Genomic DNA, 130941 nt, shown 5'->3' with positions numbered 1-130941 from the left:
ACCTAGTCATTTATTGGCTCTTAGGTTGAGAGAATGCGAGTCTAAGGCATATATTAGCGCAATAAAATCATCAGATGATCAGGTCACCACAAACCCTGTGGCAATTAATGAAATATTTAAAGGTTTCTACACAAATCTATATAAAGCCGAAACAGATTTTGATGAATCAATCTGTAAGCAGTATTTAGATAAATTGGAACTGCCTCGGATCTCACAGATGGATAAAGAATCTTTGGAGGCCCCATTAAGTTTGGAGGAACTCCATATCTCTTTAAAAAGCCTTCAGAAGGGCAAATCGCTGGGCCTAGATGGTCTCCCCCCGGAATTATACTTAGAAATTTGGGATTTGGTAGGGACACTTATGCTTAATTCATTTAATTTTGCAATTGAACATGGGGTATTTCACAGAGATCAAAAAACATCACTGATTTCATTACTTCATAAAAAAGGGAAAGATCCATTAGATTGTTCCAACTACAGACCAATTTTGCTTATCTCATGTGATCTAAAAATTTATGCTAAAGTTTTTGCTTCTCGTATGGAGAAAGTAATTCATAGTCTGATCAAGGAGGACCAAACTGGTTTCATCAAGGGGCGTAATGCATCTGATAATATGCGTCGACTCCTTCATATTCTTGACTTTGCAGACTCCCACCCAACCCCTTGTGCAGTCTTTTCACTTGATGCAGAAAAAGCCTTTGACAGGCTAGAGTGGAATTATATGTGGGCAGTTTTGCAATGTTTCGGCTTCGGTGAACACTTCATTTCTATGATTAAGACATTATACCACTCACCTGCAGCATCAGTCATAACTGGTAATGTTATTTCCCCCCCGTTCCCTTTACAGCGGGGAACGAGGCAGGGTTGTCTTATTGTTTTGTCTATCTCTTGAACCCTTAGCACAAGCCATCAGGAAGTCTGAAGTATCGATTAAGATTCATGATCATAATCATAGTATTTCGTTATACGCTGATGATATTATTCTATATTTAGACCACTTTGATGTTTCAGTCCCTAATATAATTAAGGAATTTGATCATTTTAGTAGCTTATCAGGATATAAAATAAATTGGAGCAAATCTGCTTTAATGCCAATTAACAATATTAAAGTTAATTCTTCTATTCCCTCATTCATCCCTATTAAGGACTCTTTCACCTATCTGGGCGTTACCATATATAAAAACATTCATAAGATTGCCAGGGACAATTTTAATAATATTTTAGTTAAGGTCAAGAATGACATTCAAAGATGGAAGAATCTTAACGTTTCCCTCCAAGGAAGAATCTCCACTGTTAAGATGAATTTGCTACCTCGATTTAATTTTTTTTTCTCTATGCTACCGCTTTCTCCCCCTCCAGGTTACTTTAAGGAGATTAACTCCATAATTACGAAAATTATCTGGAATGATAAATGCCCCAGAATTAAACTTACCACATTACAACATCCTAATAGCGCAGGAGGACTGGCTGTACCAAATTTTTAACTGTATTATTGGTCGTTCCAGCTTAAGGCTCTTCATACTTGGGTTGATCCTCAATCTACAGTTTCTTGGAGAGTGATTGAAGCTGACAAGGTTAAACCAAATAGACTCCAAGATATTTTATTTACTGGCACAGGGAAAAAAGGGGATAATTATAAATTTGGTCCGGTTGTGGCCAATTCTATTAAAATCTGGAAAACGGTTGAACGTCGGATAGGAGGACCCTTCAAATTTTGTAATAGTACACCTTTATGGCACAATTTTAATTTTGTATGCGGAAACGTCCATTTGTCCAACCCTCTTGGTCTTCTTTAGGTGTAAACACGTGCGGTGATATATATGATAACCAGGGCCTATGTTCATTTCAGACGTTAAGAACTAAATTTTGTCTACCAGCATCTGCGTATTTTGTCTTTCTTCAATTACGTTCCGCTCTCAAAGCGTATGGCGTTCCTTGGTCTTCTCCCGTTTCCTCTCATCCTATGCGGGACTGGATTGCACCATCTGCTGGTCGGCCATCTGCTTCCTTAATATATAACAAGATTCTTGATTACATTATAAAACCTCTTTCTATTAAAACTATTTGGAATAGGGAATTATCTGACCTTAATTTATCTGTCGACTGGGACTGGCGCATCATCTTATTCACTTCAAAGTCATTCATAGAGCATACATAACTCCTTACAAAAGATTCAATATGAAACTACAATCAAATTTCAACTGCCATATATGTAATACTACATCATCAGGTACTTTTCTGCATATGTTTTGGGAATGTCCTATCACTAGCAGTCTATGGACACATGTAAACCTGGTTTTATCATCCTTACTGAAAATTGATTGGTCAGTTAACCCAAGTTTGTGTCTTCTTAATGATGATTCTGGTCTTTGTATAAGTTCGATGCAAAAGAGAATGTTGTTTGCTGGTTTTACAGCTGCGAAGAAGACCATAATACAGAACTGGTTTACACCGCATATGTGTGGGAAAACATATTGGATCCGTAGCCTCCTGCAAATAGTGTCTTGTGAATGTACAACAGCACGAATCAATGGAGCCAAGCCTTCTACCATTGATGCTTGGCAGTGCTTGCTCTTTGAAATACGTGACTGTATGGAGGAGTGACTTCTGTGGGTTTCTTTTTTCTGTCCTTCCTTTTCTCCCTCCTTTTGACTGGACATTGAGATGTTGAGTATGTGTCTGTTGTTTTATTTTATTATTTTATTTTATTTTCTTAATATATATATATTGGGTTTTTTTTCATACATAACACATGTTGTGTTATGTATGAAAAAAAAAAAAAAGTTGATAACAAAAAAAAAATAGATTTTATACAATGTAAAAACAGCCAGGTGTTAAAAGCCACTCCATCAGTTCTTCTCACCTGTGAAGTTTGTTTTTCTTGTGTGTCATCCTAACAAACCTAGGCTGACTGTTTCTTGGTCATTCTTGACAACACATAACAACATAAAATTAGTGCAATAATGACAGAGCACCCCTAAATGAAGAGCGGTCTTATATAAGATCATCAGTGCTTGCATAACTGATTGAAATACATCATGTAGAATTGAACATTAGAGTTAAACATGTCACAATGCTGCAAATGCTGTAAAATCTCACTTCAACATTATCTTTATTCTTATTTGAAGGGTTCTGATAACATACATACGTGTTAAAATAAAAGACGTTACAAAAACGTTACGGAAAAATACACTGAAAATAAATAAGTGCATGTTTGTCCAGGCAGCTTTTTTATTTCTCCATATAATGAACATCAAAACTTGCTAATTATTCAACAAGAGCAATAGGCAGTCACTCAACATTGTGCAACACTATTCGGATCCCACATGACAACTTACGCTGCTTGACTTCTTCGTAAAAGAGGAGTGAAGAGTTTCTTGCGGCTTTGAACTCATCTCGACCTCTAATGAAAGATGGATACAGCTCGGGACCGCAGGTGCGAGCCTGGGCATGTCGTGACGTCACAAACTGAGTGACTGATTGCCATGGAAACGTAAACGTCATGTATATCTTGTCTCTTTGAATTTTAAATCATTCTGCATTTATATACATTGCTCCATTAAAACCTCAACATGTCGAGAACACAACTGTCCAATGAAAAAGTGCGGGGGACGAATTTAGTTTTTATACAAAGTGGGGGGACACTAGTGTTACATTTGTTTAAAAAAGGTATTGCTCTTATATTAACTATCTTGCACTTGTAAGTCATTTCTAGTGTGTTTGGAAAATGTGGTGTATATACAATAGTGGACATTGAAGCTAAATTTAAACATTTAAACTAGTAACCCTTGATATTCTGAAATGTTCAATGCTATTTACATGATAGTTTAAGTATTTAAAATATTAGTAAAAGTTTAATGTTTCTCCTAAAATAAAACTGAAGACATTTTAAGACAAAGCTGTTATCTCAATGAGACATATAGGACAATCACTCCTTAGTATTCTGAGTGTGGAGTAACCTCTGTCAGAGCCATAGCCTTGTGGGCAGCACTTTGACATGAAAGCACAACTGCACCTCAGACAGCATGAGTTTGAATCTAAGCTAAAGGTACTTTCCTGCTCCTGTTCAATTCTCACCTGTCCATTTGTTTCCTATCTCTACTCCTACTGTCCTGAACATTAGAGGTGAAAAACCCCATTGCAAAAAAACAAAAACAACCTCTGAGCAATAAAGCATTTTTATAATGGAGTCTTGCAAGAGACTACAGCAAGACAATAAAGAGATCTCCCATGTTTCTCACACATTTCTCTCCCGTTGTCATTTCGGATTCCTTTCTTTCAGAAATTCCCAAAAAAGGATTTTTAGGAGAACATCTGATACACTGCTGAGACTAAAATGAGAGATACACAAGAATCACAACTGAGTCTCATAAAAGATTTCAATATTAGAATCTTGATAAAGATTTCTGCATGACAATAAAGATAAATTCTATGTTTCTTCCACCACATTCTCAGTTTTGACTTTTTTGTTTTTCAAACAATATTTCTCATGGCCTTGACATAATCATTTTTATCTGAAAATCTGTAGCCTTCACTCGTGCTATTAGACAAGAGTGTAGGCGTGCTGAGCGCAGTTGGAAGAAAAATAAACCAGATATGATACGAAATTTTCAGAGATTGTCTTAAACGGTATCAGAGTGCTGCTAAGGAAGCTCAGAGGAAATGCATGTCAGATATAATTTCACAAAATGCAGATAGGCCGAAGATACTCTTTAATACAATTAATGCCTTTTTAAATGCTGTTCCTTGTGCTTCATTAGAATTCTCTACTGATTTGTGCGAACAGTTTTATCCAAAACATTTTATCCATAAAGTCGAGTGTATCAGGTCTAACATACTATTTCAAAATTATTTTGCTCTAGAAATGGCTTCTCATCAGAGCTCTCTATCTCTTTTTCAACCCGTGTCACCTTCACAGCTCTATGATATTGTTCTTAGTATTACGCCTTCATTTTGTCACTCCGATACCTTCTCAGATTTTCAAAGAGGTTTTTCCAGCCTTAAGTCCAGTTGTTACTGCTATTATCAACAACTCCTTAACAAATGGAATTGTACCAGCCTCTTTTAAACATGCTATAGTCCAACCACTGTTAAAAAAGCATCATCTTGATCAGCATAATCTGAATAACTATAGACCCATATCTAAATTATCTTTCATCTCAAAAGTTTTGGAAAAAGTTGTTTATTCCCAGATTTCATCTTACTTGAGTACTTTTAATATTTTTGATAGATTTCAGTCTGGGTTTAAAGAATTTCATAGTACTGAATCTGCCCTGTGGCCTAAAATGGCGCCGTCCAGGCCGCTCCGCTTAGATTTTGCTTTAATTTACTTTTTTACTTACTTTTACTTTCTCTTTTTACACATTTCACGTCGGCACTGATCACCTATAACATAGAAACACTTTTGGACATTGGAAACCGCTACACTAACCTGTTCCAGGAATCCAGCGTGGCCCCTGGAGATTCTTGGGAACGCGGAGATAAACAATAACCCCCGAGGCAACGGATCAAGAAACGCGCTGGGATTCGAGATAGACTCAGGAAAAGGGCTCACAGTCCTCCTCTTCTGAGCGTTCTGCTCGCAAATGTCTAATCCTTGGAGAATAAGATGGACGATCTTAGAGCAAGGATTAGTTTCCAATGGGACATAATGGACTGTAACATCCTGTGTTTGTCAGAAATGTGGCTTTCGTCCTTGGTCACGGACACTGCTGTTATGCCAAGTGATAACTTCTCTGTTTTTCGGATGGACAGAACAGCAGAGGCTGGTAAATCCAGGAGGAGTGTGTTTCATGATTAACAAGAAATGGTGTGATCCCAGGAATATCTCCATTCTGTCGCGTTCCTGCTCGCCTCATTGGAACATCTGTCCTTTACTTGCTGCCCATTTTATCTCCCCCGGGAGTTTTCATCGATCATTGTTACTGCTGTGTACATTCCACCACAGGCAGACACCGACTTGGATTTGTCTAAACTTCACGATGTGCTCAGCGGCTACATTAACAAACATCCTGACGCTGCCTTTATCATCGCGGGAGACTTTAACAAAGCCAACATCAGGCAGGTCATGCCGAACTTTCATCAACATGTATCCTGTCCAACTAGAGGACCAAATACACTGGATCATTGCTACACTCAGTTTAAGAATGCCTACAAAGCCCGCTCACTACCAGCTTTTGGCAAATCGGACCATGCCGCCATTTTCCTCACACTGGAATATAAACAAAGGCTCGTTCAGGATCCACCGGTGCAGAGAGTAGTGACGCGCTGGTCCTCCCACTCAGAAGCTATGTTACAGTCGGCTCTTGATGACGGGAATATGAGCGAGTACAAAGCATCGGGCTATGCTCTCCGACGCGCAGTAAGAGCCGCCAAACACCGATACAGAGAAAGAATTGAGTCTCATTTCTTGCTCAATGACTCTCGACGGATGTGGCAGGGACTGAGGACCATCTGTGCCTTCGGAAACAAATCCTCCGCAGAGGTGAGAGCAGATCCGTTGCTGGCCAACGAGTTAAACATCTTCTACGGCCGCTTCGCAACGGCGGCGGCGCGACTCTGCCGTCCAGCGCGTCAGGAAGCAGCAGGCAGAGCAGCGATAATCCTGTAATCACCGTGTCGGAGGATGAGGTTCGGAGGGCTCTAAAGAAAGTTAACGTCAGGAAAGCAGCCGGACCTGATGGGATAACTGGCCGTGTTCTGAGGTCATGCGCTGATCAGCTCGCTGGTTTGTTCACTTCTATCTTTAGTGAGTCCCCTGCTACCTCCAAGGTTCCCACCTCATTCAAAAAATCCATCAAATAAACCCTCTTGCCTGAATGACTATTGCCCAGTTGCCCTCACATCTATAGTCATTAAGGTTTTTGAAAGACTTGTAAAGAGCCACATTTGCTCCTCCATACCCGTTACTTTGGACCCTCTTCAGTTTGCCTATCGCCCAAACAGATCTACGGACGATGCCATCTCTCACGTCCTCCACTCTTCCCTCACACACAAGGACAGCAACAATGGGAATTATGTAAGGCTGCTATTCATTGACTATAGCTCAGCTTTCAATACTATAGTCCCCATCAAGCTAGCATCTAAACTCATGGACCTCGGCCTAAACTCCTCACTCTGTGACTGGATTCAAGACTTCCTCACCGGCAGACCTCAAGTGGTGAAATTTGTCTAGTTCACCTCAAACTCCATCACCCTGAACGTAGGAGCCCCACAGGGCTGTGTCCTGAGTCCCCTGCTCTACTCTCTCTACATGCATGACTGCGTGTCCTCTCACAGCTCCACATCTATTATCAAATTCGCTGATGATACTGTGGTTCTGGGCCTCATCTCCAACAATGATGAGACCGCATACTTGGATGAGGTAGAGAGACTCACATCATTGTGCCAGGACAACTGTCTCTCTCTGAATGTGAGCAAAACTAAAGAGCTGATCATGGACTTTAGGAAGAGACAGCAGCTGCCCTACACTCCTCTTATGATCAGCTGTGGAGCGGGTGAGTAGCTTCAAGTACATCGGTGTAAACATCTCCGAGAACCTGACTTGGGCTACACACATCCAAACACAGGTTAAGAAAGCCAGGCAAAGACTGTACCACCTGCGACAGCTGAGGAAATTCAGGGTCTCACCAGCAATCCTGAAAAGTTTCTATTCAGGGACCATAGAAAGTGAATTGACAATGCATCTCAGTGTGGTATGGAAACAGCTCCAATCAGGACTGCAAAGCACTACAGAGGGTTGTGCGCTTAGCTGAGCGCATCTCAGGGTTTGCTCTCCCCTATATGCAGGACATCTACCTCAAACGCTGCAAAAATAGAGCTGTCAAAATCATCAAGGACTCCAATCACCCTGGTAACCGACTATTCACTTTGCTTCCATCTGGTAAGCGCTTCCGTAGCCTGATGGCAAAAACTGAGAGACTTAGGACAAAAATCAGTTTGGAGAAAATCAACAGCAGTTCAGAGCATGAAAAGACAATGCAGAAAAGCTGAGCGGATGTGGCGGAAGACAAAACTCGAAATTCACTATAGCATCTATAAAGACAGCCTTCATGCTTTCAATGTGGAACTAGCCACAGCTAGACAGACTTTCTTTTCAAACCTTATAAACAGTAACTTAAAAAACATTCACACTCTTTTTGCGACTGTTGAGAGACTGACAAACCCCCCAAGTCAGATTCCCAGTGAAATGCTCTCCTACAGCAAATGCAAGGAGTTTGCTTCCTTCTTTTCTGAGAAGATCAATAATATCAGAAAGGAGATTGGCACATCCTCAAGTTATGCAGAGGTCACACAGATTCGACCGCAATTTCAAAAAGAAGTGACTGTGTGTTTTTTAAAAAAAATATAACAAAGTTTTGGAAGAAATAGTACAGCACCTTAAATCTTCAACCTGCTATCTTGACACACTTCCCACATCCTTTTTCAAAAATGTGCTTAACTGTTTAGAAGCTGATCTCTTAGAAGTAGTGAACTTCTTTCTGGGACTTTTCCAAACTCCCTTAAAACTTCAGTTGTTAAGCCATTTCTGATAAAGTGCAATCTTGATAACACCATGTTGAGCAACTATAGACCCATATCAAATCTTCCTTTCATAGGTAAGATTATTGAAAAGGTAGTTTTTAATCAGCTGAACAACTACTTAAACTCAAATGGATACCTGGACAATTTTCAATCTGGTCTCCGAGCACATCACAGCACAGTGACAGCACTCATTAAGATAATAAATGATATTCGCTTCAATTCTGATTCTGGCAAAATATCAGTGCTGGTACTACTAGATCTTAGTGCTGCGTTTGACACTGTCGATCATAACATACTTCTAGAGAGACTGGAAAACTGGGTCGGGCTTTCTGGGATGGCACTCAAATGGTTCAGGTCATACTTAGAAGGGAGAGGTTATTATGTGAGTATAGGAGAGCATAAGTCTAAGTAGACGGCCATGACATGTGGAGTCCCACAAGGCTCAATTCTTGCACCGCTCTTGTTTAGCCTGTATATGCTCCCACTAAGTCAGATAATGAGGAAGAACCAAATTGCCTATCACAGCTATGCTGTGCCCAGATTTACCTAGCCTTATCTCCAAATGACTACAGCCCCATTGACTCCCTCTGCCAATGCATTGATGAAATTAACAGTTGGATGTGACAGAATTTTCTTCAGTTAAACAAGGAGAAAACTGAAGTCATTGCATTTGGAAACAAAGATGAAGTCCTCAAGGTGAATGCATACCTTGACTCTAGGGGTCAAACAACTAAAAATCAAGTCAGAAATCTTGGGGTGATTCTGGAGACAGACCTTAGTTTCAGTAGTCATGTCAAAGCAGTAACTAAATCAGCATACTATCATCTCAAAAACATTGCAAGAATTAGATGTTTTGTGTCCAGTCAAGACTTGGAGAAACTTGTTCATGCCTTTATCACCAGCAGGGTGGATTACTGTAATGGTCTCCTCACCGGCCTTCCCAAGAAGACCATTAGACAACTGCAGCTCATCCAGAATGCTGCTGCCAGGATTTTGACTAGAACCAGAAAATCTGAGCATATCACACCAGTCCTCAGGTCCTTACACTGGCTTCCAGTTACATTTAGGATTGATTTTAAAGTACTTTTACTCAATGGCCCAGGACCTAAATATATTGCTGATATGCTCACTGAATATAAACCGAACAGACCACTCAGATCATTAGGATCGAGTCAGTTAGAAATACCAAGGGTTCACACAAAACAAGGGGAGTCTGCTTTTAGCTATTATGCGGCCCACAGTTGGAACCAGCTTCCAGAAGAGATCAGATGTGCTAAAACATTAGCCACATTTAAATCAAGACTCAAAACTAATCTGTTTAACTGTGCATTTGTTGAATGAGCACTGTGCTATATGTCCGAACTGACTGCAATGAATTTTAAGTATAATCATTTTCTTTAAATTGATTTTAAATCAACTTCTATATCATTTTAAAATTCCTTGTTTTATTATTTTTATTTCCATGTTTTTATTGATTTTTAATGTCTATTTCACTTTCTTTTATGTAAAGCACTTTGAATTACCACTGTGTATGAAATGTGCTATATAAATAAACTTGCCTTGCCTAGGAGGAGCTTCTTCCCCCAGGCCATCAGGCTCCTAAACTCTAACTCTGTGTCATAACATCACATGACTCCATGTAAATATCACTATATTGTTACGGTGCACACACGAGGAGGACACAGGAACACGCAGATGAGGATATAACTTCAAATAATAGTCTTTACTGATGACATCAAGGCAGGGCAAGGCAAGACAGGGCAGGGCAAGACACAGACAGGAACACCGGGGAGTAATGAGTAGACCAGATGAAATCAGGCTGAACAGACAGGACTATAAATACACAGGTAAATCATAGATAATGAGACGAACACAGCTGGACAAGAATTAACTAATGATTACATTAACAAGGACAGGAAACAAACCAAATATGGAAACATGAGGCGGGAACACACGACACATGACAGAGGACTGACATATATCAATAAGCTATTCATAATTTTTCTCTACCTCATATTGCTGCTATTTAAATACCCTGTACAACTTTTTACACATTCCTCTTTATTACTATTTAAGTCAACAACATACTGACCTGCACATTTATATTTATATTTTCTATCTTATCTTATCTTATCTTTTAATTTATTCTTTTATTTTTTCTACTTTTCTTTGTCTTAATATTTGTATTCTATGTAATTGCATTGTCCTTGGAGTGGACCTGACTTACATTTCACTGCTGGTTATACTCTGTATAATTGTGTATGTGACAAATAAAAATCTTTGAATCTTGAATCTGTTGAAGGTTACTAATGATATTTTATTTTATGATTTTCTTGCTGTATCTTAATCATGCTTGATTTAAGTGCAGCATTTGATACAATAGATCATGACATCCTTCTTCAAAGACTTGATCAAGTAGCTGGTCTTCAGGGGACCTGTGTTGAACTGGTTTGTTTCCTACCTTAAAGACAGATCTTTTTCTGTGAATTTGGGGAACTGTTTCTCATCTCGGGCTGAAATTTTCTACGGTGTTCCACAGGGCTCTATTCTGGGTCCTCTCCTTTTCTCCTTATATATGCTTCCACTCGGTTATATTTTTCAGAAACATAAATTATCATATCATCTTTATGCCGATGACACTTGTTAAAAACAATAACTGTTCCAAGTCTACTCTGTTTGCATGTCTTCAGGACATTAAATGCTCGATGGACTTGATTTTTTTACAGTTAAATAGTGATAAAACTGAAATAATAGTTTTCGGGCCAACAGCTGTGTCCTCTGGCATTGTCAAGCAGCTTGGCCCTCTGTCATCAAATGTACGTGATCGTGTTAGAAACCTTGGCGTTGTCTTTGATCCTGTGTTGTGTTTTGATAAGCAAATTAGTACTGTTGTGAAAAGCAGTTTCTTTCAATTAAGATCAATTGCTAGAATCAAGAATATGCTTTCCATGAAGGACCTTCAAACTGTAATTCATGCGTTTATAACTTCAAGTTTGGATTACTGTAACTCACTTTATTTGGGTCTGCCTAAATCATCCCTGAACCGATTGCAATTGGTGCAGAATGCGGCAGCCAGATTATTGACTGGCACCAGAAAACATGAGCACATTACCCCTCTCGCCTCTCTACACTGGCTACCGGTTCAGTTTCGTATTGATTTTAAGATATTGCTTTTTGTTTTTAAAGCTGTATATGGTTATGCGGTGGCAGCACTAAGGCTCTGGAACAGTCTTCCCCTCCGCATAAGATCTTCTCCTTCTATTTATTTGTTTAAATCTGCTTTGAAAACCCATTTATATTCTGTAAATTTTAATTCTGTTTGAGGTTGTACAATTTTATTTGTCCCTTTGTTTGTCTTGATTGGGTATGTTTTACTTTGTTTTATATTTGTTGTACAGCACTTTGGTTGCAACTCCTGTTGTTTTTAAATGTGCTTTATAAATAAATAAACTAAACTTCACCTGCAACATCTGGTGGTTCTGGAGTGGGTTCTGGCACTGAAATATCAGATCTCTGCTCATCCCCCTGTTACACCATAATCTCCATCACTGTACTTCTTTTTTCTTTAATGCGTGCAATATTATTGTTTTTCAGTGGCCTTACTGGTGAATCTCTTGGTTTTGGCTCAATTCTGGCTCCTGTGTATTTATTGGTTGTCACAGGCATAATCACATACAAAGCTCCGCCCACTCCTGCCAGCAGACCAGGTGCATTGTTGTTTCTTGTTACTATGGTTGCCATGGTTGTGCTTTATTTACCATATGTGCTGGTCTACTTTGTTCATATCTTCCCTTTTCACATACCAATATCTTGATACATAATATCTCGCTGTTTGTTGTGTTTGACAGTGATTTCAGAGCCTCTCCTGTGTGTGCTGGTCTGCAGAGAGAATCTGAGCACTCACACTCAAAACAGACACACATAGAGCTCAACTCTGAACAGACAGCAGTCTGAACTGATCTGTCATCATTTGCTTTGACTTGTATTTGCTTATTAATATGTTGTTCTTCAGTCATTCTTGAGACATGGGACAAAACATGTCCAGCAATTGTAACTGCTATCAGGTTTAAAAAATTAAAATATTTTCAATTGTAAATGTTATGGGGATTAATAATAGAATGTATTTAACACAATTACCCCCTTCAATTTTATTTAATTTTAATATTTAATTTTATGTGAAATCTGACACTTATTGTCTTCTCACTACATCTAAAACAGTGTGTCCACAGAGAAGGGTTCAATCCTATATGCTATAACAGACAAAAATGTTTTTGTTTTTTTTGTTTTTTTAAGGATGAAAAATGTTAAGGATGACCTTGTTTTATCAAAAATAACACTTAATAATATCTCATATCAAAGCAAGGTTGTTTTTCAGTGAAACATGCGTGTTTCATAAGCTTTCAAAGTTGTGTCCCCACTTTTTGTCAACACCGTCAGACGCATTAAAATGTAATAAAATCAGGGAATATCAGGGGCAGCTGTCACTCTAAAGGACCCCTTCCCACAATCCTCCTCTGCAGAGTACATCACTGTCAGACAGGCTCTGGTCAGTTTTATAGTTTCAGAAAATATTTTAAATCCTAAAGTTAATATTTCCTGTGTCACAACCATGACATGTCAACACCATCTTCCAATTTCTGAGGACATTATTTGAAATATTTAGATCATTTTATTCTCCTCAAGCAGGTCCATTAGCATCTAGCATCAACATGAAAAACAAAATGGTTACTACATGAACTCCATTTGTTTTTGTGAAAGAACAGCCAAATTTGACAACGCTGTCAGATATCTCCACCGTCAGATTTTGTGTTCCAATAATATATCAAAATACTTAAATGTGACTCTTGAATAAAAGGTTTACAGACAATAGCATACTGTTTGTGATTGTTTTAATACAGTAATTGATTGAGAATGTATTTGATATAGTTAAAAAGACTACAAATTCAGGTTTTCGTCACTACCGTCAGATGTGTTAACTCCGTCAGTTCTGTCACCTCCGTCAGTTCTGTCAACTCCGTCAGTTCTGTCAACTCCGTCAGTTCTGTCAACTCCGTCAGTTGTCATCTCCGTCAGTTCTGTCACCTCCGTCAGATGTGTCAACTCCATCAGATGTCACCTGTCAGTTCTGTCAACTCTGTCAGATGTGTCAACTCCGTCAGATGTGTCAACTCCGTCAGTTCTGTCACCTCCGTCAGATGTGTCAACTCCGTCAGATGTGTCAACTCCGTCAGATGTCACCTGTCAGTTCTGTCAACTCCGTCAGATGTGTCAACTCCGTCAGTTCTGTCACCTCCGTCACTTCTGTCAACTCCGTCAGTTCTGTCACCTCCGTCAGATGTCAACTCCGTCAGATGTGTCACCTCCGTCAGATGTCAACTCCGTCAGTTCTGTCACCTCCTTCAGTTCTGTCAACTCCGTCAGATGTGTAAACTCCGTCAGATGTGTCACCTCCTTCAGATGTCAACTCTTGTCAGTTCTGTCACCTCCGTCAGTTCTGTCACCATCGTCAGTTCTGTTACCTCCGTCAGATGTCAACTCCGTCAGTTCTGTCACCTCCGTCAGATGTCAACTCCGTCAGATGTGTCACCTCCGTCAGATGTCAACTCCGTCAGTTCTGTCACCTCCTTCAGTTCTGTCAACTCCGTCAGATGTGTAAACTCCGTCAGATGTGTCACCTCCTTCAGATGTCAACTCTTGTCAGTTCTGTCACCTCCGTCAGTTCTGTCACCATCGTCAGTTCTGTCACCTCCGTCAGATGCGTCACCTCCGTCAGATGTGTCACCTCCTTCAGATGTCAACTCTTGTCAGTTCTGTCACCTCCGTCAGTTCTGTTACCTCCGTCAGATGTCAACTCCGTCAGTTCTGTCACCTCCGTCAGATGTCAACTCCGTCAGTTCTGTCACCTCCGTCAGATGCGTCACCTCCGTCAGATGTGTCACCTCCTTCAGATGTCAACTCTTGTCAGTTCTGTCACCTCCGTCAGTTCTGTTACCTCCGTCAGATGTCAACTCCGTCAGTTCTGTCACCTCCGTCAGATGTCAACTCCGTCAGTTCTGTCACCTCCGTCAGATGTGTCAACTCTGTCAGTTCTGTCACCTCCGTCAGATGTGTCAACTCTGTCAGTTCTGTCACCTCCGTCAGATGTCAACTCTGTCAGTTCTGTCACCTCCGTCAGATGTGTCACCTCCGTCAGATGTCAACTCTTGTCAGTTTTGTTACCTCCGTCAGATGTCAACTCCGTCAGTTCTGTCACCTCCGTCAGATGTGTCAACTCTGTCAGTTCTGTCACCTCCGTCAGATGTCAACTCCGTCAGTTCTGTCACCTCCGTCAGATGTCAACTCCGTCAGTTCTGTCACCTCCGTCAAATGTGTCAACTCTGTCAGTTCTGTCACCTCCGTCAAAAGGAATGTTTTGATATTTTATATTTGTAGAGGAATTGTTGGTCACATGTGAAAGTGTAATCTGTCTGCTAACATGAGAATGTTTTGAAATGTTAAAAACATCTTGAATGCTGTTCAAGATAAAGTTGAAATTATATTACACAGTCCGAAGTAAAAGGCACATTTTGTAAAAAAAAAAAGAAAAGTTGGGAGGTTGTATCAAAGCATAGCTCAGTAGCTTAGTACATATAAGATACATAAATGTAGTTTCATTTGTCGGAGTACAAGGTTTTATTTTTTTTTTCAATTTTGCACCCTGTTTTGTCCCACTTTTCAAGATTAACTGACTTATTAAATAAATTAGTCCTACATCTAAAACACCTACACCCTACATAAGAGGGTACATAATCTGCATAATGACTCAATGATCAGTTAAACGCTTGAATGATAGTTAAAAATATAGCCTATATATTAAAACTTTTGTTGAATCGGTGAGATCATTTGAATTTGCCATTTCTTTTTAGAGACATTTTTAGCTATATTAATACCAACCCTTCTTCAAGAGTGGCGCTTGATGCAGCATTTTCTGAAAGACACACACATACAATACACTCATAACCAAAAGTGTTTAAATAATCCATGAACACAGACACTAAAAACATTGCACATTAATACCCAGACATTATATTATCACTATTTAATATTTAGTGTATTATCAATGAGCATAAAATGTTAAACAACCACACTCAAGTTATAAGAATCCATCATTCATTCACATTTTTATGCCACTTTCCCACTGCAGCTTTGTGCACACAGCACATTAATTATGCACAGATAGAATTCCTTCATTCGCAATTTCATTAGAATTAATTATAAACTCAAGTCTGCTACAAAATACAGTGTCGAGAAACATTATAAAATACTCTTTTACTCCTATTTAAAAAGACAACACAAATAAATATTTCATAAAAAGAAAATAGGTCACATTTGTTAAATTAATTCCAAACACAAACATTCATTGGTGTCATTTTCCTGTATGTGAAACAAAATCCCCCAGAAAAGGTAGCGCAAGAATCATGTGCTACAGTAGGGAAAGGGAAGTGGCATGTGGCCAAGTATGGTGACCCATACTCAGAATTTGTGCTCTGCATTTAACCCATCCAAGTGTACACACAGTAGTGAACATACACCCGGAGCAGTGGGCAGCCAATGCTGCGGCGCTCGGGGAGCAGTTGGGGGTTCGGTGCCTTGCTCAAGGGTCTCACCTCAGTCGTGGTATTAAGGGTGGAGAGAGTGTTGGTTATTCACTCCCCACCTACAATCCCTGCCGGACCTGAGACTCAAACCCACAGCCTTCGGGTTACAAGTCCAACTCTCTATCCATTAGACCACGACTGCCCTATTTAAGTTTAAGGCCTATTGAAAGGTGCTTTAACCTATTAAAAAAGAGAAAGGTGTCCAATATTGCGGTTTATTTTTTGCTTTCAGCCTCAGATTCTCTTTAGCCTTCCACTTTATTTTTCAGTGTTTTCTTCTAGTGCCTGACTACAACCAGAAACAACCCCAGGCTTTTTGTACCACAAACATACTGTTCCTTTTCCTCATTTAGCTGTGAGGCTCTCCAGTCATGGAGTTCTGTGCGAGTCCATCATAGTGCAGTACAGTCCTGATACTGGGCTCAGCTGAGTTCTGACCCGGTCACATCTCTCCTCATATGATTGTCTCAGAGCAGTTCTGACTCATCGTCCTCATCCTCAGAGCCGGACGGACCCTGCCGCACCTCCTCATACCACTTATTAGTGAGAGTCTTCATCTGAATCCGCCCATGCAGCAGATCCTTAGAGGATGGAAGAACGACAGATTACAAACCCTGTTAGCTGGACTAATCTGTATGAAGGTTTGAGCAATCTCACCTCTTGTGTGAGTCTACGGGTGAAGAAAGGGTTCAGATACTTGGCATCAAGCCACAGGAAACCCTTCAGATCCTGCCTCTGAAAAATCTGAGCTTCGTACTCTTCCTCTGTCAGCTCTGACAAATGCTCAGATTCAATGGTATTACCCTGAAAGAAAGAAAAAGAGAGAGAGAGAGAGAGAGATGTGCACATTTGCTCCGTTCCAAAACTTACTTGCCATGCATCTTAATAAAAAAAGAGCTAGTGAATAACAAGCCCCTAATCTGAAAGTCACATCTATTACCCCTCTGATTCATGATGTCCACTACAATGGGCAGATTAATTAGCATTAGTATTTATTAAATTACTTCATTATATTATACATTTTAATTATTAAAAATAAATCTAAATAAACAAATTGCATATACTCTGTTTATTCATTCAAAACATGAATCATTAAATCCAGAAAGAAATGGGAAATGCTTAATGTTTTAGAGTGTTAACCATAGTAGTGACCACAATCGCTTTTATTCTGGATCTGCATGAGACTTATTCATGAAACATGAGCAGATTTCTGTGTGTAAATCATTTAAAAGAAAATCATGAAAGTGTTTATATTTTCAAAACATTAGTACACAAAATAAAATTACAGCTGCTCTGAAACACCCAAACCATTTGTAGTTTTTCAGGCAAAGTGATGATACTGAATTTTGACACTATTTACCATAATCTTGAGTTTGTTTGCCCATATAAACAATGGCAATGTTGTGCTAACGCTCACAGATCTGTTTTATGAGTGAAAACTCTTTTCTTGTAATCTTAGTGTTATATTGTGATATGTTTATCAAAATAAAACTGCTAAAAAATACAGACCCCACTTCACTGGTATTTAATCATTTTAGGCTTATGATGAACTTTATTCTAAACTCACGGACCTCGGCCTAAACTCCTCACTCTGTGACTGGATTCAAGACTTCCTCACCGGCAGACCTCAAGTGGTGAAAGTTGGCCAGTTCACCTCAAACTCCATCACTCTGAACATAGGAGTCCCACAGGGCTGTGTCCTGAGTCCCCTGCTCTACTCTCTCTACACGCATGACTGCGTGTCCTCTCACAGCTCCACATCTATTGTCAAATTCCCTGATGACACTGTGGTTCTGGGCCTCATCTCCAACAACGATGAGACCGCATACTTGGATGAGGTAGAGAGACTCACATCATGGTGCCAGGACAATTGTCTCTCTCTGAATGTGAGCAAAACTAAAGAGCTGATCATGGACTTTAGGAAGAGACAGCAGCAGCCCTACACTCCTCTTATGATCAGTGGGACCCCTGTGGAGAGGGTGAGTAGCTTCAAGTACCTCGGTGTAAACATCTCCGAGAACCTGACTTGGACTACACACATCCAAACACAGGTTAAGAAAGCCAGGCAAAGACTGTACCATCTGCGACAGCTGAGGAAATTCAGGGTCTCACCAGCAATCCTGAAAACTTTCTATTCAGGGACCATAGAAAGTGTATTGACTCAGTGCATCTCAGTGTGGTATGGAAACAGCTCCAATCAGGACTGCAAAGCACTACAGAGAGTTGTGCGCTTAGCTGAGCACATCTCAGGGTCTGCTCTCCCCTCTCTGCAGGACATCTACCTCAAACGCTGCAAAAATAGAGCTGTCAAAATCATCAAGGACTCTAATCACCCTGGTAACCGTCTATTCACTCAGCTTCCATCTGGTAAGCGCTTCCGTAGCCTGATGGCAAAAACTGAGAGACTTAGGAGGAGCTTCTTCCCCCAGGCCATCAGGCTCCTAAACTCTAACTCTGTGTCATAACATCACATGACTCCATGTAAATATCACTATATCAACATACTGACCTGCACATTTATATTCATATCTATATTTTTTATCTTTTATTTTATTATTTCTTTTTCTTAATATTTGTATTCTATATAATTGCACTGTCCTTGGAGCGGACCTGACCTACATTTCACTGCTGGTTATACTCTGTATAATTGCGTGTGAGACAAATAAAAATCTTGAATCTTGAATCCTATTCTTATGCATACAGGTGCTGTAATTAAGCAGTACATGATGTAATGAATGAAAAGTGTTTCTGTTGCTACATGAAAATGTATGAAACATCTGTGAGATTGACAAACACCGCATCAAATCTTCTTTACTTGCAATAACATGCGCAAGCATTGCATGAGCGCCACTATGGTAAACAGAAAGTTTCCAACTTCACTTCTCCATTTTCAACTCCTTCCAGTAAGTGGCTCATCTCGCCATTTGGTTACATTCAGCCACAAAGTCAAACACACTTTTCATCCCGTCAAAGCCTGTTAGTAGTTTTGCTAGTCTAGCCTGTTCCTGCCGGTTCACACCTGACAAACTGTGAATGAGCGTACATTCACACCCAAAATACGAATATTTGTTTTACATGCACAAAAAAAAACAAAATGAAGAGAAAATGGTTAAAGACCATTTGAGTGTTTAATCTTATTTTTATACATTACTGACACTCTATCCTCCAATTTGATACTGTTAAGTGCTTTGACACAATCTGTATTGTTAAAAGCGCTATATAAAGGTGACTTGACTTAAAGACAACCATTCTCTCACCATTTTCTCAGTTTTGCTCAAGTTGATGTCTTTTTTGTTCTTGCGCCGTGATTGGCTCTCCTCGATGTCCATGATGCGGATGAGGGGCATGGTCCCGCCCCCCATCAGCAGGATGGTGAAGAGCACAATGACTATGGTGGTGGTGCCAATCAGCTGCCGCTTCTCTATGGGTTCCAGACCCAGATGAAGACTGAGGGCGTATGGGATCGCACCCCGCAGACCTGAGCATCAGCACAGAGGACATGTGCTTAGATTCAACTACACATGCAATTTCATGAAATTTTATGACTATATGGAATGTGTGTATTTCTAAATATGCGAATTATCGTAAAACAACTGACAAACCACCAAAACTAAAATGTAATTTAAAATGGTGAAGGAATAGTAACTAGTTGCTGTATCTGAAATATACCATAAAAATTTTGACTTAAAGGAGTCATGAACTGAGAAATGATCTTTTGACATTTAAGAGTTCATTGTGCCATTAAAACATCCTCTAAGTTTCAGAACTCATAACTTTCTCGTTAGCCTAAAAACAGCTTATATTAAAAGTAGTCTGCTAAAACAACAGCTTGTGAAATATTCTACTCTATGATATAATAGTGTGGATAAGCACCGCCTCCACAGAAGATAATCAACGCCTACTTCTACATCACTGCCTGTTTAACCTCGCCCACCGATTCTACATCACTGTCTGTTTAGCCCGCCCACTGATTCATGATTACATCCTGTAAGTTTCAGAACTCAAAACTTTCTCGTTAGCCTAAAAACAGCTTATACTGAATTTAGTTTGCGTCAGCTGGTGGAATGTTCCACTCTATGATGTAATAGTGTGGATAAACCCCACCTCCTCAGAAGATGATCAATGCCTGCTTCTATATCACTGCAGTTTAGCCCCACCTCCCGATTCTAAATTGCTGCCTGTTTAGCCCCACCCACCGATTTGTGCATGTAGTGTTTACGAGAGTGGCGAACGCACAGGTCTACGCAGAAACCAAATCACTGCCTGTTTAGCCCTGCCCACCGATTCTACATCACTGCCTGTTTAGCCCCGCCCACCAATTCTACATCACAGCCTAGTTAACCTCGCCCACCGATTCTACATCACTGCCAGTTTAGCCCCGCCCACAAATTCTATATCACTGCCTATTTAACCTCGCCCACCGATTCTACATCACTGCCTGTTTAGCCCCGCCCACCGATTCTACATCACTGCCTGTTTAGCCCCGCACACCGATTCGTGCATGGAGTGTTTACGAGAGCTGCGAACGCACAGGTCTACGCAGAAACCAAACGATAAAGATGTTTTGAAGACAACAAGATGCTGTTCAGTGCCAAGCTGTGGAAAAACAGTGTTTGGCATCGCCTTCCTTCTGATCCCAACATTAGGAAAGAGTGAATTAACTATTTTTAATGAAGATCCAGATCGCGTCAGTAAGAACTCGGTCCTTTGTTCACTTCATTTTACTGCGGATTCATTTACAAACAAGGCACAATTCGATGTGGGATTTTCAAAAATATTGAAACTAATAGACTGTGCCGAATATATCGGATCCAACAGTAATGTCGCAACACACAAGTATGAATAACTGTTTTTATTACGTGGTCACTATTGCTTTGTTTGTTATTACAGATTGTTTGATAAGTACTGAGTATTTATGTGTTTTTAACTTAAATTACAGCAGCGTCCATCTATGAGGAATGTAGGCTTTGAAATATACACAACTATTAGCCAATCATAGCCTTGGGCATTTTCTTTTGAGTCTACAATCCTCCACGCCTATGTTCATACAGAGCTTCTGATGAGGGGGTTAAAACAGGACAGAAAATAGCCTATTACTTCTAAATTCTCATGTTTTTTGATGTAAAATTTTTGATAACATTATGAGTGGTCCTCAGAGAACAGTACAAAATAAAAAAGTCAATTCATGACACCTTTAAGATGTTGTTGAATAAAATGTTTCATAAAAAAGTCCATGTCCATGTAATTAACAACTAGCAAAGTAAAATGTGCATAACTGATATAAAGAGAATGTAGGATAAATAAATGTAAATGTTTGAAGCATAAAAAGAAAATATAAGAGTTGACTGCAGTTTAAAATATAAGATTAAAACAGAATAAGATAAACTCACTTCAAGCATTCAAACCACATGGAAATTAAAATGAATCATCTTTTGGGTTTTCTTACCACTGAACCACATGACGAACATCATTTTGGGGGTGATTTTATGATCTCTGAAGAAGTTGAGCAGAAAGGTGAGGGGGAAGATATTCACAGCCCGACCGACAAGAACCAGAACCTGTGACAGGAAAACCCAAACAACTAAGTTTTGAATTTTGATTTAACACTGTTACACATTATAATCATCAACTTGTCTTTTTTTGACATCAGATAAAATTCCAAAGAGCCAGTGACATCACACTTTCAGCAAGCATTCATGTTTCATCAGATATTGAAGAGCAGAGAGAGACATAATGCTCTGGAACGAGACAGACATGTGATAAGCACTTCGGCGACACGTACTATACACCAGATGACAAAAGACAGCTCGAACTTATGAGGGAAACTGAAGATAGACAACCCCAGGAACGCAAACACACACGTTTCTGTGGAATCCAAATACAAAAGAGAAGAGTAAGGTTCATCTTAACAGTAGATCTCCTCTGTGAAGCAGCAGGTTTGTGAGGAACTCACCGCACATGAAGGCCACGGTTCGAAGAGTCTGCTGCATGAGAATCTGAGTGACTGGCGATAAGTTATGATGAGTATAATGAGACATGACAATACCTGAGAACAGAATGGCCATGATACCTAAAGACAGAAAGAAATCAATTCTGAATGAGCTCCGATGCTGAAATCACAACAATACTTTTACAACTCAACTGGATCTGTTTTTAAGTTCACCGGAGAGTTTGATGCCCTCGGCAAGACCATACGGCAGGTATGCAAATATAATCATCATCCCAAACTCCAGAGACGGAGTCTTCCTCAGGTCGAAGTGTTTCAGAACCTGCATGCTCCCATTCAGAAATATAATCTCACAGGACCTCAGTAGAAATCTGAGTTCTTCAAATAAACACCCATGTATAAAAAAAATATATATATATATATATATATATATATATATATATATATGTAAAAATTGAAATGGTAACACTTTAGACTAGGGAACATATATTCACTATTACATAGATGTTTATTAGCATGCATGTTACTAGAATATTGGTTCTTTATTAGTGCTTACAAATCAAATATTAATCCCGTATTCTGCATTACAACATTCTAAATCCCATAATCCTACTCATATACAGTTTATTAATGACATCTGCACTCATAAAGCTAATTAATAAAAACCATTAATAAATAAATGTATTAATGTATCCAAATGAATAAACGGTAAAATAACCAATTAATTACCAACCAAAATACAGAAAAAGTCATTAGGATACAATAGCAGAGATGAGACCAGTGAGTGTGCCCAAAGCCGCCGACCCGAAGAACATCTTCAGGAAGTAGCCAAGCGCCTGCATGAAGGTTTCCCAGCCTGTAGAAACATCCGAGCCTGCAAAGCCCTCCGCTGTACTGAAATACCAACAACAACAACACATACATCAACCACTGCTCACATCTAACACAATAACAATGACAAGCGGGTCCGACCGGCGCCGAGAATGGCTGCAGGACCGGATGGCTGCTTGCCGGAACTGGATTACCCCCCTGTTGCAGTCGTGTGACTTTGTTGTTGATTGACTATGTGCTTTTTGTTGCTGGGGTGTTTTTTCTGTTCTCACACTGTACTCTCATAAGAATATAGTCTGTGAATAATTTTTTTTCTCCCCCCTCTCCTCATGTCAAGCTGTATCTCTTCTATAATACCTACATTTCACTGCTGGTTATACTCTATGATTATGTATGTGACAAATAAAAATTACTTCCATAAAGACTGAAAATTAAGCAGAATATGACTGAATTGTTCCACATTTTAAATCAGAGCCTGCAACATGCACATCCAGACAATATTTACAATTAGAATTTTGTAAGTATTTTAAATAAATAAAATGAAAAGCTGACTTATGTGAATCTTGTTTGTACCATCCTTTGATTATTTATTTCTCCAACAGGCCCACTTATCATCCCAATCTTTAACAAATAGCTTGTATTTGGTCAGCAGGGGGCATCATAGTCACAATTACATTCCTACTGTACATAGATATGCACTAAAATATGTCAAACACTGGAGAGTTCATTTAACAGTTTCCACCAGGAATAATACATAATACAAAAATTCAGAGTTTAAACCATAAAGAGATTCAATGAGCTGCTGATCCTTTTAAAACAAACTGTCATATGTTGAGCATCCAATATCAAATGGGCTTGCATTCACTTGTCCCTGTTCATTTAACCGATAGGAGAAAGCATTTTAAACATTGAACAGATTACATCACAAAATGATAATAAAACCACAATGGTGGGTAGCAGGTAAGATTTAGTTTGTTTGTTAAACTAAATAATTACTGCTTTCTAGGAAACACACAAACAGCTGATAACAGCAGCTCCACAGACTCATCAATTATGAATGAGATCATTTTACCAACCAACACTCATAGTACGCACTCACAATGACCACGAGAAACAGCCAGAGTAAACACTCACAATGAGCACAGACAACCCTCCAGCCGAGCCGAGTGGAGACTAGATGAGGAGAGATGAGACACGTGACGGGACAAACAGTATCAGAAAAGAACAAATGAGAGATGAGACGAAAGACAAGAGTAGATGAGAAGAGATGAGAGAGAAAATGAGCTGAGAAGAGACAAGAGAAAGAGACGAGGGACAAGATGAGACAAGAGAGGAGAAGAGAAGAGGCAAGTGAAGGCAAGCAACAAAAGACAAGAAAATAAGACATGGGGCAAAAGAGACTACATGAGAATAGATGAGAGAGACGACAGATGAGAAAAGAACAAGAAACGTTAGAAAGAGACTAAATGAGGAGAGGAGAAAGACAAGAAAATAAACTCTTAACAATAAAGGTGCTTCAAAAGGTTCTTCAAGCGATGCCATGGAATAACCATTTTTGGTTCCACAAAGAGCCATTCAGTCAAAGGCTCTTTAAAGATCCATCTCTTTCTTACCTTTTTATAATCTGAAGAACCTTCTTTCACCACAAAGAACCTTTTGTGATACAGAAAGGTTCTTCAGATGTTAAAGGTTCTTTATGGAACCATTTAGACAAAAAGGTTCTTCTATGGCATCGTGAAGCACCTTTATGTTTAAGAGTGTAAGAGACTTGGGAAAAGACAAGACACACAAGATGAGATGATAAAAGTAAAATGAGAAGAGATGAGAGATATGACGAGGCTCGCTAAAATGAAATGTTCAAAAGACTAGCTGAAAAGAGACAAGATGAGAAGCAAAGAGAACAAAAAATGTCAAGAAGAGACTACAAGACAAACAAGACGTGAGACAAGACCAGAATGGAAGAGACGAGAAATTAGATGATTTGAAAAGAGAAGAGAGACAAGATAAGAGACAAGATGAGACAAAAGAAAATAAGAGACTTGATTAGAAGAGACAAGAGACACATAAGACGAGATGAAAAAAATGAAACGAGAAGAGATGAGAAGCACAAGGCAAAAGAGACTAGATGAGGAGTGAGCAGAGAACAAGAGACAGAGACTTCAAGACAAAGTGGTTAGACAAGACTAGACTGAAAGAGACCAGAAGGGAGACAAGAAGAGAAGAGAAAACATGATTAGAAAAGTGACGAGAGACCAGCTGAGATGAGACCGAATGAAAAGAGATATGATACAAGACGTGAGAGAACAAAAGAGATTAAACAAAATAGATTAAACTATATAAAATGACAGGAGAGCAAATCAACAGTAAGAGACACAGAGACCGAAAAAGGTCGAAACACTTAATACAGCCACTGCAAAGCCACACTCAGTGACTAAAGATACAGGAGTGTCAGTATGTGCAACAGCAGATCACATGTCTTACACTTCCTGTTCAACTTGTTTGTAACATGACATCATCTGCATACATGAAGCGGTCCTGTTGTTTCTCATTCATACCGAGAACACCTGTGGGAGTCTATGAAAACGCAGGTAACATGAGGGTCAAACGTCCCATTTACAAATGCCCTGTACAACATTTAAGAACGCTATAAACACGTCACAGCACGTAAGGCCAAGAACTCCTTGCACATTACCATTCCCTGTGAGATCAGCGGTTAACGAAATTCCATTACAATCAGCAGTTTCTACACAAACGCACACAGACAGCTGGATACCATCCTGTTGCTAAAACAAAACCAGCATGGTGGCATGTATCGCCTGGTGGACTGACATATAAAAGTCCTTCAAACATTGTTTAATGGGAGATGTATAAAATGTACACATACATATGAGCTGGTTATAGAGATAGAAACGCTCGTGTTATATATGGATCTGATTTAGTTGTGCTCAGCAAATTCAGGATTGGCCCAGCCTCCCTGATCCAAATCCACAGTCGTAATCTTTCAAGAGCTTTCAAGGTGTTGACACATGTATCATATGTTCAGTTACTGCACATTATTATAAAAGGAACCATATTTTCTGGAACTCAATAATTAGCTTGACGTGTCCAAACACAAGAAAAGGGTTTTGACAACTGAAGGTGTTCAATTCCACCCATTAGTCACTTTGTGTAATTTCTTACAATGTGACATGTAAGTGGATCTAATGGCTAATTTAAGAACAGGGCTTGTAAATAATTCATGGGACAAGACCTCCACAATAGAGTGCTAAATGACCAAGCAAACAGGTCAGTTAAGACACTTGAAACATCATATATTTGGTTTTTATCTAAATTAAAAAATGTTAGTTTTTCCACCCTCTCTGATGCTTAGATGTGAACAGCCTGTTTTCCTACTTCAAATTTATAATTTCCATACGTAAATGACTCCTGTTATGATTGGCTGGCCTCAAGACTGTTAGATTTCACCTCAAAATAAACAGAAATACAAAAAAAAAAAGAAAAAAAAAAAAGTGTTGAATATACAGAATTTCAAAAAAATGCATCATGTTGTCACCTTTAATGAATATTTTTAGTATGTGAAGCGAGTTCTTGCTGGTGCTGCTGGAAATAATGAAGTGGAGTAAAGAAACACCCATACATTTATATCAACATGGCTAAGAGTGTGTGGACACCTCCTTCTAATGAATGGTTTGGCTTCTCCAGTGAAGACTTGTTTTTAAAATACACAACACAATGACGTTCTAGAGAACTGAGTGCTTCTCAAGAACTAAGTGAATGTGTTAAGCCTAATTATACAGGGTGCCTTGAAGACCAAACAGTTCCTCAGTAATCGTGAAAATCTGTCTATCCAGAACTGTGCAAAAGTCAAAGCCACAAAGATGTTTTACAAAAACATTTCTTTGCTTTAGTGTGCCAGTAAAAGATATACATTTCCAAACTGGCAAAAGGAGTTTTAGGCCTCCTCAGAGAATTTGCAATATACAGTGGGGCAAATAAGTATTTGATACACTGCCGATTTTTCAAGTATTCCCACGTACAAAGAATGGAGAGATCTGTAATTTTCAGTTACACCTCAGCTGTGAGAGACAGAATATAAAAAAAAATCCAGAAAATCACACTATGATTTTTGAATAATTAATTTCCATTTTATTGCATGAAATAAGTATTTGATACAATAGAAAAATAGAACTTAATATTTGGTACAGAAACCTTTGTTTACAATTACAGAGGTCAGACGTTTCCTGTAGTTCTTGACCAGGTTTGCACACACTGCAGCAGGGATTTTGGCCCACTCCTCCATACAGGTCTTCTCCAGATCTTTCAGGTTTTGGGGCTGTCGCTGGGCAACACAGAGTTTCAGCTCCCTCCGTAGATTTTCTATTGGGTTTAGGTCTGGAGACTGGCTAGGCCGCTCCAGGACCTTGAAATGCTTCTTACCTTGCCACTCCTTAATGACCCCAAACACACAGCAAGGGCAACTGTCATGCTGGAAGACCCAGCCACAACCCATCTTCAATGCTCTTACTGAGGAAAGGCCATCGTTGCCCAAAATCTTGCGATACATGGCCCCATCCATCCTCCCCTCAATACGGTGCAGTCGTCCTGTCCCCTTTGCAGAAAAGCACCCCCAAAGCATGATGTTTCATGGTGTTCTTGGGATTGTACTCATCCTTCTTCCTCCAAACACTGTGAGTGGAGTTTAGAACAAAAAGTTCTATTTTGGTCTCATCTGACCACATGACCTTCTCCCATGTCTCCTCTGGATCATCCAGATGGTCTTTGGCAAACTTCAGACGGGCCTGGACATGTGCTGGCTTGAGCAGGGGGACCTTGCGCGCGCTGCAGGATTTTAATCCATGACGGTGTAGTGTGTTACTAATGGTAACCGTTGAGAGACTGTGGTCCCAGCTCTCTTCAGGTCATTGACCAGGTCCTCCCGTGTAGTTCTACGCTGATCCCTCACCTTTCTCAGGATCACTGATACTCCACGAGGCGAGATCTTGCATGGAGCCCCAATCCGAGGGAGATTGACAGTCATCTTGAATTTCTTCCATTTTCTAATAATTGCGCCAATCTCCTCATGTTGCCTTCTGGGCAATCGTGGCCTAATGGATAGTGAATTGGACTTGTAACCTGAAGGTGGTGGGTTCGAGTCTCAGGTCCGGCAGGGATTGTAGGTGAGGGAGTGAATAACCAACACTCTCTCCACCCGCAATGCCACGACTGAGGTGAGACCCTTGAGCAAGGCAACATATGTTCACTACTGTGTGTACACTGGGATGGGTTAAATGCAGAGCACAAATTCCAAGTATGGGTCACCATACTTCGCCACACACCACTTCCCTTTCCCACAAAGCTGTTTTGCCTATTGTCCTGTAGCCCATCCCAGCCTTGTGCAGGTCTACAATTTTGTCCCTAGTGTCCTTAGACAGCTCTTTGGTCTTGCCCATAGTGGAGAGGTTGGAGTCTGATTGATTGAGTGTGTGAACAGGTGTCTTTTATACAGGTAACGAGTTCAAACAGGTGCAATTAATACAGGTAACGAGTGGAGGATAGGAGGGCTTCTTAAAGACAAACTAACAGGTCTGTGAGAGCCAGAATTCTTGCTGCTTGGTAGGTGATCAAATACTTATTTCATGCAATAAAATGGAAGTTAATTATTCAAAAATCAATGTGATTTTCTGGATTTTTTTTATATTCTGTCTCTCACAGCTGAGGTGTACCTACGATGAAAATTACAGATCTCTCCATTCTTTGTAAGTGGGGAAACTTATAAAATCAGCAGCGTATCAAATACTTATTTGCCCCACTGTATGTGTGTATTGCACAGTACCAGATATGTAGTTTTGCACATTTAATATGGGTATTTCCGTTTGTGAAAGTTGTCTCTCACATGCTGCCAGGATGGTTCATGTTCACCCAGGAGAACGATTTGGAGATTGGAGGGCCTGAATGCTAACGCATTTATCACACGGAAGTAAAGCACACTTTCATCTGGTCATAAATCATGGCACGTGGATGCAGAAAATGAGCAGAAGGCTGAAACCGACAGAATGAGGATGTCTGCAGGCCACAAAGCAATTTGGCCACAAAAAGGAAAAAGTGCCTGACACACTTACGTGGAAGCCTGCTGAGATACAATGTGTGACCAGTTTACGTGCGAGATATCAGAGAGATGATAAAATGTAAAAACTGTAACTTGAATGCAAATTGCTTTCGATAAAAGCATCTGCTAAATGCATAAATGAAATATAAAATTACTGTATGAAAATTACATCCGTTATGATTGGCTGGCCTCCACATCTCATTAAAGGGGTCATGAAACCAAAATTCCCTTTTGAAATATAGTATAGTATAGTCATTGTACTATAAAACATCCTGTAAGACTCAGAACTCTCTCGTTAGCCTGAAAACAGCTTATACTGAATTTAGTTTGTGTCAACTGGTGGAATGTTCCACTCTATGATGTAATAGTGTGGATAAACCCCACCTCCTCAGAAGATGATCAATGCCTGCTTCTATATCACTGCAGTTTAGCCCCAGCCACCGATTCTAAATTGCTGCCTGTTTAGCGCAGCCCACCAATACTACATCACGGCCTATTTAACCTCGCCCACTGATTCCACATCACTGCCTGTTTAACCCCGTCCACCGATTCCACATCACTGCCTATTTAGCCCCGCCCACTGATTCTACATCACTGCCTGTTTAACACCGCCCACCGATTTCACATCACTGCCTGTTTAACCCCGCCCACCGATTTCACATCACTGCCTGTTTAACCCCGCCCACCGATTTCACATCACTGCCTGTTTAACCCCGCCCACCAATTCGAGCATGTAGTGTTTACGAGAGCGGCGAACGCAGGTCTACGCAAAAACCAAACGATAAAGATGCTTTGAAGACAACAAGATGCTGTTTAGTTCCAAGCTGTGGAAAAACGGTGTTTGCGTTGCCTTCCTTCTGATCCCAACATTAGGAAAGAGGGAAGAAAAAAGGGGTCAAAAAAACAGGACAGAACATAGATTATTACTTGTAAATTGTTTTTTTTATGTAAAAATCTTGATAACATTATAAGAGGACCAGTTCATGACCCCTTTAAGGCCATCAGATTAGATTTCACTTCAATATCAGTGAATAACGTGATCGAGCCTATGTTTTGAAAAAATTACCCAGCAGAATAAGAACATGATTGATCAAATTGTTTATATAACAATCACAGTCTCTGACTACAGACTCAAAAGTTGATGATTTAAGTGCAACCAATGCTAACAGATATTTCCAACCAATAAAACTATTATCGGTATTATTTAATTTGGGTTTCCTACAAACATCTGTAAGCGTGAGACTTCACAAGCAATGGCTACAGGCTATTACTGGTATATCAGTAATCCAAAAAAACTCAATTCTTTCACCCTTTAAAATGTTATTGGTTTATTGGTTTCCATGAGTTTTTAGTACTTCAAAACGGTGTCTATGAACCTTCTCTGTGTCGCCAGACGGCATTTGAAATGAAAACATTTAATTTCAGGTGCTGTGCAGTTTTGAAGTAGTGTTCATTTCGTTAACGAAGACTATGACGAAAAGCTTTTTTTTTTTTTTAGCTTTTTTCTCATGACTAAGACGAGACTATAATAAGGTCAATAAACAATAACTATATCAACATGCAATTTCGTTGACGAAATAAGACAACACTAAAATGTATAAAAAAAAAACTTTTCCAAAAACGTCTTTTTATTTTAGTCAAAAAAAAAAGGAGACAAAATGTTACTGCAGACTGCTCTACACGCCTCTACTAAGCAAGCTTTTTTCATGTGTGCGGTTGCCAGATATCAAGAGTTCAAATCCCCGAATCAAGGCCTTTCTACACAAAGCAAAACCAATTTCGGACGCGATGGCACGCAGGAATAAAACAACAGCTTCCTATGGATGCTTCCACATTCGCGCACCAAAAATGCAAATGTTTTTTTTTCATCCAGTCCGACAAATCTTTTCAGTTTCGCAAAGTGAAAACACGGGCCGTCCAATATGATTTGATCTAAGATAACTTGACCGAAGCAGCTGCTGTTGCACAAAAGTGTGAGAATGGTGGCGCTGTTTCGAAAAACCAGTGTAAACAAACACAGAAGAAGAGTATCCCGGATAAGACAAGAGAGTGGATGCTACAGGCTACAGACAAACCAGCTGGAGTTTAGCATCTAAATGAAAGTGTCCCTCAGCCGGTCTGACTTCTGTCATGAGATCTCGACTGTATTGTTTGCAATTGTGATTGCTGAATAAATGCACTTACTCAACCGCTGTTGTTTTAATAGAGAAATAGGCTATTGCCGTTTGGAATTAGTGGAATTACTAAGGATTTTCACTGTTATAATATTTTTTGTTTGTTTTTACCAGTTTTCATAATGTAGACAGAGAGATTGCATAAGTCTTTGGTATTAATCTATATAATAAAAAGCCTATAATAAATCAGTATACTACATGAGGTAAAATACATGTATATGTCCACATTCTATTGATTTGTGCTTACTGGTGAAACTGCAATACCTAAAATGCAGAAGTAAATTTCTCAAATGACAACAATCATGATTAGAATTTTGATTTCATTGACTAAAACCTGACTAAAATGCTCATACTTTTCATTGACAAACTTGACTAAACAAAAACAGGACAAGGTTGTCTAACTATGATAACTAAAATGTACATTTGAGTAAGACTAAGACTAAATAAAAAATGGCTTCCAAAATGAATACTGCTGTACGGTTAATTAATAACAACAAGTTTTCATGGACTAAAACTAGACTAAAATGTTGAGACTTTTAGTTGACTAAAACTAAATGGGATTAGGTCGACTAAATATGATGAAAATTAACAAGGACATTTTACCACGGGACTATATATAATAGCGGATGAAATTAACACTATTTTGAGGTCATCTAGTTTTGGTTTGTTGAGAATATTATACCACTTATAGCCAATAATAGTACTTGATATGTCCTGGTTCAAGACCAGGCCCATGCAGAGCTGATTTTATTTCATTGTAAACATGTAGAACGGGGATGGGACTGCACACAGGTTTCAGCACCAGGGGTTGTAAAATCGTCAAAAAGATTTTATGGAAGAGAGTTTTGCGTACTTTGTTAATACGATGGACACTGCGTCATTTAGGATGCTCTCTCCAAACACCAGCATATTGAGCACAGGATCCACGTTCAGAGCGTTAAATATGGCGATGGTGGCGACTGGATCCACAGCAGAGATCAGAGACCCAAAGGCAAAACTGGAGAAAAAAAAGGGAAAAAAGACATGAACTTACGTCAAATCCTCTTAAAACACTTTGCTCAACAGTTTCCGAAATTGCCCAAGGCAAATCCTCACCTGTCAGTCATTGTCATCTTGTAAATAACATCAGCCTATTGAAAAGAAACATGGAAACATAACAGTCAGAACCGTTGAAAAATTATAATTAAGCTGTTAAGGTGTGCCAACTAGTTGAACTAGATAAACCACTTCATGAAAGACATGGAAAGATATGGGAAAACAGAAAGAGTTTACCTGTCCCAGGAAATAGATTCCTCCTCCCACGATGAAGGCTGAGATTGCCGTTCCAAATACTGCAAATAATGTGATCGAGCCTATGTTTTGGAAGAAATTACCCTGCGGATCAAACTGATTGATCAATCTGTTTATATAAGTATGACAGTTACATGTATATTAAAAGTTGATGACTTGAGGCCAACCAATACCAGCACAAAACTATTAATAATGTTTCATTTACAAACATTCACTGAAAGAACCGGTTCATAACAGTAATCTGTTGTGAACTGAAATACACTGGTCAAGCTGTATGTTTGTGCTGCCATTGAGAAAGCAATAGAAAGTACTGTTTACCTTATGTAATGAGTATCCAGACTCAAAAATGATTGGCGGTAGAAGTAACAGGAAAAACATATTGGGACGAAACATCTCTTCTTCCTGTGAAAGAAAGAAATGACAATATGTACTTGAACAAGCAGGCTCACATTTTGGATAATGTTCATATAGAGTTACAATATTGTTATTATTAATAGTAATAACACGTAATAAGACTGCATGTTATCATGTTTGTATAATATTTTCACTTCCTTTTTAGGTTTCCTTTCATTTTAACAGGTTTTTTAAATTAGATTATTTTATTAAAGTTTCATTATTTATTCATTTATTCTTTTCATGTTATCATTTAAATTAAAATAAATGATTTTGTATAAAAAGATTTTGGTAACACTTTAGTAGAGGGACCAATTCTCACTCTCTGGCCCTGTGACACCCACCCAAGATAAACACAAAATACCAAAATATACCTTCATCACACAATATTTTTATCTGGTAAACGGAACTACAAACAACTTTTACAATGTGCCAAAAGGGCATGGGAGCCCTTGGTAGCATTATTGATCTCTTTGCAGTAGAGGCTACATCTGGCATGGCCTGGTTTCTCTATTTTTTTTTTAACTGTGACAATTGAAACACATATTCCTTTCCGTTCACATCACACTTTGATTCTAACTTCAACCAGGACCAGCTCCATTTGCACCTGACTCCAGCCTCTAGTTGAGCCACAGTAAGGGCATCTTCCTCCTCAAACTCTCTCATTCCCTCACTCTGAAAAAAAAAAAAAGATTGAAGTGGGTGAGTGGTAAAGTTGGGATGCCTGAACCAGTTAAATGCCACATAGGTAAAGGAAAGTTAATTCACATAGCACATTTCACACACAATGGCAAGTCAAACTGCTTTATAGGGAGAAAATGTTACACACTGCAAAAAATAGATTTTTTGTCTTGTTTCCTGTCCAAATATCTAATCATTCTTAAATCAAATCCAATCAAAATTAGAGTATGCCATAATTCCAGCCAATCAGAGACAAGGCTGCTAAATTCTGATTGGCTGCCTTGACAACCAATCACAACATTCCTTGCATTACCGATGACAGCAAAATACAGTGCATGTATTAATAATTATGCACATCTAAATATAAGGCGTTTTTCACTTCCAGCCTTCATGAACAATTATATGTGGGTTATAAGTAATTAAATACAAGACTGATAGTAGTTAAGATTGACGTTGTTTGGAATTGGTAAAATGTGCTTGGAAAAAATATGATCAGAATATCAACTTGCATAATTATGCATGCACTGTATTTTGCTGTCATCAATAATGTAAAGAATGTTGTGATTGGTTGTCAAGGCAGCCAATCAGAATTTAGCAGCCTTGTCTCTGATTGGCTGGAATTATGGCATACTCTAAGGCTGGGCTGTGTTGAGCAAGCAAGCCATCGGCATTTAGAGAGCACTAAGGGCGGCCATCAAGGGAGCAAGCTAGTGAAACGTTGCACGCACAAAAGAGAAGGTCTGCACACATTCAAAAACATTTTAAATGCAAAATTGATTTTCGTGCGCTCAAAATACTTTCTTCTTTGCGAAAAAAAACATTTTCTCCACAAAACTCAGTTCACGCGCATGCAAAACATAGTTTTGCGCGTTCAAAATATGATCTTTCGCGCACAGAATTGTGGCAGAGATCTAATCCCATAATGGACCCGCCCTACTCTGCCTCTGATTGGCTTACCTTAATGTTCTTTCCCTCATCCAACCAATCTCACTCCTGAAGCCTATACGTATAAATAGTTAGTGCAGTAGTTAAGTTTAGGTATTGGGTAGGATTAGGGATGTAGAATATAGTCATGTAGAATGTGCTTTATTATAAGTACTAGTAAACGGATAATATGTTAATAATAGGTATGCTAATAAACAACTAGTTAGTGAGAATTGGCCCCTATTTTAAAGTGTTACCATGTATGTGCGTGCATGTAAATGCATACATTATACTTGAGCACAAAGCAGAACGGTGTTTCTGTGATAATACTGGCATGTGTGCAGAACTTCACAAAGACACACTTCATGCATTTAACCACCAGTGCACCACATTTAATCATCTGCATGCTCTCATTCTTCAAGTTCCTGTGCAGGGAGGCCTTGCTCTACCACATTCTCTTTCAGTTCCACAACGATCCATCACTTTTGGCGATCAATGAGGGAAAAAAGCTACATTTTTTGGTTCATGAAAGTTTTAAACAATTCTCAGGAACGGTTTTGAGAATAGCACAGATATATTAGGCAAATTTGGATGCGTGTAGGTGTTGACACATGAACCCAAGGCTCTGCATGAGAACTAAAGCTCGGTGGCTGCTAACCAAGCGTTCCAGCATGTTGCAACAATCAGTGATAATGCAACATTTCTTATGATTGCATCTCAAAATCTTTGTTGGGACTGCAAGAACATTTTAAAGCATGATAGGAAAGCTTCTGATGCCAAAACTGTTACAATCAGAAAGTAGCAAAATTATGTTGCCTTATAAAAGCTCAAATAAGAAGCATTAATCAGTGTCTATGCAAGTATGTGAATGCAAACACTTTTAGCTATGCAAGCTCGATTTGAAGACAAAAAAAAAAAAAAAAGTGTCAGAACACTTTTTGTAACACAAAGGAAACGTACATTGCATTCTCAGAGCTGTCGCAAGGCCTGCTACAGCAGACGTTACTGTAAATCAGAGGGTTTAAACCGTTCCTGGAGCACAGGACAATCCCAGGATGTGTTGAAACAGGCTCTGAGGACATTTTCATTTGTAAATACTGAACAATACTGACATCATTGATTTATTGGATGGAACCCAACATTTAAATGCCATTTTTTTGTACTTACTTGAGTTTCACGTTTTTAGTTGAACATCTTTTAAACGACTTTTAATAAAGTGTGAAACAAAACACTTGGGAAATGTTATTAACACCAAGAGCTAAACGGAAAGTTGTTGAAAGGTCTATTCATGCCTCGAGCAAAACAAAAACAGCTTTCAACATGTTTGTGTGCTTTAATGGACAAACCAATGAATAACGATTTCATGTTTTAAAGGGCCAGTTCACCCAGAAATGAAAATTCTGACATCAATTGTAATTTCTATACTAGAAGACCTTGTTCATCTTTAAAACAATACAATAAACATGATATTTCTAATGAAACCTGAGAGATTTCTGTACCTCTGTTGAAGGTCCATTCCACCAAAACCTTGATGCTTAATTAAGATTGGTTTAATCCAAGTCTTCTGAAGAGACACCATTATTTTACATGATAAACGCATTTAATTTTATGCCTTCGATGTTTTTAAAATGTTGTTATAATGGACTTTTAATGAGACCGAAATCACCGAAATCAGTTTTATTAAAATTATATTCATTTGTGTTTTGAAAATTAATAAAATTCTTTCACAAGCTGAAGGCAACGTCAAATGGTAAGTGCAAAACTCAAAGTTCAATGAAACTCAATAAACTGAGGAAATAAACAGTCCTTATCCTAGCATCAACGGATGGAAGACATCTACGGAGTCACGGGGATCCAGCAGGTGAGTGATGAGACAGACAAAGAGCTTGTAACCTTGAGACCAGACAATGAGCGTATGGATTGAGTGTTGTTTTATAGGGAGCTTGATTGGCAGCAACAGTTGAGGAGGATTCCCCGATAGAGGTCAGGTGTGAGTGATTTCTGGAGTGCAGGTGAGTGGCAAGAGGGATGGAATTTTCATTTCCAGAATTTTCGTTTTTCTGTGACTTTTACTTTACGGGAGGGAAAAAGATATACTAAAAATCTTTGCTCTTGTTCTGAGTCTTCTGTGGAATCCGTCATGTGAGCAGTATTAAAGTGGTGCATCTGAGAAAAAGATTAGGCTGCACATGGAAAGCACTTTAAATCAGCCACTTAACAGGTTTTATTTCAGTTAGCACAAAGCCTTAGGAGGTCGCGGCCTATGTAAACAGCAGACACCGTAGCAGCCGACTAGGGCTTGCTGAAGGCTGATTTCAGTCCATCCCTTCAGCACTAAACATGCACATCACATGTTCAAAATTGTGTCAAGACACATGGTTGCATGTGCATCTGGTGCGAAGCCGTGAGCATATGGACCGAGGGGTAAAGGTACACTGAGTTCATCTGCTGCAGTGACAAGACAACAGCATGTCATAGCCTCAGGAGGACAAGCTGCTGGCAAGAACCAGCATGTTATTCTGAGGTTAGCCTCAAATCAATCAATCAATCGATCCAATTTATTACAAACTCTTTTTTTAGCTTGGCTAAAACGGTCACTGATTCCTGCAAACGAGACAAAACATCTCCCGGAAAAAATCCCCATCTTCATTTTGTAAAACAAGAACAGTACTAACTTTGAAATGAGTCGGAGATGATCATTAGTATGATTTTAAAGGGGACCTATTATGCAAATTCACTTTTATAAGGTGTTTGAACAGTTGTGTGGCTGCAGTGTGTGAAAACATCCAGCCTTTAATAGTAAAAATCCACCCACTCATTTTTTTATAATCTAAAAAAAAAATCATAAACAGTATCTCAGAATAAGCGGTTTCAGATTCTCCCTCTGTTCACATCACTGAGGGGAAAAAGTCCTGCCCATTTGTGACGCTGACCTATAGAAACAGCCCAGAGTGAGAAGCTATGGTCCGCCTCCGCCATTACTGATTACTTGCTGTAGCTGCTGGAGATATACATGTCAGTGCCAAAGAGATTCAAGTGTTGTGTTTTGGGATGCACTAACGAACATAGGAGTCTCCATAGACTCCCTCCATCTGAGCCGCTGAGGACACTGTGGTTAAGTTTCATTGTCTAAGGAAATGTCCTGGAAAAAATCGGTAAAGTCCCCAATACGTGTAGGGATCAACACCAACACTTTGTGCGCGAACATCAGCTCCAGACAAATTGCCTTTCTGAAAGAGCTTCTTGACACTCTGTAAGGCTAATGATGCTAAAGCTACCATCGTCTCTTGTGTGTTTTCAATGGTGCTGCCTTCATGAATGATCGTGAATAGGAATGTGGTAGTTAAAAGTTGCATATGAAAGCAATGCGAGTCGATCACTTCAGTTTGTTGAGCTCATAATAATCACGAGTGGGTCTTATAAAGTTTGTGATAGCATGCCATGCACCATGAGACCAGATATGTTGTTATTTTTATCCTGTCGTGCTCCCTGTCTGTGTAATTCACTAACGCGGATTTATTATGTACAATACAGTCAGATGACTGACTTTTAAACAGAGTACGTTTTCTGTAAAGATAGCAGGCTTGTACTAACAGTGACATGTCTATTTGAAAAAGCTAGCACTGCTATTGCCGGAGCGTGAGCTCTTGAAGCTCCGCCCTCTTCTCCGGGAGCACCATCTCATTTGCATTAAAGCAACAAACTCAAAATCTGAGAGTTTTGGCTCACACCCTAAAAGTGGCCATTTTTACAAGCTATAAAAAATGATCTGTTGAGCTAAAACTTCACATACACACTCTGGGGATGTCAGAGACTTATTTTAGATCTTGTAAAAAGGAGCATAATAGGCCCCCTTTAAATCAAATGTACCAAAATAACATGATCACAGACTACATCTATAAAGACAGCTGTCCTTAACCCAGTGCTTCATAGTAGTCAATATTTTAGTCGAAAGTTATAAAATGTCAAAAGAGTTTGTTTAGGTCATTGAGCTCTGCATGCTTGCAACATAACCAACAATGGGTCAGTTTTACTAACAGCTTGCGACAGCGTTTACTGTCACGCAGTGACGAATTAGCGCTGAAAAGGCGTGGACACGGTTATTTTTGCACCTGACCTTATTTAATACACATTTCTAGAACTTTCCCTTTCAGACGCAAAATTTATTGGAGGGGAGTATTCAAATGAATCACGCAACGAAATTTACTAACGTTTGCACTCATCAAATTACTGGTATTTGCGCCATTATTTAATGCCAAAAAAAGGGAAGTGGTGTGTGGCCACGTATGGTGGACCCATACTCGGAATTTCACACAGTAGTGAACATACATCCGGAGCAGTGGGCAGCCCGGGGAGCAGTTGGAGGTTCGGTGCCTTGCTCAAGGGTCTCACCTCAGTCGTGGTATTGAGGGTGGAGAGAGTGTTGGTTATTCACTCCCTCACCTACAACCCCTGCCGGACCTGAGACTCAAACCCACGACCTTCAGGTTACAAGTCCAACTCCATTAGGCCACGACTGCCATGCATGTCTTAAACTATTTTGCGCTTGAAATGGCTGCAATTATTGTTGCTAGAGGAGGCACCGCAGAGAAAAGAGAGCGCAAGGTAGAAGGGAGAGGATTTTTTTCCACACGTATTAATTTATTTTGAATGCCAGAAGAACATATTATCCGAACATATCGTTTGCCAATGCATGTTATTTTTAATTTGCTTCAGGAAATAAAAGACGACTTGGAACCCTCAACTAGGAGTCACGTAATACCAGATCTATCAAAACTTCAAGCAAACCTTAATTTTTTGGCCTACGGTTCTTTTCAACGTACTGTGGCTTCTTTATTTCTTTATTCTTTATTTGTGACTATGCTAATTTGCGCTGCGCTTGGTATATTGTGATGGTCGACATGTAAATGAGATGTTGCGTCTGTGTTCTTTGATTTGCACGTTGTTAGTAAATTACCTGCAGAAATGTAGAACAAGAGAATAAGACATTCGTGTGTAGTCAGTTTCACTGATTATTGGGAGTATTATATCTGAGTGCACAGCTCAGTCAGTGAATTTAAAGAGAACAGAAGTAATTGACAGGTTGAGTAACTTTTAAACGCCAGAATTCATACAAATATATTCAATTAAAATTCACCAACACCACTGGACAAATATCTTGGCTTCATGAAATAAGTATGGGGTTGTTAACGTTTTTAAGTGTCTCATGCTCACCATGCTGCATTTATTTTTATCGAAAAATACAATCCTTTCAGAGAAGAGAGTTGCATCAAAGACGGAAACAGCTGCTGCATTACTTTTTTTTTCACCATGTCTTGCACCACACCATGAGCATTGCACTTTTAAGAAGGTGTGTATATAGAAAGTTAAAAATAATTCCACTTCTGAAAAATCATGTTGAGACCTCCGCATTCTCTTCACCCAGCTGTTACTGAACTCAAGAACACATCTAATGTGACGGTGCCCTAAGAAAAGTGCTCAGATGAACCGAAATTACACATGGTCTTGCAAAATTACTTATTGTCAAAATCTACTACTTGGCTGCCTGAATGACTAGTCCGTTTTGAAAGTCTGTAGTTTTCTATACTTCTTGCAGAATAGAAACACCTGCTCATGCCACATCTCAGAATCTGTGCTCTGCAAACGCAGGAAAGAGCTGAAGCACAGTTCAGAGGGGATGAAGCAGAGCCACGCTCCAGTTGAGCTGTTCATCGAGAGGTTCTCTGGTTACCCAAACACAGCGAGAACTGAGGGGCCCTCTTGACCTTTAGACTTCCTGAAACAAAAGGAAGCTCTGTCCTCACAGAGCCTGGCATCACCTCACATCCCAGAGAAAAAATTTTAAATTAAAGCCTGAAACACAGAGAGAGATGAAAACGTGAAGACAGGAAGAGAAAGGAAAGGCATGCATGAGAGGAAATGGGAACTAGAGAAAGAAACAAAGACATTGTGAAGCTGAGAGAATGAAAAAGGAGACAGAAAGAGAGTGAAAAGCTGAGAAGAGGAAGGGAAGGGGGAAGCACAGGAGAGAAAGGGGTATAGCACATGGAATCGATTCCTCTGCTTGCAAAAGAAACATTTCCAACATGCTTAGGAAAATCTGTGCAACCATCAAAGTGCAAAGTGCAGTAGAAAAAAGTGCAATCCTCATGAAAACATGGCCAGATGAAAAAAAAATAAAAATTTCATTACTATGTCAAAATTTGTATTTCATTTACTGCTGTCAATCGATTAAAAAACCTTAATTAAATCGCCCTTTTTTTTCTGAAATTAATAGCGATTAATCCCACCTAATAGTTTTTAAATATACTTTTATATAGCAATAATTTCACATTCAATCTTCAAATTAATGTACAAACAACATAGACAGTATATTTTTAATATCGGTTTCATGGCATCTTTTTTTTTATGACTGAAGTCCAGTATCACTGATACCAATACTATAAACCCACCCCCAATATTTACCTATTGATTATAGCCATTCAGCATTACAGTATAATTGAGAAATATCAATTTTAACATTTATTAGACTTTTAAAAAAATAACTTTAACTTAAAACAATCTTCACATAAACCCATTATAATAAATGTCATATTAACCTGTTCCCTTCAGTAGAAATATACAGAAATTGAAATGATCAAACACTAAATAATAATTTAAATATAGATGAATCCTTACAGCTATAAAAGTAATTTTTTCCTCTTTTTTTTCTTTTTTATTTGATTAATAAATCACAGGAGCTGGTTATTAGGTTAGTTTGGCTGTTATTTCTTTAAGAGTTGCCGCTGCTGTGACGCAGATCTGACACTGCAAATATGTATTTCTTAATTATATGTTAAATAATATTTTTATGTTACAGAGACCATTCCCATGTGTCGACCCGAGGTTTGATGTCTAGATCAAGGCAAGGCCACAACGGTAATCACTCACTGGCCACTCCTCGGTGTATCTGAACCTGCATCTCTTTTTTCTCCACTCCCATTAACAAATATAGCTAATCGCTGTTAAATATTTGAGTACTATTAGTAGGGAACGTTTGATGCTAGTCTTTTGTTCTTGTAATGTATGTGTTTGTATGATCACCGATCACTCAAATCACAGACGTGGACATATATGTTCACATGGCATCGCATTTGTAAAACATAAGTTTTACATGAGAGTCTTTACTGTAACTTTTAATCAATATAATGTGCTCTGAAGTATCAGTTTCTTAAAAGAAAAATGAAAAGTTTTGATCACCAGTGTAATGTTCAAGTGTAACCTTCAAAAAACAGGGTGGACAAAAAATACATAGCACCTCTTTTTTTTTCTTTTGTTTAGTAGCCTACATTTAGAAATTTAAAAATCTAGAAAAGATGATGCTGTATTGGCTGTGACTAAGTGCAGCGGGTTAAGATACATCTCTTTCTGTATTTTTTTTTTCTTTATTTTATTTTTGTGTAAAGAAAACACTGTACTTTATTATTATTATTATTATTATAGGCAAAGACAATTTTAAAAATAACGGTATTAACCGTTATTTTTTCTACTCAAACCGGTTTCAGAACGGTAATAATACAGAGGAACGCAGGAACGGAAATATTAAAATATCGATTCTGCTCGGAGAGAACTGACTGACTTTTTTTGAGCTAACACAAGCTAACAATGAAGCTATATTTTTGTATATACAAACGTTAACAAAGATTAATAAATATAACAAATGTACATTGTTAACGTTACTTAAGGCATTAACTACCGTTAACTAAAGAAAGTTTATTGTAAAGTGTTTCCTAGACAACTTAGGCTTAGACACGCAGATGATCAGAGAGCAATACTCTCTGTATGTTTGTATTTAAAGGACAGTAATCGAGTACCGTACACGGTTTTACCCAGTTTATTGTGGAGAACAGTATCTAGCACAACATTTATGTTTCTTTCTAAAAAAGGTATATCTGTTTATCTGCTAAAACACTGTGCCTGTGCTAATAAGATGTTTCAAACACATTTGTCTCAGAGGTTTTATAATCTATAAACCCATCACCCGCAGGCGATCTGGTGTCATTCATCGCTAAACTGGGATATCCAATTTACATTTAGTCCTTTTTTTACATTTACATTTAGTCATTTAGCAGACGCTTTTATCCAAAGCAACTTACAATGGAAGCAATGAAAATCAACAAAAGAGCAATGATATGCAAGTTCTGCAATGATTCATACAAGTCTCAGTTAGCTTAATGCAGTACTCGTAGCAATTTACACTTTTAAAGAATCGATTGATTGATGTTTGTTTCGCTATTTTCAAATTCAACTCTACAAACATGCCAATCTCATCCTTATGTCATAAAGATAACACTGTGGGACTAACAGAAACTGGAGAATCATCATTTGGACAAGCGTATTGTATGCACCTTTAGGGGAAACTAAGAAACTCCAAGCAGTTGACAATGAAAACTTACATTTAATCATTTTTAAACTATATGTGACCCCGGACCAAAAATGAATAAATAATCTTTCCATTGATGTATGGTTTGTTATGATCGGACAATATTTGGCTGAGTTGCATCTATTTGAAAATCTGGAATCTGAGGGAGCAAAAAAAAAAATCTAAATATTGAGAAAATCTCCTTTAAAGTTGTCCAAATTAAGTTCTTAGCAATGCATATTACTAATCAAAAATTAAGTTTTTATATATTTACGGTAGGAAATTAACAAAATATCTTCATGGAACATGATCTTTACTTAATATCCTAATGATTTTTGTCATAAAAGAAAAGTCAATTATTTTGACCCAAACAATGTATTTTTGGCTTATTGCTACAAATATAACCCAGCGACTTAAGACTGCTTTTGTGGTCCAGGGTCACAAATATATTAAGTTATAGTGTGACGACATTTATGATATTAGCGTTTAATAAATTACATCTATTTGGAAAATTAACAACTTTTCATTAGGTAGGCCACAATTAGAAGGAGGGCCGATGTCCATCTGGACCCAACAGTAACAGCACTGCTCCACAAATGAATGCTATTCCATCACAAGTCATCACAGGACACCAGGACTAAAGGCCAACTTGTGATTACATCTGATCAAATGCACATTTTCGTTCTTTTGTTTGGGTTGAACACATTTTTTGCTAAGATGGAACAGCAGCTACGCTCTTTTCTCTCTATTGCCTTCTCTGTTTCTGCCATGGGATTGGCATCCCGAGGTAACTAGGAATGACAGAAGCTTCAGTCTGGATCCAGCCCTTACAAAAACCTGAGACGACAGAACACCTGAGAAGAGATGATGCCAACCCCTCAGAGGACCTCAGATGATGCTAACCCTCTATAAGTTTAAATCACAACATATAATAATTGCTGTTGATAGAGATCACCGTCTGTTTGATTACATGACAATAACTAACTGCTTGATATTTCTGCCATATGGACATCAATGAGATAAGCTAAGCTGATAAGCTATTACTAAATATAATGTTGAAATGTAATATTTTCTGTAAAGCTTCTTTGCAGCGATTGGTAATGAAATAAACTTGAATTGAATACCTTCCAGTTGGCCAACTGCTGCGACTCGATGATCTTGATGATCGCTCCCATCAGAATCCCTGAAAAACAAAAGCCACATACCAACTACCCTCTGAAGAAGTAATTATTTGGATTATTAACAAAAGAATAGGTTGGATGAACTAAGAGGAACAATGTTTTATAGTTTGTGACAAACATATATACAAAGAGAAATTGTTCTTCTGTGATACATAAAAGAAATGTCTCAGTGTTTCTTGTTTGTTTGTTTTTAATAGACCATAGAGTAGCTCAATTTTTAATGTTTTGTCCGGAATGAAAACGAGGCTGTGAGGGACAGAAGTAAAGCGTGTTCAGTGGATTGCACTGTAGTTCAAAGTGCCCCTATTATGGACTTTTGAAAATGATCTTTCATGCAGTCTGTAACACATCTCTAAGTGAATGAAAACATCCTGCAAAGTTTTAAATCTGAAAGTGCACCGTGTATAAAGTTGTGAAGTGACATTCATTCAGCCAAGTATGGTGACCCATACTCGGAATTCGTGCTCTGCATTTAACCCATCCAACGTGCACACACACAGCAGTGAACACACACACACACACACACACACACACACACACACACACACACAGCAGTGAACACACACACACCGTGAACACACACCCGGAGCAGTGGGCAGCCATTTATGCTGCGGCGCCCGGGGAGCAGTTGGGGGTTCGGTGCCTTGCTCAAGGGCACCTCAGTCGTGGTATTGAGGGTGGAGAGAGCGCTAGACATTCACTCCCCCCACCTACAATTCCTGCCGGCCGGAGACTCGAACCCGCAACCTTCGGATTACAAGTCCGACTCTCTAACCATTAGGCCACGACTTCCCCCGTTATTGTAAGTTATTGTCTCTCAAAAGAAAGAGTCGACATTTGACCATTTTGGATTTCTCTCAGGGTTTAAAATTAATTGGAATGGGTCATGTTTGCTTCGCCTCAATTCTGGGATTGATTCCATGTCCCTTTCTATGTCTATTCCATTGGTTTGGAACTGTGGGTACTTGGGGATGGATGTTTTTCCTTCCCTGCAGAAAATCGTCTCAAGGAACTGTGGTGGTTTTCTGGCCGGAGTGTCCTCGGATTTGGAGTGTTGGTCTAGTCTTCCTGCTTCTTTTCGGGCCCGTATATCAGTGATTGGGATGAATGTTCTCCCACGTATCATTTTCTTTTCTTCCATGATTCCACTCGCTCCACCAGTTGGCTACTGGAGCAGGCTGGATGCATGTGTTTCGCGGTATGTGTGGGATGGAAGACGTCCTCATATTAAATTGACTACCTTGCAACGATGTGGAGTACATGGGGGTCTTTCTTTCCCAGGTTTTGGACTGTGTGCTCAAGCCTTTTCCCTCTGCCCTTTGGCAGGTTGGTTTGATCCTGATGCTTCTATGTCTTGGAGAGCAATTGAGGAATCTATTGTTTATCCGTGTGGATTGGTGCATCTTGTTTTTTCAGGGGTTCCGCTTGGGCAGTGTGGGTATCGGTTTGGTCCCGTTGTGGCCCGCCTCCTCTTCACATGGAGGGATGTTGAGGGACCTTCATGGCTGGCTGCAGGGTGGCGTGGGCATTCACTTATTTTCCACAATGGTGGCCTTTTGTCGGGCAGTGCTCTGTTTCACTGTCCGCAGTGTACTCATGGTGGGGTGAACACTCTGGAAGATATCTATGGTGATGGTGGTTTGGAATCCTACCAGAATCTTGGAGCTCGGTGTGGTCTGCCGGGCACCTCCTTTGCTATGTATTTGCATGTTGGATCGGCCCTGCAGGCGTGTGGGGTGCCTTGGAACTCTCAATTGCCTGCTCACCATTTGCGCGGGCTGGTCCTTCCTTCTGGGGGGGGTCTCCCTCCTCTGCTTCAGTCATCTGTCTCTTTCTTCTTGAGCATTCATACAAACCTTTGTCTGTTGCTGCTGTTTGGGCTAGGGATCTTGATGGGGATGTGCATGTTTTGTTTTCCGATCAGGTATGGGGTATGTTTGGGTTATCTTCTGGAAACCCTAGTCACTGCATGATTCGTTGGAGGTTGCTGCATAGGATTTTTTAGGGGGGTGCCCCTCTCTCTCGCCTTTTTGGACTCGGCTCTCACTGGACCTATCGTGTTTGTTGGGTGCTGAGATGTGTTTGCCTCCACGTCATTTTTTCGTGGGTGACTTTTGGGACTTCACCTCCTCACACAATGGACAGATGAACCTGGACGGTGTATTTGTTGGACATTATCTCGATGGAACTCTCTACTTCTCGTATACATGGATCTAACTTGAAAACTGTTAATTCATGGCATTCAGCTTTTAATGTTGTCTTCTTTTCTAAAATCTTTGTAAAAATTATTTTATTGTTATTTTTACATCTATTAATATTAATTAATATATTTGTATTTTTTATTTTATTTTTTTATTTTTTTAAGTCTACCAGGGGGTGAGATGGCTTGGGGTGGGTTCTAAATTTGTACAGCTGCTTTTTGTTTTGTACTACTGTTCCACAAAATAAAATTCAATAAACGGTTGTTAACAAAAAAAAGAAAAAAAGAAAAGAAAGAGTCGATACGGAATCATTGAAACGAGTCGTTTTTAAAACAAATCCCAAGCCGTTTCATGTTGATGTCAACATGAAACATTAGCATATTGCCGCCCACTTGTTGGTCTTTTCACCTTGGTCTGAATGAAAATACAAATTCATTCTTTGCCACTAGGTGCTGCTTTTGGAGCAGTAAAAATATCAGTTTCCCCGATAAAGCTGTACACAAAGCAGCACGTGCTCACAAACACTGCTTTATCAGGCATTACAGGCGAGATGAGATGAAAATGAGACCAATCGACCAATCACCACAGATTAGCATCACGCAAAGGAGGGGTTTGGGCGAATCGTTTGGGAGTCGTTGAGCAATTAAGGTAAAAAATAAATGCATATTATAAGACAATGAAAGTGTTTTTTGACCTTGCATGCATGTCAACCTGTTGTTGGGGACTCCCAAAACCAAAATATGAATAATAGGGGCACTTTAGAAAAAAAAAAAAAGGTCTGAAAGTTGTGATTTATGAAAATTACACAAACTTTATACAGTGTGTGCTCTTGTTACATTTGTAAGTCTTAGGGATGCGCGGTATACCGATACTGGAAAAATACCGGTATATATTATATTTCAAACGGTACGATATCATAATTTTGCTCAATTCGGTATTTCATACGCTGCAGTTGCGAAATGCACCTGTAGGTGGCAGTGCTTCCCAAATTGCTGCGCAACCGGTAAAATGTGACAACAGAACGCCGCGATGGATCAAACAGATTAAACTCTATCAACGCACCCGAAATGAATAAACAAAGAGAACAGTAGAAGTGAAATATGGCATTACTTTGGATACAAAACAGATGACAAAGGTGAAGGAACTGACCTTACTGCACCTGTATGCAAGCGTTGCTATAAATCATGTGCTTCCACAGAGAACACATCAAACCTTTCTAAGCACTTGTCGCTTGCTCATCCTGATCTTTTCAGGTGAGTGCATCATTCATAAATTCAGATTTAATTTGAACTTTTATTTACAACTGATCAACGCTCATACAGATGTGATACAGTAAGATCAAACGTGCATGTGAGACACGCTAGAACCAGTGAAGTTTTGGTCATATAATATATACACTTGCATTTCATACAATCGAATATTAATTGGATTTGAATTGAGCAATAATTTTGCTATATTAATTTTAGTATCAATGATATGAAGGGAATATTTCTGCCGTGCTGTCGACCGCTAATAAGAAGCAGCAGAGAGAGAGATTTATTTCATGCTTTTTCTTTGGCTGAGTCTGAAATCTGAAAACAATCTGAGAGAGAGAAATAATAATGTGATTTTGAATATTACTTTGACTGTTAGAATAACACTTTACAATAAAGCAATATTTATTGTCTTAATTGCGCAACTTCAGTTGTATTGTTTTTCTTCAAACTCAGTCAAAATGTAACCTATGTTCCCGGTAGGTCAGACATTTGTTTGCACTGAAAAGATAAGAAGAGTTGAATATATTTTCATCTTATTACTTCAGTAGCCTATTTTTTTTTTTTCTCCAACTTCAAAATGTAACCTATGTTCCCTGTAGGTTTTTTGTTAGTTTGATACAAAGTTATTAAGATATGAATCTGTTTTTATTATTATTATTCTTATTATATTTAATAAAACTGTTCTAAATTCACTTATCTTTTGAGGCTGGTTATTTGTCACATATGGTATCGATTTAGTATCGATACCGAGGTATTACATTCTGGTATCGTACCGAAGCCAAAATTATGGTATCGAGCCATCCCTAGTAAGTCTACCCTCATGGCCTCATTTTCACAAAATTCAGTTGATCATCTACGTCTACGAAAGTCAAAGGTAACCAAAACTGTTCTGCAAAATACTTTCTTCTGCAGAAAGAAGGAAGATAAGTCATACAGGTTTGGTTCGACTTGAAGGTGAGTAAATTAAATAATTTTTTATTTTTTTTAACTAACCTGTTTGCTCTGAACATCTTAAGTAACTTTAATTTAGGAACCCTTTCTCACTATTAACTAGTTGCTTATTATCATGCATATTAGTAGCATATTGGCTGTTTATTAGTACCTATAAAACACAGATTATTCTGTAGGATCATATCCCTTAACCCACCCCAAATTCACAACTACCTTACTAACTATTAATAAGCAGTAAATTAGGGGTTTATTGAGGAAAAAGTCACAGTTAATAGTTAGTTAACCATGAGAACTGATCTTCAAACTAAAATGTGATGTATCTTTTATAGGCTTGCATGCACATTAAGAGGAAACACACACAAAATCTTAGAGAAACTGCATTTGTGTTCATTCAGACTCGGGTTTCACAACACTGTGAAACAAGACAGGTTGGCGTAAACCGCTACAAACACACCTACTCTTCACCTATTGACAGCTTATTCTCAGTAATGATTGACTAACTTTACTGCTTCACATGAATAGAATACGTGTGTGCGCTTCTGATCAATCCCCTCCCTGTTTTGTCCTCTCTGTATTTTATGCAAGTCTATTCATTATTGATCAGTTAATTGATTGCTCTTAAAACAGAGTGATCTAATTTCAAAGACACAGTGCTTAGTTATATGCAACAAGAATGTGTTGTGACGAAGTTCTGTTTTTATCATTATGACAGACTCAAAGGCTTCGGCCAGCACTGAATGGAACAGTTTCAAGAGCAACTGTGATGTAAAAGTTTAAGAGAATGAGATTATAAAGTCACTTACCAAGCGAAACCACAGCCACACTCTCTGGCAAAAAGTGAAGCTTGAATTTGATCAGCAGGTGCACCAATATAATACAAATACCTGAGAAAATAAAACAAATACAAATATATATATACATACATATATATATACACATATATATATACACATATATATATATATATATATATATATATATATATATATATATATATATTGACAACAACCTTAGGCATAGTTTCCTTTAAAAATGGTTACCTCAATTATAGTTACTGTAATAACACTGTAATATCTGGGTAAAGGCACCAAAGTCAGAAAATAAATTAATAAATAAATAGTTTTTGTTTTTCTGTTTTTCAAGTCACGTCAAAAGGTGACAGCTAAAAAAAAAAAATGTATAATAGTAAAGGTTTCTATAATACGAAAGATTTCCATTTCATAACAGTGCTCTACTTTTGAATTTTCTATTCATCAACAAAAAAAATCATCATAATTTTAACAAAATTATTTAACAACACAGGTGTTTTCCCTGATAATAATGAGCATCAAATCAGTATAATAGAATGATTTCTGAAGGATCATGTGACACTGAAGACTGGAGTAATGATACTGGTAATACAGCTTTGACCACAGAAATAAATTACATTTTAAAATAGAGAAGATTTGAAATAGTAATAAAATGTAATGGTTTTTACTGTATTTTTGTATTTTACTCTATCAAACAAATGTAATCTTGGTGAGCATAAGGGACTTTTATATTAGTATTATGTTACTAATAATAATAATACTAATATAGCGGCGCCGCTGTGTTCGGACGCCATCCAGGCCGCTCCGATTAGATTTTGCTTTAATTTACTTTTTTACTTACTTTTACTTTCTCTTTTTACACATTTCACGTCGGCACTGATCACCTATAACATAGAAACACTTTTGGACATTGGAAACCGCTACACTAACCTGTTCCAGGACACTCTATCCACGAACCCAGCATGGCCCCTGGAGATTCTTCGGAACGCGGAGATAAACAATAACCCCCCCGAGGCAACGGATCAAGAAACACCGCGGGAAATGCGCTGGGATTCGAGACAGATTCAGGAAAAGGGCTCACAGTCCTCCTCTTCCGAGCATTATGCTCGCAAATGTCCAATCCTTGGAGAATAAGATGGACGATCTTAGAGCCAGGATTAGTTTCCAACGGGACATTAGGGACTGTAACATCCTTTGTTTGTCAGAAACGTGGCTTTCGTCCTCGGTCCCGGACACTGCTGTAATGCCAAGTGATAACTTCTCTGTTTTTCGGACGGACAGAACAGCAGAGGCCAGTAAATCCAGGGGCAGAGGAGTGCGTTTCATGATTAACAAGAAATGGTGTGATCCCAGGAATATCTCCATTCTGTCGCGTTCCTGCTCGCCTCATCTGGAACATCTTTCCATTACTTGCCGCCCATTTTATCTGCCCCGGGAGTTTTCATCGATCATTGTTACTGCTGTGTACATTCCACCACAGGCAGACACCGGCTTGGCTTTGTCTAAACTTCACGATGTGCTCAGCGGCTACATTAAGACACATCCTGACGCTGTCTTTATCATCGCGGGAGACTTTAACAAAGCTAGCCTCAGGCAGGTCATGCCGAACTTTCATCAACACGTATCCTGTCCAACTAGAGGACCAAATACACTGGATCATTGCTACACTCAGTTCAAGAACGCCTACAAAGCCCACTCACTTCCGGCTTTTGGCAAATCGGACCATGCCGCAATTTTCCTCACACCGGAATATAAACAAAGGCTCGTTCAGGATCCTCCGGTGCAGAGAGTAGTGACGTGCTGGTCCTCCCACTCAGAGGCTATGCTGCAGGTGGCTCTTGATGACGTCGACTGGGACATGTTCTGGGCGAGTTCTTCTGACGTCAGCGAGTTCACGGATGTAGCATTAAGCTTTGTAAACACGCTAACCGAGCAAGCTACAGAAACAATAACTGTAAGGACATTCTCCAACCAGAAACCGTGCGTGGACAGAACAATCTGTGCTGCGGTTAACACACGCACTGCCGCTTACAATGAGGCTCTTCTGTCTGGGAATACGAGCGAGTACAAAGCATTGTGCTATGCTCTCCGTCGTGCAGTAAGAGCCGACAAACACCGATACAGAGAGAGAATTGAGTCTCATTTCCAGCTCAATGACTCTCGACGGATGTGGCAGGGACTGAGGACCATCTGTGCCTTTGGAAACAAATCCTCCGCGGAGGTGAGACCACATCCGTTGCTGGCCGACGAGTTAAACATCTTCTTCGGCCGCTTCGATTGCAATTGGCGGCGGCGCGACTCTGCTGTCCAGCGCGTCAGGAAGCAGCAGGCAGAGCAGCGATGATCCTGTAATCACCGTGTCGGAGGATGAGGTTCGGAGGGCGCTAAAGAGAGTGAACGTCAGGAAAGCAGCCGGACCTGATGGGATAACCGGCCGTGTTCTGAGGTCCTGCGCTGATCAGCTCGCTGGTTTGTTCACTTCCATCTTTAAGGAGTCCCTTGCTACCTCCGTGGTTCCCACCTCATTCAAAAAATCTGTCATTATCCCTGAGCCAAAGAACAATAAACCCTCTTGCCTGAATGACTAACGCCCAGTTGCCCTCACATCTATAGTCATGAAGGTTTTTGAAAGACTTGTAAAGAGCCACATCTGCTCCTCCATCCCTTATACTTTGGACCCTCTTCAGTTTGCCTATCGCCCAAACAGATCTACGGACGATGCCATCTCTCACGTCCTCCACTCTTCCCTCACACACATGGACAGCAACAATGGGAATTATGTAAGGCTGCTATTCATTGACTATAGCTCAGCTTTCAACACTATAGTCCCCATCAAGCTGGCATCTAAACTCACAGACCTCGGCCTGAACTCCTCACTCTGTGACTGGATTCAAGACTTCCTCACCGGCAGACCTCAAGTGGTGAAAGTTGGCCAGTTCACCTCAAACTCCATCACCCTGAACGTAGGAGCCCCACAGGGCTGTGTCCTGAGTCCCCTGCTCTACTCTCTCTACACGCATGACTGCGTGTCCTCTCACAGCTCCACATCTATTATCAAATTCGCTGATGATACTGTGGTTCTGGGCCTCATCTCCAACAACGATGAGACCGCATACTTGGATGAGGTAGAGAGACTCACATCATGGTGCCAGGACAACTGTCTCTCTCTGAATGTGAGCAAAACTAAAGAGCTGATCACGGACTTTAGGAAGAGACAGCAGCAGCCCTACACTCCTCTTATGATCAGTGGGACCCCTGTGGAGAGGGTGAGTAGCTTCAAGTACCTCGGTGTAAACATCTCCGAGAACCTGACTTGGACTACACACATCCAAACACAGGTTAAGAAAGCCAGGCAAAGACTGTATCATCTGCGACAGCTGAGAAATAGAAAGTGTATTGACTCAGTGCATCACAGTGTGGTATGGAAACAGCTCCAATCAGGACTGCAAAGCACTACAGAGAGTTGTGCGCTTAGCTGAGCGCATCTCAGGGTCTGCTCTCCCCTCTCTGCAGGACATCTACCTCAAACGCTGCAAAAATAGAGCTGTCAAAATCATCAAGGACTCAAATCACCCTGCTAACCGTCTATTCACTTTGCTTCCATCTGGTAAGCGCTTCCGTAGCCTGATGGCAAAAACTAAGAGACTTAGGAGGAGCTTCTTCCCCCAGGCCATCAGGCTCCTAAACTCTAACTCTGTGTCATAACATCACATGACTCCATGTAAATATCACTATATCATAAGCTATTCATAATTTTTCTCTACATCATATTGCTGCTATTTAAATACCCTGGACAACTTTTTGCACATTCCTCTTTATTACCATTTAAGTCAACAACATACTGACCTGCACATTTATATTTATATTTTTTATCTTTTATTTTATTTTATTCTTTTTCTTAATATTTGTATTCTATACACTTGCACTGTCCTTGGAGCGGACCTGACTTACATTTCACTGCCGGTTATACTCTGTACAAATGTGTATGTGACAAATAAAAATCTTGAATCTTGAATACGGGTAATAAAGCTTACATTTTTATGTTATTTTAGTTTTTATGCTGTTATTTATTTGCATGTTTGTATATGTGCTTCTTCCTTCATCATCATCTCTTTTGTCTCTTTTTAATCGGACATTGTGTAAAATCATAAAAACAAATCTATAAATAATAGACACAACAAATGAATATTATTCAGTATGCAATATCATATGTCTATGTGCTCTAAAAGGTAAAAGGTCGAGTCAGGTATAAAGAGGTAAGTTACATAGGGTGAATTGTGATTGTGCTGTGTCCCAGTAAACCATAGTGATGTGTTTAGTGCAGGTTTATAATTACACTTCGACCTAGATTAAACATCTAGTATCCAAGACATTATGAACAAATTCATGAACACATTTTTACATTTACATTTTATTCATTTAGCTGACGCTTTTATCCAAAGCGACTTACAATTGCTATATATGTCAGAGGTCGCACGCCTCTGGAGCAACTAGGGGTTAAGTGTCTTGCTCAGGGACACATTGGTGTCTCACAGTGGATTCGAACCCGGGTCTCTCACACCAAAGGCATGTCTTATCCACTGCGCCATCACCACAACACATATGTAGAGCCTGTGTGTGTAAGACTACACTCAGAAGGTGTGGAGCTCAAATGCACCAAAGACAAACACACATGGCAACGGCGTGGACAGATGACATCACAGGCCGAGGGCCGATCCCAAAACATCAACACGTAACCTGAAACCTCACGAGAAACATATGACGAGTTTCACCGTGACGTCACTGGCTCAGTGGTTCATACACAAAACAAAGCCTTAGCCATGGAGGAGGAAATACAGCCTGAGTATTTAATCTTATTAAAATCAAGAAAATTACTCAAGATAAATAATGAGCTGGAGAGGAATTTCATCTGATTCTGTGCCTTTTTCTTATTTGCATATCGGCCAGGCCGATGATGCTTCAAGTGACAAACTTTTAGTTGTTGTCTTATTTTTCACTAATATGCAAGCATACCTGCAAACTCGCAAAAGGTCAAAAAGGTGACATAGTTCGTAATTGTAATCTTGTAGGGAGGTCTGAAAACTGAGAATTTAACATGTAAATGAAGCATTCTGGTGCACTCTGACAACAAAATAAAGGAAAAAGACAACATGCTTCAAGTAAAAAAAAAAAGCACATTTATCCCACAAACTTTTTGGACAGTGCAACTCTCTCCTCATCGGTGTTCTTCTCTTTGTGAGAAATGGAGTAATTTATTTTTGCAAATTTTAATGTTCACATTAGAGTGCGCATACTATCAACAAACTCCATCTTTTCACTGCACAGGAAACAGAAGCTGCATCTGAAGTGGCATTAGATGTATTTACACAGACTGTTTAATGAAGCTGAGGTGCCATAAATGCACCACAAAATTTCAAATGCATAAATTTTAAAAGATTAATGTTTTAAATATTTTTGAACATACAAGTTAAAAAAAAGTTAAAAAGTTTTATTTTTATTTAATTTTTTCATTTATATGTTTATTATTGAAATGTTGTTATATGCATGTGTCAATTTTATTTAATTTCTTTATTTTCTTAATATGTGGGTAGATAGTATTTATAGAGTTGTAACTTTTTAGTTTTAGTTACTTTTTCTTATTTGTAAGTCGCTTTGGACAAAAGCGTCTGCTAAATGACAAAAGTAAAGTAAGTAAAAGTAAAAATGTTGGGGAAAATGCAATGCATTATGAAACCAAACCACCAGTAGATGGCGGTAAATGCTGATTCATTTAAAAACGAGGCAAGTGACTACTGTCTTTATGAATGGGTTACTGAATCATTGACTCACTTGATTCGTTCAAAAACATGGATTCATTCAGTATAGAAACACCGCTGTGTTGATCGGAGACACAAAACAGTTCTGATGTGGCTTTGACTGAAACTTGAGCAAAAACAGTCAATATTGTATTACAAATTGAGAACTTTGTGTCTGCTTCACTCACAATGAAGAACTTCCACGCCGATGGCATGTTTACATGCGGATTTGGGCGTAAGTGTGCCGTCAAAACGGGCGATTCACATAAATGACAAATTTTGATTCAAAACGGCGAATTTCGCCAAAAAGCGACTAGTTTGCAGGTATGTGCAAGGAATAACAAAAAATTTAAAAATAATGTTTACTGTCACCAGGGGTTTTTTGGGGGGTCAGAAAGATTTTGTAAATGTTTTTGAAAGACTCTTCTGCTCACCAAGACTGCATTTATTTTGACGAGATTAATCGCATCCAAAATAAAAGTTTTTGTTTACATAATATACGTATGTGTACTAGGGCTGTCAAATTGGCTGAAAAAATAAATTCGAATTTTGTACTAAAATATTATCAATATTCGAATTATATTCAAATTTAAAAGGCATAATTTCTGTTAGGGGGGAAAAAAGCTTTTGGTTTCTCTCCTGAGGCCACAAGAGGGAGCATCGAGCAAAATATTACCATACTAACGCACGTTTCTTCAAAGCAATAAAAAAAAAACAAGACTATCTTTGAAAAAAGTGCATAATGTTTAAAATAACATTTATAAACCATATATAATTAATTACGTTGCTTAAACAATTAGAAATAACAAGCATCGTGTAAGTATGTATAGTTTAATACTATAATGACCGAAAACCAATCACAGAGAGTAGCCTACTTTTTTCATTTAAAAACATGAGATGCACTAGTTTACAGAAAAACCGCCTTAAGTCCTCGAGACATGTTTTTCAAAAGTAAATATGACATGCTTTCTAAACATGCGGCTCTCTTGTGCGAGATGAGAGTGCAACGGTGATACATGTCCCTATAGAAAATGCGATAATATGTGTTCTGTGTGAATGGCTTTGTTTCAGTTATGAGATAAACAACATCATCTCCGCATTGATGTTCTCTTTTTCTGCAATATTTTGAATGAGCAGCGCCGCATCCAGTGGGTTCAACTGGATAGGTTAAAAAAAGCATTAAAATGCAATGACACCTACATCGTCATCGCATCTTGTGTGCTACTGATAAGGCTGACTGACGCACACCTAAAATTCGAATGCAGTATTTTGCATTCGAATGTGGATTTTTATTTTAAATTCGACGAATATTCGAAATTCTAATTTGTTTTAGACAGCCCCTAATGTATACTGTGTATATTTATTATGTATATATAAATATATATATGCATGTGTGTGTATTTATATACTTAAATATACACAGTACACACACATTGGATGTGATTGATCACGATTAATCGTTTGACAGTACTAGTTTGAATATATTTATATTTTTGACTATATGTCGTATATGACATATATATCGGCCAGGCCGATTAATCCAGAGATCTATACTAACATTGTTCTACATATACATCAGCATTCAAAGTCCACTAGCACTAGCTATCATACATGACACATTTCATGTGTTGTTTATCACTAATATCCAAGGGGGAGAAAAAATAAATAATGTACTGTCACCAGGGCCAAGACACACATTACCTTTTTTGTGGTCTGTAAGATTTTGTAAGTGTTTTTTAAAGTCCCTTCTGCTCACCAAGACTGCATTTATTTGGCATTATGAATGTCCTGTTTGAATATATTTATATGTTTGACTATATGTCATTGATTCCTGTGATGTAAAGCTGTATTTTCAGTATCATTACTCCAGTCTTCAGTGTCACATGATCCTTCAGAAATCATTCTAATATGCTGATTTATAATCAGTGCTGGAAACAGTTGTGCTGCTTCATGTTTTTAAGGAAAAGGTAATATTACCCCAGGATTCTTAGAATAGAAAATTCTAAAGAACAACATATATTTGAAACATTTTGTTTTGCATCCTTGTAAATAAATAAATACATACACATACTTACATACAGCCAGGTCCATAAATATTTGGACTTCGACACAATTCTAACATTTTTGGCTCTATACACCACCTCAATGGATTTCAAATGAAACGAACAAGATGTGCTTTAACTGCAGACTGTCAGCTTTAATTTGAGGGTATTTACATCCAAATCAGGTGAATGGTGTAGGAATTACAACAGTTTGCATATGTGCCTCCCACTTGTTAAGGGACCAAAAGTAATGGGACAATTGGCTTCTCAGCTGTTCCATGGCCAGGTGTGTGTTATTCCCTCATTATCCCAATTACAATGAGCAGATAAAAGGTCCAGAGTTAATTTCAAGTGTGCTATTTGCATTTGGAATCTGTTGCTGTTAACTGTCAAGATGAGATCCAAAGAGCTGTCACTATCAGTGAAGCAAGCCATCATTAGGCTGAAACAACAAAACAAACCCATCAGAGAGATAGCAAAAACATTAGGCGTGGCCAAAACAACTGTTTGGAACATTCTTAAAAAGAAGGAACGCACCGGTGAGCTCAGCAACACCAAAAGACCCGGAAGACCACGGAAAACAACTGTGGTGGATGACCGAAGAATTCTTTCCCTGGTGAAGAAAACACCCTTCACAACAGTTGGCCAGATCAAGAACTCTCTCCAGGAGGTAGGTGTATGTGTGTCAAAGCCAACAATCAAGAGAAGACTTCACCAGAGTGAATACAGAGGGTTCACCACAAGATGTAAACCATTGGTGAGCCTCAAAAACAGGAAGGCCAGATTAGAGTTTGCCAAACGACATCTAAAAAAGCCTTCACAGTTCTGGAACAACATCCTATGGACAGATGAGACCAAGATCAACTTGTACCAGAGTGATGGGAAGAGAAGAGTATGGAGAAGGAAAGGAACTGCTCAGGATCCTAAGCAACCTCATCAGTGAAGCATGTCATTCTTTGTCTGTAAACATTCACAAATGTTTACAGACAAAGCGGGAACCCACTGTGCTTGTGCCTGTAGCCTCCTCTATTTCTGTTTTATCACGCGATAGAAAGTCTAAGGCCTTCTCAAGCCGTACGGCTGACCCATCTAACCTGCGGCCTATAATGCATCAATCTAAGATTGCTGTAGAGACTAAATGTAATTCCATCAAGTAAGCATTTTTAAACATTCGCTCACTTAAAAATAAATCATTTCTGATCAACGATTTAATAACCACAAACAACCTGGATTTTATGTTTCTAAATGAAACATGGTTAGAAGACGGCTGCAGTTCAACAGTCCTTAATGAAACAGCCCCTCCTAACTTTAATTTTATAAGTGTCTGCAGGATTGTTAGGAGAGATGGAGGTGTAGCTGCTCTCTTTAAAGGTGTCTATCAGTGCAAGCAAATGTCATTTGGTCAGTATTTGTCTTTTGAACACCTAGGTATTGTGCTGAAAGGTGCTCCACGCACCCTGTTTATCATTATTTACAGGCCTCCAAAATATTCTCCAGCCTTTGTTGATGAGTTCACTGAACTGTTATCAATGATTTCCTTAGAGTTTGACTGTTTTGCTATTGCAGGGGATTTTAATATTCACATAGATAATGCAGAAATCAAAACTACAAAAGAAATTATAACTGTTTTAAACACTTTTGGCCTGAGTCAGCATGTGCACGGACCCACACACAATCGTGGACACACTCTAGATTTACTCATCAGTAGGGGTCTAAACATCTCATCCATTGTAATCAAGGATGTAGCACTTTCTGATCACTTCTGTATTTTCTTTGATATATTGATCTCAGTCACCACTGAATCTAGATCGGTCTCTATCAGAAAGAGATGCATTAACGAGAACACTAGTGCGCTATTTATGAAGGCAATATCATTAACACCAAGCATTTCTGCAGACCCTGTTGATCTTCTCCTGGAGTCATTTAACTCAAAAATTAAGAATGTTATTGATGATATTGCCCCGATAAAGGTCAGCAAGAAGACGGGCAAACAAAAATCAATTTGGAGAAAATCAACAGCAGTTCAGAGCATGAAAAGACAATGCAAAAAAGCTGAGCGGATGTGGCGGAAGACAAAACTCGAAATCCACTATAGCATCTATAAAGACAGCCTTCATGCTTTCAATGTGGAACTAGCCACAGCTAGACAGACTTTCTTTTCTAACCTTATAAACAGTAACTTAAACAACACCCGCACTCTTTTTGTGACTGTTGAGAGACTGACAAACCCCCCAAGTCAGATTCCCAGTGAAATGCTCTCCGACAGCAAATGCAATGAGTTTGCTTCCTTCTTTTCTGAGAAGATCAATAATATCAGAAAGGAGATTGGCACATCCTCAAGTTATGCAGAGGTCACACAGATTCGACCGCAATTTCAAAAAGGAGTGACTATGTGTGTTTTAAAAAAAATTGATAAAATTTTGGAAGAAATAGTACAGCACCTTAAATCTTCAACCTGTTATCTTGACACACTTCCCACATCCTTTTTCAAAAATGTGCTTAACTGTTTAGAAGCTGATCTCTTAGAAGTGGTGAACGCCTCACTTATCTCTGGGACTTTTCCAAACTCCCTTAAAACTGCAGTTGTTAAGCCCTTTCTGAAAAACGCAATCTTGATAACACCATGTTGAGCAACTATAGACCCATATCAAATCTTCCTTTCATAGGTAAGATTATTGAAAAGGTCGTTTTTAAATCAGCTGAACAACTACTTAAACTCAAATGGATACCTGGACAATTTTCAATCTGGTTTCTGAGCGCATCACAGCACAGAGACAGCACTCATTAAGATAATAAATGATATTCTTTTCAATTCTGATTCTGGCAAAATATCAGTGCTGGTACTACTAGATCTTAGTGCTGCGTTTGACACTGTCGATCATAACATACTTTTAGAGAGATTGGAAAACTGGGTCGGGCTTTCTGGGATGGCACTCAAATGGTTCAGGTCATACTTAGAAGGGAGAGGTTATTATGCGAGTATAGGAGAGCATAAGTCTAAGTGGACGGCCATGACATGTGGAGTCCCACAAGGCTCAATTCTTGCACCGCTCTTGTTTAGCCTGTATCTGCTCCCACTAAGTCAGATAATGAGGAAGAACCAAATTGCCTATCACAGCTATGCTGATGATACCCAGATTTACCTAGCCTTATCTCCAAATGGCTACAGCCCCATTGACTCCCTCTGCCAATGCATTGATGAAATTAACAGTTGAATGTGCCAGAACTTTCTTCAGTTAAACAAGGAGAAAACTGAAGTCATTGCATTTGGAAACAAAGATGAGGTTCTCAAGGTGAATGCATACCTTGACTCTAGGGGTCAAACAACAAAAAATCAAGTCAGAAATCTTGGGGTGATTCTGGAGACAGATCTTAGTTTCAGTAGCCATGTCAATGCAGTAACTAAATCAGCATACTATCATCTCAAAAACATTGCAAGAATTAGATGTTTTGTTTCCAGTCAAGACTTGGAGAAACTTGTTCATGCCTTTATCACCAGCAGGGTGGATTACTGTAATGGTCTCCTCACCGGCCTTCCCAAGAAGACCATTAGACAACTGCAGCTCATCCAGAACACTGCTGCCAGGATTCTGACTAGAACCAGAAAATCTGAGCATATCACACCAGTCCTCAGGTCCTTACACTGGCTTCCAGTTACATTTAGGATTGATTTTAAAGTACTTTTACTCATTTATAAGTCACTCAATGGCCTAGGACCTAAATATACTGCTGATATGCTCGCTGAATATAAACCAAACAGACCACTCAGATCATTAGGATCGAGTCAGTTTGAAATACCAAAGGTTCACACAAAACAAGGGGAGTCTGCGTTTAGCTATTATGCGGGCCGCAGTTGGAACCAGCTTCCAGAAGAGATCAGATGTGCTAAAACATTAGCCACATTTAAATCAAGACTCAAAACTCATCTGTTTAACTGTGCATTTGTTGAATGAGCACTGTGCTATATGTCCGAACTGACTGCAAGGAATTTTATGTATAATCATTTTCTTTAAATTTATTTGAAATCATTTTCTATATCATTTTAAAATTCCTTGCTTTTATTATTTTTATTCCCATGTTTTTATTGATTTTTAATGTCTATTTCAATTTATTTTATGTAAAGCACTTTGAATTACCACTGTGTATGAAATGTGCTATATAAATAAACTTGCCTTGCCTTGCCTAGTGTCATGGCGTGGGCATGTATGGCTGCCAGTGGAACTGGTTCTCTTGTATTTATTGATGATGTGACTGCTGACAAAAGCAGCAGGATGCATTCTGAAGTGTTTCGGGCAATATTATCTGCTCATATTCAGCCAAATGCTTCAGAACTCACTGGACGGCGCTTCACAGTGCAGATGGACAATGACCCAAAGCATACTGCAAAAGCAACCAAAGAGTTTTTGAAGGGAAAGAAGTGGACTGTTATGCAATGGCCAAGTCAATCACCTGACCTGAATCCGATTGAGCATGCATTCCACTTGCTGAAGACAAAACTGAAGGGAAAATGCCCCAAGAACAAGCATGAACTGAAGACGGTTGCAGTAGAGGCCTGGCAGAGCATCACCAGGGATGAAACCCAGCGTCTGGTGATGTCTATGCCTTCCAGACTTCAGGCTGTAATTGACTGCAAAGGATTTGCAACCAAGTATTAAAAAATGAAAATTTGATTTATGATTATTATTCTGTCCCATTACTTTTGGTCCCTTAACAAGTGGGAGGCACATATGCAAACTGTAGTAATTCCTACACCGTTCACCTGATTTGGATGTAAATACCCTCAAATTAAAGCTGACAGTCTGCAGTTAAAGCACATCTTGTTCGTTTCATTTGAAATCCATTGTGGTGGGGTATAGAGCCAAAAATGTTAGAATTGTGTCGATGTCCCAATATTTATGGACCTGACTGTACATACATGACATCAAACATTTTAAAAGTAGTGTATATATCTGATGAATGTTAAATACAGTTTCATGGGTGTTAAAGGAATAGTTCACCCAAAAATGAAAACAGTTTGGTTACCAACATTCTTCAAAATATCTTATTTTATGATTGGAACAATTTGAGGGTGAGTATATGTTGACACAAATTTCATGTTGGGTTAAACTACCTCTTTAAGAAATATTTCATTGCTGGTGAATTAGAGGCAGAGGTGCACTGTAAAAAGCGCTAGACTTGACTATATTCCCATCATCCAAACTACCCTCAAAAGCACTATTCACCAAGGCTAGAAAAATGGATGCTGATAGATAGGTGGCCAAGTCTGATAATTGCACGAGGAAGTAGTGCTCTACTAAACCTGACCTCTTAGTCTAAATCCTACTGTTTCACTGTATAATGACAAAGAGAATTATGTGCTTTTGGCCTTGCTGTAACAGTCTGGGTAGAGCCGTTTTCTATCTCAGCATAAAGATACCCTTGAATAGAAATGTTTTACCCAGTCTGGTGGACGAGAACATGACTGCCCTGCCCAAAGCCCAGACCTCAGGCCCACTACACACTTTTATAATGAACTAGAGCACCAACCGCATGTCAGACCCCATCATCGCCCAACATAATGGCCTGAATCACTGATGCTTTTGTCTGAATGAAAGCACATCAAATAGCAGGAAACCTTCCCAGAAGAGTCTAAGCTGTTATGTTACAATACATTACCTTCAAGACATCAAACATTGACCACCTCCCATGAACAGAATCAGCCTCTCTTAAGCATTTAACAGTCTCATAGACACACAACAAACACTAAGGAAATACAGCTCCACCTTGGAGAAATGCTTAATATTTTGATGCAATAAAAATCATAACTTCCATAAGACCAACACATTGTCAGTGTCACACTTTCTAACTTTAAAACAACCGGATCTACCCACCAATGACCAGCAGGCTGAAGAAAATGCTCATCCCGCTGGACTGCTCCTCCTCCTGGGCCTTGACGCCCGTCTGCACCGGCAGGATGGGCTGGTTTTTAGGAGGCTCGGGGGTCGTGGGCTTGGGCACAGGTGTGGTGGACTGAACAGTGTCATTGCTGGAGCTTTCCGTGTCATTTAACCTGTCAGAGCAATACATTTCATATGGTATTACATCAAATATTATTACATTTGATCATTCATTTACATTAAAAGATGAAGACGAAACATCTGAAGATACATCTCTATGACAAAAAGTGGCCCATTTTATCCTACGAAAAAATTAATCATTCATATCACGAGTGTGAACTAATTTAGACAGACTTTCTAAATGCTAAATGATCTAGATCAGACAGAAGAATCATCATATTCATACACCATAACATTTAGGCCTATACATTAACTATAAAGAGATATACTCTGGCTGTATTGTGGTACAAAGATGGTATCAGATAGTAATACATGGTACTTTGATTTAAGTCATGATACAGGGTCGTTACTATATTAATGTGTCGGGGAAAAGGAAAACACTATGACTATGGTATCTTCTGTTGGATAATTGTAATAGTGATGATTAACATTGAATATGCGCCACATCACAGCTGTCAATCTCTCTCTCTCTCTGCAGATAAACTGCAAGCAAACCGATGCTATGTAATAAAATGATACCTGCTCATCTGTTCTCCATCAGCGGTATTCTGTACATCACTGACAGCTTGATTATTGTCAGATTCTTCATCGTTTTTACTGTGTGTCTGATCATCTGCTGCCGCAAACCGCCCGAGATTAACAGTCAATATAATTAATAACACCGCAGCGCGTTTACTGAAACGCATCGTGCTCACAAACACAAATAAACATTAGACACAGGGGGGAAAATCGCTAAATAAACTCATGTCGCCACAATCCATGTTTGGCAGAGTAACTTCGTCGTCATCATTACACACCCGGAAACCGTGGGAGATGTAGTTTCTGGGAGATGCGGATTTGTAGTTCTTCCTTCGGGAAGTTTTAAGCCGACGTAATGGCATAACACGTAGAGATCGGCTTTTGATATTTACATATAGCTATATTTAGTTACTTATAGTATCCACAAAATGCATGCCTTATCGTTGCAGAGAAGAAAATTGCGGTTTAAAACGGACGTGCTGACGTCACATTATAATGATGGTTGCCGGGAGTTGTAGTTCAAATAAGGTGGGCGTGTCTACAATGCGCAATTCTGTGATGCATTCATTTGGAATGACATCCTGGTTAAACAAAGGCTGTCCACTTAGATAAATGACTTGTTTGATTTCTTGTCTGCATAAGATGAGCGATGCATTATACATGAGTGTGAGATTCTGTGTGGGTGCAGCACTGGATCTCATACTCTACCAAGTTTGCAATTGTCATTATTAAAACAATACGTTGTTCTATTCTATTCAAGTTTATTATTTTGTATGTGTGTGTTTTCTTTTAACATCTTTATGTTATGATTGTTCACTGTGCACCAGGACAGATGGAATAACTCCTTGAGCTCCTACTCTAAATAATATGCAGATGCATTAATGGGGCAATTCAATTTCCCCTCGGAGATCACTTTATACTGTACCTGTCTGTTTCGCAGCCTCTCCGGGAAAACTGGACCGTGCATGCAGCGTTACATAATCAAGTAAAGTCATGCATAGTAATTTTCACACAGTCCCTCCTTTGCAGACGGTCCCGAACCCTGATATGTGCGTAACGCAGAGTCCCATGCGCTTCCATTCATTAGCCGCGCGCAGGAGGGTGTGTGTATGAGTGCGTGAGTGTGTGTGTGTGTGCGTGTGACACACGGGATGAAGATGATGAGACTTCACTAGGACAAGTGAACCTTTTAGACTGGATAAATTTCGGGATCGGACCTGATCAGCGTGTCTGCGCTCGGACTCTCCAGCCGCGTCTAACCGGACACATATCTGCCCATATCGCCTACATACAGAAGAACATCTGCGTCTCTCTGTATGATGCCGACACATATGAGATTTCGGAGAAGGTCATTTCTCGGGCTTTTATTTCTATTCTCGCTCTCCACTTCTGCGCTGTACTTCATCTATTCAGCTCCTGGCATAGGTAAGGCACTGAAACATTTAGTGTTATAAGAATGAATAACATCTGAATACATGTGGGTGACAGCTGTAGTCTGGTCATTTAGGCTGGTCTGTTCTATATAGTCAGTGGATGGCGAATATTGATTGCCAATCATTGTTTTCGTTTTTAATTGATCATTTTGGCTATATCATATAGTAGTCCTACAGTATTATATCGGTGGTTTGTGTTTGGAGAGCACATTCTGTCATGTCCATGTCGTTTACTGTGGTCAGCATGTATGAAGATGTCCTGTGAAGACACTTCATATCTCCAGACGAGCCCCATCTGACTGAATTGCGCTTTCAGTTTTTTGACTGTTTAACTTTGTTGATAGATAGTGTTCCAATAACATTACAAATTGTGCTGATATTAGGATATGTTCGGCCTGTCGGGAGCTTTCGCTTCGCCAGAGCGCGCAGTTTCTGGTCAAATCCCGCCCCAAAGACGCACCTTCCCGGCAGCGACACTTAGCCTAGCGCTTCGGGCATCAGTATTTTATTAGGACCGTGGCTAACAACTATTCAATCCTGCATTTCAATACAGGTTACAGTAAGATTTGTAAATTCCGATTCGCGAAGAACTTTCCATTAGCTTTATTTAATTTTTAAATAATGCAATTTAGCAAACATTAACAATACATTTAAAAGATTTAGCCTACGTCAAAGATGTTTGTTAATATGCACAAATGACATGAAACATAAACTGCACATTTAGGTTAAATCCATGAGCCTATACATGTAGGCTATTAGGTTAAATTAGTTGACCATAGTTGATGTGGTCAGGTGTGTTTTATTTCTGTGTGCCGCCTTGTGAACATGTTACTTTCTGTGATTTTTTTACGTTTCCTTGTCATTTAACCTATGCAACCTCTTTCTCCTGTAGCCTTTATCTAAATTTTCCCAGCGTATTGCTAAATTGGCTTAATTATTAATGAAGACACTTTGCTTCCTTCAGCCATTGGGAGTTCCCCGTGTTTAAAAGAAGAACAAGGACCAGTAATTCTAGTATGTTAATAATGAATGAAAAGTTTAGCAGAAGTTGAGTTTGCCCCGGGGGTGGGGGTGACTGACATGTGAAGGGAGTGAAACGGGAATGCTTTCTTCTGGAAGACGTCTTTGTTTACATTAGTTTAAAGGCATGCAGGGAAGCACAAGAAATGTCAAGTCCCTATGTTTCTGGTAATTGTGGGGCATATTTTTGGCTTTGGCACTGGAGGACATTAAATATTAGCTGTTCTTTGGAAACCAGTGATTTTAGGTTATCTTCACCCAGAAAACAAAGTTGTGAAGGAATTTGCAACTTAAAAAAAAGAAGAAGTTTAGTAATCTTAAAGGGTTACTTTAGCCAAATATGAAAATTGTGTAATAATTTGCTAACCGAATCCCATAAACCTATTAATCTATGGAACACAAATATAAGAATATTTGTAGTATTCTCTTGTCATCACAGTGGTCGAATTGGGGGGGGGGCTGGGAGGGTCCCGGACCTCCCATAAGCATTAAGGGACCCCCCTATAACACCCAAAAAATATACTTGGGGGGGGGGGGGGTCCCCTGGCTTTTCAAAAAAACTATAATACTTGAAACATGAAACTAGTGAAAATTAAAATTAAAAAAGATTTGATTGCTGTATTAAATTTAGACCTGCTCATGTTACATCGTATTTTATTTTTACGAGTATGTAGAGCGTTGCTCATTATAACCAATTACACTCGATTCTGTTGAGCTTAGGAATGAAGTGGCCAATCAGAGGCGGTCAGATTAGTCATCGCTGAATTTTGTTCAGACTGAAACTTGAGAATTCCCTCATCATAAGCAACAAAAGTGCAGATGTACCTACGATAAAAGTAAGAGATTCATTTATCATACAGATTACACTCTTGAAAATAAAGGTGCTTCAGGATGCCATAGAAGAACCTTTTTGTCTAAATGGTTCCATAAAGAACCTTTAACATCTGAAGAACCTTTCTGTTTCACAAAAGCTTCTTTGTGGTGAAAAAAGGTTCTTCACATTATAAAAAGGTAAGGAAGAGATGGTTCTTTCAGAAACCTTTGACTGAATGGTTCTTTGTGGAGCCAAAAATGGTTCTTCTACGGCATCGCTTGAAGAACCTTTTGAAGCACCTTTATTTTTAAGAGTGTACAAGAGGAGTTATGAGTGCTTAAACACTAAGACTGACTGTGCTCATTTATAGTGCGTTCTTTCACTGCATGATTCAGTCTAATAAAATGCAGAAATCAAGACATGGGGGCAGAAAATGTGTATATTTATATCATTTCATATAGTTATGAAACAACACAACACACTCAGCAAAATATTGCCTCGAGATATCATTTTTTGTCTATATCGCACACCCCTATAGGCTAGATATTTAATTCTTCTTTGCTTGGTGATTGTTTGGTGCATAATTCCCAGATCATCGTAAAAAAGCTTTTATCTTAGAATTAGGTTTTCTCAACGATAATGAGGACAACACAAAAAATATGAATAATTTTATAAGGTTTTATTTAAAACCTTATAAACCCCCAAGAGCACTGTGTCATCATATTATCAACATATATACATGCATATCAAATATTGTAAACACAAGCTCAACTATACCTCTGTGTCACATGGGAACAATCCTTACTGCTTCTTGCAAACGCTTATGAATGTGTGACACACTAGAACAAACCTCATTGGTTCTCAGACCTCCGGCAATTACGGTTGAGCTTTAGTTCACCATATTTGATATGCTCTGTATGTGTTGATCAATATATATACATATAAAGCGATTGTGTTCATTAGCTCTGATTCACATGGGTTACTTTTTGATGTCTTTTTGAACTTGAAAATGTTGGTTGTCTGGACTTTCAATGAATGGACAAAATTATGAGAATATTAAAAATATCTTCATTTGTGTTCTAAAGATGAATGAAAGTCTTTTTTGGAATGACATTTTCATTTTTGGATGAATTAGTCTTTTAAGGATTTCATTTGGTAATACAAATCTGCAGATTGATTTGAAAAATGAATTGTTCACAATACGATCTATAACATGCATTTATAAAAATATTTGTAATCTCAATCTAACATACCAGTGTTATATCAGATAGCTTTAAGGTTTTACCCGCTCTAGTTATCAAAACGTTTTGACAATGTTCAGAATTCAGTGTACCAGGAATTACAGTAGATACAGTTGACCTCAATTTGGTCAAAGACACGCTATTAGAGTGCTGTGTACCTTTCTATATTTATCTCAATGAGAAATGCAGTGGAACCATGGAGATACATGTCTCGTGTCCCCATGGAAACAACGGCAGCAGCTCTATTACCCCTGAAGGGTATTTAATGCCTGTCAGGGGAATTGGGTTCGTAGGTCACCGAAACCTTCAGTAAACCACTTACTGCTCATTTCACACACGCCGCAGCTCGGGGGAGGGATCGTGGGCCACAGATGTGTCTGATTGCTGCAGTTTATTGAATTAAACCTAGAGAAATCCTGCTGGAGCTCACTAGAACACAGATCCTATTTATAGACGCGGACCCCATGGAAACCCAGTTGCCGCCGTTCGTCCTCTGAGCAAGCCACTGAACGCCAGACAGAAGATAGATGAGGAAGAGGAACCGTCTTTCTGCAGGACTGCCTTCAATCCAATCCTGAATGTGCAGTCGAGGTTCAAAAAGGCTCAGATCTGGGGATCGGAGAAACTGAGGAATACATCCGACATAATCCTGATGTTCATGAAATCATTGTTGAAATTGGTGAGCCATGACTATGGGATTAGAGCCAATGATTCCCATGAGATGGTGGTCCTATATGAGATTATGCTAAGTAGGACATGTCAACATCTTTATTGGTCCTGGAAAAGCATTTAAATCAAGCAGATTATTGGGTTACATTTATGGACTATGGTTAGGGTTTATCGGGTTGTTTGACAGTTTTTGACATCCCTGGAAAAAAAATCTGTCACCTGGTCCACACCATAACTTCATGTCTAGCAGCTAACAAAATATATGGTGACCTTCTTTTGTCTGGTTGTTTAAAGGTGATTCATCAAACCACATTTGTGTGTTCCACTGCACGGGATCTTGCGTTGACCTTTCTAAATAGCAATTTACCATAATTCCCGTGAAGCCTGTAGTTCAGACTGACAGGCTTGTGGCTATGTGAGATTTTATGCATCAGCATGTTGCATGCTAAGCCACAGCATACACATACATAGGTTACTATTTAAAGGTGGGCCTGGAAAATATGCCATGATCTTTATAATCGTGTATCAGGTCAAAAACTAATCAGAATCAAACCAAAAAGACAGAAGCCACTCAGAAAACACTGACAAATCCTAAATTAATAGCTATGTTTCCATCCAAAGATGGGAATTTAACTTGGACATATCGCATAAATTAGTTTAGGCAAAAGGGAACAAAATCATCACTTCCTGATAAACTGCCACTAAATATCACTAAGAAAAGTGGGATTTGAGTAATTATTTTAATATATGATAAATTACCTTCGCCTCAGAGCAAGCAGACGAAACACAATAAATGCGATCATTGCTTTTGGAGGCAGATATCTGCTGTTTGGGAAAGCAGTCGTGTAAGACAATTATACAGAATTACTTTGATGACAGACTTTGCTTGGGCATTTCAGAACGACCAAAACAACATATAGATGCTGTGCAATGAGAACGGTCCGCTGGTTAGTCAAGTTATCCCATCGTGCAAAGTCACATGACTTTTTTAATGCACATGCTGGAATTAATTAGGTAAATGTGTTTCCATCATAGTTTATGTGCATTTTTTCTTATTGGAGAAAAAGTTTATTCAACTATATTTTGTGCATACGTTTTTGTATGTGAACTTTTAGAATTTATGCACATCTTGGCGTTTCCATCCAGTGTTTTAATTTTTTTATTTTTATGCAATATTCCAAAATGTGCATAAAAAATAGGTTGATGGAAACATAGCTAATGTTAAGGTGTTGTTGGGTAGTTTTTTGTGGTTTCTAAAAGCTTGCTTACTGATCCAAGTCAAATAGGCTCACCCCATGACTCAATGATATTCTGACCTACACCAAAGGTCAGACAAAGGTCCTCAACTCTGCCCCGAAGACCCACTGCAGAGTTTAACACATCTGAACCAGCTAATCTAAGTCTCTAAGGCTACTTGAAAACCATAGGCAGGTGTGTTGGAGCAGGTTTGAAATAAACTTACAGGACACTCGCACTCCAGGTGCAAAGATGAAGACCTCTGATAAAGAACTGAAATTGTTACCTTAAAGAGCAGTTTTTACCTGATTTAACCCAGAACAATTTGTTATTAAGTAATGTATTTAAGTTGATTAATTTTTTTCCATTTTATCAGTGTATATTAAGTGAAAAAAGATTAGGAGTATGTATGCATGTAAGAAAGGTTAACACTTTTGCAAACAAGTATGCGTGACTTTTACTATTTTCTTCTTCAAGCTTTCTGACCACATAGATCACCGCATGCATTGCACATTTATGTGTTCGACGCCACAATCCCCAAAAACCTACTTACACTCTTAAAAATAAAGGTGCTTCACGATGCCATAGAAGATCTTTTTGTCTAAATGGTTCCATAAAGAACCTTTAACATCTGAAGAACCTTTCTGTTTCACAAAAGCTTCTTTGTGGTGAAAAAAGGTTCTTCAGGTTATAAAAAGGTAAGGAAGAGATGGTTCTTTCAAAAAACTTTGACTGAATGGTTCTTTGTGGAGCCAAAAATGGTTCTTCTACGGCATCGCTTGAAGAACCTTTTGAAGCACCTTTATTTTTAAGAGTGTAAGTGAACACTCATGGAGACACATGCAAATGCTGCAAAGCTACAAATGACTCTTCAGCCTGGAGCCGTGCAGAAACAACATGTGCTGAAATAATCATTCACGCCGTCCATGTGGTGTTGTAAGAGCGCGTTTATAATGCAGGATCCTACCAACCTCACATCTACTTTGAATTATCTTTATAAAAGTCAATGAACTGTGTGACTGGCTCGACACAGAGTGTACAGTAGTCGCTTAGAGGCAGGGCTTTCCAGCTGGTCTCTGGTTAGTGTCGTATTTGCATGGCCATTTGTTTACAGAAGATTAGGGCACATGGAAACGCAACAAGAAGGATCATGGGGAAAAGAAGGGCAAAAGCATCTACCATGTCATTTTGTGATAGGTAGGGAAATGTCCATTCTTTTTTTATTTATTACAAATGCGTGAAGTGTCATTTGTTCTGCAGTAATACAGGAGATGAATCTAGAAAGACTGAACCCTTATACACTGTCATATTCTGTGTTACTTTGGTGAAATGCTCACAGTTGTCAGAGGTAGGATGTTAACCACATCTTTTACCTGCATTGAAGGTATGCCCCCTAGAGCTACCATCTAATGTACAAGGACAGTCATGTGATGCTAAATACCGCAGTAAGAATGGAATTTGGTTAAACATCAACTGGGGGAGGCAGCTGCCACCTTCCCAATCACTACAACATGTAATCCTCTTAGCCCTTTCTCTAGCCACGTGAAAAATGACTGAGCTAATCTATTTACTCGTTTCATTGGCACGGTAATCAACAGACTTATCGTCTGTTCATAATCAGTATATATAGATGTATGTGACCCTGGACGTTGCGGTAAATTTATAGAAATTTAGATTTATACAGCATCTGAAAGCTGAATAAATAATCTTTCCATTGATGTATGGTTTGTTAGGATCAGACAATATTTGTCTGAGATACAACTATTTGAAAATCTGGAATCTGAGGGAGCAAAAAAATCTAAATATTGAGAAAATCTCCTTTAAAGTTGTTCAAATGAAGTTCTGAGCAATGCATATTACTAATCAAAAATTAAGTTTTTATATTTTAAATTCTCATAACTAATTAGTATTAATATACTAATTAGTTATGAGAATATGGAGCTTTTCTTAGTTTTTCTCAGTCGCTCTGGTCCATTTCTCGAATCATCCTTAATATTTGCAAAGAAGTATGTGCATTTCTCAAAACAATTCGTACAAACTGCACTGCACAATAGGTTTCCTGCAAAAGCCTGTAACTTACTCAAACTCTTTAGTTCATCTCTCAAAGTAAGTATTTATGTCAATGAAAAGGTCAATATTTTCAGATCTGTCAGGTGTTTTAGCCACCACTGTACATAGAAACTACAAACTGGTGATTTTTCTGTTAAAATTACCTACATTTTTTCTCTTTTACACACGATTGATGAGGTTCACTCTAAAAAAAATGGTGCTATATAGCATTAAAAGTGGTTCTTTAGCTCGTAATCATAGGGGAAGCACTTTTGGTGCTGTATAGCACCAAATCTTGGTGCTTCAGTGGTTCTTCAGCGGTTCCTCACCGGTTCTTTGTCATGACTTAAGTGCTATATAGCACCTTTACCATATACAGTACCTGTTAAGCTCCTGTATGTTTCTTCAGCGGTTCTTTGGGGTGATTAAGGTGCTATATAGCACCGCTACCATATACAGAACCTGTTAAGCTCCTGTATGGTTATTCAGCGGTTCTTTGGGGTGATTAAGGTACTATATAGCACCGCTACCATATACAGAACCTGTTAAGCTCCTGTATGTTGCTTCAGCGGTTCTTTGGGGTGATTAAGGTGCTATATAGCACCGCTACCATATACAGAACCTGTTAAGCTCCTGTATGGTTATTCAGCGGTTCTTTGGGGTGATTAAGGTGCTATATAGCACCGCTACCATATACAGAACCTGTTAAGCTCCTGTATGTTGCTTCAGCGGTTCTTTGGGGTGATTAAGGTGCTATATAGCACCGCTACCATATACAGAACCTGTTAAGCTCCTGTATGTTGCTTCAGCGGTTCTTTGGGGTGATTAAGGTGCTATATAGCACCGCTACCATATACAGAACCTGTTAAGCTCCTGTATGGTTATTCAGCGGTTCTTTGGGGTGATTAAGGTGCTATATAGCACCGCTACCATATACAGAACCTGTTAAGCTCCTGTATGGTTATTCAGCGGTTCTTTGGGGTGATTAAGGTGCTATATAGCACCGCTACCATATACAGAACCTGTTAAGCTCCTGTATGGTTATTCAGCGGTTCTTTGGGGTGATTAAGGTGCTATATAGCACCGCTACCATATACAGAACCTGTTAAGCTCCTGTATGTTGCTTCAGCGGTTCTTTGGGGTGATTAAGGTGCTATATAGCACCGCTACCATATACAGAACCTGTTAAGCTCCTGTATGTTGCTTCAGCGGTTCTTTGGGGTGATTAAGGTGCTATATAGCACCGCTACCATATACAGAACCTGTTAAGCTCCTGTATGTTTCTTCAGCGGTTCTTTGGGGTGATTAAGGTGCTATATAGCACCGCTACCATATACAGAACCTGTTAAGCTCCTGTATGGTTATTCAGCGGTTCTTCAGTGGTTCTTCAGCGGTTCCTCACCGGTTCTTTGTCATGACTTAAGTGCTATATAGCACCGCTACCATATACAGTACCTGTTAAGCTCCTGTATGTTTCTTCAGCGGTTCTTTGGGGTGATTAAGGTGCTATATAGCACCGCTACCATATACAGTACCTGTTAAGCTCCTGTATGTTTCTTCAGCGGTTCTTTGGGGTGATTAAGGTGCTATATAGCACCGCTACCATATACAGAACCTGGCAAGCTCCTGTATGTTTCTTCAGCGGTTCTTTGGGTTGATTAAGGTGCTATATAGCACCGCTACCATATACAGAACCTGTTAAGCTCCTGTATGTTTCTTCAGCGGTTCTTTGGGGTGATTAAGGTGCTATATAGCACCGCTACCATATACAGAACCTGTTAAGCTCCTGTATGTTTCTTCAGCGGTTATTTGGGGTGATTAAGGTGCTATATAGCACCGCTACCATATACAGAACCTGTTAGCTCCTGTATGGTTATTCAGCGGTTCTTCAGTGGTTCTTTGGGCTGATTAAGGTGCTATATAGCACCACCGATGTACAAAGAACCTGTTAAGCCCCTTTAAAGGTTCTTTACGAGCCAAAGAACCACTGTTCGTGCTGTTTAGCACCATTTTTGTAGAAAAAATACAATGCAGTATGGCACATCTTATGGTTCTACATAGCACCATTTGACAAAGGTGCTGTATAGCACCTTTAAAGATATGATGCTATACAGCACCAAAAGTGGTTCCCATATGATTATGAGCCAAGAACCACTTTTAGTGCTATATAGCACCATTTGTTTAGAGTGTTTAGTATCTGATGGCAGTGCACCTGTGTGGTTGTTGCAACATTACTCTCATTTGGATGCCACTGTAGTGTCCAGAAATGAGGAAAATCTGGTCGTGCAGGGTGAGTTTTTGCGGCGAATACAAATGTTGCATGTTCCAGCAGGAAGCTGCCTTTTTTAAAAATAATTCTGGACCAGCTTTCTCCAACATTTTCAAATAAACAATTCTAAAAATAAATAGAGCCGTATTAAAGGGCAGTGGTCTGGTGCCCTGCTTTGACCAGCTGGCAAACTGAAATGTGTTACTTAAACAGAAACAACTGTAATTGTAACTGTACTAGGTCGGTGTCAGTCCTCTGTCGTGTGTGTCATGTGTTCCCGCCTCATGTGTCCATATTTGGTTTGTTTCCTGTCCTTGTTAAATGTAAATCATTAGTTAATTCTGGTCCAGCCGTGTTTGTCTCGTTATCTATGATTAGCCTGTATTTATAGTCCTGTCTGTTGAGTTTGATTTGGTCTGGTCTACCCGTTACTCCCTGGTGTTTCTGTCCATGTCAGCCTTGCCTTGTCTTGCCCTGCCATGATGTCGTCAGTAAAGAGTATTATTTGAGTTTACATCCTCGTCTGCGTGTTCCTGTGTCCTCCTCGTGTGTGCACCGTGACAGTCGGGAAAATGACAAGGAAATGTGTCAGCCAAAGCAATAACCAGTTTTATGATGTAAAATTCAGCTGTTAAGATTTGATTGACATGAACTAAAACTAAACATGAACGCTCACCCGTAAAGCTACAGACAGGGTGCAGTTTGAACAAGGAATTACAACTAAAAATTAATACATTTGCCAATAATTTGTCAAAACATAATTGCCATGACAGTGTGTTGGTGTAATCTTTGTTTCTAGGTTCTAGGATCTAATTATGCTGAGATTTATGGTAAAAATCACTGATCAATATAATATTGGGTAACACTTTATTGACGTAAGATGCTTTATTAACAGGCCTATTATTAACATATTAGCTGTTTATTAGTGCTTATTAGCACACATTCTACATGACCATATTCTACATCCATAATCCTACACATTACCTAAATTTAACAACTACCTTACTAACTATTAATAAGCAGCAAATGAGGGGATTATTGAGGCAAAAGTCATAGTTAATGGTTTGCTAATAGCGAGAATCGGACATTACAGTAAAGTGAGACCTAATGGTCTCTATTATGGTAAAACCCTAGTTTTGATTCCTACATTTTCTCACTGCTGAATGCTTGATTTTGAACCCTTGATGCAAGAGTAGCATTCATCTGCTTTGACATGTTTATGTTTCTGCACAACACAAGGTGAGTTATTTGCATCACAGATGGTAGCGTGGAGGGGCGCAAGACTAATTAAACACAGTATCTTGCCAAGCAGATGAGACGTTTGTCGTGTTGTTACAGCAACAGGGACCTCTGTTGATATTGTAGTCATGGCAGCCGTTGTCACATGCCTGCTGTGTCACAGTAAAGCAGCAGAAATGGGGTTTTACTGTTCAGCTGATTGGATGCATCTGAGAGCATCATAGCCTGGTGTTAAGCCACAGAAAAAAATTGTTCATTTGCATTTATTCATTTACAAGACATTTTACCCTAAAATGAGGAATACAATTCATACTATTTAAAAAAAAAAAAAAAAGGATATATATATATATATATAATATAATATAATTAATATTAATTGTAATCATTTTGATATTTCAAGACAGAATATTAATATAATAAATAATCATTCAGTATAATCAAATAATCAGTCATTTTCTGTTATTTGAGGTTTTATTTTTTTATTTACTTTATTATTTTTTAAACAGGCCAGAAGTTATTCATATGTCATTATTCACTGAAAATCTTGCCCTACCTCATAACTCTCAAGTTTCTCTTGTATAGTATAAATTTGATGTTCGGTGCAGTGAAAGATTGTGTTTTTTTGTTGTTTTATTGCTTCTGCATCCTTAAGATTTGTAAATGAGCTGGGTGGGACAGGTTTCTGAATATTGAATTAGTGTTAATATGTCAGTGTGGGCGGTCAGATTAGCATCCTTGATAGTTTAGACTTGGGGAAAAATTTGCATTGTGAATGTGCAAAAAAAATTGGAAGTGCAGTGGTGTGCAGACCTCAGTTTGGTGGGGTGGACAATATCAAATATAAGAGAAAGAGATACAAATAAGGAACTTAGCTTTTTCTGTATCTTTGTGTGTGTGTGTGCACGTTTTTGTGACAAATGAGGACATACATTTTTAGAATGACACAGGTATTACAAGGTGAAGGTGACTTATGAGGACATTGCCCCATGTCCCCACTTTTCAAAACGCTTATAAATCATACAGAGTGAGTTTTTTGAGGGGAAAGTAGAAATGCACAGTTTCCTGTGAGGGCTAAGTTTAGGTGTAGGGTTGGTGTAGGGCAATAGTATCCCTCACCCTGCTCCGCCACCATTGGTCAGACCCCTGGAGTCAGCGGCCATCTCTCCTCCATGGCTCCTCCCTCCGTCGGCTCCACCGTGGGCCATCATCATGGCTGTGGCCTGGGTCATGCTGTGCGCCTCCTGCTCCGGGTCCCTCCTGGCTCCTCCTTCCTTCATTGGCCCCTTGGACTCTGTTTACCGGGTTCATCCTCTTCCTGAGCCTCCTCCTTAGTTTCCTCCCGCCCCTCCCCTTTGGATGTTACTACGGTACGAAGACGCACCTTCCGGGAAGGGGCGTATTGTCAGGATTGTGGACTGTTTTTGTTGTGTTTTTGCTCCCCATGTGTTCCCTGTGACCCAGTTTCTACCTCATGTTGATTATAAATTTGATTCTAGGTGTCTCGTTGTCTTCCCCAATTATCCTGTGTATAAAAGCCTTTCCTTTCAGTTAGTGTTTGTCGGGTCTCTATTGTCCATTGTGATATCCTGTCTGCTCTGTGTATCCCGTGTAGGAAGGATTAAAAGGCTGTGACTTGTATTTACTCCTCGTCTCCCCGTTCCTTGCTCAGCTCCGTAGGCAATTGTGACAATGGGCAAATATTAAATCGTAAACTTCTTCAAAAGTAGGCTACAGCTTAAAAGTCAACATTTCAAAACAAGACACTGTATTACTGAATAAACAATTATTAACAACAATACCACATGTGATTCTGAAGGCATGAGAACTAGAAAAAAGGGAGCAGGAAGAGATTTTGTCTTCCTAATATGTGCTATCAAATAGGAACATTCCATAGACTTCTACTGTTTTTATATACAGCTATTTATAAATAATTTCCGCATATTTACAGTTTTAAAAATATTTGTTTAGTTTATTTTTAGACGGTTTTTACGAATGTGGATGTCCCAAAATAGAGGTTTTGTCAGGTGTATCTCATTTTAGGGAAAATATTTGCCACCAAAATATGGTTAAGTAGCCTAAAGACATTACTCAAGACAAGAACACACAGTTCTACCCTAAAACTAAACACACATTCACACAGCAATGTATTTGGAATGCATAAAACCACCTTAAGCAAGCATGCAATGTGTGTGTGTGTGTGTGTGTGTGTGTGTGTGTGTGTGTGTGTGTGTGTGTGTGTGTGTGTGTGTGTGCGTGTATGTGTGTGTTAGGATTGCTATACAGAATTTTTAACTACTTAAAGAACATTAAGTGTGAATGGAAACTTCAAACATAGATATAAACACAAGTTTGTTTGTGTGTGTGTTTGTATTTGAAATGGATATGATAAACCACATTACGCTGAAGACGCACCAGCACATGTGGTGTAATGCGAGTGTACTCAAGGTCACACTGCAGCTCAAGATTCAAGATTCAAGATTTAAGATTTTTTATTCGTCACATGAAGCTGGCAAACTGCTGACAGGACATCAGATGGTCCTGTCAGCTCTATGCGTGAAGAGCTGATATGTTGATATTATGCTGTTTGATGGCTTCCTGTAATTGTTTAGCTGATGTTCGGACCTTCAGTCTGCCATTATACCACACTAAAACAATCACTAACCCTAAGTATGAACAATAGTAATAGTCATACTTGCCTCAGCACCACTAATCATTCTCACTGGTCATGTGAGTGTTGTTGTTGAGGAATTGGGGTGTGTGTGTGTGTGTGTGTGTGTGTGCATGTTTTGTGACATATGAGGACACAAATTTGTATAATAACATGGGTATGACATAGGTATTACAAGGATAAGGTGACTCATGAAGACATTACCCCATGTCCCCGTTCTTCAAAGGGCTTATGAATCATACAGAGTGAGTTTTTCTGAGAAAGTAAAAATGAACAGTTTCCTGTAACGGGTAGGATTAGGTGTAAGGCGATAGAAAATACGGTTTGTACAGTATAAAAACCATTACACCTATGGAATGTCCCCACAATTCACAAAAATGTGTGTGTGTGTGTGTGTGTGTGTGTGTGTGTGTGTGTGTGTGTGTGTGTGTGTGTGTGTGTGTGTGTGTGTGTGTGTGTGTGTGTGTGTGTGTGTGTGTGTGTGTGTGTGTAGTGTACGGGTGGGCTACACTGATGCCTTACAATATGAGTAACCCATGACTGGCCTTCATGTGATCTGGTCCACAGTTCAGATCAGGCCATTGCTAGCATATGACTCATAAACATATGAAACACACTGTTTTAAAAGTTTGGGGTCAATATGATGTATTGTTATTATTATTATTATTATTATTATTCAGCAGCATGGATGCATTAAATTATTTAAACGTGACAGAAAGGACTTTTACAGTACATTGTTACAAAAAAAAAAGGATTTCAGAATAGTGCTGTCTTTATGAATTTGTATTCATAAGAATATATTCACTAAAGACTGGAGTATTGGTGCTGAAAATTTAGTTTTGCCATCACAAATATAAATGACATTTTACGGTATATTCAAGTAGACAACAATTATTTTAAATTATACTAATATTTCACAATCTTGCTGTTTTGCTGTATTTTTGATCAAATAAATGCAGCCTTAGTTAAAATATGAGACTTACGAGAGATTTAAAAATCTTATTGACCCCAATTTTTTGAATGGTGGTGTATCAGAGCATTTTTTTTCAAGCAGTACTTTTATTAATAGACCATCAGATCCATATTTAGACTGAGCCGGCTCATTTTTTAAAAGTTTTTCAATCAGAAAGCCCCCATTCCCAGCAGCAGCAGCATGATCATGTGATCACAGCTTACTGAAGTCACAAGACACTTTATGGTCGTCTGGAGAGTCTGAAATGCTGGCAAACTGCTGACAGGACATCAGATGGTCCATGTCAGGATAAATCAATGGTAGCGTTTGAACAGAGTAATACAATGCGTGCTGATATTAGTCAAACAACTCCTCACAATGCTTACGTGAATGTAATTATATAGCATTACACAAATAGTTGGATAAGAAGCTGGTTGGGGGTAATCAGGATTCGAGAGATATGAGGCAAACAGAATCATAAAGATTTATGGAGATGTTTATTGTCTCTTTAGTGCTATAAACTGGTCTGAATGAAAAGCTCACGATGCTCTTGTACTGTAGTTTATAGGTCATGATATGGTAACCTAAAAGCTTAGTGGACTGTTGTGCTTTGAAAAGAAAGCAATTAACAAATGCAATCACCATCTAATCATTCCATTAGAAAGAAAGTCACAAATTAGATCTTTTCAAATGTTTTGATCTTGTTTTAGACTCAGCTTATTTTACTGCATCATTCAAAACATAATCTTATAATGTTTTGGGAATGTGCCAATTTGTACAGTATTTACATGATTCTTAAATGTTTGTAGGAAAATTCTGATTTACGTAATTTCTACCCAGTGTTATTTTTCATGTAGCTGCATTAGTCACACAGAGAGATAAGACACACACACACACACACACACACACACACACTACATGACTGGGTAATCAGAGCTTAAGGTGGGCATACATTCCTAAGATTCCTGTGTGTGTGTGTGTGTGTGTGTGTGTGTGTGTGTGTGTGTGTCTTTACAGCAGCTCGTATATATTGAGAAGATATGCCTTGAGAAGGTTTTAGATGTGCTCAACATGAGCAAATCTGTTGTAGCATGTCTGTGTATGAAAAAAAGAAAGAAACAGGGAAGGTATCCATTATTAACCACATCCATGTACCATCTATTATCCTAGCGCTTCCTTATGAAATTAGGTTTGTGGTCATGTACAGTAAATGGGTGTAGTGTTTAAGGGAGGAATTGCTCAGTTATAAAACTGTTCTAAATACGCACACATGGCACACACATACACTCAGTTAGAGTGTGAGCATAAAGATGTGTGGGTTATATGAGGGACGGTCTTATCAGCACATAAAGAGCCATTGTTTTCTGCTTTATCAGCACAGCCTTGTGACTGTGCAGGACTCACACACACACACACACACACTCATGAAGGACAGAGTCCAGCACTGTAGGCTAGCACACATTTTACCTTGTTGATGCAAAAATTAAACATTAATGCCTGAAAATAAGGGTGTTCTTTTACAGCATGTTAAAGTGTGTGAAATCTATTAAACACAGGGCCTGTGGGATTCTCACTCAATGATAACAGATTTGTTCAGCTCTACAGTTGTTGTATTTGGCAGCAAGTGTAAAAAGAATGACAATATGTGTCAGTATTGTGACTGCAGTTGTGTGGACTACTGTTATTGTATATTTGTGTGTGTTTGTGTGTGTTTAACAGCATCTAGGCACCATTCACTTATGTATGGGAAAAGTGCAGCATGAAAACCCTTCTTATCATCTCCTTTTTGGTCTACATAACATAAGAAAGAACATTTTATAGTGAAATATTATTTTCTCTCCAGAAAACATTCTTCTCTCTTGTTGTTTGTTTTTGCAGCTGAAAAACCATGCTGATGGTCCTTTAGAAAATGGCACACATGCTAAACCGCCAATCTCACCCCAGCTGCAGACCGAGGGCATAATCATTATGTGTTGTGTTGGCATGTATGTAGTTATCCTGATGATAATAGCTCTCTCTTCTTCTCTCTCAGTTAACGAGTACCTGTTCATGGTCCAGGCCCGTGGGATCCAGATCCGTGAGGATGTGAAGAATATGGGGGCTCAGATTCTTGAGCAGATGGTCCGCAGTGCCTACAACGTCAATGGCACAGGTACAAAACGCTATGAAGAACAGACGACTAATCTTCCTTCCTATAGAACATCCCGTCAGCGGCGATGACATTTCCTCAGGAAGTGAAGGCATTACATCCTTCTGAGACCCACCGAAAACAGCACGGTTTTGTAGGAAGACTCTTTAGACAATAACTTTAACATACTTTGCAACAGTGATTTAGTGAAAATCTTTAATAAGGTGTCTATAAAACATGTTTGCATTGTGTTTTTGAATGTAAGCGTATAACTACAAAACCAAAAGAGGGAGTTTTCATGGGAAACCCCAAACATCTCTGCAAAATCCAGGGTGGGATTACACCAGGGTTTATGAAGTATGTGGTCTCACAGAAAGAAAAAAAACAAAAAAACCCAATAAAAAAAGAAAAGAACTGCTGGGTCTCTGGAAGATAGTTGCAAAAATGCTTTTCTTACGTAGATTTGTTGTCTTGTTTCCAGCCAAAATAGCTAAAAATTCTTAAATCAAGAAGGATTTTTTAGACAAGTAAAAGTTAGTAAGAGTCCAAATTAAGTGTCACAGATGGGCCAGGCTCAATCACCAGCCAATCACAGCGCACTCCCTCACCTGAAATCTAATCACCTGCACCTGCACGTCATCAATGGCAATCATCCCGCACTCCTCAAATACTCACACCTCACAACACTCCAGTGTCTGGTCTCAGTCCTGTGAAGAGGACTACTATAGCTGTCATAGTGCTATGCTTGATACGTACCGTCTTGTTTACGTACCTGCTGTGGTCCATCCCAAGAGTGACTTCCAGCAATCCCAAGTCTGTCAGCTCCCGAGTCTCGTCCTGATCCACTGTGTTGGTGAGGTGTGCAGTTACACCTGTTCCGTGTCTCCTGTTTGGAAAAAGATATTAAAGTTACCATCCATCCTAAACACCGAAGAATCCTTGTATCCTCACTTGCCTGATTCATTCCACCAGCTCAAGTCTGTCAATAAAACCCATTCACATTACGTCACTCAGTCTGTGTCCTACTTCTGTAACATTAAGTGAGTTTATTAAGAAAAATATTCTTGTTTTCTGTTTGAAATAAGATTATTTTTGCTTACCCCATTGGCAAAATTGTTTCAAGCAAACGTTCACTTAATTCTGACTTTATTTCTGAAAACAAGGCAATCATTTTTACTTGTCTAGAAAATCCATCTTGATTTAAGATTTTTTAGATATTTTTGCTGGAAACAAGACAAAAGTAAGAAGAGAATTTTTTGCAGTGTGGGATGTTTGTTATGTATTGCTGTATGAATGTTTGATTCTCTTATTTTCTAGACTATACGTACGAGTTTAACTTAAGTGAGACCGATGTCCCCACCACTCCTTACCTCCCAGTGGGCTTCACGTACAAGCCTGATCAGGTCTGCCCGGAGAAACTGCCCTCCATGAGTAAGTGCAGGAACTTAATGTTTCTTGTAGTACTTTTGAGGAACTTTACACACTTCAGAAGCACTATATGACCAATTCATATAGTTAAAGCTCCTAAGAGTAATTTCCTCAGTGAATCAGGCTGTACTTTGTGTTTGATGATGAAAGAATGCATACGTTGACAACCAGATAATAATCTTATCTCACCCTGAAGGGGGTTATTTCAAAGTAACGAACTGACATTAAATATTAAATGGCTACCAAATAAAAAACAAATGTACTTGAAGTTTCTGAAACTGGTTTTGGAATAGAGCTTGTGCAGCTTTGTTTCTGGTGGCGTTAGCTGTAATGTGCTTACAAAGCTCACATAAATACTGGTATGATTGACAGAAGTTGTTCTAATGATATGCACGCTCTCTCTTCCTGTCTGTCAGAGGGCAAGATGAAGGTGAACATGAGTGAGATCACTCTAAACGAGGTTGAGAGACTACTCAAGAAGGCAGATACCAGTCTGTCAGTCGGGGGCCACTGGAAACCGCACGACTGTCTCCCACGCTGGAAGGTTCGTCATAAAAACTGAAGCTATCTCTTACCTGTTTCCTTTTTTTTTTTTTCTTTTTGTGGTTGTGGTCTGAGGTACAGAAAGTTTGCTTCACAAAAAGCTATGTTGAAAGATGGGTTGAGTCTGTTATTTTTTAAACGCCTGTTATTCGCTTCTCTTTATGTGGTTATAAGCACACAGGGACTCAGTGTTCATGAAAGTTTTTATTTGGGTTTAAATGCTTCTGTTGAAAACAGTTGTTGCCAAATTAAAATGTTTTATGCAAGAAGCAGTAGAATATTTTTTACATTTAATATTTACACACACACAAAAACACGTCTTAGATATTGTAGCAGTAATAGAAATGTGGTAAAATGCTGAACTTTGATCTTTGACACTGAGAAGTGATATTTCTTATCATTATCATTTTCCTATGTTCTTGTGTTTTAGGTGGCCATCTTGGTTCCTTTCCGTAATCGCCATGAGCACCTTCCCATACTTTTCCGACATCTGATCCCAGCTCTTCAGAGGCAGAGGCTGCAGTTTGGCTTCTACGTCATTGAACAGGTCAGAAAAAGAAAGCTGTCACACTTTACCACCTTGTAATTCTTTTTACAGCAACTGTAAAAATGTGTATACTGCAAAAACCGTTCGTGTAGGATGCTATTGTCAAACTATTCTAAATTGTCCCACTGAAACACAGCAGAACATAAGATTGTTTTTACAAATGATTTATGCACTACACATTACAATTCAGCTCAACTCCTGTGAATGTGTTACTGCAAGCTGCCATTATCATGAGCAACACTAGTCCTATTTCATTGTACAAGTAGTGGTAAGAGGTAAAGGAAAGGGAGTTAATCAATGTTTGTGTGTGTCCACAGGCAGGAAATGAACCGTTCAATCGTGCCATGCTGTTTAATGTCGGTTTCAAAGAGGCCATGAAGGACTTGAACTGGGATTGCGTAATATTTCACGATGTTGACCACATTCTGGAAAATGACCGCAACTACTACGGTTGTGGTGAAATGCCGAGACACTTTGCGGTCAAACTCAACAAGTACTCTTACATGTAAGTTTTCCTAACACGCTGTTTTCTCCACGTGTGATTTTGACTGTGTATGAATTATGAATGATGTTTGGTTGTGAATAAAGATGCGTATCTCTCTGAACATGCAGGCTTCCATATGCGGAGTTCTTTGGTGGTGTGAGTGGACTCACCGTGGAGCAGTTCAGAAAGATAAACGGCTTTCCCAATGCATTCTGGGGCTGGGGAGGGGAAGACGACGACCTTTGGAACAGGTATGAAGGTGAAATTCTGTAGAGCTGTTAATGGGATTTTGCAACGCAAGGATCTCATATCTTTTCGAAAGAGACACTCCCACAAAAGTGGTCTAGCAGCCAGTTTACTGTAAAAGATGACACTTCCTGGACTGGACTATCTGGATCCCACTAAATGTATTGTACATACAATAAAAGGAGTGATTGCCAACGGACGTTAAAGGTGCACTCAGTCATTTCCCCTCAATTTAGATGGATTACACCGATAAAAGAGTAGCCTTTCAAAGCCTAATTTTATTTCACGTGGCTATCATTACTCTTAAAAGTATTTCATTTTATTGTATACTAAAATCATTTTATTGTATTTATAAGTAAACTTGAGTAAAGTTTCATGTAGAAAGCATACTAAGATCAATGTACTGTTAGTACATTTGTATTAAACCAGCATCCTGCTTATAGTTTATTCACACTATGGAAGAATTGTCAATAAAATCAACCAAATGTTTATCCGTCTGTACAAAAAAAAAAAAAGATTAGGTTCAGTTCCACCAATGTACTATTAAGTTGTTCTAGCAAAATGCTGACTTATTACTATAAACTTTCCATACTATCTCATAATATTGTTCAAACGTATGCTATAGCGACACATAGATTATTCTGTCAAAAGAGTAATCAAAACTACAAGCTAAGTAAACTTAGAATATGAAATCATATTTGAAGTATATCTTGATCAAAAGATTAAGTACAAGTATAGGCCAAATAAACTTTCCTGTATTAATTTATCAGTATACAAGCCAAGTACACTTAAGTATAACTTCACTAAGTATATGTCATATAAAAAGTAGACTAAAAGTATATTCTCTTATTTTTTAGTTTTACAAATTATACCAACAGCCCTGTAGAACAAGCTTCTTTGGTAACACTTTAGTATAGGGACCAGTTCTCATTATTAGCATGCCTATTAATATCATATTGTTTCTTTGTTAGTACTTACATATTCTGCATGACCATATTCTACATCTCTAATCCTACCAGATACCTAAACTTAACAACTACCGCACTAATTATTAATAAGCAGCAAATTGGGAGTTTGAGGCAAAAGACATAGTTAATGGTTAGTTAATAGAGAGAATTGGACCTTAAAATAAAGTGACCGCTTCTTTTTTGTAACAGTAGCTAAGTACTCCACATACTACAGTCTTGGTTAGGCCACCTATTATGAAACCCATTCGTACAAAGAATAAATTCATCTTGGGTGATTGTGATAGTGAATTTCTCAAATGGCATCTGTAACCAAAAACTATTTATTTTGCATGGTTGCATTTATGCAGTATAGTTTGTATTATTAGTAGTAAATAATGTAAATAGTTCACTTTTTGCAGTGACTTGGAACATAGTTGACACTGTTTTTCCAGGGTTCAGTTTGCTGGCTACGAAGTAAGTCGACCTCATGGAGACACTGGTCGCTATATGTCTATACCACACCACCATCGAGGAGAAGTCCAGTTTCTGGGCAGGTAAGATGACAACAGCCCTTTCTAAATATTTCTTTTGTCATATTTCAGATGAAATCCTGACCGCATGTAGTCGACATCGAATTGTTGGGTAACAGAATACCCAATAGATCTTACATAAACAATTATCATGCAAATTGTTGCATTGAATTGAATTTCATGGAAAAGGCCCAGTCTTTTGTAAGATTATGCCTTATTCATGAAAAACATGCACAACAGATTTCTGTGTTTATCAGTCCTAAATCCATTCTTGTGTAAATTATTGAACTAAATGAAACTTGGCGTAAAATGACCAAATTTTATATCCCTTAATCCTGCACCATACCATAACATAACTACCACACTAACTATTAATAAGCAGAAAATTAGGGGTTTATTGAGGGAAAACACATAGTTAATAGTGACTAAATTTGGCCTAATTGTTTTACAGACATTCTGCTCTTTTTTTTTTTTTTTTAATGGTTTATATTTAAATTTAATTACAATTACGTTATAATTTGTTCTGCTTGTTTCATTATTGGGCTGAAAGCCAAGGCCGAATAAGTGTTTGACAGGCTGCTGCTTTTGTTTTTCAGATACAAGCTGCTCCGTAGATCCAAGGAGAGACAGAGCCTGGATGGCCTGAATAACTTGAATTACTCCCCTCTAGTGTCCCGGAAGAGTCTGTACACTAATGTGTCAGTGACGCTCAGTCGAGAGCTGGCCCCTGTCGCCGATTACTGACAACACACAAGGGACGGGCAAGACAGGCCCACGCCTCATGCTACACCATTTTTATAACTTATTTTTTAGGAAGTGTGGGGGGGATCATACATTTTTAATTTTATTATAATTGTTTTTAAATTTGCCTTTTCTACATTTTTTTTTTTTTAAGCTAATATTACCACAGTTTTGTTTTGTTTTTTTCCCTTTGTCACTCATCCACTGACCTTCTGTTATGTGAATGGATCCGTTCTTGAATCCAAACCCCAACTGCTGGTTTACCCTCGTCGGACCAATCAGATCCGACATGTGGTGTTTGTCTTCTAATCAGACTTCGCCTGGGGGTGAAATCGCATGTTTACAGCATGAATGAGAAAAGCTATTGAACAAGTTAATTACAATTATGCTAAACAACTTCAGAATAGCCATTTTAGGAGTTGAGGGATATGCCCTTTTCTCTGCCAGAAACAAACACAGCTGGTTGTGTGTGTTAGGATGTAAACCAATAAATGCAGATTAAAATATTTATTAAATATAAATAAGCATGCACTGATACTTACGGTAGATGTTACTAACATCACGGGTTTAAATGTGAGTATTCGCTCATGAAATGTGGAAACGAACACCCTCGATCATTTTAGCTGTACAATACAAACATGCTCATCTACCACAATACATACCGTTCAGCACAGAGTTTTCTCGACATTAGCATGACCCCATGAAATGGCTTGACTAGCACCAGTGTCCTTTCTTGTGTTCATGTATCTTCTGCTAAAACTGGAAGTTGGGGCATATCAAAGGGCTTGTAAATGGCCAGTAGCTTTTAGTTTATGATTTGCCACTCGCGGTTTCTAATCAGGGACAGGCGGTATTGAAAGGGAGGTATTCTATTGAGTTAAAATTTGCCCAGAAGAAATTTTGTCCTCTATAGTTATGGGTTTTCCGTGAAGAGATATTCTTGTTTGTACAGCAATTTTGAATCCGTCTATCTGCTAAAGTGAGTTTTCTCAACTCTTAGGAGTACACCAGCACATCATAACTAATAGACATGATGGACTAAAGGCCACAAAATGAGGTCTTAAGAGCCGTATACAAACCACCGCAACGCCAGCAAAATACGCCTCGTCTGAACGGTCACGCAGTTTTGCTGTGTTCACCGGGATATGTGTCATTGGAACTAGCTTAGGACCGGCTGACTTGTTAGTTTTTAGATTTGTCAAGCTGGATTTATGTGGGTCTGCTGGTTATTTAAAACACTGGGTTGTCTGTCAAACAACCATTCTGTTGTTTGTGCTTACAGAGGGGTTTTTTCCATTAGTTCCTGCTTGCATTGTGTACATATTGTGAGTGTTTCCCATGCACTGCCCTTCAGTCAAATCGACATGCTTTGCATTTTGAGAAATCAGCTGTTGCCTCTCTGCGTGTGTAGTCATGACATGTGAATAGGTTATAAAACCCTATTGAGTTTTACTAGAGCCAATATTTGACATTGTTTAATTCCGAGTGTTATTGCCAGGTAATCTCTTGAACTGAATATGGACAAACAGACTGAGCAACTCTATTAGACCAAACACACACACACTTTGGGCCTCATTCGTGAAACCACTTGCATTTAACAACTTGCGTTCAAGAAATTTTGTAGAAGCGTAGAACACATGCAAGTAATATCGAGAGAGTTTCCATTCGTGAAAGCAGATTGAATTTCTGTGTCGTCATTCATAAAGCATTATTGCGCAATTTGTTGTATTTAAATGAAAGCAACTTATTTTATGAACAACTCGCACAGAAATTGGTTCTGCTTGTTTTATAATATCCTGAGATACAGTGTCCATGTCAGTCATTTATGAACCATAAATGAGGCCCTTAGCTTTCATTCCACTGTAATAGCACATTATCATTACACGCGTTTGTCGTTTAGAGACTTCGTAATGCGTATTTGTGAGCGTGTTCGTGTGCATTCATCAAATCACAGAGGCTGGACCTCGTATTTATTCATTCTTTTATGAACACTTTTTTTTATTAGTTTTAGTTAATTTTTACATATTTCTATCTTGTTTTACTCTAATTTTGAGGGAAACAGATCAAGAGAGATAACTGTGATGTATAATCAAGCACTGAAATCTGTTTCTTATCGCGTACAATGTGAGACTGATTTTGGGAAGAGAGTCTGTTGCTGTTAAACTCAATGGACGGCTGTTTCGTATGATGACACGAGAGAACGAGAAAGTTAGAGAGATTGTTCTTGAGCGCCCAGTGAACGTATCCTGCCCTGATAACCAATGGTGCTGACCTCACAGACATTAGTACTGTGCTGCCGTGGTACTTTTGTCTTGTAACAGATAATTAGACGGGATTGAATCTAATTACACTCTTGCCTCATTGACCATCTCGGCAGCGCGATCTGTCCGTGTAGCAGGTAAATTATAGCTGGACGTACGCTCAAGCAGATCTTTCTAATGTTTGATCCTCTCTGTGTTTGACGCTCATGGAGTTTTGCGCCAATGTTTAGGGTCCTTTTTGCTCGTTTAACAATTAGCAATTAATACTCTCACACTGTGTCCAAATCCAATGCAACATGACAAGATCCTAGCATGATGCCACAAACCGAGTGACCAATCAAAACGAGCTCTTGCTTGTCAAGTTTGGTTTGGAAAAATAACTTATTGCTGTATTGCACATCAAAATACACTCTACATTGTGTGTCCGTAAAAATTGGGCACATTGTAGGAAATTGAGGAATTGTTTTTGTATCGATTTTTTTTTTTTTTTTTTTTTTTAAAGATTTTAAAATTTGAACAGTTCATTAAACGGGATGTTTTTTGTTTGATTCCTTGCTTCTAAATTATGATTAAAATCGGTTATGATTTTTTCCCCCCACTTTATAAGAGTTATGTTTTGTTTAATAGAATCAAAGTCTCTTGCTCCTGCTGGGTTTATTTAACTTACAGATAAAATAAAATGCAATACTGATCTCAAATCAGAGATAAAACACAGAAAATCTTACTGGTCGGTCCTGCCCCATTTTTCTTTATGGGCCACGCCACTGGCATACTCCAGTCCACTATAATAACCCATTCCGCTCCAGATGAAATGACAGGGAGGGCCACAAACCACCCCTTGAACAACTGGCTGCCTTAAAACCTGTTAATTCATTCAATATAATCATTTTTTATTTTTTATAAGCCAATATGTTTAATATGTTAATGTATTTATTCACTTGTGCATATTACGTTGTGTGTTTTGGGGAAAAAAAGTCATATAAAGGAATTTCAAAGATTGACTTACTATTAAGAATGAATTTCGAGCTCTTTAGTCAGACAATGATTTGGTGCCATTGACCTCTCTATGAATGCCATGAGCTCTGCGAGCTGTATCTTCTATTCACTCCAACATTTGTTTTTAATCATAAAAGGCCTTAAATACTGTTTTTATGATAATTTGTGGTGATGATGATGATGATGTTCCTCTATGACATTATCATGTATCTTACTAAGATCTTTTGTTGGCCAAACCTCTGCATCTGGAAATGAAACATTCAACATCATTTGTATATTATCAAGACAACTGAAATGTTATGAGAAAAGATGCGGTTGTCCGTTATTAGGGATCAGGTTTCCTTGAAGTGAAGCCATCTGCCACTCATACAACACATCTCAGCCTTAGTGCTTCTGTATGAACATATCTTTCAGTAGAGACACTTTCTATGATGTGAGATCTTTTTTTCTATTATCATTGTTGAAATGACTGAAGTGCACCAATAAAAGTGTCTTTAAGCAATATATTTTGTTGTTTGGTGTGTTTGAATGCTCAATTAAGTCGATAATATTCTAGTGGCAATAAACTGAATTACAAATATTGATGATGCAAAACTGTGAATCATGTTCTGATTGAAAAGTGTGCTTGTGCTATATTTCTTTCATGAATGTGCTATGTTAATAATAAAAAAATAAAAAAGAAGTTTTAGTACCAGTAGGCTTATGCTACTCTCAACATAGCCGTTTACTGAGCAGTTCAGAGATCTGAATTCAGATGTTATTTTTTGTGTTATGGTTAAGTGGTTGCGGGAGTCACCATTTAGTTTGGCCTATTTTTGTGTAACATTTAGAGCATCATGAGTTTGAACGACAGCTCTGAATTGACCTCTTCAGTTGTGCATGGATAAGGAAATGATCCAGCAGTTATATAGCTTCATGGGATGTGAATGTGTGTACACACATATTTATAATTACTATTAAATTTTTTTTATATATAATAAATACCAATTATAATAATTAACACTAGTCAAACAGTCAGAGAGGCAACCAAAATACAGGGGCAGTCCAACATCGAAATTAGGCTGAAAGAACAATCACCTCAGATTTCAGGTGAGTGGGACCTCTGGTGGCAGAGTTGAGAAATGGCAGATGATGTGACAGAACACTCTTATTTAGGAGTAACTTCTGATGCTTCAGAGACTCACATGACTACTCGCTCTCGTTTTCTTAGTGCTGGTTTGAGAGGGTGTTTTTGATGAAAATCAGATATCGGTGAGGGGTTCAAAATGTCAGTTCCCTGACCAACAATGCCTCTTCATCATCAAGTATGATGGGTGGCGTGGTGGATTGGTGGACGACTCCTCGCCTCTCTCCTGAGAGTCTGGTATCAAAAGGAAATATGAAAAATGAGAGAGATATGATAATAGGCAGGCAGTTTGAGCTTGGAGGCTGATATCCCAGCATGCAACAGAAAGGGGTCATCCCAGTGGAAGAGTTGACTGTCCAATTGACTGGGGATGGTAGCCTGAGGTAAGGGACACCTTGATGGAGATACACTATGTAAATACATTGGGTTCCTTGATCAGAAACAATTTCCTCCAGGATGCCAAGTTCTCAGCAGTTTCCATAGTAGTAGGTAGTTTCAGAAGGGGTATAAAGTGACAAGGAACTCAGTTCTAGGAACTAGCCAGCAGGGTCGTTCCTGCAGAACCAATTCCCCCCTTGGGCCGTTTTGCTGGTTGCATTCGCACCGGCAGCAGGAACTCTGAAGCGGCCGATGGCGATGTCTTTATTCGTGGTATATACAAACGTCAACAATCAGTGAATGGAGGATGCCATGATCGGAGCTATGTTGTGTGTTGTGGGTTTTGTGATAACGGAGATGGAATGTTAACACACAGTTTACGTGATTGAAAGAGCATGAAAATCTATCTAAATCTCTAACTTGAAGTGTTATATATCATCAAGGCTGAGAAAAGAACACAAAGCTGCAGGCAACAGGTAAATGACATTGTATCGCTGTTTTCCATGTTCGTGGAGTAAATATTTTTACATGGCTTAAAAATGCCGGGTAGCCAGTGTTTCATATGCGTTTGGCCAATCAGCGTACACTTACATCACTAGTAGTTCCTATAGAACTGTTTTTTACCCTACTTTGAAGTAGGAGCTAAATTAGCCAAAAGGCAGGTATTTCCACCAAACTTCTAGGAACTATATAAAGATTCCTCCAGTGTAAAAACTCCTTATGATTATGAAAATGACGGTGTTACCTCGGGATTGTGGCAGGTCAGTAATGAAATCCATGGATATGTGAGGCCATGGACAGTGGGGAATGATCGAGTCCAGCAGGAGGTAATCTGGAGTCCTTGATCTGGGAGCAGCACCTAACATAAATGAAGATGTCTGAGGACAACCACCAAAATCAATTCCGTACCAGAGCTGTGGTGCAAAAAATTCACAAGTGACCTGAACTGGGTTTGGAATGGATCCATTTAATCAGTTGACTCCGTAAGTCAAGGGGAATGTATACATTATTGGTGAGGCATCCCTCAGGTTCATTCATTCCCATGTTATGGGAGCTAGGATTATGGAAGGTGATATGATGTGTGGGCTGTCAGGCAGATCACAGCGACCGATGTTCTTGCAGCCAGGCCCGAAAGGTAGATTGAACTGGAAACATGAGATTCAAGATTCAAGATTCAAGATTTTTATTCATCACATACACAATTATACAGAGTATAACCAGCAGTGAAATGTAAGTAAGGCCCGCTCCAAGGACAGTGCAAGTGTATAGAATACAAGTATTAAGAAAAAGAAAAGTGGAAAAAAATAAAATAATAAAATAAAATAAAAGATAAAAAAAGTATAAATATAAATGTGCAGGTCAGTATGTTGTTGACATAAATAGTAATATAACAGGAATGTGCAAAAAAGTTGAACAGGGTATTTAAATAGCAGCAATATGAGGTAGAAAAAATTATGAACAGCTTATTGATATGGTGATATTTACATGGAGTCAAGTGATGTTATGACACAGAGTTAGATTTTAGGAGCCTGATGGCCTGGGGGAAGAAGCTCCTCCTAAGTCTCTCAGTTTTTGCCATCAGGCTACGGAAGCGCTTACCAGATGGAAGCAAAGTGAATAGATGGTTAGCAGGGTGATTTGAGTCCTTGAAGATTTTGACAGCTCTATTTTTGCAGCGTTTGAGGTAGATGTCCTGCAGAGAGGGGAGAGCAGACCCTGAGATGCGCTCAGCTAAGCGCACAACTCTCTGTAGTGCTTTGCAGTCCTGATTGGAGCTGTTTCCATACCACACTGTGATGCACTGAGTCAATACACTTTCTATTTCTCAGCTGTCGCAGATGGTACAGTCTTTGCCTGGCTTTCTTAACCTGTGTTTGGATGTGTGTAGTCCAAGTCAGGTTCTCTGAGATGTTTACACCGAGGTACTTGAAGCTACTCACCCTCTCCACAGGGGTCCCACTGATCATAAGAGGAGTGGAGGGCTGCTGCTGTCTTTTCCTAAAGTCCATGATCAGCTCTTTAGTTTTGCTCACATTCAGAGAGAGACAGTTGTCCTGGCACCATGATGTGAGTCTCTCTACCTCATCCAAGTATGCGGTCTCATCGTTGTTGGAGATGAGGCCCAGAACCACAGTATCATCAGCAAATTTGATAATAGATGTGGAGCTGTGAGAGGACACGCAGTCATGCGTGTAGAGAGAGTAAAGCAGGGGACTCAGGACACAGCCCTGTGGGGCTCCTATGTTCAGAGTGATGGAGTTTGAGGTGAACTGGCCAACTTTCACCACTTGAGGCCTGCCGGTGAGGAAGTCTTGAATCCAGTCACAGAGTGAGGAGTTTAGGCCGAGGTCTGTGAGTTTAGAAGCCAGCTTGATGGGGACTATAGTGTTGAAAGTTGAGCTTTAGTCAATGAATAGCAGCCTTACATAATTCCCATTGTTGCTGTCCATGTGTGTGAGGGAAGAGTGGAGGACTTGAGAGATGGCATCGTCCGTAGATCTGTTTGGGCGATAGGCAAACTGAAGAGGGTCCAAAGTATAAGGGATGGAGGAGCAAATGTGGCTCTTTACAAGTCTCTCAAAAACCTTCATGACTATAGATGTGAGAGCAACTGGGCGATAGTCATTCAGGCAAGAGGGTTTATTGTTCTTTGGCACAGGGATAATGACAGATTTTTTAAATGAGGTGGGAACCACGGAGGTAGCAAGGGACTCATTAAAGATGGAAGTGAACAAACCAGCGAGCTGATCAGTGCAGGACCTCAGAACACGGCCGGTTATCCCATCAGGTCCAACTGCTTTCCTGACATTCACTTTCTTTAGCGCCCTCTGAACCTCATCCTCCGACACGGTGATTACAGGATCATCGCTGCTCTGCCTGCTGCTTCCTGACGCGCTGGTCGGCAGAGACGCACCGCCACCGTTGCAATCGAAGCGGCCATAGAAGGTGTTTAACTCGTCGCCCAGCAACGGATCTGCTCTCACCTCCGCGGAGGATTTGTTTCCGAAGGCACAGATGGTCCTCAGTCCCTGCCACATCTGTCGAGAATCATTGAGCTGGAAATGAGACTCAATTCTCTCTCTGTATCTGTTTTGAGCGTTTTGAGCTCCAGGTTGTTAAGACTGCACCAGACAGCCAGCTCCTTAACCTCCTGTCTGTAAGCAGACTCGCCACCATCCTGGATGAGGCCGATCAGTGTGGTGTCATCTGCAAACTTTAGGAGCTTGACAGAGGGGTCTTTAGATGTGCAGTCGTTGGTGTAGAGGGAGAAGAGCAGTGGGGAGAGAACGCAGCCCTGAGGAGCTCCAGTGCTGATAGTATGGGTGCTGGATGTGTATTTTCCCAGCCTCACTAGCAGCTGCTTGTCTGTCAGGAATCTGTTGATCCACTGACAGAAGGAGGTGGGCACGGAAAGATGAGTTAGTTTGGGCAGGAGGAGTTTCTGGAATGATAACAATTTACATGGGTTCTACAGAAAGGACTTCTAAGTTGGTTTCACTGTGGAAAACAGATCCGTCTATGGGCTTGCAAGCACAAAGAAGATTGTCAGTGCAGAAGGAAAGCTGTATATACTGCTCCAGAGTCAAGTTGTTATCATGACAGGCCAGCTCAGTTTGAAGAATCTGGTTTAACCCCTCACGTTAAAACAGTTTTAGGGGATCATCAGCCCAGCCACACTGAGCTGCCAGGGTTTGGAGGGTGAGGGCATAGTCTGATGTAATGCATGCAATTACTGACCGGCTTTCTTGCCGATTTTATGGGGATGGTCAAACACCTTGCACAGATGATTCCTCCAATGAGGTTTGAATAGTTATGCCCCTCTCCCACATCACGGTTGAAACTCCAGTGGGATTTTAAACCTGTCCTGGAGCACACAGGTGACTTAGACCTCTATTGGTAGAGTTTAGAAATTCGCAAATTATGTGACACCTTTATTCTATCTCTGACTTGAATTTCCTGACTCATTTCTGTTTTCTAATTAGTCATCTATAATAACAATGTCAATTAGAAATGAAAATCTGAATCACGTGCCACTGTACCTCTTTTGAGTTTTAGCCACAAACACCAAGGTCATATTGCATCAGCCAAAACTATTTTATAATTTAAAGAAATAGTGTCCCTTTAATTAAAGACCATTGTAATGATCAATCAAGCTTAAATAGCTTATCTAAATTTACCCTTTAACTTTGGATAAAAAATAAATTCAATGAATTAAATGAATTATAGATGCACACAGTTTAGCCCTCGCCTTCCATTATTGGCTCGTTTCCACCGAGCGGTAAGGTTCAGTACAGTATGGTACGGTACACAATTATGTCCGTTTCCATTGTCAGAAGTTGTGAATGGTACCAAAATAGCGAACCGTACCATACCACTTTTTTGGTACCCTTCCCTTGGGGTACCTAGCACAGCGAAGGCTACCAAAAGGGTGGAGCTAAACTCACTGCAGAACGTTGATTGGTTGACTAGAATCGTCACTTGTGGGTCATACAAGGGGATAAAGCTTCTCCTTCACTCGTTCCGCGCTGCTGTCCATGAGTGTTCGGCTTATTTACATCAGATTGCGCAAATGCAAAAAAATATAACACTGTATTTTATAATTTTATATTTTCACACAGACAATAGCCGTTTCCCAATATGAGTTATTGTGGACTTGTGAGACATCATTGCCCAAAAACCCACGTAACTTTCAAAATATTAATGTTATGTGTCATGAAATGTAGTTTTAAGAGTTTTTCAGGTGAGAATGTAGTTGTTTAAAACTCAAATTTGCAATTTATTTATAAAGATAGTGCCTATTTGGAAAATTTGCTATGCCGACTTCGGAGCTCCAGGCGATTACAGGGCGCTCAGTGCTCATTGTATCCGGCCTAGAGCAGCATTAGCTCGGCTAGTCCTTACAAACATGACATACAATTCATTTTGGATATATTTAACAGGCATTCGTTGTCTCATGAATCTATCATTTTTTTCCTGGTCATATCGTTTTGGCTGAGCACAAAGTTGTGTTTAACTTTATATATTTATTTTGAACTTTACCATAGTACAGGGATGACTTTGTAGCATACGTTTGACTGAATTGTTTGCTTTTGTCTTTATTTGTTCTTATATAAGTCTCTTATACTTTAATGGCTATTAAAACTGACATAAAAGAGGCAGAGTTGTGCTTATTGTCGCGCTTTATCTTCGATAGCTACTTTCCGGCATACACCACACCTATCAAGTAAGGGTACTGTTGGCAGTGGAAACGCAAGATGGATCAGGGTGTTCGGTCCCAAACCATACCGTACTGTACTGTACTGTACTGACCCTTACTGCTCGGTGGAAACGAGCCATATGTAAGGACAGCTTTATTCCTTTATGTCATATACACATAAAATGATAAATCTACATGGCCTATGAGGACACAAATAACACAAGGGAATCAAAACGGAACAAATTAGGAACTTTATATTTCAATCAAATAAGATTAAGGAATGCCTGTATTAATGGGGATTGTGTCTTCAGTACAAAAAATAAAAAGGACAAAAATAACCAAATAGAAATGACTGGGAATTAGGTTATGATCATTGCTTGTACAATGGATAAATACAGATTTAAAGATGGATTTGGTGAATCAAAGCAATGAGATATGATGAGGTCAATCATGCAAGTAGCTTTGGATGAGATCAAATTAATGTATATGAGTGTATGATCTCAATGAAATGAGAGCTTTTAATGTCAAAAGTGTGCTCGTATTTGTTCTTTGTCCTCTTATCCCACACATGCACGCACTCTCCTGTTGAGAGATATTCATAAGCTCAAGCAGAAATGCACACAATTCTCAAACAAATATTTGCACACTTATCTGTCAGAAACTTGTCCTGTTTGCTCTGCTGCTGTTCTAGTGTGGCCTTATAATAATAGTGGTTTGTATTATGGAGCAGCTCATGGACATCCTGTGTCTCTCTCTGATGCCAAAACACTACACACAATTCCCTCGTCAAATATAAAAAGCCTGTTTGTCTACATTTGTGTTAGTACGTACACAAAGTAGTGATGAATATTAAAACCTGAAGATAAACATATGTTACAGGGCTGTGTGTAGGGGGGAATAGGGTCAAACAAATGTTTATTTTTGGATTAGCATACAAAATTGTACTATGACACTAAGAAGATTTAATTAATTCTAAAAATAAAAGGGTTGTAATATGGATCTAATAAATATGAAAGATAGCATTTAATGATAAAACGTGTATTATTTGTCATATAATATGACAAATATAAAATATTTCTCTGGAATTCTCTGTATTGACCACTTTTGATAACCAAACTGTCCTTGTCACCGTTTAGTGCCCTAGGACTTATATTTAAACATTTATTGTTTTGCATTGTTTCTTTCTTCATCTTCTACATTCAATTCCTGTATTTAGTTCCTGTTCCCTCTGTTACCTTACTTTGTCAAGTGGCTGCATCCAAAAGCTGAAATGTGTAGGAAGGCAACAAGGCATGTCCAAATTTGAAGAAAAAAAATAATAATTCTGCATGAGCATATTCTACACTCCTAATCCTACCCAACTACTAAACTTAACAACTACTTTCTAACAATTAATAAGCAGCAAATTAGGAGTTTATTGAGGCAAAAGTCATAGTAAATGGTTTGTTAATTGCGAGAATTGGCTGTCAATTTATGTATAAATATTTTGTTTGTTTGTTTTTTTATTAAATTTTTCCAGTTTTGATGTCATTTCTAATGAGAAAGTAGTTCAATAGTATTTAAATATTTGCTTAGCTCTCTGTCTATTTTGTCACAGATCATTAAACTATTATGTGGCCTCAGTACAAAATAAGTTTTGGGTACCTTCATACACAAACGCTGCCTGCAAAGACAGTGTCTGATAGGACAGCAGAAAAACAGCTCAGCTGCCAAAGCCTTCGAATGCAGCCAGTGTGTTCTCCTTTTTTTTCTGTGGTTACTGATTATGTTCCTCACCTGTCTCTTGTTTAGTTCCCCATTTACCTGTGTATATTACCCTGTATTTGTAGCTTGAGTTTGTCGGTTATTGTCGATGTTGTCTTGTTTGTCTTAGTTTAAAAAGCTGTTGCTCTCTTTTGTTTCTCCTGTGCCTTTGTGGCTATTTTCATTTTGATTAAACTCTCCTTCATCGCTGCCGCTCTTTCATAGTGCTAGTGTCATGTTTCAAAAGCACAGTGGTTTTCAAACCTGTCCTGGAGCAGGTTCTTGAAAACACCATATCTGGTACATTAATAGTACTTCTCCAAATTATGCAAAATCCTAACAGAATATAAAGGAAATACTTGACAAATTTTCACACAGCCCACTTTTATGAATGAAAAATTATAATCTTCTTCTAACATTTTAATAATGCGAAATATATATATTTTTAAAGAAACTATTTCACACACATTGAAACTTTTATAAAAATGTGTAGCTTCGTTCCGGTTATAATACAGTAATTAAAAACAGTAATAAAATCTGGAGATGACTCGGATGCTGAGATGAGAAAGTAGTGAACAGTACTTGCCATTAGAAACCCGTAGCAGCTTAGTAGTGTCATTAGTAGTGTCGCTTTCCTATTTTTTTACATGTCTGTTACTTCATTTAACAAATCGTCAAAAACGTTTAATAATGCATTCGAACTTTCTTCATATAAGTTAACAAAACTCAGTTAAAATCTATATAAAGGCTTAAAACGAGGAAATAGGAGACAAAATGCCCTGTTGAGGGAACAAAAGTATTGCAAATTTGTACATCCTCAGGCCTATTGTGGTTTCTCTGTATAGTTACGACTATTGACTGTCTCCCTGCAGTTTTGCGGGGTCCGTTTTGCTCATGCAGTCTTTAAGACCGTCCTTCAGTTGAACCAGCTGCTCAGAATGGCTCGCTAGAGTCCCGTTGACCTGCGCGAGGAAGCTGTCCGAATGTCTCTCCAGTTCACCGCGGATTCTCTCGAGGTCATCGGCTAGCTCCCCCAGGCCGCCACACTGTCCTTCTACCTGCGTGATTCGGCTTTCCACCCCCATCACTTCTTGCTGCATTCCCTGCGTTGTGCTGCGACAGCCCTGCAGCTCCCCGGCTAACCTCCGCCGCAAGTTCTGGAGCTCCGCCTTCAACTGAATCAGCCTTCGCTCCCCGGATCCAAGCATAGTTGCCTGTCGCTCCACCAGATCCGAGATGCCTTGCACCTGCGTGACAAGCCGGTTTTCCCGCTCCTGCCAGGTGGAATTCACCTGGCCTACTTCTCGAGCGAACAGGCTGACCGAATCGCGCAGCCCCTTCAAGGTACGGTTGACAGAGTTGACGTTGATCTTCAAGAGTGTGATTTCCCCCTGGATGTAGCCTTCTGATTCCTTCTGGGATAGCTGTGATAGTATACCCTGCAAGGTGCTGTTGAGATGGTCCAGTTTATTTGAATGCACATTCAGGCGGTCCAGCATCTTCTTTTCTGTTTCCTTACAGTCTTCCACCTCAGTCTGGATGAGGGCCGTCTCTGGGCCAGAGGCAGGGGAGCAGGCAGAGGTGCAGAGGAGCTCAAGGACGGACATCTGCTTCTGCATCCCATCTAAGTCAGCCTCCACCCTCCTCCGGATGCTGTCGATCTCCGTCTCCAGCGCCGGCACAACTTGCCCCTCTAGCAGCGCCGGTGCCGTGGCATTGCTCAGCTCCTCAACTGCCACAAATAAACGTCGCTCCAATGTCTTTAGCTTATCGTCTAACAAAGTGTTAAACCCATCCAGGGAGCCAAACCCATCTCGGTGTTCAGAGGTGTTAATTTTACCCTCCATGTCCACCAGCTGAGTCTCCAGCCGGGTCTCGATGTGGAGCATCTGCTCAGTCAGGTCCACTTGCAGCTGCCTCTCGGACTTGGTCAGGCCCGTGATCGAGTCCTCCAGCTGGAACATCCTCTGGGTCAGACTGTTTATCTCGCCGCAGCAGCTCTCCGTCACCGTCAGACCCTGAATCTGTGCCTGCAGTTCACCCAGCTCTTTCCTCAAGCCCGTCTCATGGCCGTCCAATGAGAGTTGGATCTGTTCTTGGCCTGTTAGGTGCTCTTTGTGACACTGCTGCTGAACCTAGGGACAGAACACAGGAAGGCTTATTTTAACAACTGGAAGGATTAGGTGAAGCAATTTTGTATCATAGATAACGGTGCGCTGCCTTAGTGTTTTGTTGTATTGAGTTGATATACTCTTAGAGCCAGATTTACTAAACAGGACAAATTAGCATTAGAGTGCAATTCCATGAAAGCACCTATGGGAGGGAAAATTCTGAGAGTGATTTACTGACAAGGTGCACATTAAAAAACACAGACGCAACATCTCCATCTCCAAATTTCCATAATGACCATTCCATAATAGATTGCGCTAATCTACCAAGATCAGCGCAAATTACCGCCTGCTTTGAGACATGCTTTTTGTGCGTTAAAAATGTACAAATACCAGTTAATTGATGAGCGCAAACCTTAGTAAATCATGTTGCGTGATTCATTTTAATACTCTCCTCCCATAACTTTACAGATCGAAAGGGAAACTCCAACAAATGCATATTCAATAAGGTGAGTCGCAAAAATAACTGGCCTTTTCAGCACTAATTTCCCACTGCGTGTCTTTCGTAAATAGTGACAGTAGTTTTTTAACGCCAAATGAGGGGTTTACACTGACGCAATCTGGCCCTTAGATTAATAAATCCACATATATAGACATACATATATATATATATATATATAATTTATACTACCCAGGGCTTTCTACAATGCAAGAATGTCAAAATTACTGCATGAGTCATACAAAGATAGAGTTTTGCAATATGTGCAATGTGATGCAATAATGAATGCATGCATGAATATTGATTTGTTAACCTAATCTACGGGAGCGTGCAGTTAACAATATTAATTAACAAGTAATATGTGTGAGTAGTCTTACTCACAAATAACTAATGAGAGGTAGTTAATGTGCTGAATGTTCACAATGTCATGTTAATAATATTATGGCTATATAAACATTAAGCTTAAAAAATGTATCAGCAAGTGATCTTTATTGTCATGTCTCTTGATTTGTGTCATAATTTTTAATTAAGTTTTCAGTGCCTGCTTGTGCATAATCTACTGTGTGCTGCACTGTGACACATAAAAAAAGATAATAATAATAATAATAATAATAAATGAACAAATAAACAAATAAATAAATAACTTTAGTCACCATGAAATGAAAAATTAACCATCCTTGTTTTGTTTTATTGTTACTTTTTAAATAGCATTTATTAAAAATGACATCTGTGCTCATCTCCTTTTTTATTTATTTATGTGCCCTTGTAATCTTAATCAAGAAGCTCTTCTTTTATCAAGAGGCTTAGATAAATGTCAAAATAGGAAAGAAAAGGCAGTAGCCATTTCTAATTCATGCTGACTTGAATTGGAACAAATACAATTGACATTACTCACAACGCTCCAACTAGTTCTTGGCGTAAAGTTCAGTGATCATCTCACCTGGCCAATTCTCTCATCACAGTGGCTCTCCAGACCCGTCAATCTCCTCTCAAAGCCATCGAGGACCTCTGCCCTCACCCCGGCCAATCTGGAGTCCAGAAGTTCCTCTAGATGCCTCTGATCTGCAGGGACGGGTCTCCCTGTGGCCGTGTCTATCAGCTTCTTCAGCTGGCCATCGTGTCCAATCACCATCCCATGGATCTCGTCCAGCATGTCGCTCTTGGTCCTCAGCTCATCTTTGACCTCCATCACCCTTCCCACCAGCTCTCCAAACCCAGGCAGGTTCTCCTCGCCGTCTAAGCCGTTCGGCACGCCCTCTGGGATCAGCCCGAAGCCCACAGAGGTGTCCAGCAGCCGTGGGACGCCACCGAGTAAGGTGGTCAGCATCTTCTTGGTGTCCTCACGAAGAGAGACTCGCAGACGTTCCTCCATGCCAGTCACCAAGCCGTTCAGGGTGTCCAGATCTTGAGTGAGTTTGCGAAGGTTTTCTTCAATGCGGTCTAAACGTTCACCAGAGACTCCCGCTTTCAGACCTAAGAGGTAGAAGTAAAAAGTAACTTAGAAATTAGAAAGGCGTAGTTCAGGGCTTCCCAAACAGGGTTTGTAAGGGAACTGCAGGGGAGTTGTAAAAAGCTCATTATATCCTAATGTAAAACTAAAATAAATAAATTGGGCTGCACGATAATAACGTAAATGTGGCAAACTCCAACTCCATCTCTTTAGGAACGCAACATGCACTAGTATTTATACCTTCACATAATTTCCAACATTTTTGTGCACAGATGTTTACAGCATTTCAGCTGTATCTTGCCTAAATAAAATAAAGAGAGGATTTAAAATGTTTAAAGCTTAAGAGTTAGAATTTTGAAAGTGGTGAATTTAAAAACATAAATATTATTATTGTAACTTTTAGTGAAAAAATATAATTATTAGAATTATTATCAAATATTCATGTTTATTTTACAGTGCAGATGTAATACAGTATGTTTCTCTCTTAAATTTCATAATTAGAGTTAAAGCACAATGATAATAACATTTTTATTATTATTTATTTTGTGAATGTAATGTGGACTCATGTATTCATGTATGTATTTCTTTATTTTTTACAAACCTGTTCACCAATAACAGAGAACCACGAATATGTGAATGTGTTACGTTATTATTGATAATAATTTAAAATCATAGGGTATTTCAAGAAAATATTTTGCATTTAAGAGATTTGGCTAACAAAAAAGTTTGGGAAACCCCTGGAGTAGATTAAAAATAATAATGTATAATTTTAAACATCATAAATTTGTAATAATCTATTTATTATACTTCATCCTACTGTTAACATTAATGGCAGCGTTCACAGTGTAAGTTGCTAATGCTGGCACATTAGAAGTGTTGTTAGCTGTGTAATCTGCACTCACCATAACTTGTTTTCGGTGTTTCTGGTGGCAGGAATCCACTAGGGATGGGTTTGTTGTCAGGGTGACCTCCAGGAAAGGGTAATGGGATATTGGGTTGACCCCTGGGGTAACCCTTCACCCCGGGCCGAGGGAAAGAGCCTTTGAAGGGTGGCATCATGGCATCAGGGTCAGAGGTCGGCCCATCGCCGCAGCTCTCTCCAGAGAAACCCGGGCAACAGCGCCACTCCAGTTCAGTGATGGTTTTATAACCGACTTTGTACTGTGGTTTAAAGAGTGTCCGATACCTGCGGGGAAAAACACGCCGCATGTCACAAACAGAGTGAACTTCACACTTCACCTCTGTACATCGTTCAGAATTAAATCAGTGAGGAGATAAGCTTCAGGAGCTTTATTCACTGACATTCAGGCATGACATTAATTATGCAGCCTTTTATACAGTTTAAAAACACATACTTCCTCATTTCAGATGGAAATGCAGTTTGAGTATCTCACATGTTTACATACAGATGCCACATCTCTGAATGTGGTACTTGACAATGAACAGTTTTCTGAGCTGCCACTAGAGGGGAACTCAAGGACATAATAAAAATGACTTGAGTGCTTCAAACACCAACTCTGCAAATGGTATCAATCAATGTACCAATAGCAAAATAGCTTCTAACATATATCATTTGCTGTTTTTGAAATATCTGAGACCAACTTTCTCCTACTATTTTGAAAAATAAAATAGTTGTAACTCTAAAATCACCCCACGTTATTCCATTCAAGATCCGTAGTGCTTGACTTACATGAGCACAGGACATATCTGTCCCCATATGCACTTGGTAGTGTACTCTGGTTTGACATATGTGGCCACTCCGTCTTGCATTACACAGGTGATGTTCTTCTGGACCACGTAGGCACAGAAGTTCCTGTTATGGGGAAAGAGACACACAAAAATCAAAGTCTGATAAAAACAACAACAACAAAAAGGGATCTTATTAGCATGGTTACTAGTTTCATGATGGAATCATGTATTTTTCGCTTATAAATGTAAAAGTACAATCACTTTTTCACCAGGCAGAGTGACATCAACTACCCAAAGACAGCAATAACGTTTAAATGATTCATTAAAGCATTAAATCATCTAAACAATAGGTATTAAAAGGGTTCACCAGTTCCACAGTCCAAGCTGAACCTGCCATCAGTGTTCACTAAAAACACATGCACTCACATCCGTTCAAACTTTTTCATCTGAAGTGCAGCTATAGCAACTGCCTAGAGTCCACAGCAACAAGAAACAACAGAGAGAGAGAGAGAGACTGGCAAATAGCATGTGAAACAGTATAGATTAAGCAGTGATAAACATTTTAGTAGTATGCTTCATGATTTCATTGTTTTTTGATTAAACCTATTTTGAGAAAAAATTCTTCCTTTTTAATATTTTGATCAAATAATGACTCAAGATAGAAATCAAAACCATGGTTGATATTGCTAATGGATCATTCATCAGACTGAAAATAGAAGATGTTGCAGTTTTACAGTGTTTCTATTCAATGCACTTTGTTTTATAGTTATATTGTTTAATACTGTAAAGCTGCTTTTACACAATCTGTATTGTAAAAAGTGTTATATAAATAACGGTGACTTATTAGTGCACATTTAGCTACACATTTAATTGTTGTAGGTTAATGGATATTCCATGCATAGTAAAATATTTATACTGTGCAAAGTATAAGTACTGCAGAATGCAAAAATAACATTAATAGACTGACCAGGTCAATATTTGACCATTTTGTTTATCATTAAAATATATGAAGAGTTTATTTGCAAAAACAGATAGCTCTGGGTGTTTTTAATTTTCAAAAATCATGTTTTTTCATTATGCTATCATGTTTTTATTGTCTTTTATTAGGTTAGTTAGCTGGGGTGGGGTATAATTTTTTTAACCTAGTCAAAATAACCCAGCTGCAGTTTGATTGAGATTAATTGGAATGCACAATGAAAAAACATGATTTTTTTATCTGTTTTTGAAAATGAACACTTCATATTAAGTCACATGTGTTACATAATTTGTACTATATATTTAATTTATTTATAGTGCCCTTCCTCTTTACAACCAAAATATCAGCTTACAAATAAAAAAATACAAATAAAAAAATAATAATAATAATTTTATGGTATATATGCTTGTTTACTAACTTATACCAAGGGATGCAATTTCAGAGCCCCATTGTACAGTTTTTACACAGTTCAGCAGCTGTTGAGAGCTGATTTAAGGCTGTCTGATGCGAAACAAACACAGTTTTGTTAAAGTGCTACATAACACACAAGGAAACCCACATTTGGTGTCTTAACGCACATGCTCATAGTCAGAAGAGTATCTGACTGAAGAGCAGTCATGCGTTGCTGTACTTGAGTTGGCATTTTCCAGTGAGCTTGGAGTAAGACTCCAATCCTGCTGTTCAGCCGTGGTTCTGCTTGAGAGATCTGGACTGTTACAGAGCTTCAGTCTGTTCAGAGTTCAGGTGTAGTGACCCCTGACATTAATGAATCTAATTACAAGTGTGGCCAGTGAACTAACCTGGTATCTTGAAGTCTAGTGTGTCTTCACATTACTGCCTTAAAAATATGTACATGGTTCATTACGATTTTTAATGCTTTTTTTTTTAAAAGAAGTCTCATATGTTTATTAAAGCTGCATTCATTCAATTAAAAAAACAGAAAAAAAAACAGTAATACTGTGAAATATTATTACAATTTAAAATAATGATTTGACTTTTTTAATACACTTTCAATATAATTTATTCCTGTGATGGAAAAGCTGAATTTTCAGCATCATTAAGTCAAGTCAAGGCAAGTCACCTTTATTTATATAGAGCTTTTAACAATGTAAATTGTGTCAAAGCAACTGCACAATATCAAAAAAGGAAAATAGTGTGTCAATAATGTAAATTGAAAAGATAAAAAAAAAGATTTTCAGTTAAAGGCATTTCATTATTGAATTCAGTGATGTCATCATCCAGCTTAGTTCAGTTTAAATAGTGTCTTTGCAATCAGGTTCAACGATATCGCTGGAAATGAAGTGTCCCCAACTAAGCAAGCCAGAGGCGCGACAGCGGCAAGGAACCAAGACTCCATCGGTGACAGAATGGAGAAAAAAAACCTTGGGAGAGACCAGGCTCAGTTGGGGGGGGGGGGGTTCAATTCCAACTGCAGCAAAGTCAGATTGTAAGGGCTCAGCTGGTTCCAGTGGTCTTTCCCGATGGCTGTCTAAGTGGCGGGGTCCTCACTGGGGATCTGTCTCTGGCGCTCATCTCGGTGTCCTGGTCTCCGCTGACATTCAGGGCTGTAGAGGTCGTCTCTGGGTGCTGATCCACCATATGATCTGGATACGGACCGGATCGGGTGGCTACGGTGACATTACTCCAGTCTTCAGTGTCACATGATCCTTCAGAAATCATTCTACTATGATGATTTGTTATAAATGTTGGAAGAAACAGTTGTGTTGCTTATTTATTTATTTTTAATAAAAAAAATATTATATATATAAATATATATATATAAAATTATTATTATTATTATATATTTTTTTACTTTTTATTCATCAAAGAATCCTGAAAAAAACAAGTATCACAGAGTCCAACAAAATAAAAATAAATAACAATAATAATCAACTGTTTTCAACATTGATAATAAATCAGCATATTAGACTGATTTCTGAAGGATCATGTGACACTGAAGACTGGAGTAATGATGCTGGTAATACAGCTTTGACCACAGGATTTTTTGTATTCTAAATTACAATAATATTTCACAATATTATTTTTTTTCTGTATTTTGAATTAAAGAAATGCATTCTTGATGAACATAAGAAACTTATTTTAAAAACATTAACAATCTTTCTGTTCCCAAACTTTTTATTTATTTTTATAATTTTTTTTACGTCTGGTCAGCTGGTAGGTCTATAAGGTGCCAAGAAATTGCATTACACAACTAAGCATTTAATTTTGTCATGTGCCATTTAAATGCCATTTACATAACAGCCACTGTAAGAGGACAAAGATTTTAACAAACTGTAATACTGTAATATTTACTCAGTTTTATGCATTTTGACTAAGCTTACTAGACAAACCCTCAGGGCGTCGGTTTTAGAGTACCTGGTGGAAGAACAAAACGTTTTGAGTTTTTTTTGTTTCAGTGGCTATTAGTTTGATGAATTCTTAATCCGATTGGGGTGTTGTGCTTATATGTGAAGGTTTTATCTGTGGACTGTGTATTGTATGTATGTGTTGTGTCTTACTGCTGCAAAACTAGTGTCTAAAGTTGTGTTGTGTGAATAATACACAATTTCTCACTTATAGTTACAACAGAAATTACCCCTGTGACTTGCCTTCTTTATTAGGTGGTACATTAAACAGTTCTCTGCAAACACTGAAAATGTAGGGAACGCAAATAACTATATGCAGAAGATCTAAAATCTCTGCCTGCGAGTAACGAAAAGCAGACTTCGGCATTCAGCATTTGTTTGTCAGGTGGGCACACACTTGGAAGAAAAAGGACAAGCTCTGTAGTCAAGCAAAATGAGTCCAGGTGTCCAAATGTTCTTAATGTATACATAACCCAGTTCAACCATATCTGCACGAGTTGATTCAATCAATGTGAAATCATGCCCACAGGAAGAACAAGAGCGATGCGACAAATAAAGTGTGTGTTCTTGTTAGATGTGTCGAAGTTGAAAGTTTCTGTCAGTGACTGCAAAAAACAAATGTTCAACAACAAAAGCCCTTTACATGTATTCATGCATTTGCATTTGTTCACATGGAACAAAACATGTGCGATGCTGCTCGAATTACAGTATCGTGACTTGTGAAAGGACAAATTAACACATTGTCAGGCATGTAAAGTGATCTAAGAGCCTCCTGTGATGTGTTAAACAGTGCCTGTGATCTGTGTGTTGCATGTGAAAGACGAATATTAGCTGTGCGGGCTGATCTCCCAAACCACAAAGACCACACAGCATGAGGAAAACGTGTGTTCATCTGTCAGAGGAATGGTGTAAAGAGGCATTTGAGGCTGTTGAAAACATCCTTCAGCTGCTGTGTCTTCTGTGTGTGCCGGATTCATCTCAAGAGATATAATGGAGTGACGAATGTATAATAATGTGAGAGGGCTCAGTACATACACCTGAGGTACACCACTTGAAGATTGAGATGCAAAACTAGTTTCAGCTGTCTGATGCATTTGGCAAAAAAAGCTGGACAGCACTAGTAAATATAGCAAGCTCCAATCAGATTGCCCGACTGCAACACAGTTTCTGGGAGTCTGAAAGTGGAAGGCTTTTATTAGTCTAATTATTGGATTTTATCAATTTCAATCAAGTTTTGAGTCACTTAGTAGCTAGTAAATATTCATCTATTTCATATAACATAATGGTGGTGGGAAATTGTATGTGTCAGTCACATTATGTCTCCATTTCTAAGTGGGATGTTATTGGCCAGAATAAGCTGCAAAATGGACCAGACTTTGGACCAACTGGCTACATGTGACTAGTGTAAAAAAAAAACAGCTACATTAATACCAAGCCACACAAATTGTTTTAGACCTTTATGTAGCTCAGGGTTTGGCTGTGGATATTCAAAATCTAAATATAAATGGCCAGCATTATTTAAAATGACCCGCAGTCACCCTTGAGTAATGCACAGGCATGTCAAAAGCTTTTAATGGCACTTAAAGCTTACAGTTGTGAGATGGAGTTGTGCCAGAATTTCCCCCTTTTTCTCCATATAAATATCTCCCTCCATTTTTTCATTGTTCTCTTTATCTCATCCACTCTCTCACTCACACTAATGGAAGCAATCTTTCATCGGTCACCGGGTTCAGTCATTGGTCATGTCTTAAAGAGTCGCTCTGGAAGGGATGGGGCTACTGACAGTATAAACATGGAGATACGATGCATGGAGGCTTTTTAGAATCCATTAACTGGAGAAAGAGGAGCTTCTACACACTATCGAACAATGGGATACATTTAGTACTCAGATACTGTTTCTGTCCTCCAGAATAGCCAGAGTTCAGAGAAGTAATATAAATGGACCTTCATTCCTGCTAATTTGACCTGCTCTCATGCACAGCTTTCAAAGTCGCATGCAGAAATAGATGTCAAATGGATCAGTTATTTTCTGCCTAATCACTATGGAATGCATCTGTGGCAGGGCGTCAATTACCATGGATAAATGAACAGGAAATATGTTTAAAGTACACTTTAAGCCAAAAATTCCAAAGCAGAACATCATTGTCTATGGCACTTATAAGGATCCTACTGTATAGCTCTTTATAACTGCACATTTGTTTAAATTGTCATTTTGATCTTCACATATATTAATTTATGCCATAGTAGATGCTTGTATCAAATTAACTTTCTAATATTTGGATGTCAAAGCTCAGGATAGTCACTAGTGAACGGCTTGAGGCTCTACATGTTCTTCTGGCTCCAACAGCCAATCAACATTTATGCCAATGGCATTTATTGGCTCAAGCACAACTGTCAAGTAATCACTCATTAAAGTCTATTAAAGTTTTCTAGTTTTTTGACACAGCCCAATGTGCTGGTATTGGGTCATAATAGAAACAGAGAGCATGTTTACATGGACAACAATAATACGATTTTAACACGATTAAGACAATACTCTGATTAAGAATCTACCATGTAAACAGAGATTTTTGATTACCATAATCTGGCTAAAGTCACATTCGAAGTAAACAGAAATCGAATCAAGACATGTGTAGCATTCCTATTTTAGTTGCATTATCGAAGTGCAGTATAGACATGTACACACCTTAATCACACCATTACTGTCGTATAGGACGTTTCGCCACATTTTGCGACAGGATACACACACGGCAGTGGTCAACCGCTTGACGGCAAATAAAAGAGCATGGCTATAACAACGCGGTCATCTGTTTGCACGTATAGCATGACAAATAATTAACTGCACTTGAAGCTTTTGTAAAATTAAAAATGAAACACCCAAAACTGTATATGGCATTATAACGAAGACAAACTATATGTTTATATGTGAAATTCTGGAGGGGACGTCGGATGGCGTCACGTGGGGACGTAATGACGTGTGCCATTAATCAATCTATGTACTATAACATGTAAAACAAGAACATGAAAGGAATATTCTAAAAGCAACTCATGTAAATACCTTAATCATAATATTGTCTTATTTAGAATAAGTTAAATAATTAGATTACCATTGTCCATGTAAATATAATCATTATTTGAACACACTCTTTCATCATAACCAGCAAAGCACTTATGTGAATGGGATGTTGGTAAGTGAATCACACCAGTCTCATGCAAAGAAGACGTGTCATTTTTAAAAGTTTTACAAACTTCAAAAGCATTGCAAAAGTTGTATATTGTAAACATTTACTTGTGGGTATGTCTGCTTGATTGTTAAGCTTCTATTATAATTATATAACTATAAACATTTCTCATTCTTTTAAGCAGTTTGTATGTGTTATGTGTACACATACACAATGAATCAAAATTATTGTTTGTGTCAACAGATGTGTCACAGATGCTGTCCATAGTCATTATAAAGCAGAATCACATACTTTCATGAACATCACAGTCTTTCCACTGACCACCTAATGTAACTGGCCACAAAACTGAAAAGAGCTTTCCAGTGTTGGGGAGTAGTTAACTACAAGTAGCGAAGCTACTAACTTAACTACATTTTTCAGTAGCTTGGCAGTAGCTCAGTTGCTTTTTAAACAGTGTAGCTTGTCCAGTAGCTAACTACTTTTTGCAGCAAGTAGCGGTGTAGCGCGAGCAAAAGCTACATTGCCTTTTGTCGAGCTGCGCGAATCAGCGCGATGCAAGGATATTCTTCTTGTTAGATTACAAACTCATTTTTTGCCATTACCGCCACCTGTTGTTTAATCACGCATCTTGCGGCTAACGGTTCACTGACGTACAGAAGTGGGTTGACACTTGACACACCCATATTATCCATGATGGAACAAGACGTGGCGGCAGATTTGGAGGATGGAGAAACAACTAACGTTAATTACCCATGGCCTTATTTGTCCAAGTTCATGTCTCTCAAAGAAACGACAAGTAAAGGTTACACTTTTTGTAACAGTCTGAGATATTTGAGTGTTGTGTGTAATAAAACAATACTCTTTGAAATCATAATTGTATTGCATTGTTTTAAACACTAAATATTTTACTCAAAACATTCCTCAGACACTTATTCAGTTATTTATATACGTTGTTCAAAAAAATCTAAAGTAGTTTCAATGTAGCTAGCTACTTTTTGATAGTAACTTGTAGTGTAGCTAACTACTTTTCCAAAAGGGTAGCTTGACTGTAGTTTAACTACTTTAACTTACGAGTAGCTTGTAGCTTGTCAAACTACAGTTTCAGTGTAGCTTCCCCAACACTGGAGCTTTCTCAAACTGAAGAGGTCCAATCTGATTTCAGTTACTACTGACAGGTGTTACAGATGATTTTTAGACACTGGGTTGCTGCCTGTGTAGGGCTTTTCAGACAGTGCTATGAGGCTTTATTTCAGTTTGAATGCTGTCTTATAAACTTATATACTTTGTTTGGAATTGGAATCATAGTTCCTGACTTTTTGGGCAGTGTATTTAATACAGATTTACTGTACTTAATGTGCGTTCCTGTGGAGGTAACAAACCTCAGTACTCAAGGGGGCGATATAGTTACCGAAAAATGTCTGTGCTGTTAAACCAGATGTTTACTGGCTAAAATATAAGCATGTCAAGAGGACGTTTTTTAGGAACTGAGAAATGCAGGTGCCTAATTTATGAATTTGGGGCGGAAAAATACAGTTTAGGAACATAATTTAGGTCTAAATGTACACTGTAAAAAATTCTGTAAAATTTACGGTAAAAAACTGGCAGCTGTGGTTGCCAGAATTCTACCGTAAAAAATACGGTAGCAACGTTTTAGGTTTTACGGTTTTAACTTAAATTTACAGTTTTACGGTTTTAACTTAAATTTACAGTTAAATACCGTAATTACTTTAACTGATATAATCTTAATATACCAACCTATTAAAGTACTGAAATCTGTTTTGTTCCTTTGAAATACACTGATAACCACCAAATGCAGGTGATGATGAGAAAGTCACATGATGAGCCAAAGCCCATCACAAGCAACTTTTTAAACATTAGCATATACAGAAGGTGCACAGTGTCATTCACACAAGCACTAAACACCATCAGGGTGAGACTCATTAAACTGAAATATGCTATAAACATTAATTTAACAACATTAGATGTAACATACAACCCTAATAAACATAACTGATAATAAAAAACTAAGAAGAAACATAGTTATTTCAAAGAAAAAACGTCAAATTCAAACAGAATTTGAAATGGAACGCAGGGAATTCTGGGAACGTCAGTTTACGGGTTTTCCCTGTAAATTTTACAGGAACTTTCCGTTAACCATGTAACAGGTTTTTACCGTAGCATTTTCACAGTTTTTTACCGTTAAAATCTCGATCATTTTTTACAGTGTATGATTATTATTATGATTGAGCAATTGCATGTTGGTACAACAAGAGTTTAGATTTAGTTGGTCAAATAGCATCTCTCTCACACACTACTTCTGTCAGTGTATAGGGTCAGCCAGTGATGAAAAACAGTGATGTAATATGATTACATGTTGCTGTGCCAAATTAAAAGTCTCAAATTAGCCTTAATTGTATATCAACATCATGCAGCTGCTGTTTGCAGAAACTGATCTTTCAGTTGCACTGAATCATATAAAGAGAAAAATGTGAAGCATATGAGAAAACTTTTAAACTAAAATTACATTAAGATCATGCTGGCAAAGATGTTAGTTAGCTAGACATAATGACTTTGTGTAAATCTTGGACGCTTTATTCTCATATGTTCTTACTTAAATGATGAGCTGTTGTGAGGTGCTAGTCAGGTTTGGTCATACAGACAAACTACACGTGACATTTTCATGAACATGTTTGTTTGTGGGATGCTCATTCATGTTTTCCATGTCTAATATACAGTAATTATGGATACACATAATAGTTTATGACAGAAATACACCATGCTGAAAAAATGTATGTGAACACATAACTCTCCTACAGGAATTCATGTATACTACATATACTGCATGTATACACAAATCACAAACATAATAACATTCACTGTCTGCCCAGAGAAAATTTCTACTACACACTCTTCGCCCTTTCAAAAGGTATTAATATGAACACGTTGGGTACCAATATTGTACTTTTTAAGAACATATGATATGTGATATGTGCCCAAATGTCCTCACAAGTATAGTAACACCAGTAAACTTTGACCTTGTGGGACCTTGTTTAGGTCCCCATCAGGACAACAGCTCATACTTCATACATAATGAAGTTTTTGAGAATATAAAGATGCAGTGTGTTTTGTGTGAGGGGTAGGTTTAGGATTAGGGTAAGGGGATAAAAAATACAATTTGTACAGAAAAACCCAGAATTACACCTATGCAATGTCCCCTTAATTATAGGAATACCAGTGTGTGTGTGTGTGTGTGTGTGTGTGTGTTCAATAATGAGTCAACATGCAATTTGTAATCCAACTCACATGCACCTGTCTTTAGGACAAAATCTTTTCAGTCTGGCCAAATATTCCCTTGTGAAAAATAAGTGTGCATAATTATATTGAATGCACTTAAAAGTATAAAAGAATTAGTAACACTTTATTTTAAGGTGTCACATTGCATGTACTTTCTATTGCAATAACAATAAATTATGCATAATTACATGCATGCAACCCTAAACCAGACCCTAATCCTAACCCTAACCATATAGTAAGTGCATGTAGTTATTTATTATTACTCACTACTTAAATGTATAATGTACACTGTAACAAGGACACCTTAAAATAAAGTGTAACCAAAAAATCATATAATATTAATTACCTCAAAGGCCACTTAAGTGAACTTAAACAGAGAACTTCCATGACTATTTTAACACACTTAAGTGTGCTTTTAAAAAGTTTGTTTAAAATACATTTTAAATCAAAATTTTCCAAAAGCACTTAAATATCAAAACATATTTCAAAAACTTTCCCCAAACTTTCCACTTAAGTGTATTATTTTAAAAGTGTATTACTTTTGTCATAAGTACTCTTTTTAAAAAGTATGCTAAAGTGTACTTCTTTTTCACAAGGGTTGTCCAAGCAGAGAACATTTCCCTTAGTTTGTCCAATATTGGATGCATTAAATATCTTCACTGAGCTCATCGTAATGCATTCTGGGATTGCCTTCTTGAAGGACAGATGCTGCCTTAGATTGTGTTTAAAAGAAGTTAGGCAGTATAGTCATGCTGTCTACCGTTTGGAGCAGCCTTCGCATCGTGAGCATGCCAAAGATGCCTTAAAATGCTGTCTACGTGGGCAGCTCACTAGAAACAGAGTTAGAAGAGAGAGATGCAGGCTGCTGTGATTTACTCGACACACCAAAATGAACATGTCCAGAACCAGTGTGTGTGGCATCAGAAACTGTTCAGAACATGGGTCACTGAGGACAGATGAGGCAGATACAACATCACTGCCAACAACTGCAAACTACATTTGATAGCACTGGCATTTCAGGATTCCTGGATGCCAGCAGGTCTTTGATGTGGATTTTCTCAACATGCCAGCTATTTATCTTTGAGCCGGATTCAAATTGCTACAGGATGACTTTTGGAACAAAACTTCTTTGTTGATTTTAGGACTTATGCTGACTTCACACAAACAGAATACCTTATACATTAAGAGTCCATTCCAAATAACTGTAATCCTAATTGCAATGTGTAAATAAAAAAGACAAATTACATATATTTTTTGGCCATAATTTACAGATTTTAGGTGGCCTTAACTACTATGTAATTAACTATTTAAAGTAATTTACTTATTATGTCCATACATGCTGGTGCACTGTAAGCACATTTCAAGAACTTGTAAATGCATTTCATTAATTTTTGTACTTGCACTTGCAAATTTGCCCCAAACCCTTGCCTCAAAAACTAACTCTAACCCTTATAAGCTTAACCCTAACCCTACTCTTACTCCTAAACATAACCATACCTCAAACTCATTGCCAATCAATGAAGGAATTTGTAGTGACACAGTAAATCTAGTCTTGTAGGTATTTTAAGGGATAGTTCGCCCAAATATGCATGCATATTACTAGCATATTGGCTGTTTATTAGTACTTATAAAGCACATATTAATGCATGACCATCTTCTAGATTCCAATACCTAAACATAACTACTACAACAACTTTTTACTGTCAACAAGCAACAAATTTGAAGTTTATTGAGAGAAAACTCTTAATAGTGTTAATACTGAATATGTGTTCCCTAATCTAATGTGTTACTAAATCTTCTTTACTCTTCATCTGAAGAAAATGTCACCTGCCTCTTAGATGGCAGCAATTTTTTATTTTTTTTGTAAACTATCCATTTAATGTTACTACATAGTAGCTGTGACCACATGTTTATTAAAATGTATATGAACATAAAGGAACATGTTGATCTGTATATCTGAAAGAGTTTAAATGTTTAGTTTTATTCAAAAAGAAAAAAGTTTCTATCCCTTGTATAACTTTTTTTTAGTACACTAATAAATAATCCTGAGTTGAACGAATTTCTGTAAGTACAAACATTACATGTAGTCTCTCAATGAATCTGAACTCCAAAAAACTGCATGAGTAATTATAAATAAATCAGAAAATGTTGTTTAAAACCATTGCAGATGAAGCAAGTGAAACTGCAGGACACTGCTGTCAATTACTGATCTTTCATTCCTTCTGCAGTGCACACATTAATGCTTGATAAATCAGGCTTCCGTGCCGTGAGTACACACATAGTACACACATAAAAATACAGCTTTACTGGTGACTTACTTATGGTGACCCATTGGTTTTCCTGGGTTGTACTGCGGGACGCTCCCAGACTTGTGTAGATTGTATCTGTATGGGCTTCCATAGAGAGTCCCTTTGGCATCCGCTGAAGTCAGTAGCAACGTGACTAACAGAAGACCCCCGTACGCGAATATCCCACTCATCTTTAAGTAGCAGAGCAAAGGTTGACAAAAACACTTGCAGAAAGAGCCATAAAGTGGAAGAGCACAGAGAAAGTGTATAGAAAGCAAAAGCTGTGGAGAGAAGGGGGAAACAGAGTCAGCTGGGCTTTAGAGTCCGGAGGTTGTGAAGTGTTGCTTGTTTTCCTTGCTGAGTCCCACAAGGTTCCTCTGGAGCACTGACTTCAGTTGTTGGCGGGCAAGCAGCGCTGCAATCGAAACATCTGCTGTTCTGGCACCATCCTGCCCACTTTACCACTCACACGAGAGAGAGAGACAGGCAGAGGAGAAAGCAAAGAGGACAGACAGAGCAACAGGGCAGCGGTAGCAGAATACTGAAGCTCAGATCCCTCTGTCAACAGTCCAGCGCAAGTCGACCCTGCAGCTGCAGCTCTGAGGGGGACGCACACATTTGCATATCCCTCCCCAAACCCCGGCCTGAAATGAGACCCAGCAGGCGACAGCAGCATGTTTCTCCCAAAACAGAAACCCCTGGAACCCCTCAAAGACAAGAGCGCATTTAGAAAGATTAACCAATGCAATCGTCTCCCTGCTCGTTTGTTTGGACGCAGCTTTAATTGGTGACTCATGTGTAAAAGCATGCTGGGATTATGAATATTTTCTTTGGGTTGCTCTGTGCCAAAATCCCCCCCCCCCCTCCCCTTCATTGACCTCAGCCCATAACCTTCTCACGTGCCTGCAGCTATAAATCTCCAAACATTTCTTTTGCTCCGTGATTTTCCTTCATTTCTGCAGAAATGTGAGGTGGCTCCATCTCAGCATAACTTCTCCACTCGTAAAAAAACAAATGCATGTTGTTGCATTAAACAGAATTTTTCCATTAATTTTCATGCCTAATCTTTATTCATTATTCTGCATCTCACCACATCTGATATGCACATGTGGTAACACTTTAGTTTAGGGACCAATTCTCACTATTAATTAGTTGCTTATTAGCATGCCTTAGATCCCTTAAATCCAACCCAATACCTAAACATAACAACTACCATTCTATCTATTAATAACAGCAAATTAGGAGTTTACTGAGGCACAGCTGTAGTTAATAGTTAATTAATAGTGAGAATTCCCAGATAGCAACTTATTGTTGGCCCAGATTCGGCCCACATTTGGGCCCATGTGGAATGATGATCTGGCCCACATGTAGCGTGGAGTGATGGCACTTGTGTGGACTGCTCCTGTTTGCCAGATCTGGGCCAAAAGCAGGCCATAGCAATGCCACATGTCAGCCAAGAGCAAAGAAATAGTGGTTTATATACTGGACCTTATCTGAGCCACAAAATCTTCATATATTATTTATAGAGTCCTCTCAGCTTGTCTGAGCTTGTTAACAAGCAAAATCACTGAAGAAAAGAAGAGAACAGAAAAAAGAGACAAACAGAAACTTAAGCCACAGCCTTAGATGAAATCAACTGAAGATAGAAAACATTAAATCTCTGAAGATCTCAGAAGAGGAGGACTAAACAACTCCACAAACAGCATTATCATCTTCACTTATAACTCACCAGATTGACCTTGAGGTCTACAGAAGTTCTTATTGAGAATTAACAGGGGTTTAAATCTAATACTGTTTCATTTGATATTACCATAATAGTGACTGGCGTTTCCATTTGCTGTGCTCTTAACTCTTATTATTAATCATTTGTCTTCTTTGGCTGCTATGACAGTGTGTTTGACACATTTGTAGAACATGATAATTTGCTGTTGATGGTTTCACAATTATCGTGTAATGGCCTGATTCACTGCAAATCATTTGAATCCTGAAGCTGAATTATTTAATGCTTTCACATTACAGACCCTGTGCTACTACAGTGTGAGTTACAACATCACTTTGAAGATATATATATATATATATAAAAGCACAAAAAGGTAATCAGCAATCAGCATATGAATCTCAACAATGGTGACAAAATATTCAGCTAATCGGATCAATTCTGGACGTCACAAAAAGCTACTAAAAGACACAAAAAATAAATTAACCAAAGTTGGAATTAAAGAAAATAATAGAACAATTCAGCTGCATAATTTATTCATGCTGTGATGCATGCTGGGAGTTTTGTACTATGGTACCCAGCATGCATTGCAACATTACACTTTCTATTGTCAGTATTGTTGAGGTTCATGTGTTGATTTATGATGACCAAGTGTGTTATTGGATTTTAACGTTTTGTGGTTTTTTAAATCTTTAACTGGTTCTGCAATACTGTTGATCTTAGACTGCACACTTTTACACAGCAAATGTATTATTGGCACAACACTCATTAGAGACAAATGACATCAACGAAATTTGTTTCATTTTATCTTTATTTGCTTTAGCAAACGTGTTTGATAAACACACCATGACAACAGCCAGTGAAGATAAACTAATTGTAATAAGAGTTAAGAGCACAGCTAATGGAAACACCAGTCACTATTATGGTGATTTCAAATGAACCAAACGTTAGATTTAAACCCCTCTTAATTCTCAATAAGAACTTCTGTAGACCTCTAACAGATATAAAGTCCGTCTGGTGAGTTATAAGTGAAGATGATAATGCTGTTTGTGGAGTTGTTTAGTCCCCTGCTGAGATCTTCAGAGATTTAATGTCTTTTATCTTCAGTTGATTTCATCTAACGCTGTGGCTTAAGTCAGTTTTAGTTGTAGTTGTAGTTTCTGTTTGTCTCTTTTTTTCTGTTCTCTTGTATCCGTCAGTGATTTTGCTTGTTAACAAGCTCAGACAAGCTGAGAGGACTCTATAAATAGTAAATGATTTAGAATAGTGGTTTATTTCTTTGCTCTTGGCTGACATGTGGCATTGCTATGGCCTGCTTTTGGCCCAGATCTGGCAAACAGTAGCGGCCCACACAAGTGCCATCATTCCACGCTACATGTGGGCCGGATCTGGGCCGACAATATGTTGTTATCTGGGTTGGTCCCCAAACTAAAGTGTGACTGTGCATATTAAATTTATTCTACATGTTGTATTATACTTTTGATAGATAGGATGCATTTATTACCAATCATCCATTTCTTGAGCATTACAAATATCCATAACACAGGAAGTAAAACTCTACTTGTCACAAAATTTCAGGGGATCTTGATGTGATCATATTGCTTTCATAAATCTTTGATGTGTAGCACATTTCCACACATTTAAAGAGTTGAATAGGCATTTGCAATGTTTTTAATTTTCATAATGTGACATATTAAGTGAAAAGGAGGAATAGGTGGGAAATAATGTAGGGGTGGACAGTTTTATTCACTGTAAAAAGTGGGCTATGATATCATTGGTAAGCCTTTTTCTGGTCAACTGTGTTATTTGATTTTATATGATGTATTTTCTTTTAAATTATGCCTTTATTATTCAGATAGGACAGTCGAGAGATGACAGGATATTATATGGATATTTTTCTTACGTTTTTGGATGTTTTATTATAGATGGATGCACTTTATTTGACTACTTTTGGACTGTTGGGAAACAAAAACTAGAGGTCTGCACGGGCTTTAAACTGAAGCCCGAACCCGGCCCGTACCCGCGATCATTTAACCCGACCTGACCCGACCCGACAAATACATTTACATGTTAAACCCGAACCCGACCCGAACCCGAGGTCCACTCTATTTCTCACAGCAAATAAATACCATTTTTGCAATATGTTATATTTTCTCACGGCAAATAAATAATGTCGTCTCTCAGTTGTTGAATTTCGCGCAGACGTTGCCACAACGTAAATGTGTTTGCTCAGTCCGATTGTCACGGTGCACACACGAGGGAGGAACCAGGAACACGCAGACGAGGATATAAACTCAAATAACAGTCTTTACTTATAACATCAACAAGGCAGGGCAAGACAAGGCAAGGCAGGGTAAGACACAGACATCCAACACCGGGGATAACGAGTAGACCAGACGACATCTAACTAAACAGACAGGACTAATATACACCGGTAAATCATAGCTAACGAGACAAACACAGCTGAACAGAATGAACTACTAATGACATGACAGGAAACAAACCAAATATGGACACAAGGGGCAGGAACACATGACAGACACACAACAGTTCCCTGACATAACTCCCCCCTCCCGAAAGGCTCGTCCCGAGCCTTAACAGTTCCATCGGGGAGGGGGGGTGGGCGCTCTGGAGGCCTCTCAGGACAGACACGGACCACAGGACGGGGACCTCCAGAGCGGAACAGACAGACAGGACCCATGGCAGAGCAGGGAGCTCAGGAGGCCATGGCAGGTGGTAACTGTGGCCATGGCATCCTTCTTCGGCCCACCCACTCCACCCAGAGCTCTACTACCCCCCCCCAAAATTTCCATGGGGAATCCAGGGGGTATCAGGAGCCCTCCGGGGCTAGACAGACAAAACAGTACAAGACACGACAGAAACCCTCCAGGGTCAGACAAACACGACAGGACATCCCACAGGAACCAGAAGCCCTGCTGGGCTGGCTAGGAAGCTGAGTCTTCCTCTGGGCTTGACGAGGAGTCAGGGGCCCTCACAGGGTCCCTCAGCAACCTCCTCCACTTCTGCGACAGGGGGGGCAAGCGGCTGCGACTGGCCTCCATGGCCACAATTCAAGGAGCCGCCTGCCCCAGACGAGTCTCCATGGACAAGACAAGACATGGCATGACAAGGTAAGTTTAAAATGTTCCTGTGGGCACAACAAACACAAACACGGCTCTCCTGGCCGTGACATGTGGACTTGATCCACGGAGAGGGTATCGGCGACCGGCAGGCTTGAGTCAGCGGCAATCCGGTGGGCTTGAGTCAGCGGCAATCCGGTGGGCTTGAGTCAGCGGCGGACCGGCGGGCATTGAGTCAGAGGCGGACCGGCGGGCATTGAGTCAGAGGCGGACCGGCGGCGTGCACAGGGGGAGCCGCGGACGGCGGCGTGAACAGGGGGAGCCGCGGACGGCGGCGTGAACAGGGGGAGCCGCGGACGGCGGCGTGAACAGGGGGAGCCGCGGACGGCGGCGTGAACAGGGGGAGCCGCCGACGGCGGCGTGAACAGGGGGAGCCGCCGACGGCGGCGTGAACAGGGGGAGCCGCCGACGGCGGGTTGGCTTTCCCCGCGGACGGCAGCGTTGATCTCCCGCGAACGGCGGGCTCGGTGAAGCCGCCGACGGTGGGTTGGCTTTCCCCACGGACGGCGGACTTGGGTGAACCGCAGATAGCGGCGTGATCTCCCGCGAACGGCGGGCTCGGTGTGCCGCGGACGGCGGCGTGAACTCCCGCGAACGGCGGGCTCGGTGTGCCGCGGACGGCGGCGTGAACTCCCGCGAACGGCGGGCTCGGTGTGAGCGGCGAGGTTGGGATAGCCGCGGGCAGCGGCGGATATCTCCCGCGATCGGCGGGCTTGACTCAGCGGCGATCCCGCGGGCTTGACTTGAGGGCTCGCGGCCAGCGGACTCGCGGTGATCCCACCAAACTCCCACGCCCACTAGACGCAGGCTAAGGCAGGATGACGAGCGGCGACTTCCATGCCGCGAGGGACAGACAAAACAGGAACAAACAAAAGACTTTTCAAAACGAAAAACAAAACCGAGGTGAAGGGGCGCCGCTTACTGTGTTGGTCTGGTCTTCTGTCACGGTGCACACACGAGGGAGGAACCAGGAACACGCAGACGAGGATATAAACTCAAATAACAGTCTTTACTTATAACATCAACAAGGCAGGGCAAGACAAGGCAAGGCAGGGTAAGACACAGACATCCAACACCGGGGATAACGAGTAGACCAGACGACATCTAACTAAACAGACAGGACTAATATACACCGGTAAATCATAGCTAACGAGACAAACACAGCTGAACAGAATGAACTACTAATGACATGACAGGAAACAAACCAAATATGGACACAAGGGGCAGGAACACATGACAGACACACAACAGTTCCCTGACACCGATCTCATGAAAGTGCGAATACCACGAATTGTATCTGTAGTGCTTATGATATGCAGTTTTCGTGTGCATATGATACGCACTTTATGGGGTGTAATAGGCACGCACTCCGCACCCCTAATCCTAACCAAGGGGTTTACAGTACGTAGCATATGCATGCAAAAAACATTTTTGGTGTATAAATGGCACTAGAAATTAATTTGTGGTATAGATACGCACTTTCATGAGATCGTGTTTCATAATCTGCTACTGGGCCGGCCCTCTGTCAAATTTTAAAACCCAGTGTGGCCCTTGAGCCAAAAAATTTGCCCACCCCTGGGCTACACAGACCACAGACATACAGGTAGAGCCTGTGTGTCTGTGTAGCAGATGCACATTGCACATCTGCGCACGCAACTTTCTCTCTCGCACGTGCCGGTCACCACAACACAGCAAGCAGGCAAAGCACACGGCACGCAAACTATATATAGCCCATTTAGTTTTTCTTAGTTACAAACCCGAACCCGAACCCGACCCGAACCCGACGCTGTTCAATAAACATTAACCCGAACCCGACCCGAAACCCGCACATTTTTCGGGACCCGTCGGGCTCGGGTCGGGTAGCAGACTTCTAACAAAAACACCCACCTACTGCCATTCTAATGCTTGGAAGAGCCAGGATAATTTTTTATATAACTCCAATTGGATTCGTCTGAAAGAAGAAAGTCATATACACCTAGGATGCCCCGAGGGTGAGTAAAATATAGGCTAATTTTCATTTTTTGGTGAACTAAAACGGTTTACCTCAAACTCCTTTAACTTCCTGTTTCACAGCTTCCTCTTTTTTCAACAAACATTAAAAGTACAACTGCCTGACTGTGATTCGTCCTGCTCTTTTTCTTTACCGTCTGCATACATGTCGTACCGAAGTTTAGATCCATTTGTATTAGATTCATTATTAGATCCACAGTCTGATTTGTAATGATCTTATAGGATTGCTAAAATCGTGCAGTGAAGGCGCAAGACCATTTGATTGTGTTCATTTGATTGTGCATTCTCTTGAAACAACAAAAAGACCAACCTAAACAGCCCGAGCTTGTGTGATAAACAGCACCAATGTATAACTTAATAAATTCATGAGAACAAGATCTGGACCTGATCTCTGACCAATCAGTGACCAGTCAAATACAGTTTTGGGTCATTGTGGGGCATGACAGACAATTCAAGACAGTATGTTACAGGATCAGGAGTATTTCCTCATCCAATAACAGTTCCTCGAAGTTTACTGAGCCCACAAGGAAAAGCACTTCTCTCGTAGGTGTCAGGAGATCACATTTACAATGTCATGTTTGCTTTTCATTCACACATAATTATCTAAAGCAAAGAGTGCCAAGCAGTCTTATTTGCAGAAAGTTTCTTGCAAGAATGCACCAATGCAAAGAGACCAAATGCACTCAGTTTTACTCACACATACTGATGACAAACTTCAGGTGCAATTAAGTGTCAGAAATCATTACATTTATTTCACACTTAAGTATTATTTGAAAGTATTTCTGTCTTAAGTTCTATTTTTAAAAGTATGTGAAAGTGTACTTATTTTTCATATGGGAAGACTAAGCATTATAAAGTAACTATGGCCCCTGAGTCTTTCTTTTTTTAAGTTTTGAGGAATATTTTACTCAAAAATTAAACTTTGGTGGTTACACTCTTAGCTCTTTACATTCTAAACTTGTATGCTGTTAATTATTTAAAAAAAATTTTTATTTTTTTTTACATTGAACACGAATGGAAAGGTTTTGAATAAGCTTAATGCACCTCTTTTCAGTTCATAGTGACATCTGTCAAGTTTCAAAAATGACGATAATAAAATTGGTCGATAACGTTGTGTGCCATATACCAAATCACCTGCAGTCCTGCTGTGTTATAAAGAGATTTCAGTTCTCTCTTCACTGATAATCTTCCCCTCCAGTGAAGCTCACATATAGAATTACTTTAATAAAATAGTGCATAAATTGAATTGACTGTTTAATTATATTTGTGGGCTTAACAGACAGGGTCATTATGAACTGTGTTTAAAACATGCATGCTACATTTCTAGATTGATACAACTGATCATTTTAAACTAAAATCTATTCTTCTTCTCGAATCACTCTGTGATACACAATGAAGATGAATAGCAAACATATACCCCCGCTTTCACAGACAAGGCTTAAGCCTAGTCCTGGACTAAAATGTAAGTCTGAGCTGTTTCAACTGAAATAAACTTTCACTGACTGATCTTAAAATATATCAGTGCCTTTGTTTTGTCTCAAGATGCACATCTGTATTTTTTTTTTTTTCTAAGGCACATTTATAAAAAAATTACTTAAATGTCCTAAATGAGCTATGGCCTAATCCTGGTTTAGTCTAAGGCCTGTCTGTGAAACCAGGCCTTAATCTATAAACTTAATTTAATTTAGTCATTTTATTACTTATTTCTCTGTGCTCCTCACAACCCATGAAACATCTGTGAACAGTTTCAGATAAGCACACTTATCTCGACTGCCAAATCGCTTCCATGTATAGGAGAGAAATGTACTTTCATTAACATATTTGCACTGTATTGTTCACCACATGAAAATGTTAATACATTGCAGACTTAGAAAACCCATGTGCTCTGACTGCAGCAGGGGATTTTATTTAATGCAATAACGTCCAAACTGCAGTGTAATTTTTAAACCGAGCGTCTCTGCGGATTCTTGAAATGTGTCCCGAACAGACAAGTTGTTAAAACTACCCCAGATTTATAGAGAAAGTGTAAAACACAAGCTATTGCAACACAATCTGCACACATCTACACACAATACATGTGAGCACAGCACTGTAGTGAGAAACTGAAGAGTGATATATTATAATGAAAGTGATACTGATACCTTTCTCTACAGAAATGAGTTCCATATCTCCCCAACAGTCTTCTTTACTCTCACTTGATACTGAAACAACCTTTGGAAGGACACCAGAGAAATGACAAAAGCTATTTAACAGAACAGATGCTGGCCAAATTTTTCTAATGGTGACCTGCTCCCCCTCAAATGAAATAAAAGCTGAAAAGATATGACAACTCTATTGGTTTAATAATGTAGGCATGTTGACAGATCCAGTCATAAGATGTTAAATCATGAAGAAAAAAAATTAAGTTATATTGTCTGTGTACACATAATAGAGGAGCTAGCAAACAGATCTGCAATAGATGGAGAGAGCTAGCCGTTAGCTTTGTTGTGTGTTTTTTTGTCATTTTTACAGGACATAGTTCTTGTTTTTCATTTGATTCTTTGTATTTATTTACATTAACTCTTCTAGTATGATGCAGCATTGTGTTTTCGTCATTGCTGACGTCATTGCTGTCTGTTCCTGTCTGTTGTGCTACTGAGAGGTTTGCGTTTGTAGCTCTGCTTTTTTATAGAATCTTTACCTTACTTTCACTCTCTGTTGTTTAAAGTGATAATATATAACTTAATTCCCACCATATTTCTGGTATTATCTATCAAACTAATCTACCTAATTTGATCGTTTGTTTTTTAAAACCCATTCCATTCGTGTTTCTATTTGCGCCTATTATAGTTTTCTTTTTTCTCGCTCCGTTTGTGGTAAATTAAATTGGTATCTTTCATCAGTCACAGTGAGTAATGGCTTCTTCTCCTGCTATTGTTGTTTGCACTGTTTGCCACATGTACAGTTTATCTTTCTCTGTCGGCGATGAGGGATTCACATGTGATAAATGCAGGGAAATAGTTAGGCTGACAGAGAAGGTTTCAGAATTAGAGACGCATCCAAACTTTAGTTGAGGACAGTAAGAATGTGAGGGCTGTAGATACGGCCTTGGATGCGACTAGCTCAGGGAGTCCTGTACATTGTTCGGTTCCGGTTGAGCCCGTTCTGATCAGAACATCAAACAGGTTATCCCCACTCAGTGATGCACCCACTGAGAAACCTGATGAAAGTGCTCTAGTTATTGGTGATTCTATTGTACGGAACGTGAAAATAGAGACACCAGCCACCATAGTCCAATGTTTACCGGGAGCCAGAGCGCCTGACATCTTGGCAAATTTAAAAGTGTTGGCTAATGCTAAACGTAAATTCAGTAAGATTGTTATTCACGTCGGCGCTAAGGATGTTTGACTTCGCCAGTTGGAGATCACTAAAAATAATGTTAAAGAGGTGTGTGAACTTGCAAGTACGATGTCAGACACTGTAATATGCTCTGGTCCACTCCCTGCTTACTGGGGTGACGAGATTCATAGCAGACTGTCGTCACTCAATGGCTGGATGTCTAAGTGGTGCACGCAGAATAACATAGACTTTATAGACAATTGGATGAGTTTTTGGGGCAGACCTGACCTGTTGAAAAGAGATGGTGTTCATCCCTCCTGGGGTGGTGCTGCTCTTCTCTCTAGAAATATGGCACATAGTCTTAGAGTTCGTTTTATTTAGTACTTGACTAACTGGGGCCCAGGTCAGGAAGCAGACAGACTGGCTAAACCGACCGTCTGCTAGCCGCCTCATGCCACAGAAATCAGTTAATTCTCAGCACATAGAGACTCTTTCACCTAGATATCACACTATAGAGACTGTGTCTGTTCCCCGAACTAGAAAATACAGAAAACGTCCAAACCAAATTAAGAGTAACAATTTAATTGATGTTCAACAAATAAAAAATGTTTACAATACAGAGAAACAATTGATAAAGCTTGTCTTACTGAATATCAGGTCCCTTTCTACAAAAGGACTTTTTGTAAATGATTTGATCAATGATAATAATCTAGATTTGCTCTGTTTGACAGAAACATGGCTAAAACCAGATGAATACATTACTTTAAATGAGTCCACCCCCAAGATTACTGCTATAAAAATGAGCCACGTCCAAAAGGTAAAGGGGGAGGTTTTGCTACAATTTATAGCAATATTCTCAGTATTTCTCAGAGGGCAGGCTTTAAGTATAACTCGTTTGAAGTTATGGTGCTGCGTATAACATTATCTAAAGAAACACGTGTTAGTGATAAATCCCCTGTGATGTTTGTATTGGCTACTGCATACAGGCCACCAGGGCACCATACAGACTTTATTAAAGAATTTGCTGATTTTCTATCTGAGTTAGTACTGGCTGCAGATAAAGTCTTAATTGTTGGCGATTTTAATATCCATGTCGATAATGAAAAAGATGCATTAGGATCAGCATTCATAGACATTCTGAACTCTATTGGGGTTAGACAACACGTTTCCGGACCTACTCATTGTCGAAATCATACTCTAGATTTAATACTGTCACATGGAATTGATGTTAGTGGCGTTGAAATTCTGCAGCAAAGCGATGATATCTTAGATCATTATCTAGTCTTGTGTAAACTCCATATACGTAGCTAAAACTGTAAATTCTACTCCTTGTTACAAGTATGGTAGAATCATCACCTCTACCACAAAAGACTGCTTTTTAAGTAATCTTCCTGATTTATCTCAAATCCTCAGCATATCCAACTTGATGATGTAACAGAAACTATGGACTCTCTTTTCTAGCACTTTAGATACAGTTGCTCCTTTACGCTTAAGGAAGATCAAAGAAAACAGTCCGACTCCGTGGTATGAGCACACTCGCTCCTTAAAGAGAGCAGCCCGGAAAATGGAGCGCAGATGGAGGAAAACAAAACTAGAGGTATTTCATATAGCCTGTCGGGAAAATACCCTATCCTACAGAAAAGCATTAAAAACTGCTAGATCTGATTACTTTTCGTCTCTTCTAGAAGAAAACAAACATAACCCCCGGTATTTATTCAATATAGTCACTAAATTAACGAAAAATAAAGCATCAACAGGTGTTGTCATTTCCCAAAAGCACAGCAGTAATGACTTTATGAACTACTTTACTTCCAAGATCGATTCTATCAGAGATAAAATTGTAACCATGCAGCCGTCAGCTACAAAATCGCATCAGATAGTGCACTATAGATCTCCTGAGGAACAATTCCTCTCATTCTCTACTATAGGAGAGGAAGAATTGTATAAATTTGTTAAATCATCTAAACCAACAACATGTATGTTAGACCCTATACCATCTAAACTACTAAAGGAGCTGCTTCCAGAAGTCATAGATCCTCTTTTGGTTATTATTAATTCATCACTGTCATTAGGATATGTCCCCAAAACCTTCAAATTGGCTCTTATTAAGCCTCTCAATAAAAAACCACAACTTGACCCCAAAGATTTAGTTAATTACAGACCGATCTCAAATCTCCCTTTTCTGTCAAAGATACTAGAAAAGGTAGTATCCTCGCAATTACGTATATTCCTTCTTAGAGAAAAATAGTATTTGTGAGGAATTCCAGTCAGGATTTAGACCGTATCATAGTACTGAGACTGCTCTCATTACATTTACATTTATTCATTTAGCTGACGCTTTTATCCAAAGCGACTTACAATTGCTATATATGTCAGAGGTCGCACGCCTCTGGAGCAACTAGGGGGTTAAGTGTCTTGCTCAGGGACACATTGGTGTCTCACAGTGGATTCGAACCCGGGTCTCTCACACCAAAGGCATGTGTCTTATCCACTGCGCCATCACCACCCCATTAGAGGAACAAATGACCTGATTCTTTCATCTGAGCGTGGTTGTATCTCTTTATTAGTTCTACTGGATCTTAGCGCTGCGTTCGACACTATCGACCACAACATTATTTTAAATAGACTAGAACACTTTGTTGGCATTAGTGGAAGTGCATTAGCATGGTTCAAATCGTACTTATCTGAACGCCATCAGTTCGTAGCAATGAATGAAGAGGTATCATATCGATCACAAGTGCAGTACAGAGTACCTCAAGGCTCAGTACTAGGGCTGTTACTTTTCACGCTTTACATGTTACCCTTGGGAGGTATTATCAGGAGACATGGTGTTAGCTTTCACTGTTATGCTGATGATACTCAGCTCTATATTTCTTCGCGGCCCAGTGAAACACACCAAATTGAGAAACTAACGGAATGCATAGTCGATATAAAAAACTGGATGACGAGTAACTTCTTATTGCTAAATTCTGAAAAAACAGAGGTGTTAATCATGTTAATAAAAGTGTTAATAACCTAGAACACTATCTAACACTTGACGGCTGCTCTGTCAATTCTTCTTCATCAGTTAGGAACCTAGGTGTGCTGTTTGATAGCAATCTTTCATTTGAAAGCAATGTTTCTAGCATCTGTAACTGCGTTTTTCCATCTCAAAAACATATCTAAATTGCGACCTATGCTCTCAACGTCAAATGCAGAAATACTAATTCATGCTTTATCGGGTGGTTGTTCTGCACGCTTAATCAACAAATTACAGTTGGTCCAAAATGCAGCAGCTAGACTCCTTACTAGAGCCAGGAAGTACGACCATATTAGCCCGGTTCTGTCAACACTGCATTGGCTCCCCATCAAACATCGTATAGATTTTAAAGTCTTGTTAATTACTTATAAAGCCCTGAATGGCTTAGCTCCTCAGTACTTGAGCGAGCTCTTATCACATTATAGTCCTCCAAGTCTGCTACGTTCTCAAAACTCTGGCCATTTGATAATACCTAGAATATCAAAATAGACTGCGGGCGGCAGATCCTTTTCCTATTTAGCACCCAAACTCTGGAACAAGATTCAAGATTCAAGATTCAAGAGTTTTATTTGTCACATACACAATTATACAGAGTATAACCAGCAGTGAAATGTAGGTCAGGTCCGCTCCAAGGACAGTGCAATTATAAAGTATACAAATATTAAGAAGAAGTACAAACATAAAATAAAAGATAAGATAAAATAAGATAAGATAGGATAAAAAATATAAATATAAATGTGCAGGTCAGTATGTTGTTGACAAATAGTAATGAGAGGAATGTGCAAAAAATAATGTGCAAAAAGTTGTACAGGGTATTAGAATAGCAGCAATATGAGGTAGAGAAAAATTATGAATAGCTTATTGATATATGATATTTACATGGAGAAAAAATTATGAATGAATAACTTGTTGATATGGTGATATTACATGGAGTCAAGTGATATTATGACACAGAGTTAGAGTTTAGGAGCCTGATGGCCTGGGGGAAGAAGCTCCTCCTAAGTCTCTCAGTTTTTGCCATCAGGCTACGGAAGCGCTTACCAGATGGAAGCAAAGTGAATAGACAGTTACCAGGGTGATTAGAGTCCTTGAAGATTTTAACAGCTCTACTTTTGCAGCGTTTGAGGTAGATGTCCTGCAGAGAGGGGAGAGCAGACCCTGAGATGCACTCAGCTAAGCGCACAACTCTCTGTAGTGCTTTGCAGTCCTGATTGGAGCTGTTTCCATAACACACTGAGATGCACTGAGTCAATACACTTTCTATGGTCCCTGAATAGAAAGGT

General features: G+C 39.0%; 3 protein-coding genes across 4 annotated transcripts; 1 reads left to right on the top strand and 2 right to left on the bottom strand.

Moving 5' to 3' along the window:
- Positions 1 to 15517: 15517 nt before the first annotated feature.
- LOC306860772 (sodium/hydrogen exchanger 8) lies at positions 15518 to 63993 on the bottom strand. 2 transcript variants are annotated; one of them, XM_079402670.1, is made up of 16 exons: positions 63718 to 63993; positions 63013 to 63191; positions 49300 to 49380; positions 44032 to 44090; positions 32827 to 32910; positions 32491 to 32592; positions 32314 to 32348; positions 32072 to 32215; positions 22869 to 23001; positions 22324 to 22429; positions 22114 to 22230; positions 21943 to 22025; positions 21607 to 21718; positions 19418 to 19638; positions 16818 to 16964; positions 15518 to 16741 (listed from the first exon to the last, which is right to left on the bottom strand). In XM_079402670.1, the coding sequence occupies exons 1-16, from the start codon at positions 63882 to 63884 to the stop codon at positions 16628 to 16630; spliced, it is 1884 nt and encodes a 627-aa protein (XP_079258796.1). In that variant the 5' UTR covers positions 63885 to 63993; the 3' UTR covers positions 15518 to 16627. The 2 variants fall into 2 exon arrangements, with proteins under 2 accessions (XP_079258796.1, XP_079258795.1); XM_079402669.1 differs by having other exon boundaries at positions 22324 to 22485; positions 22886 to 23001; positions 63718 to 63991.
- A 798-nt stretch (positions 63994 to 64791) lies between these two features.
- LOC306860458 (beta-1,4-galactosyltransferase 5-like) lies at positions 64792 to 90662 on the top strand. The gene is made up of 9 exons (XM_079402189.1): positions 64792 to 65142; positions 81340 to 81459; positions 82753 to 82866; positions 83280 to 83407; positions 83837 to 83953; positions 84271 to 84458; positions 84566 to 84688; positions 86083 to 86184; positions 86757 to 90662. The coding sequence occupies exons 1-9, from the start codon at positions 65034 to 65036 to the stop codon at positions 86902 to 86904; spliced, it is 1149 nt and encodes a 382-aa protein (XP_079258315.1). The 5' UTR covers positions 64792 to 65033; the 3' UTR covers positions 86905 to 90662.
- An 8311-nt stretch (positions 90663 to 98973) lies between these two features.
- On the bottom strand, positions 98974 to 117030 carry LOC306860198 (EMILIN-3-like). Its single transcript, XM_079401769.1, has 5 exons — positions 116485 to 117030; positions 104350 to 104472; positions 103562 to 103845; positions 102150 to 102682; positions 98974 to 100737 (listed from the first exon to the last, which is right to left on the bottom strand). Exons 1-5 carry the CDS (start codon positions 116643 to 116645, stop codon positions 99454 to 99456), a joined length of 2385 nt encoding a protein of 794 aa, XP_079257895.1. The 5' UTR covers positions 116646 to 117030; the 3' UTR covers positions 98974 to 99453.
- Between the last annotated feature and the right edge of the window lie 13911 nt (positions 117031 to 130941).

The sequence above is a fragment of the Barbus barbus genome, assembly GCF_936440315.1.
Source record: "Barbus barbus genome assembly, chromosome: 41".
Taxonomy (NCBI): domain Eukaryota; kingdom Metazoa; phylum Chordata; class Actinopteri; order Cypriniformes; family Cyprinidae; genus Barbus; species Barbus barbus.
The sequence above is the reverse complement of the archived record's forward strand: the minus strand, read 5'-3'. Positions and strand labels throughout refer to the sequence as shown.

What these genes read in the sequence shown, in the direction of transcription:
- LOC306860772 (XM_079402669.1), bottom strand. Translation starts at nt 63,884, where the DNA reads ATGCGTTTCAGTAAACGCGCTGCGGTGTTATTAATTATATTGACTGTT. An exon ending in TGTGGCTGTGGTTTCGCTTG is followed by an intron (nt 44,091 to 49,299) that starts GTAAGTGACTTT and finishes TTTGTTTTTCAG; the next exon opens with GGATTCTGATGGGAGCGATC. An exon ending in CTTTTGTCATCTGGTGTATA is followed by an intron (nt 21,719 to 21,942) that starts GTACGTGTCGCC and finishes TTCCTGTCACAG; the next exon opens with GTTCTGGTTCTTGTCGGTCG.
- LOC306860458 (XM_079402189.1), top strand. Translation starts at nt 65,034, where the DNA reads ATGATGCCGACACATATGAGATTTCGGAGAAGGTCATTTCTCGGGCTT. An exon ending in GGAGAAACTGCCCTCCATGA is followed by an intron (nt 82,867 to 83,279) that starts GTAAGTGCAGGA and finishes CCTGTCTGTCAG; the next exon opens with AGGGCAAGATGAAGGTGAAC. An exon ending in GAAGTCCAGTTTCTGGGCAG is followed by an intron (nt 86,185 to 86,756) that starts GTAAGATGACAA and finishes TTTGTTTTTCAG; the next exon opens with ATACAAGCTGCTCCGTAGAT.
- LOC306860198 (XM_079401769.1), bottom strand. Translation starts at nt 116,645, where the DNA reads ATGAGTGGGATATTCGCGTACGGGGGTCTTCTGTTAGTCACGTTGCTA. An exon ending in AAACCAATGGGTCACCATAA is followed by an intron (nt 104,473 to 116,484) that starts GTAAGTCACCAG and finishes TCCCCATAACAG; the next exon opens with GAACTTCTGTGCCTACGTGG. An exon ending in CAGATATGTCCTGTGCTCAT is followed by an intron (nt 103,846 to 104,349) that starts GTAAGTCAAGCA and finishes TTTTCCCCGCAG; the next exon opens with GTATCGGACACTCTTTAAAC.